A 144,179-nucleotide genomic window follows, 5' to 3' on the forward strand; every position below is an offset into this window, starting at 1 on the left:
GGTTTAAGTAAGTTAGTGAACTCAGAGCAATATTTTTCCAGAAAGACCAGTCTGCCAATACTGATCAGTTAACACTCCAGAAGGTTCCTCTTTTGGTCACATGACAAAACAAATGACATCATTATGATAAAGCTTCCCTGTAAGTCAAGAATGTATAAAAGTACACTGACTGCATACTGCTAGAGAGTGTAACAAAAGCAGGCATAGAGGTGACACATGCATTCCTACCAAAGGCTGAAGACAAGGAGGAAAAGGTGGCAGGGCGTGTTTGTTGTGCTTCTCTGGGGGGGTAAAATGAAGATAACACAGGACAAAAGAGGGCTCTCAGACTATAAGAGTCAAACTTCTGTTAAGCAATGCTATCAAATGTCTAATTATTGAAATATGTGAGGAACAAAGTGCAGTGTTAAAACGGCCATTACCAGCCTGCTGTATCAGCAGACCCGTAAATCTAAAAACAAGTAAGGAAACTGTTGGGAGAAGCTGAGGTCAGTATCAGAGCTCCATCAGTTGTTAAAGATGCACCTACAAAGTAGTTTGAGGAAATTGCTAACACTAACTTGATCCATTCACTAACAGAAGACAGCAGTATTGAAAGGAAGTGAGGACTGCACAGAGGAAGGGAGGAGTTTTATCATTTCCCAGTATGGGCTATACCTTAATGTCACATAATGTGGCGGTAGCAGCTCAGCTGTCCATCCTTGCACTAGATAAGGGTGATACCTGCCTCTCTACTGCCCAGCCAGAAAACCATATTCTAAATGCATGCTAAAATAGCCATTTCCAGCCGCTTTATGGCCAGGGCCAACAAATTCCCAGCAGTTATACAATATGTGCAAAGCCTCCAAAGCAATATTTCTGCAGCAATATTTCTGTAGCCCTTTTAGCACTGTAGTACCCACAGCACAAAACACAGGAGATTAGACTTTTAACACACAATTTCTAATAGCTGACAAATAATAATCTTTGGCTTTCAAAGCTTTGGCAGGGAGCCATTTAAGAATTATAGGCTGAGCTGCAAAAGAAAAATGTGTTTTGAAATCCCATCTTTATTAGTTAAGCTATCATTATTACTATTCAATTATAGTACAAATGTGCAGCTTTCATAATGCAAAATACCATTTCAAAGTCTTTTGACAGGATTAGATGCAATGTGCCTCTATTCAGGCCCAGTTCTTCAAGATACCAAAATGCCCCAAACTCCCCCTGAAACCTAATGACAAGGCAAAGCGGAGGGGATGAGACCTCTAAGAACAGCACAAAGGATCAGACAGGCCTTCCTTCTAATTAACAGTGGCAATAGTTAATAATAGTCAAAAATATCATCTCTGCTGGGTTGTTGCTTGGAGAAAGACAAGCCAACACGACAGACTCACCCTTTTACAGGAATAAGAAAGAACAACAGTTAGAAAAGAGTAATCCCTGATCAAAAATGCTGAGGAGGAGAAGAGGTGGGATGAGAAATGAGAAGGAAATCTCTGTTTCAGTAATACTGCCTTGTTGATCTTCCCTCCCTCAACCATGCGGTTTCTATTTTCTTGTATTAATCTGTGCTTCCCCTCCCAACATTTTTTCATGTGGTTGCCGGTTTGAGGTCAACGAGTACTAAGACTGGACCGAAAAGAATTTCCAGGATGTTTTTTAAGACTATTAATAACTTTAGCAGCTATTCAAGCAAACAGTGCTCTGTGTTCATCGTACTCCAGGTCATAAGCTCATTGCTTGAGGAGGCTGACTCAGAGTTTCCTCATATTACAGATTGTACAGACAGTCAGGTACAGTATGGGGCTTTGGAGACAAGATGCCACTTCCAGTGGGATGCTGGAAAAGAAGGAGCCAATACTGTACCCATCAACAGGAACATTCTTCAAAAGCAATAGGACTCACAGGGGATTTTCAAGTGTTGCCACTTTCAGCACTGCACTTCCTAATTTCAAGGTACCCCACTGCACAGCAGGCATCCTCAAAGCCCTCAGATGTGAGGTATTCCTCAACAATGTGCAGGAAGACTGAAGTACCTATAAGTGAGATCTGCAGAAGACAGCCAAGCCAGGCAGGCTGCCAGAGGTTATGAGGAGAGGCGGCACTTCTGGAAATATGTGATTAAGCTCCATCGGTACTTTGCGGTGAAAGCCCCGAGCAGCATCCCTCACCACAGTGATGCGAGGGGACTCAGCTGGGACTTGAAGGAGAAAGGCAGCATCAAGCCCACAATGCAGTGAATCATTCAAAGTAAAAGAGATCTGATCAGCAATGTTCAGGACAACGCACCTCAAAATTACACCGAAGCCTTGTGTAGGGCAGACTGGCAACAGGATGATGACCTGTGCTTCAACAGGGCAGAATACCTCAGCTTCACATGTCCCAGTACACTGCTTTAACCGATATAATGGGTGAAGTGGGAAGACACAGCAAGTCTCATTCCTAGCTGTCTTCTGTGTGAGGCCTGACCTGGCAGATATGCTCTGAGAATGCCTTTTTAAAAAAAAAATTAGAAAAAAATCAGGCCTGGAACATGAAAGAGGCCATGGAGGAGGTGATCTGAGAACCCCACGGAGGCCCGGGCATGAAGCAGCCTGAAGACGCCAGGTGTGGCTGCTCACACATGAACAGATGTCTCCACTCATGTGTAATCCCCTCTGCTTCCAAGGGCAGCAAACATCTGACCCTGAAATGCCTAAAAACAGGGTCCAAAGTCTATTTTAAAGCTGATTTTTATAAATCAGAAGATGATGTTTGTAAAAGAAGAGACTAAAACTTGCACAGGAGGAAAAGAAGCACTATGCCAAATTTCAGACTGATGTACGAGGGCACAAATCATATATCAGAAGGGGAATATCAGGGAGTTAAGTGATGAATTTGAACCCAGAAGAATATGTGCTTGATAAAATGCACTATCTTGGACAACTCCTACAGACAGCAACTTCTAGGCATCCAGGGCTTTCCAGCATCCTAAGAAATGATGCAAATATTGTTTAATTTTTTTCCCAAAGGCTTCGCCTTGTGTTTTCCTTATTGATTTTGTATTTCAGAGAGAAAATGAAAAAAAGCAAACGAATACTTGGAAGGGATATTCATTTTCTTTCTTGTCTCCCATCCTCTCAAAACGAGACAGGTTAGCAGACTAAATATTATAGACATTTATGGATTTATTTCTGAGATGGAAAGTTAGGTATGATTTTTATATAAGCACCAACATACCCGATCTGAGTTTCAGAAGTTTTCAACACTCAGTCACAAACGTAACCAGAGCCGAGGAGTGACCCAAACCTTCAGCTGACGTGGCTAGAGCTGAATGGCAGTGAAGTGTGGCTCCCACAGAGAGAAGAACAATGCTCCAATAAATTATGTGTCTAAAGATACAGCTGAATTGTTCCTCCTCTATAGGAACTGCAGCCCTTTCTCTTTTCCAGTTTTCCTGCCAGCTGTGGCTCTGAAGAAGCATCTCAGGCCTGTATACATTACACCAACTTACCCCAGCTAAGAGCCTGGCCCAAGCAAAAGGGAAACAGCAGAGGAATTTATCTGGCTGATGGCTGTAGGAGATGGCCATACCACAATATACTGCAATGCCATGGGGAAGCTGCTTACTCTTTTTGTACTGAGCGTTACAGCTAAATTTACTGCCCATTTCCTCAACAACTTATATTTACTGGATACTGTTAATCTCAAGAGTAATTTCCAAGTTAAATGGGTGCTAAATACATAAAATAAACAAACCTGGTTCACTCCTTTACCCACTCCCTCTCCAGCATCAGAACTGCCTGTGCTCATTGACCTTCCAGGACAGAGCACCATGGCCTGGCAGAGGTGCAGAGCATGCACATCCCAGCAAACGGGAAGAGCTACGGCGCTGAGCTGGGCTGTGGATTTTGGTGTCTGGGCTTTCCTCCAGGCTTATTTGTTACCTTGGGCAAGTTCTTTAACCTGTGTCCCAGGGGCCCAACCTAAAAGCAAAGTGGTGGTAATCCTTCTCAGCAGCTGTGTTTCTCCTGGCTTTTCTAAATGTCCCTCAGGCTAGGGACTTTTTCTCACTAGAGCTTGTTCCAACCATGATCCAAATGGGGAGCCGAACACCTGTGTGGCTTTTCTCTACCGTACCGGGCAGCACAATCCCATGCAGAGGAGTGCCCGTTCCCCCTGCTGGTTAACTCTTCCTTATTCCCTCTGCATCTATGCAATGACTGCTCCAATGCATTTGCATTTCAGCTGGTCTGACACTCTCGGCGTTATTTACTTGCGTTACTGGAAATCTAATGGCATTTTTTCTAGTGCATGGGGATGTTTTCATTAACTGTGGTTAAATTCCAGCTAATGCCGTTACACGATCCCTACCTTCAGTGGCAATTGCGGGGCAGTTAACATTGCATTTTCACTTCCTGTCTCTAAAAAGGAGACAACTGTATTGTTTCAAATTGCTCTGTACATAGCACATTCCCTTCATAGCTTTGCAAAACCTGGGAAAGCTTGTGAGATATGCTAAAGGTCAACAGAAATGTATTCCCCATGGGATATCCCTAGAACAGCGTCTCCGTTGAAATGTTTGTGGTGAAGCTTTGGCCTCTGGTGTGTACGTGAGTGTGAGTGTTCAGAGGAAGGCTGGCAACAGCCGTGACGTTTTGGGAGGAGGAAAGGGACAAAGCAGCACTGGTGCTGTTGAGAGTGAATCTGGAATAGGTAGAGAGGAACAGATTTTGTATCCTCCGAGCTAAAACAGTAAAAGGAGGCTTGGGGAACACTGCACACAAATTTTGCACACCTCTCAAAAGTCAAACATTATTGCAGAGCTGGATGTAGCTGTAAGCCTGGACACAGGCATGCTATGCTGTTCTGATAGCTGTAGAGAGACAGCAGCCTCTACACCTACCCCTTAGCACAAAGGCGCTACACCTCTATGCCTACCCCTCAGCAACATCACACTCCCCTTGGAGGCACCCCCTGCCCAGTGCCTCTCTCCAGGCCAGATCTCTTCAAAAGCTCAGCCCCTGCAGCCTCCACCTGCCTTCAGGAGCCAGAGTAGTGATGAAGGTCCTTCTTTGGGAGTCTTGAGGAACAAGAAAGGCCAAAGTGCAAAGTTCTCCTCCAGCAGCCCTTTACACAGTCTGTCCCTCCCCACATGAGCCCAGATCGCATGCAGTATGCAGGGAGTATGGGGTGCAACCCCCCCATCCTCCCTCCAGTAAATCCACTCCTGGTTATCACAAATGAACTTTGTGGGAGGTCATAAAGAGTGGAACAAACTTTGGTCAAGGGCATCACGTTTTCAGATCAAAAACATGCACTTACATCCTGAATAGATTAAATTAGGATTCAAGTAGACGTGGATCTGCAGTTCAGGATGCCTTTTCCTGTTGATTTTTCCCAACAGTTTCCAGGGCAGAAGATGGACATGCGGTAGATGGTGGGTTTTCTGAAGGCATGCTATAATCTTTCCCATATAGACGATGGAGTTAAGATGCCTAACGTCAGAGCCAGAATGGTTCTTCATTTCTGTCATCCATGATGGCTAATCACTTCTGAGGCTCGTGGACTCAACTAGGTACCATTCTGATTTGCAGCTGCAGTTAATTTTATTTTAAGCAGGTGATTGCTCATTCTGTTTCACTGACTTCCCATTCCCAGATTTTGGAAGACCACAATGGCTTTTTATGCTAATTGGACTCCGCTTCCTCAGATTCTCACACAAACATTTAGCACAAAGCACAGACTGCTCTTTCCTCAGCCATCTGGCAGAGAAGCTGAAACCAACAATTTTCCAAGTCAAAAATCAGACATCTGAAAATAATGTTAATGTATTCTAACCCCTTTATATATACGGAACAAGTCAACAGGCAGGTTGGAATATGAAGAATGGGTTGCAGGAAGGGCACACCATTCATCTTGCCCTTCACCATCCACCACAGACTAAGGCTGCAAGATTAGGAACTCAAATCCACCCTCCCCTAGAAAGGTAATATTGCCTGCAGCCCAGCATCTCCTACACCAAAGATCAGGTGAGGGAACTGGGTTTTTTAATGGATTTATGCTGACAAGCAGAAATGAACCCGTATACTTAAATATACATACGCATACGCACACTTCTATTCCCAGGATGTGGATCGTTGTTTGCTGTCACCACATTACATCCTACTTGCCTTGGTAACAAAGCCTTTCTAGCTAAAATAGTTTGTAAGTAAGTCCCATAGTCTACACCTTTATCAGTCAGGGCTGGAGAGCCTGTCTTGCTAGTGTAACAGACTCCAGTTTCCTGGAAGACAGAGTGCTTAGATAAAGCTGGCAGGAAGGAGAATGATAAGACAAATTACTGACTTGTGAAATGATTGCTTCTTCCGTGTGACACAGCTAACAGAGGAAACAGAGAACCTGATTTCAGCTTCCTGGAGCCCCCAGCCATCCCAATGCACAGCGACAATGGGAGGAGGAAGCCACCACTGTGTTTAACACCAGTGATGCTCCAAGAGGTAAACAAAACTGCACTCTGCATTCAAGGCACACAACTCAAAAGGATGTATACAATATGCGCGCGATAAGCCTGCACTGTGTACGTATTTGTGCTTTTCATATTTACCTGCACAGCACAATATAGTCCCCACATAGTCCACAGATGTCAACTGTGTGTCCATCAGGGATTCTGCTTTTGCAGGACTTTTCCAAAGAGGAATAGCCATATAAAACAGTTAATGGGACAATCACGGTAGTATTGAATGGTGAGGACTAAGAAACTCCCCAAGAGCAAGAGAATTAACATTTGGCAGAACCTTTTTCATCTCAGACCAGTATCTAAATGAAAGACCGTCTTCACACGGAGGATCACTGGAGTGGAAGAATATGTAAACTCTGGTCATCTCTCCAGCAAAGAGGGTTTTTTTCTTCTTTTAAATTTAAACAAACACTTTTCAAAAAAGTTTTCCTAGCTCAGCTTTTCTAAAACACCTACTGCAAGATCGGTGCTTGATACCGTCATTCACAATATGTGGCACTTTTTACCATGGGTCCCACCTGCCAGCAAAACTATGCAGAGCAGCAAGTACTTTACGGCAGGAAGAAACCCAGTCTATTCCACGATATCTACATGCTTATCCCACAGTTTCTGTATGTGGTCATCCAAAAGGCTCATGAACAAACAATTACAGACAGTAGCTTCTGCATTTCCAACTTCCACTCCCCTGTGGATTCTCTGTGAATGTGTCAAACCAGCACCACCGCATGCTGGCAGGAGTACACAGTCTCCCAAGTAAATCTGAAGGGTTAAATTCCCACTGAAGATGCTGGGCGTTTCAGTGCACTGAGGACCTACTGGTACCTCTCCATTATCATTGTACCCCTTCTTCGGTAACAATAAGACAACTATTGAAAGGAAACAACATCCTCTTTGTCAACATGACTTTGCTGTTAGAATGGTTTTCATAGCTTAAAAAATGCTCGGCAAAATTGATCTCAGAGGAGGATATCATCCCTGTCCAGCCGGCAAGGATAGATTACCATCAGCTTTCAAAAGCAGCAGTGTATCTTTTCCAGCCCCGTGAGCCAAGCAGATGGATGCCTGGATGGATGGTGTGGGGGTAGCCATAGTAACCATCATCCCGTGAAGCTCCTGCTCACATCTCTCTTTCTATTAAAGCTGGGGAGAACAGCCAAAAGCCTGCCGCCGGGGTGCAGATATCCGGTCAGACCTTCGCCTCTCAGCTCCAGCTGGGGTTTCCATTTCTCTTCAGCAATTTTCTAATCTCACCTTGCTTGTCTACACTTTATGGATCGTGAGTAAAATTCAGCCCCAGGGGAAGATTCCTCGAGTGAGCGGCTTCCCGGCTGCTGCAGCCCGTGTCATGGGTGGATGTGCGCTGGCAGCTTTCTCCCCCTGCCAGGAGCAGGAAGGCCCTCAGCCTCCCCCGAGCCAGGCAAACACCTCCATCTCTCTTGAACTCACCTAGAGTACCGCATGACACATGAAGGGAGATCAGGGTTGACCCAGTTCCCAGCCTGCATGCAGCCCACCAGCCAGCATTCATCGAGAAGCACAGCGTTACAAGCAATTTTGTGCTGTACCCATCCCCATGGGAGCTGGCTGGAGGGTGCTTTCATGCAAACACCACCCTGGCTTTTCAGAGGGCATAACAGTCCAGGGTGCTGCAGCCTGAATGGCAGCTGCTGGGCTTTGATGCGGGAGAAGGCTGCTCTGCCAATGACTGATGGTGTTATCCACCCTCATCTTTCACTTAAGGTTTTATCATCATTTCCATCAAAGGCAGAAGTTTCTTCTGAAAGCAAAATTTAGTGGCACCTGAGGCAACTCATCTAACTACCTAGATGCACTCAGAAAGGTATTTTAAATTTTAAAATGTGCCTGTTGAAAAGCAAATATAATCACTTATATTAAGTTGGGCGACCAAAGCCTACACCTGTTTCAAAACCACGGAATAGCTGAGGCTGGAACTGGCCTCTGGAGACCATCTAGTCCCATCCCCTCATCACTGTCCTTTTATGTAGCCCGTACTTCAATTTGTCTGTGAGGATATTATGGGAGAGAGTGTTGAAAGCCTTGCTAAAGTCAAGATAAACAACATACTGCTCTCTGCTCATCCACCAAGCCAGTTAATTCACTGTAGAAGGGTACTGGGATGGCCAGGCATGATCTTCCTTTCATAAATCCATGCTCACTACTCCCAGTCACCTTCTTGTCCTCCATACATTTGGAAATTATTCCCAGAAGGATTTGCTCCATCACCTTCCCAGGGATCAAGGCGAGGCTGACTGGTCTGTAATTCCCTGCATCTTCCTTCTTGCCCTTCTTGAAGAAGGCAGGACATTTGCTTTCTTCCAGTCCTCAGTAACCTCCCCCAGTTGCCATGACCCTTCCATGATGATTGAGAGTGGTCTCCCAATGACATTGGCAGCTCTCTCAGCACTTATGGCTGCATCTGTCAGGTCCCATAGACTTCTCTGTGTCCAGTTGGTTTAAATATTCCCTAACCTGATCCTTCTCCACCAAGAGTAAGTCTTCCTTGCCCTAGACTTTCCCTCTGGTTTCAGGGACCTGGAATTCCTGAAGGCAAATCTTATCTGTGAAGACAAAGTGAGTGAATGCATGAAGACCTGTGAGTGTCTGCAGCCTCATGCTGCAAATTTGCTTGAATCAACACGTGTTTGCTTTCTTTGAAGAAACTCTGAAAACCAGACCTAAGTCATAATCATATTAAGAAATTGCCAGCTACTGCTGGTGACCTGATCTACCTTCAGGAGCTTAATTTGCACAGCAGTCACCTGGAGTCCGTCAATATTGCTCTCTGCAACTCCACCCTTCAAACAGTTCTTGGACCTCAGCCAAAACAAAATTAAAACACTTCCAATTCAGTTTTGCGAGCTGCGAGAACTTGTTAATTTTAAAGCTCAATGACAATGAGTAGATTAGGTTAAACAGGCTGTTTTGAACAGCCTAATCCAAGTGTTCCCAGCACACAACTTCAAATATTGTTCACTTTATTAGCATGCACTGCAAGAGCAGCCATAAGTTACTGAATGTATTACGGTTGTCACCTCCTTCCTTCTCACCCTTGTGAAGATCTGGAATTAGCTAAAATGTGCCAGGTTTATGAATGGGAAGAGAGCAGGTAAAAGGAGCGGAGCAGCAGGCGCCCCATCCGAGGGGAAGGGCAGGGGCTGCAAAGCCCCGCTCACCCATCAACGCCGCGGTCGCATGCAGTCCTCCTGCTGCCAGCATGTGCACCCTGGTGCATGCTGTCACCCGCAGACTTACAACTGGATAAACAGCTAAATGCTTAGATTTATTTGTATATTTACTTTGCAAGGCACACATCTCAAATCAAGTCCCCTCACATTAGTGGAATGGCTTTTTTTGCCTTACTCTCTGTTTCTCCTCTCCCCCCTTCACCTGAGTCTTGCAAAATTGCATTTGTGAAGCACAGAGGTATTAAGCAAGGAACACTGTGAAAAGAAGAGCTTACAAAGAAATGAATAATTCTGTATTCATAGCAGGGCTTGAATAATGTCCCTAGAACCACATGCTGCGAAAGGAGGAGAAAACCAAATATTGAACAGCTGCTCATTAGAAAAGCACCAGCCATCCTGAGCCCTGAAAGACACAGGAGTCCTGTGGGGGGAAAACACTGTGTGACCATGTAATTAAAGGCTCTATCAGAGTGTCCCGAGGGCTGCAGCAACGCTACCCAGGCTTTGCAAACCTGGCACTCTTAAAACGCAACCGCTTGTCATTTTCTGGTGTCAAAAACCAGGAATCCAGCCCCCCCAGGCCACAAATTGTGCTGTGTGTGGTTCCAGTGTCACCTTCCAGGGAGGAGTCGGGATCTCTGCCACTTGAGCCAACAGGAGAGCTGGCAGCAGCGTGTTTGACATCCTCTCTCTCGTATGCAGAGCTGGAGCAAGACAGTTTGTGCTGGCACATAACTGGGTTCCTCTGGTGTTCACCAGCAGTTAAAGGACCCTGAAGTGCCAAGACACTGGTGTGGCTCCCTGGGTATGTTGGTGAGGCTGGTAGTGGGTCTCCATGTGCCTTACCTGCACAAGCATACAATTCTGCCAGGATGTTTTAACACAGGCGAAATAATACGTTCCTCTCTGGCTCCATTCTTGAAAACAGTGGAAATACTTTGGCAGCAATTTAAAAACAAAAAATCAGCTTCAGACAGACACTCAGCATGAAAAATTTCATGTCTGATGGGTGTATCTGGCACAGCCATCAGCAATTTACAACAGAGGTTTGAAACAAAATCATTGAGCAAATACATTACCAGCCCTGCCCTAAAATACTAATGTTCAGATTGAGAAGCCGTGATTTTACTGTTGTTTTTGTGGAATACAGGTGCTTAGAGGGCATGACTGATCTCCAGATGCACTGGAGAAGGAAGAGCAATTGCTGTTGGACTGTAATCACTCCCAAAGCTTTCCACAGAGAAACACCAGAAAAGAAGGCATTTTTGTAATCTACTGAGGTATAAGAATACCACAAACATGGACCAGCAGAACTGACTTTCTGAGCCTGTCGTTATCCTGCAACAATTTTGACTCAGGTTAATGAAAAATTAGGTTTAAAAGCTAAGGAAGCCAAAATGCAAAAGAATCCACCGGAAAATTGCCAGGAATTAAAAAAACCCATGAAGCTTCTGCTGTTATTTTCTGTGTTTAGTTTTACTCCTTGAAGCTCTGCACTGCACTTTTCAAGCTATACAAACCATTGACACCTCTGTCATACCTCATGCTGTCTTCTGTGGCTTCAGCGGTAGCTTTTAGCCTACAGCCCGAGCTGGGGAAGGTGCAAAGCCACCTTTCTGCAGGGGTGAGTAAGAAGAAAACTGTTCTTTGGAAATTCCCCCTCTCCAACACATGAGATTTATTTCCTGCTTCCCCAGGCCCCCCCGAGGAGGCACCCCGATGGCTTCAGGGGAGCCAATTCTTGCTGTAGCGCTGCACTCGTCTTGCCTCCGGACATCTCCAGCCTGCTCCCGCCTGTCTCAGCTTGGTTATCCACTCTGAGCCAAAGCCTTGTCTTCTGCTGCTCTCCTCTGAGTCACCCTCACCGCTCTGGTGCCTTTTGTTGAAGGCAACAAATTTCACACAGAAATTTCTGGGATTTTTTTTTTTTCTTCCTTTTGCCTCCTCCCTTCCCCTTTGTTTCCTTTATCAGCATGAGTTATGAACCTGCAGAGATGTTCTGCATCTACAGATTTTCTATGTGACTAGCTTTAATGTAAGGGAGTAAATACTGCAGGTCTGTCTATTAGTATGAATAAGTAGAAGAGTGTGTGTGTATATATATATCTCTATACACCAATATAATTATATGTGTATATAGACAGAGAGAGCAATATAAGTACACATAATTACAAGTATGTAAATATAATGGAACAGCGTGAATCTAGTGGATTTTTTTTTTTTAAATATTAAGCTTCTAGATTTCACTAATGCATTGAGCATCCGGAAAAACAGCCAAAATGCTCATTTTAATACCAAAGTAAAAAACCACACACTTCCTGATTGGTTCAAATAACTGTGTGAAACAGAGTTTCCCCAACATAAGGTTATTTGCTTTTGGAAACAAAAGACTGTGTTTGCCTTGAACACGAGTGCCGACACTGTCTCCTGGGCAGCTGATGCCACAGCCCCCGGCGGAAGCAGATGGCAGCCGGTGCTCCCCGGCCCAGCTTTGATCTGCGCCGATGGTCCCTCCAAAATCACTCTGCACCGGAGGCCTTCACTTCTGCGTGGAGTGAGGATATTCTCAGATGCCACCGGAGACGGGGGCACGTTCACAACCCCGCCCGCACCGCCTGAGAGCCAGGCGTCTGTCTTCACCGGGGTGCAGGGGGATACATTAGCAGACGGAAGCGGCGGGGGGGATGCGCTGCCAGGGTGAGCACCTTCCAGAGAGACGTGTTATTTCATAGGCACCTTGCAAATACTGGGTGCTGCCACGCATTTATCTTCTGCATCAACGCATGGTTTACCTTAGCCGTGCAAGATACACGTGAAATCCAGCCCCAGTACAGCTAGCTAACTAATGCAACACAAACCATGCTAAAGAGAGAGTACGTATCTCAGGAACAGACGCCAGTGGGCCAGGGTGCCCACCGGTTTGCATCAGTTCAGCTCTAGGAGTCACCAGGCTGCTGTATTTACACCAGGTGAGAATCAGATGCAATAATTAGCAGTAATCCTCCAATGTACCATGAAAAACAAAAAAATTATCTGAGTCCAGGTCTTGCATAAATTACTTCTCAGTAACTCTCTCACCTGTGGGAAATAAATATGCTTTGGAGTTTTTTCTAGAGTCCTCAAGAAAGAGAATGAATATCCATGTTATGGTACAAAAAACCATCACCACCACCAAAAATCCTATTATTACCAAACTCTAAACTTTTGAGACCCAAAATCCAATCCCTTTTGAAAGTGCAAGAAAATTCAAGCTGCCCACTGCCTCACAGGCATTTACACCTGGATTTTTCTTCCCCTTAAAAGAGATGCATAAGGAATATACCAAGAAAAGGAATATATAAAGACATGTCTCCTTCAAACTACACTCTACTCTCAAGATTGCAGGTGGTGCTGGCCTCATTTTGTTATTATTGCTGCTTTGCACCACCAAGGCAGCTGGACGCAGAGTTAGGTTGGTGTATTAATTACCCTTTAAATAAAAAGCACACTCACATTTGACTGGAACATCTTGCTCCAATCTCGTGTTTGGGTCCCTTTGAGGTGTAAGCTGGCTTCCAGGGAGTTGCATCTACTCATATCAGGGCTCCATTTTGTCCTTTAGAAAATGAGAAGGTGCAGTTATAAACTGTGAGTATTGAGAGGACGGAGACGTTGCCAGAATTCTGCCCCGGGAAGGGGCCAGGAGGGAAAATCCAACCAAGCAGCAGTTGCTGACATGCCTTCCCCTCAACCCCTGTACGTATACTGACTCCTTGTGAGCACAGGTAAGGTAATATTTAAGAGACTATTACCATCTCACCTCCACCTTACCACGCTTGCACACCCCTCGTACACTGGATAAAATGGCAAGTCCAGGATGGGGAGGACTCTATGGCCACCCATGTCACCATCTTCTTGGGAGAAAGAGAGGTTTTCTGAGAATTGCAGCTGTATTTCACTGTTTGTAACTTAAATATAGTAGCCTCCCTCAATTTCCCCTTTCCTGCCTTCACAAAATAAAAAAAAAGCACCATTTTCAACCCAGCTGCAAACACAGCCTATTTGTATCACCTGTTTCTCAGGTGAGAAAGCAAATTCAGGTTATCTGCCTGATCCCAGGCTTACTGAAGTTGATTGCAGTGCTTGTTAGCCCAAAGCCTGTCCCTGTTGCACTCCCCAGCATAATTCCCAATGACTTCAAACGGGTCCCGGGTCTGGCGCAATGACTCCTGCGGGCTTGGCACCAGGCTTTAAATCACTGTACAAAGTCACTCGAGAAGCTGTCGGCAGTCAGAAATGAGTCATTAGTATGCTGCCAACACAGTATTCAGTGACAAAACCCAGCTGCCACTGTAGTCAAGAATGCAGTTTCTTTAGCACTACTGTAAGTCTTATTAGCATAGAAATCAAGTGTATGTATGTAATTGAATTTCTTTGTCGCATCCTAGTATGAGATTTTCCATCAATCCTGATTGTTACTAAATTTGAACTAACAGCCCATATTTGCACTTAAGCAACATCTGAAAGAGGACTACACAAAGAAAGACTTTCCTAAGTCAACACATCCTAGAAAACAGCAGCTGCGCAAAGGCAGAGGCAAGCAATATTTCATTTTCCTCCCCATAGCACCCTATCTTTTGGCAGCTCTGCTTTAAAACTGGGTTCTGCTGGCAGCCTCGCATTTTCTCTCTGAAGAAAAGAGCTGCAACGCAGCCGGTGCAAGTGCAGGGGCTGTCCCCAGCAGGAAAGTCTGTCTGTCAGGATGTTGCGGTGCTGGTTACTGGTGATTAGGAAGTGAGATAATACCATAGGTACAGTTCATTTTAGGCCACTGATTAAACTCAACTCCTGGAAAAGAAAGAAGTAATAAAACCAAGAGGGGAATACCAAAAGTGTTTAGGAGCATAATTTCAGGATTAACTCCACTGACATAGGAATGACTGTTCAGAAGGAAAATGAATCTCAGAAACAGAGATACAGGGGTTGTTTCTGCAGTTTTGGGATGTGCTGGGGGTGGGTGAGGACTGACTAACTTAGCCTGGACTGACAAGGCAGCCACCATCACTGTGGTTGCCTTTTCAGTGGTGATTTCTCAAGGGACTATATTAATCCAGATGAACCACATAACCATATTTTCCTATATTTTCCAAGCATAACTGTGGTCAAAACCACAGGCACTTGATGAGGTGGAAAAAGATGGTGAGCGAGGAAATCAAATATCCCCTCCCTGTACAGATAGTCATTGCAACCCTTGATTGGGTTGTGTTGGTAACAACTGTGCTGTGAACACATCCCTCCAGCTTTGCTACCAAAACGATGCTTCACCAAGGTCACTGCCCAAGCTATCTGCAAAGCCATCAGCCCTTACCCATGAAGTCAAGGAACCAAGTCTTGTAACCCCCAGGCGGCCTAGCACCAGAGAGGGGCAGGACCCAGGGTACAAGACGGATCCAAGGATCCAAGGTAGAGTCACTCTGTAAAATTTCACAGTTCAATCTGTCGCAAGATCCTGACATGAACCAGTTTCCCCCCAGATGGCCTCAAAGTTTCAGGAAACATGAGCATTACTCTTACAGCTCTCAGGACTTTTGCAAAGGAGGATTTTGCTCCCAGATTTATTTTTTTTTATAGCAATAACTGCAACTAAACAGAGGCAATGGGGGGCAGAGTAACCGCTAATGCTGGATGCTCTGTAAGTGGCAGATCATAGTCAGATTTTTCCCAGTACATCGCAATGCCATGTAATACTGTTGTTATGAAACAGATATCATCACCCACTGCTGGGAGTGGGCAGACACAGAGTTCACTTCAGGGTCCAAAAGTTCCCACTGAATTTTTTCTTCCTCAGGCAATAATCTCCAAGATCATGACTATTCTGAATCAGTCAGAAGGAAGGAATAAGCTCCTTCCTCCCCTGCCACAATGCAACAGTACAACGGAAACCAAGAAACATCCAGGAGCAGCTAATTCCCACCATGAGACGTGGCCCCTAGCCTTGGTTTCCACTGTGCAACCCTGGGATGAGGGCAGGCTGGACTTTCCTTTTGGGGAATCACAGGGAAGGGAGGGAGTGGGTAGGCCGTGTGTGGGCAGCATTAGCTTTTCACTGGAGTTTCCATCCATGCTGCTGATTAATTGCACCACCTTGGTCAAATCATGTAACTACGTCTCCCTTTGGACCTCTGTAAAACTGACTTTTGTTCCAAGCTTGATTTATCGTTATTTCATTTTTCACTTCTCCTGGGCTTTTGCTACCTTGATTTCAGTTATTGTGAGCTCAATCCCTTTTCAATTTTACACAAAATCTCATGTGTATAAGGTAATAAGTTAGGAAAACATAAGGATTTCAGAGAAAGGAAACCCTGATCTGATGGTTACTGCAGGGCACTATCACCCAGGGCTGGGAGACCTCCCACGCTACCCTGTGGCTTCCTTTGCCTTCCTGGCTCAACAACACCAAGCAGCTACCAACCTACCCTCTGCAAAGTAGGGTGAATCAAGCAATGCTTTTTGGAGGCACAAATTAACTTCAGCTAGCATTTGTAGAGTGCTCTACAGCGACTCTGCAAGAAGGCCTTACCAGGCATTTCTTCAGGAGTGTGATCCTGGCTCTGTCCCTGAGTTAGTGTTTTTGGCAGTAAGTGATACAAACTGGGGTACCTCTGATGTCAGCATTGCATTTGTCAGATCCTGTTGCAGATATTAATTATCCCCAAGGACTTGTGAGTGCTTTTGCTCCAGGAAAACACTTAGTGTTAGCTGATATCACTGCCAGTCTGTCTCTCTTGGGGACTTTTTTCTTTTTTGGCTAGTTTGCTAATTTAGTAAATATTTAGAAATCTATGTTCTTCTAAAACTGCAACACTGGATACCATTCCCTTTTGTTCAAAATTGTTTACAGAAATAGAGACAATTATATTAAGATTCCTAGTTAATACTCACTGGGTTAAAGGCAAGAGATACTAGTAAAAAAGGGGTGGGGAGAAAAGAGGGAATTTGTTACAGCAAAGTTCAACAGTGCCTTGAAGCCCTCGTAGTTGAAGCTCTAACAGAAAACCTGTTTCTAAAAAGAAAACAGAGAGAGTTCAAAAATAAGGCAGTGAAAAATGAATGCCCAAGACAATATCAAATGCTAACCTTCAAAAGGCAACAGATAGGTGGGATGAGGTTGCCTCTAGCACACGGCACAGAAAGCCAGGTCATGCATGGAAAATGTCTGCTCCCTGAGAGACTTTTCAGGGAGCAGACGCCTTGTGCCCAGGCAGGTGCTTCTGCAAAGCACAGGCCCCAGGCTGCCTGCCCACCGCTGCTACCCCCAGCACGCTCTTGTGCCCTCCAGTCTTTCCCCTACCCGCAAGGGGCCAATGCCCCTGCCCAAAGTGTTCATATCCGAGGGAGGCAGCAAACCGCGAGAGCAGTCACCCGGTGGGGCAGAGGTCTCCAAACCAGAGCAAATACGGCTGTCGACACCAGACAGCCCGGTTGCGAAGTCCAGACTTTTTCAGGAGGAAACTCCCAATTGACACAAATCTTTAGCAGGCCTAAAGATTAAAGAGGCCAGAATACAACCCAAAATGTCGGCAAGGAACCGTGGTGTCCTCGAGGAAAAAAAAGGCACCTTTTGACAACAGGCGTACTGGACTTAGCTTCGGACTACCTAGCCCAGGGACTTCCCGGTGGCCACAGTTGCATGGCTTTTTCTCCCCTCTCCCAGGAAGGCTTCCCAATCCCTGCTGCTGTGGCCATGCTGTGAGCAGCACCCATGGTGGATGGTTAAAAATCGGTTCAGCTGTGTCCACAGGAGTTGCAACCATCTCTAGCTGCTCGGTGAACGATCCTGGAGCCGCTACAGTCTCACCACCAGCAGCTCGCACCACCTTTCTTTCTTTATTAAAGAAATACATTGCTATTTAGCCAACCTCTGGAGCTAGCTGAAGCAAAAGGGGTAGGTGACGATGCAGAAACAGCCCTGCTTGGCAGGATCCAGGTAGGAAGGTTTGCCCAGCACAGACATAATGCGGTGGGACAGGGCGAACTCATGCTGCCTTAGACAGCAGACGGGTTTGCATGCTCCAGCATGGAGAGGCAGCTCCAATTATTCAGCCAGCCCACAGGCAGGCAGTTCCACCCTCAAGTGTCCAGGCAGAGGTCAGTAACCGTACACCCTGAAATTACTTTAATTATGGGACAATCACTTCCCAGTGTATTGAATAACCACCTATTTTAGACAGGACCAACCCCAGGGACTCAGCTCCACTTTAAAAGGAAAGCTAATCAGCATGGTTTACAAAGCACACACATGACTTCTTCGAGCCAGCTTATCAAGATGGTTCTTTATGGGAACGTAATTTGCCTTTTCACAATGCGGGTCAAAGCATGAGGCTCTCAATGGAGATACTTCCTCCCAGATGACAGACTGGGGGGGCAGCCTTTTTGCTGACTTTGATAAGGATGCAAAGCAGAGAGTTAGGAATTCACATTACAGTGTATTAAGTCCCCCTTTCACTTGCCACCACAACCAGCCAGGGCAGAACAAAGAGCCAGTTTCAAAGGGCTGGAGGCACAGCGCTTCTGCGCAGTGTAACACCACATCCCAACACGAGTCCTCCCAAGGAACCCCCGGTACAAATCCTCTGCAGCTCTTTGAAGGAATGAGAAATAATTATCCTCTCTTCTGTCAAGAAACGTGAGACAATCCATGGGATCTGGCACTCTGCGGATGCATTTGTGGATGCTGAAGTTAGTCCTCAACACTACTGAGGAGTCTGCTCTTCTTTCACGGTGCAAAAATCTCCAAATATGAAAGGAGCCCTCCTGGCTAACAACACCCCCTCATATGCTTCTGCCCCTTAACATTTCCCATCTGGTTTCAAATCCTTGCATTCCTCCTCTCTTGAAAAAATATAGTTTAGTAGGATTCAAATTCTTCTACCCCGGTGGGCTAGTTGTCTCCTTCACAGGGGGCAGGAGTGGGCAGAGAAAGGGTGCTCTGGGATGCACTGCATATCTTTAGCTCCTCTGACATGTGAAAATAAAGCATGACACCAGACTCCTGACCCCACATTCTATATCTGAAAGAAGCACCAGGTATCCTGTGATCAACAGCATAATTTATGTGAGCCCCGGTACACCATCTCAATGTACATTACCGTGTGTGCATCAAAATAACATGGAGAGTTGAAATGCATTAGGACAGCGTCTGTACCTGAATCTGCTGATTCAACTCTCAAAGCTGCATTAAGCAGCTGTAGTCTTCAAGCCCTGCAGATGTCTATTTTAATCATCTGTCTTAAAATATCAGCTGGTTTTATGCCCTATTCTGAAGCTTACCATCCCTCACAGAGGCTGAGTTTTTTTCTCTAAGCACTGCCATCCAATCAAAATTGGAAACAGGCAGGAAAAAGAGAAAATAAGAACAAGTTACTTTTGTTTGTACTTATTCCCATACATCTTGCACAGCTTGCAGCTGAAACTCCTTGGGAGGATGTAGCAGAACCTGAGCCTGCCATCCAAATGAGACCAGCGGGATGCTTTTATTGGAGATCTGAAACATGGATGGTTAAGGTATGAACCTCATCAAAAGCAGAGATTCGAGTTGGCAGAGATGGCCCTTCTCCAAGCCTTCCCCCTTCTCTTCTGACTTGCTAGCTAAGAAACATGCCCCTGTACAGCAGAGAAGCTGTTCCTTTCCATGGTAAAACATCCTGCCACAAAACAAGCTCGACTGCCTTTCCTAAGCCACACTCACAGCATCAGCTCACTGATTTCTCCACTGCCCTTTTAGGTTATTTTTTAGCAAAAAACTAACCAAAAATGGGTTTTTTTCAGTAATATTGTTCCTCTCTTGAAGGTTGTCCTCCCTCTGTCTGCTGTGCCGCCCCAGGCTCTGACCTTCCAAGGTGTGCTGTGCTCATGCAGTCTAAGTATTTTAGCTATGCCCAAGGTACTTGCAATTTATGCAGACACAGAGCCTAAGATCACCTATAATCTTGTTAATTATGATAATTATGGTCATTAAGGACATGTTGTAGAGTTCACTGTTAATAGGAGATTCCATGGACACTTGCAGCCAAAACAGCCAAGGCCAGATCTCCATACACAACTCTTCTTGACTCCCAAAGGAGGATGAGTGTGAAGCGTGCGATCTCATGGCCCTGCCCTGCCCGCTCAACCAGGGAGCTCTGCTCACCCACGGCCCATGTCTGTTACTCATCATTACGAAGCCAAGGCCTTTAGCAGGTCTCCTTCTCATGGGTAGGATAAGAAGGCAACATCCAGCAGAGAGATTTTGGAGAAAAATATTTTTAACTCTTTACTTGTTCTTGGACCTCGCCCACAGCCTAGATAAACTAATTAAGCTAAAATATTTGAGCACCTCACCCCTGCATTACAGAGCTTTTCTGCTTTGAACTAACGGGAGAACATTGGAGCGGTAAGACTTGTGTTTTGCCTCGCAAGGTAACTGCTCGCAGTCCCCGGTTTGAAGGAACCTGACACATCTGGCTCAGGCACGCAGCAGCAGGCTCGCTTTCCCTCCAGTGACTCATTTAACAGCTCCTCAAGGAAAAATTACTACTACTGGAACAGCAAAACCAGCCTCCTAGGCACTGTTACGATCAGCTGCGTGGAGAGGAGCTGGTGAGTATGAAGAGGTGAAAATGATGCCTGTGAGGGTGGGCCAGAGCCCAGCAGCTGCAGGGCAGGGAGCGGTACTGCTGGGATGGGAGAGGTGTGGTTGGTCCACGCACTGGTGGCCCGTTGCTAACCTCCATGAGGAGAAGCTGCTCTTTGGCCTCTGCCATGAGCTGGTTTCGCACTCGCCCTGGCCAGAGCCGATGCCTATCTTTCACGTTGCAGGAGTGGGCGAGGTGGCTCCAACCCTCATTCTGGGGTCTGCCCAAGGGAGGCAGTCGGCCTCGCTCCCCAGGGCGGCGACCGCAGGTTGAGGCCAGGTGAATCATCCGCTCGACTCACAGCAATGCTCCTTAGTACACTTACGCCCCTCAGGCTGGGGTTTAGGCTCTTCCTCTGGTCAGCCAGGCCTTCCAGATGGCAAGCCAGCCCTTTGCAAGACACTTGTGTTTAGATGGATGGGAGGAGGCTCGCCCTTGGGAGACAGCAGCCTCTCCTCGCAACAAAACAGCTCGAGTGAGTTATGGTTTCTCGTGAGGTGGGATGCAAAATTGTCAGGCTCTTGGCATGTGAATGACTGTCCATTTATCTCAGAGAGACAACTTACAAATAGATTCTGGGGAATTTTATGCCAATAAAGGTCTGCTTTTGCTGCTGTTAGTTGAGAAATCTTTATTTTAGCTGTTGCTTTCAATTTTCAAAGCCTGCTTTGTCAGTGAAAACCCGTGTCCTCCTAACTGTGGCATGGAAAACACTGCTGACAATTATTCTGCACTTACAACACATCACGTTAGGTGGTCCTATCTCAGTGCAGTAGACAGCTGATGGGTGGGGAGGGGAAACTGATATAGCCTAACCATGAGGTCTCGCTGCCTGCCTGTGAAATAAAGGACACCAAAATATAACTGCGTGGGAAGGACTTCCAAGAAGAATTTGTCCCAAACCATTTCTGGAAACAGATGATAACATTATTTACCCAAATACAGGAAGCTCGAGATTGCAATGAATGACGAAAGGCAAGAACTAAGGGTAAGGGGGAGAAATATGTCCTTCCCCTTCTCCCTTCCCAAAAGATAGAAAGAAAACCCCACTAGCAAACCCCCAGTTATTAGGCTTTGCACTTACAAGCTGATACACCCCTCTGTGTTTGTGCTGGTGCGTCTCACACCCACACACTCCTGCCCAGCCCCCTTTGGATCCTAATGCCGGGGGCTCTTTCCAAAGCAAGGCACGGTATCCCGCGGAGAAGAGTCCAGCTGTTGGGATCCTTCCCAGAAATCAAACACTGCAGCATTTAAGTGTTTCTGGCCTTTCAGTAGTTAACCTGGGGATACCCAGAACCCTAAAAGCAATGCAACCCCCTCCCATGAGAAGGGCTGGGAAGCGATGGGGTGGGCTTCAAAGCCTTTGTATTTATTTATTTATTTGTGTTCATGTTTATGTAAATTTCGCATAAATCTGGATTGAACTTTGGGAGCCCGAGCTCTCGAATACAGAATCCAGCTGTTTGAAATCACGAGGAATGTACATTCCCACCAGCAGCATAAATGCAAAATATAAAAAGGCAAACAGCCCAGCTAGCCGAAGGAGGAGCCAAGGGGGGATTAGCTCTCACAGAACGGCATCCTATCTTGTGTATTTATTTTTTTTTTTAATGTTGCTGCCTGCTCTGTAGTAAAAAAAAAGACGCTGGTTATTTTGGAATCCACAGCGATGAGAAGTGTCCCTCAGCATCTACTCACAGCGGTTCCCAGCCATGGCCTCTGCTGCGCTCTAATGAAGTGAAAGCAGCACAGACCCAAGGTGTTTTATTACTGTGACAGCCAGACTGGTCTGGATTCAGCAGCATTTTATTTATCTCAGCAGTGCCATTCGGCCCAGCCACTGTGAATCTGCTGGAAGACCAAGGGGTCCCTCCTCATCACTGGCCATGGCTCAATGTCCCCAAGGCCAGCTCGGCTCTTCTGGGGCTTAGGAAAGCTGTAGATCGCAGTCACCCTGGTGTTGGCTTCATGGTGCACTGACAGCTTTCCCGGTCTGGTTGTGGGATGCCAAGCACCAAGTCAATAAAAACTCACCATTTTGATTTGTCTGTCCTCAAAACGATTCAGCTTATTAACTTTGTTTTAAGGAGCTTTACGTTCGCTCAGGTATCAGCTGTAGTCCCCTCCACCAGCATCAAGCCACGTCCTCAGCCTATGCTCCATATCATGCACTTTGTAAAATTTAACAGCGATGTCAGTACACGCACATGCACACATCTGAGCTGAACATGCTCCTATGACGGGGCACTGCAGTGCTGAGCAGCTGCAGTACTGGTGACTTCTGAGGCTCAGGCTGCCACCCATTGACTTTAGGGTAAGTTAGATCTGTCCCTTAGGCACGGAGACGTATGTATATAGGATCTCTGCAGAAGACATTAAAGAGCCTGCTACAGCAATCAGCCCTCCCTTCCCAGCTATTACTTTATAAAAGGGGGAGAAGTTAACCTTCTGAGCCTTTATTTAAGCCCTAAATAAATTATTGGCTTTTCAACAGTGTTCTTTTAGTGAAATCTGTGAACATTATAGTTATTATTATGATAAAGATTATAATAAAGATTATAATAAAGATTTTGACAATCTGCTTTGACACTTAAATGTAGAATTGGGATTATAATGCAAAAATCTCAGCTCAAGTAGGAAAAAAAAGTTAATGCATCCTTAGGGCAAGCATATACCTAGCCTTACACTCTAAATGAGCTATGCAGTAAGTGCAAATACATGGATTGGCAGGTCCCCATTTTCTACAGATAGGCATTTCTATACACACACAAAAATGCATTGGCGGAAAGGAATAAGCAAGGGTGAAGTTGGCAATTCAAAGGTTAATTACTATCATTAAGAAAAAAATCCCTCTTCAGGCACATCAGCTTTAAAGCTAGTTGGAAGTGGCCTTCTAAGAGGTGGAAGCAGCGGACAGCCATAAATAGAAGCTCTTCAGCCTATGATACAATAAGTGTGATGTGATACAAAGACTGTGATAAAATTTCACTGTAAAAGCACCTTACAAAACAAGAGAAGGGGCAAATCAGTTCAATGAACTCTGGGAGCCACTAAACCCAACAGGATCTCTCACTGATGCCCGAAGTATCTTATCCCCTGGCCTGGCACAGGTCTGGGGCTGTGACCAGCTGGCCTGATTTACACCAGGACTCCAGTCAGTAGTAATAGGTGAGCCCTTGTCCCTGCAACATCGTGACTCTGACTTTGCCACTACAGAAAAGTCCCTGAAGCGCATAGAAACCCTCTGCAGCTTGAGGGCTGATGCCATCCACCTGCCTAACCCAGTTTTCTCTCCTCCTGTTTGCCAGTTAGGAGCTGAAAGGGAACGATGCTCCCCCAAAGCTCCCCTGGTGGCTCTTTGTCCTTTCAGCATTCAGCACCATCTTTCCTAGTCCTCAAGCTGGTCTTTGCTAGACCTTGTTAGGTGAATAGCTGTGACTGAGCAGAGGTAGGGATAGCGCTTGTTGGTGGATACACCGCAGGGACAAAGTTAAGACTTCAGACGGCGTACACAATTGCCTCCTGGTGACGCTGATGCATTTCAATGTCAGACATCACATATTAGTGTTTAGGTGACAGCTTTTTTTACAGTAACAATGCCTATGTTACAAGGATACCCATCCAGAGCCCACTGGTGACTGAGTGCTGGTAATTAAAATGATTCAGACCATCCTTTAGCAGACTATTTATGCATTTTTTTACCTTGCCTTTTCCCAGTGAAATTGCCTTGATGACACTTTCCTTAAATGCTCCTGTGACACCTGCCACTGCAGAGAATCACTAAGGAATGAATTACAGCCATGATTAACTTTCAGCTAAACAGAAAATACTTGAACTAAAACCTATCACCTGTTTTGATACGAATTAAAAACATTGGCGTTTTCAGTAAGGCAAAGCTCCAAACACTGCAGCACCCTAAATTCATGCAGACGTTATTTAATCACAACTATCTGCTATAACTTTTTCCTCAGCTAAACAACAGTGCAGTGAGCAGAAGTCATGTGAAAGGGGCTGACGTTAGATAGAGAATGTCGTTAATGTTACGGTTCCAAAGGAAAGTGAGATTTCTTTTATATTCATTCATGGCTGCGGCTGATAATTGCTTCCTGTCTTACACCTACACAAAATCCATGAATATAATTACAGCAGCGCAGTGCAGAGCTCAATCAGAAGGGAGTATTGATTTGTGTATAAATCAAAAGCCATCTTCCTCCAGTTGTATTTACATGAAAAAAATAATAGGACTTTTCTGAAAAAGCTGCATAATCAAGAAAGGGTAGTGTATTGCAGAAAACCTCACTCATAGATTATATGGCCAGAAGGGAATAATATGATCATCTAAATGTGTCTACATATGCATGCCACAGGATTTCCCAAATTAATTAAGCTTTGATCTACAATTTTTTTTTTTTAAGAAAAAAAAATCCACTTATTTTGGTAGATTTTTAAGTGCATCATTTCATTTATATGCACATAAATTATTACCACGTTCTCCTGTGCGGCAGAGCCTGTTGCCTGGAACAGAAGCAGATGCTTCTGTTCTTGGGGTGCACAGCCAAGTGACTATCACTCACCAGCAAAGACGGGGATGCCAATTAGCACTGGGGTTGCTAACAGGAGTGGGGAGGAACAGCTGTAATTTTCTAGCTCCCTCACCTGCTTCCCCTGGTAAATCTTCATCAAGACTGGAAGAGGCATCATGAACTTTGCAGTAAAGACAGCACCTGAATGAGGGGATGTTTCCTTTCTTGATAGGTAGTGTACTTTGGGGAATCCTGCCTGTAGGGCTATGAAATCAAAGGTGAGACAGCAGAGGAAAGTCTGAATTTGGCATTGTGGAGCCAGACCCTTGCATAGGCTGGGGTCCAGCTGGGGAGGGTCCCTGTTCAACACACGGTACCTGCAGAAAAACAGTAGACTGGCTTTTTGCACCTGAAGCTAGCTGGGGGGGACACAAACCTATTTCCAGCTAGATCGGCCCTGCCGAGAGCTCCCTCCTACACATCAGTCTTTATTAAAGGTTGATCTGCTCTGCGCTCTCTTCATGAGTAAATGGCATCCTCCACTGTAAATGCTAACCTTGCCCCAGAGAAAAGGGTAGCATGCTCCTCCTTCCCCGTCACCCAGGCTTCGTAAAGACAACTTGCTCGCCTATATAATTCTCTGCAGTTTGTCTGAAGGGAGCCTTTAGGACAGAAAGACTGAACAGAGACATTTCTATAGCTTCCTTGTTATTTGAGCTGCCAGCACGGGGTTCAGGAAGGATGCAGAACCGCCAGGTCTCGTCTCTGCACAAGGGTTGCACAGGGCAGTAACAGAGAACTAGAAAGCGGCAGAGGCACGTACTGTTATGAAAGCATTTACACAGCTCAGGTTTTGCGAGGGAAATGGAAGAGGGTGTGTGAGTGAAAGATCATTTGAACCCAGTAGAGCTGCCACTTCTTCAGGAGGTACAATAACATCCATAAAACCCTTCCTTTTCACTCTCCCTAGCTACACCAGCACAAAATGAGACCACATTGGTACCACTGCTAAACATCCATCGCTGAGTACTCAGCTCAAATTAATTGTTTTGGGAACACTTGCAGTGTCCTGACTTTGCCTGGGGGTACTAGCAATTAAAGCTTATTTTTGTCAGCCGAGAAAGAATCGATCAGAACTGATGACTGCATTAATATTATTCATCACCCCCTGAAGATTTCTTTCTAGTGAGCCACCTAAATAATTAATATTAAAATTGATTTTGTGAAGCGTTCTCAGATGTTGTAATAAATGTATACTAACAGTCTATTTACAAGGCCACAGTATAGAAGGATTAAAACCTGATCAATTATGACATGTCTTCATTTTTGAATAGGAGCCTGTTTGAAGAAACACAATCTATGCAGAGTATAATCACATGTATTAAGTTACACCACAATCTGTTCTGCCACTGACTGACTAGTGTTTGTTAGATTAAAAACACTGCTAGGAAATGGCTAACTAATTAATCAAACTGGCTCATTTCCAATAGCTTTCATTTGATCAACTGTGCCTCAGATCTGTTTTTATAGAAACAGTCAACCGAACAGAAAAAGTTACTGCAACGGAAAGACAGGAGCAGCGCTTTAAGAAATCACAGTAAAGAGCGCATATATTTTTTTTCATGGCTCTAACTAATACGAGGCAGAAATCTAAAAAAAATGTGTAAACATCTAATTTCCAAGTATCAAGGGAAGGTGATGGATGAGGAGGACTGCCAAAGCACACCCTATATATGTATATATACACCAGCTATCCTGTTTGCCAGGTGCCATCCTCCATAGATAAAAAATCAGCATGAAATACTTTAAGTCTTCTTAAGACTTAGGAAGCTGCATTGTATTAAGCACTTGTGTCACTGAGCTTGGAGAAGATACACAAAGCTGTCCTTGTACCTGAGAAATAGCCATAGCTAGGTAATTAAGGACTTAAAGCTATGGAAAAGCCTTGTGGGATTTTCCATGAAGTTTCATTGTTAGTAATACTCCTGCCAGACTCTCAAAGACCTTGATGTTGTATTCCTGTGCCTAGCAAGGAAATGCCCGGCTCTACAGGGGGAGTCCACAGAGTAAGGTTAAGAGCAAATGCTCACGCATAACCTAGGAGAAGAGTTTAGCACCTCAAAATGGGATCCTAAGCAGACACCGTGCAGCTACCTGAGAAGATGCTAAAAGGCAAGGGACGGCTCCTGCTGCTTTCTCAGATGTAGCACCCCATGAGCCACTGAGCCACAGTGATAACCCCCTTCTGAGGATGAACATGTTGTCCCATGGGGCATGGAGGGCCGCATCTCCATTTTCTCTGTAAACACAGAGAACGTTAGCAGTCTTGTTGAACCCAGGGTGATCTAAAGGATGTTAGAAAGACAAAGGGGAGGATAACAATAATTTTAACAATTTTTCAGCAATGTTTCTAACACAGAGTTTCTATGACATATTTTGTCTGTTAATAAAAGAATATCTAATGAAATTAAATGTATGATCAAACAGCTAATAAAAAACGCTGCCTGAGAAAGCAGTGTCAAAAGATGCAGTAACCCCTAGCTTTTGGCCTTAGAGCTAGAATACTCATAGAGAGACCCTGGGGAAAACACTCCTTCCCATCCCTTCCTGTGAAGCAAGAGCGCTGGACAGACAGGGCTGGGAAGGTGATGAGGCAAGACAGAAACTAAGCAAGAAAATAACTTGATTATGTAAAGTGAAAACCACTGTGTATAGATCATAAAGAAGACAGTCCCCTTGTGAAGACAGTCACAGATACGCAAGTCCTTTTGTGAACATATAATTTTTCTCCTACTGAATCCAAGAGGATTTAGACAGTGAGCCTACCAAGGTGCTTTGGAAACTCACTCAATAGCATATGTGCATATTGACTTGTCTACCAGCTTGAAAAATTGGACCCTGACTGTTCACAGTATGACAGCCTAAGTTGCAAGAAGGTGACGCTGTCTTCTGCGTACAGAATTAGTTAATCCCCATCTGCTGGTGTGCCTACAAATCTAGTCATCTCCTGAAAAGAGATTAAAAGCCAGGCAGATAATTAAAACACAAAATGTTTTAAAACACAATGTTTCACTCAGACTAGCAGCTGAAATAATTTTTGCTGTTATGTCTTCTTCATCTTCTCTTCCCCAAACATTTGGTGAATTTGCTTTCTGACAGGGATGTTCACTAGACATTCATGTTTTACAAAACTCTTAAAGAATATTTATAAAAACCAGATCTCAAATATGTCACCACCAATGTTTGCATTATGCAGCCTACACCTTGCCAGTCAGGAGTCAACTGCATGTCACGCATACTCACTGATGAAGTAGAACACGGCTGAGAAATCCAGGGATAAAGAGAAACATCAACAATTTAAATGGGCACAGTAAGTTTTACAGAAAGACCAACGTATTCCATAATTTGAAGATGTCCATTTGACCAGGCAATGTCATAAGCCTAATCAGCAAGCAGGATCTTTAATGAATACATAAGTGGAGAAGTACCTAGGATGAACATTGGTAAAGCCAGCTCAGGACAGTACAGACTAGACTCCCCAGCAAGACCATGGCCCAACAAGGGGCAGCTCTTCGCCCCATGCCCTCCAGGGACCAACATCAGCTGTCGTTACACAAGGAAATGAGAAACCTGAGTGGCTGCAACACAGGATCAGACTAGTACGGCTGGGCAGGTCATGGGTCAGAGCTGGCTTGTGTCCAGCTGGCTAGGGACATGCCACTGCTGGCACACGTCCATGCAGGCACTCCACTGAGGACCTTGCAATTTTAGGCACCTCTAAGATCAATTAGCATTTTAGCAAGGGCTTTGAAGATTGCATTTCTCAGCTGATGATCCTACAGTGGTACTGAGGTGGTTCCTGTTCATTTGTCTGCCTAAACCCCAATTATTTGAGAAAATGTTCATAGCAAAATTACAAGGAGAGAGCTTTATTCTTTGTGCACTTAACACATGGCTAAATTTTGCTAAAGCCTCTTCCAAACTCCGTAGTCCTTAAAGGCCTTGGAATGTGAACCATCATACCAACTAATTAGTTAATATCTGTGGCCCAATTTGAAGTAATTATGGTAGTTTCACCTTCATTTACTTGAATTAGAGTTTATCCTGTGTACAGGCTACGTAAAACGTGAGAGACTTCCAAAGATTAACGGCATTACAAATGATCCCTGCATAATTAATTTTTGTTCAAATGCTTACTGAATTACAAACGTAGCCCCATAATAAATTCAATAATTTCAGAAATTTCACCTCTGTGGTAAAAGTGTCCTGACATAAGGACAGTTCAGGTTCCCCAAATGCATCCATTTGTTCGCAGAAGAGATCTCCGGTTACAGCATCCCTCCAAGACCCTCCTCCAGCACAGGACAGTTAAAATCTCTCCATTTCCTAGTGAGAAGGTTTTGTGACAAGGAAATCTGGAAAAAAAGGAAAAGCTTTTATATTCTTCTTTTTTTTTTTCCTGCGAAATCTAATAGTGGAAGTCACTACATAGTAACTGTTGTCTGAGCATCGAAAAATGGAAATAGTGTTCTTTTGTCCCTCTTTTTTACAGGGCTACTTTCCCACATGAGATTAATGTATGCTGTTACATGTGTCTATACAGGCAACCATTCACAGTGTCCACAGGAAACTTGGCACATGATGTGGACATCAGGGTGAATGGACAAGTCACCTATAAACACCACAATCCTGCTTTAAACAAAACATCCCAAAATAGGAACCTAGGCTTGACTCCAGTTGCGTGAAGGGCAAAGTCCCTTTACCTCTCTGTCACTCTGGGTCTCACAACACCACTAAGGTCCAGCCTTCTCCTACTGGCATCATCATGACTCTCTCCCCGTGAGAGCAAGACAAAGCTCTTAATTGATACGCTCGTTCAGCATCAGTCTACCCTGTGATGAGCTACCTGAAGTACAATGGCATGGAGGGTTAGTCTCCAAATCTGTGGGATCTTGCTTCAGAGGAATCCTCCTTCCTTCACCCTCCCTTACGTCTCTTCCTCTTCCTTAAGCTAAGGAAGCTTAATGGACCCATGGAAAGAGGGTGGGAATCAGAAAGCTCCTTGCCTACAAGTCAGGCGACCCGGAGGCACTGGGGGGAGTGGGGGTAACACGCGGGAGGGAACGTGGTGAGAGGATACGGATGGGTTTTGTGAAACTGTGCTCGTACCCACTGTTATCCAACACATGTGAGGCTGTGGGGATGCTCTGCTATTTAACCACCACCGCTACACAGTCTGTGTTTTAAATGTCCTTAAACTGTAAGCTGTGTCTACCAAATGTTGCCTGAGGGTAGCACTCCAGTTTCCCTTGTAACACCAATCTGCTATCAAGACAAGGAAAACAAATAAACCGAACCTTACAAGTAAGCAGGTAACAGCTCCTCCAGCTTGTTGTTCAAGTGGGAAAACTAGATAAGAGATGTGTCGGCTGGCCCAGGCAGATATTCCAGGCTGGACGAGGTTTTCCTCTCGGTGCTGCGGGGTAGGGCTTGTGCCCGGCAGCGGCAGCGTGTCCCCGCAGGAGAGGGACATGTCCCGGCCTCCTGACCCGCGAGGGGGTGAGCCTCCAGGGCAGCCAGGTTTCGGCATTCAAATATGTGCAGAGGAGCACAAAGAAGCCCTTTATGCCGCTGCAATTGCAACATTAGATTTCAGTTTTATTCCCAAACATGAGCTGAGCTCTCAGTCATAGACAGGCTTTTTAATCAGCCCTGGCAAAGATGAAAAGCCTGAGAAAGAGAGGCAGTGTCTGTGCAAGAAGGACTCATTTACATTAAATAATTATCCTGAAGGAGAGAAACAGCAAGAGAGTGATTTTTTAATTTTAAAGACATAATTGCAGGAGCATAATAGAGTCCTAGCTTTGTTCCCTGTAAGTTACCTATTTGCAGTAAAACCCAAACAGTAGGTTTGAGAGGTAAGAAATATCTGTTTGTTGTTATTTTCAAAACAGAGTATCATAAGAGAAGGAAGACAGGGAATACTTCTGTACTCCCAAAAGGCTGCTGCTTTTATAATTTCTCCTCTGCACAGCAGGACATAAAATCAGTATCGCAAACATAAATGCTAAAAATACAAGAGCTGACATACAAACACATTCTGTAATAGGTTAGGAATGACTGTCGATGAGCGTGTGTGTGTGTGCGTGTGATAGAGATACAGCATTGTCGTACAAGCGTATCTGTCTGCTACCCAGCCTGCTTGTGCAACCTGGTACATGCTTTCTCTTCTTTGATATTGTTTATTTAGTAAAAAATAGAAAGGATTTGACTCCAACATTTCCCCATAAAAATGGCTTTTGAGCTGAGATGAAGAATAACTGTATCAAGTCCCCAAATTAGGAACTATTTTTAAGTTCTGAGGAATTTACGATAGGGGTTGCAATCTGTGCTGTGCTTTTGGGATTAATTCCCTGGGTGGATCTGAAGCCCTAAGCCTCCTGGCACCTAGCACAAGAGCATGGTTTTTGGGAACATGAGCACTCCACTGCAGGCTCTATCGCTTCCGCTGAGGAAAGTGCCAAACCTGGGAAATCTCGCATGTTCCTGTTGCAGAATCAGGGCAGCGCTCAGCAACTCACAAGTGGTCCTCAATACAGGGCAGTGAACACATTTCAGCTTTACACGGGTAGCGCCATGGCTGACCAGTCTGGGAGATGACCAGCAGTACATACAGTATCAACGTGAAGATAGGTGGTAGGGGAGAAGGAGCTCCTGTGACCCGAGAAGTCCCTCTGCAGTGCACCCCCGGGCAGGGCACGTGCCTCAGGGCCACCAACGGGGACCTACAGGCAGAGCAGCCTGCAGCACCCCGGGGTGCCCCGCTCCCCCATGCCTGGCTCCTGTCCCTGGGCTGTAAAAGTTACAAGTGTGCCATGTTGCTGCTCTGAATGGGTCTACCTCCAGCTTTCATCCACTGCACCTTACTGTGCTTTCTCTTCCTTGATTAAAGACCTGCTTGGTGACTACCTCCAGCAATGCTGGCAGCTTAAAATTTTTGAAAAATGTTATTTTACTTTGAAAAAAGAGAGGAGCGGCAGGGATAAGAGAATCCAGCAGAAAAGAGAGGCTAGAGAGAAAAGAAATGGCAGTGATCACTGGCTTTGGGACAGAGCAAGGAAGGGCTCCCAGACTCAGGAAAAGGGGCAAAGCAACAAGGCTGGATTTCCACCTGAGAGCACACGGCAGCCACTATTTTGCACCTCAGCCTTGCCCTGTCACCAAAACCAAGTGATGGCATGGTTTATCAGTTCACATAAGCCTGACTTAATTTTTACACTAGTAATAAATCTGAAATACTGTTTTTTATCTGTAAGCGAAAGCAGGCTGTGAGCTGACAGATATCATCTTCCTGTGATGATCAAAATGGCTGCTGCTGAGTCATGGCAAATGTAATTAGTATATAGCTTTTGTATTGCATACAATAGCAGAAAAATATATAGACAAGCTATACAAATATATTGCCTTACAGAATAAAATGAACTGCATTAATTCCTTCATAAGCCCATTCTAAATTTTTCTTGTTTTCTTAAATTCCCAGTAAACCTCCTTTTCAGGCCTTGCAAGCTACTGTGTTGGAAAATTTAAAGGCTTACAATAGCAGATATACAAATCAGACTGCAGCGTCCATCTATATAAATATCACTGGAACGTGACCACCAGGAACACCAATTTACATTTACAGCTCTAGAAATAGGATTTGGTGTCATGGACTGTGTCAAGTACCCAGGAGAGCATAGCAAAAGTTAATGTGCCTAATGCATTAAGCTAATGGGATTCAGTCAAGAGCAAATATGTCTCTGGGCTAAGAAAGCATCAAGTCTGCCCATGTTTTCTGAATACTCTGCAGCCTGCCGAGTGCTTCTGCTGTGGACATGAATGTGAAACCAGAGCAGGAGAGGAAAAGAAGCAGGGTGTATCTGAGAGAAGAGGGGTGAAAAGATGTCAAGGAACACTAAAAATGACCAATTCCCTTCAGCTGGGAAAAACAAAAGAACAAGTTTCCTTCATACGCCTATTTTGAACCAAATCCAGCCTTGAGAGGCTGACTCTTCTGCCTTGGAAGAATATGGTCAGAATAGCATTGTTTAAGGTGAAGTGGATTTAAAACAGCAAACTTACTGTTTATAAACATAGGTGAAAATATACTTCCCTCAACTTTTTTATACAGATAACTCCCTCCCACCTCCACCCTGACATGGAATTTAATAGGAAAGAAAGTTCAAAGAAAATACTGAAAGTGAAGTCTGAAGAGTAAAGATAAATACCGTTGATTCAATCAATTATATTTCAACCTGAATTCATAGTATTTCCACAGATTAATAGAAACAGACCACACACACCCCCCTTAGCCAGAGCTTCTAACAGGCTGTTCCTTGGCTTTGTCCCCTTCCTATAAGGAAGTAAGGGAAGGGGGAATTTACTTTTACTTAAAGACAGCAGATGAGTCAGGTTCCCAAACACACAGACCAGTCCAGACTAGAGCCAAGAGTTTCTCCTGCAAAATCTCTGCTTGCAGGGACTGAATTGGCACTTGTCTTCAAACATCCACACATAATTTTTGAGGTCAGCTCTTAAGACTACAGCTTTTCAGCTGTTTCAGATGCTAATATAAAATTATGTTTCCTGTGTGGCTTGGCCAACAACTTTTTTTTATTGTAACGCATTTTATTGCAAGACTTCAGCATTTTCTATCATTCTCAAAGAATTTGTATTTGAAAAGCTAAGGAAATTCTTCTTCATAAGGTGTGAGATATAAAATATGGGTAAAACTTCCAGCAGAGTATGTTCATATAAGTATTAGTAGGCTCCTGTATATGTCTGTGTTTGTATGCGGGGGTCTAAGCTCACTATGTCTTCTGATCCAACTCCTTGCATTCATATTCTTCCTTCTGGGTATCTGCTGTTTGTCTTGTCTACATCCCACCAGCCCACGCAGGTGTGCTTCTCCTTTCTCCTCTGGCTGGCAGTCTGATCTCAGACACTTGTAACTCTCCTGTACCATCGTACATGCTGGAGCCTTTCAGGAAAGGTTTTGTCACACGGTGCCATCACAAAGACATGTAGAATACACGGGGCAGGAGTGGCCACATTTGCACCTCTGCTACGAGATGCCTTGAGTTTTCTCTGCAGGTGTTCCCTGAAGGTTGTGGGCTTTTCTCCCTTGATTATGGGGTTGCATCAACGCGCTTCGGAAGCAAGGCAAGTTTAAACATATACGTGGATGAACATAAGAATGATGAGGCACTAAATGTATCAAAGTAGCCGATATTACAAAACACTGATATGCCTCGAGTCTTTCTAGCCTGACTGCATAATATAGATGGGCTTTTTTCTTCCACCCTTCCTTTAGCACTTTATTCCTCCAGCTGTCTCAGGACTTACAGTGTTATTTGAGGAGTGAGCAAGTGGCTCAGAAACTCACATACACACGTGGGCAAGTAAATATATGCACAATAATAAAAAAAAATGAAATTAAAAGTTGGGGCATTTGGAAGTGCTGCCACCCCACTCCCTCTGTGCAGAAAGCACAGTCACTGGCCTTTGGGATGGTGCTGAGGCAGGACCCCCCCTTCCCGCTTCACTGTGGGCTGCACAGACACACAGAGGGGGAGCGAACATAAAGCGGTTCTCTCACAGACCATGCCAAATACTATGATATTCTCAGGCATACCAGATTCACTTTTAAATGAGGCTCACAATTACTCAACACAACGGAAACCATACAACATTTCCCAATGCATAGAGATGTTTAGTGTGTTGATAGTGTTTTTCCTGAGTGCAAAAAGGTCAGAATAAATTCAGATATGATCATAACTCTAAGCTAAACACTAACTGGTCATCAGACTGCAACGCAGATGTAGTTATGTGCTTAAATATTGGTCTAAAATGGAAGACAACTGGTTGTCTCTGGAAGATGAATCATACATAATCAGTGACCTCTTCAAGAGCTCAGGAGAAAGCTTAAAAAACGATAGATCCAGCTTTGTGATCTAGCAGCCAAATTCTAGCCACATTTTAAGGGAAGGTGGAGAGATCAGGACAGAGACAAGCTATGAAATATTCAAAATATTTGGAGTGCTGGAGCAGTAAAGCTCCCTTGTCAGCAAAAGATATTAAATCATAAAGGCCCAGATTATGCTGCACTGAGTGTTGCCCTGGAAGTAGATCCACAGAAATAAATAAAATGAAAGTAACAGGACTATTCAAAGCCTTCATTATTGTTCACCAGAAGGATGTCAAAATCTGGTCTTAGACAAAGTAGGTTCTGTTTCTTCCCCTTACTCATCTTATGATATTATTTGCAAAGCTACGATCAGTCACGCGGGCCAGTTTTTAATTAAAACCCAAGTATTATGCTAATATGAATACTGGTCGTGACCTGAATGGCACCAAGATCTGAAATAAGAGAAGAAATGAACTGTGGCAAGTTAGATCATCCTCTGAATAAAACCTCGGTAGAAATGTTAAATCCCCATGAAGGCCGGGCGCAGGAGGGAGCGCACAGACGTGTCGGCAGGGCAGACTAAGCTCTTGCTGCCAGACGCGGGTGGGCAGCTCTGCATTCAGAGACTGGCTACCGACTGGCTTCATTCAATCACGATTTTGTAGCTGTTTACAGGTGGTCGTGCACAAGTAAAACCCTGCTGAAAGACAGCAAGTAGCAGAAGATCTTTCCTAGAAACAAGTAATGTACTATTTTAGTGGACTATTGTTGAGACTAATGCCTGATGTACAAGGAAACGAGCGTGAGATAACACTTTCAAAATAGACCGCGACACTTTTGCCGCATTGGGTCCATGGTATTCTGATGAGTAATGTCCGTCCTTATCAATGCGCCGTATGATTCATGCCCAGGAGCTGTGCAGCCGTTAGCGGGGTCCAAATGCCAGCCAACAGCGCCGTGCCCGCCCCGTTACGCAGAGCAGCCATCGTTAGTGGATGTAAACCTAAATTTGCTCCCTCAAGAACAAAAAAAAATTGTTTTCCTTGTTTGCACAGCTCTCCCTGAATGAGATGCCCTGGGCAAGAAGGCTTCGGGGTGCAGACAACTTCTTGGGGTGCCGCCAGCCCAGCCACGGGATCAGTGGCACTGGTCGCCCTTCATGGGCACCAGACCTGTGTCCTCCCTCCAGAGGGCCGTATCCAGACAGCACAGCTATTGCTGGCACCAGCACAGGATCCAGGAGGCCATTTCTGTGCTAAATTAAAATTCTCTTACTCTGGAGACATGTCAGCTCTTCCACATTGCCAGGCTGGCCAAGCACATGATATGAATTGCTGCAGGGAAAGTGGTCAGAGACAAGAGGTATACGGAGAAGGGATGCACAACTGGAAGGGTGAAAGCCATATCCAACAGGATTTTGTTGCCCTTGTCCTGATAAACTGCACAAAAGGTCTGGCACTAAACCCAGTTGGCCTCACGTGAAATGCATCTTCACGGAAGGCGGAGTGATGCTGAAATACTTGTAGCAGCCTACATCCCATGCCATGAGTGGAAAGAAAATAATTCAAGGCATGAAAAACATTATTGCATCTTCTGACTAGAAAGACACGACCCATGTTTTCAGTGTCATGGTATACATGGTCTTATAGTCAATGTTCACAGTAGCAACAGAAAATTTTGTCACACAAAAATAATAGTTTACATCACAGAAGTTATTTACTTTCTTATTCATTTCTCTGGATATTCATTCTTATTCATTTCTCTGGATAGATAGTACATGTCAGGCAAAACCTCAAAATCATATAAATTTTTTCCCCAAAAAAAAAATTTTTCTTCACCCGATCCTAGCCTTTTCTTCCCCCATTTTCCATCATTCCCATACCCTCATAATTAAAAATGTAATGTGGAAACTAAGGAAAAACAGATTATGTACCTAAATAGATGGAGAACTCCTTGGACCCTTTCACAGCCCAGCCAGGATTTTGGAGCAGAGTGAAGGGGGAGGGAAGCAGCTCAGTCCAGGTTACCTGTGTTGCATTATGCTCAGGAATTACTTTTTCTTACTTGAAAGAAGTTTCTAGGTAAAAGGAATTTCAGGGTATATACCGACAGTCTTTCCAACCAGATACTCTCCTTCATGAATCATTTCCTCTGAAGTTAAGGAGATGAGGTACACAATCATATCATTGCACACGCTTGTATAAAAGGTACAAAAGGCCTTTTCTTTTAAAGTTAATAGCAGGAGAATGAAATAATCTCTTCTTTTTTACAAGAGAATAGTTTCATTGTTCTGCCCACATACTTTATTTGTTGAACTGACATCTGTAATAGTGAAATGGAAGAGGAAAGGGAAGCGGATGAGAGAAGTGAATTAAAATATTTGGGATAAGCTTTTGGAGAATACTATAAAACTGTGTTTGAGTAAACTTGACATGATCTAAGCAATAGCACAAATAATCAAACACTGAAGGAAAAAGTCCACGCTGATCTGGTTGTAAATGTTGACCTCTTTCATACATCACCCTTCCTACAGTGTTATTCTAATTTGCTTGTAAGGCTGTTCCCTGAAGGCCCAATTCCCCTTTGTGCGTAGACAAAATTCCCACTGTGGGCTCAGAGAGTTGGTTTTTACTATAACGTGTTTGTTTCCGACAGCAGCTCGCTGTGCTGGGTTAACTCTTTCAACTTAAATTTGGTTCCTCAGTTTTAGATGCCCCATGGGGTTCACACCATACTGCTGTGGCCGATGCCAAAAATATCTACTCCTCAGCAGGGCTGAGCAGACTCATTCCTGTCTCCTGCCTGGAGTCTGGGCAAGGGGGCAGCCCCATGGCCTTGCAAGGTATGAACCAACATGTGGGTGAAGAGAGCCTTTATGTCCCACTTCTGCCAGAGAGGACCAACACATGCCCAACACCAGCATCCCCAAGCCACCATTGCTGGGCATGAGGTCCTGCCACCACGAGCACCCTCATCAGGGTATAACTCACGCAGAGTGGGGCTGTCAGAAGGGCCAGCAGACATCTGGGTTGGTGGCTCTGCTCCTGCCACTGGGCACCGGCATTTGTGATGGAGAGAAGGAGGAGGAGGCTGAACTGCAATGAAAAAAAAATACCCCAAGTTTTGCAAAGTTCTGCTGATGAAGGCAACAGTCCTTGCTTTCCTTCCTTGTGCCAAGGATCTTGCTGAACCAACAAGACTGAGGACCTTGCATAGCAAGTTAGAAGAATTTGGCGCTGTGCAAGGAAGCCCCCTATATTTTGCCAGTATTCCTCAGCAACGTCCCTGCTTGTTAAGTATTCTCCAGGTGTAATGCGAGGCATAGGTTAATTAGCACGTACATTTTTATGTGGACCAGCTGTCTACTCTGTCCATTGTCAGAAATGCAAAGTCCTCTGGGAATCCCTATGAGAAAACACACTTTGTCTTCTAGGAACAGAATGGTTTTCTTTTAATATCCACTTCAATTGTAACTCATTTAGCTTATAAATCTTGACAACAGATTCTGGCCACTGGTGTATTGTTTTCTTATGCTAAGCTTTTTTTTTTTTCCTCTCCTTCCTCCTCGGATACCTTATACTCTCTGTTTAAATGTGAGACACAGCTGTCTCTGCCAGCAGGAGTTCACATTATAAAAATCACCAAGATTTACACAACAGGTGTTCTACCAACCCACTGCGCTAACATTTTCTCCATGCAATGAAACAATATACTGGGCTGGGATAAAAAATAAATCAAATTGAAAGAAGAAGAAAACATTTGCTGGCTGGAGATTGGCGCAACTTCAGCTTAAGAGCCGAGTCTTTATTTTTCTCTTACAGGAAACCTAAATAGCTTCCATAGAAGTGGATGGGTGAAACTGGTCAGGCAGAATACACATAAAGGAGTGACAACTCTGGGACAAGATTTAGTAGAAGGAGGATAATTGGGAAGAATCTCCTTGTAAAATATATGCATATCAGTTGTTCTGATACCACTTATTGAATAGTCCAGGAACACTTACAAAGCAACAGGAACAAGGCCACAGACTAATGCTTTTCAACCTTTTGCAACTTTCAGTCCTCTAAGATTTTTCCAGTCTATGACGTGCAGAGCTCTGGGCAGAGATTTTTAAGCCTTTAAGCCTTTAAGGCTTTTGTTTTTTTCTTGTAGTCCCTTTTTGAAGACCCTTTGATTACCCACAGACCACAAGTTTAAAACCATTGCTCCAGCCAAACATGCCTCATTGCTGATGAGAGCTCCTCACATCCCCCAAAAGCTGAAAACAGCTACTAATAGTTTTGAAATATATGCTGTGTGTATACAGCATAGGCATATATACAGAGACTATATATAATGTAGAATGTTATTATATTTAGACACGTGATACATAATATTATAGCAAAAATGCCCCTGCTGCCAGGCAGTTGCAGAGAGAGGAACACTTTAAGTGTTTTCTTCAGTGCAGTAAAGAAGCATTCAGAATTGCATACAGTATGTATATAAGAGACACATTGACACTTGGTACTCAAGTTTTCGACTGGATCAGATTAACTGTCCCTCAGGAGGCAGGGTTATGAGCTCAGGAAATGCTTGAGCACTTATCTGCATGCTTTCTTCTGACAACGTGTTGGGAGGCAGAAAGTGGGGATAGCAAGAAAAACAGCCATTTCATGGGGGAAATGCACAGTAGAGAAAATGGCACCCAAATTCTGGGAGCGGGGTCCTGCTCTTCACACTTAAAAGAAAGCCAGATTTGAAGGCTTAAAACCCGTTGCAAAGAGGATTTCCACCCTGGGCATATCTCCCCATCTGCTGTCTCTCCCCACGGCCAACGCCAAGTGCTTGAATTACCTTAATTCACACTCAGGAGTAGGACCACGATCCCCCAAGAGCTGTGCGGTTTTAAAGACAGGTGGAGTGTTTCACCCTGCCTTCTCCAAAGAGATTTATGACAAGAGACTTCAAGCACAGAAAGAAGACAAGCCAAAAAGGAAAGCTGAAAAAAATCATCGTTGGTTTACACACAAGGTGGTTGATCCAAAGAGTGATCATACAGAAAAGACGGGCCAGTGCTGACCATGACCATACATGTGTGTGTCCTTAATGCTATTAACATATTTAAAGTACAAAGTCTAGAACATTGTCTCCAAATCAGAGGATTCACTATCAAGCCATGTAAAGAAAAACATGCAAAATAGCTGTGACTAGGGAAAAAAACTAAAACGTGGAAGGATTTTTGAAGTACAGTCACTTAATGTTACTGACTTGTGGATACCCAGCAGAAAATTGGAGCGTTAAGAAACCGGGCATGGTCCAACCTGGAAGAGCATTATGCAACTTCAAAATTATCTTATATCCCTTTCTCAATTATTGCTGATTGGCTCAGTAAGAGAAACCCGCTGCCTTTCAGTAGGCACAAAGGAAGCAAAACCTCCAAGAGTTACTGTGCACCTGAACAACAGTATCGATAAGCTCCTGAGGGAAATAAAAAGAAGTGTCTCCAGCCAAATGTTGACTGTGAGGATTTAAAACTCTGCTGAAACATGTGTTTCACATTCAAGCTTTTCCTGTGAATTACAGTCAGCTGTTCTGAGTATACTGAAGATATATGAGAAAGTCTTAAAGTCCTAAACTGAATGGAGGGATTATATTCGTTAATACTGTGCCACAAAGCTCTAAATCCCTGAGGATGAACAATACCTTCCCACATATGTGACAATTGCCGTTGCGATTTGGGGTGCCTCTTTGCTAATCGCGATGCAGCCATCAGCACTAAAAGCATCCAGCACAGGACGTTACATTATTAAGACAACCTTTGTCTTTCTGCGGTGATCGGAGGTGGCTATGGATTGCTTTCAGAGGAAACGATCTGGCCTTCAGATGTGTGAAATGCTGAGACTTCATGCTGCTGGTTATTTTAAAAACAAGGAAGTGTCAGTCACCGTCAGCAGGGCGGCAGCAAGACCCGCTCAGCTGGGGGAGCCGCTCTTGCATCGCCCGCTGCACTCGCAGGAGGCCACAGGTGGGTAGTTCATGTTGTGCTTTCTGTTCTTAAATAAAGCCTCCCCTCCCTGCTACGCCGTCAGCCTCTGTGGTCGCAACCACAGGCAGGATTGCACCACCGACTGCACATCAGCCAGCTGGAGCCTGCCAGAAGCCAAGCTCCCCCTGCGGCCACGCTGTGTCAGCGAGCTCCGTCCCCACTCAGGGAGATGCCGCAGAAGATGCCCAGCAAAGCCCTGCTGCAGTGGGAAGGCCGTAACGCACAAGCACAACGCTTTCCTGGGCAGCCCCCAGCATCATCGGCTCCCAAGGCAGGTGGGATCCCCAGGCAGGCTCAGCCGGCAGCATCCCATAGGTAGCAGTGCAGACCCTCCGCTGCCGGGGTCCTCCCCCTGGCTGGCAGCCCTCAGGGTCACTGTAAATGGAGCCAAAGATAAGTTATTCCTACAGGGAATGTATTCCTACACAGTGCAAGGGCAGCCAGGGGCGCATTTTGCTGGCGGCAGAGCACGGTTCAGCCTGTCACTACCCCTGCCATGGAGAGAGGGCTGCCGGTTTCCCTCGTGCTCACTGCAGCAAGCACAGCACCCTTGGAAGCAGCCTTGGCAGGAGGTCTGAGTCTCCCAGCCCTCCCACACCTCAGAGTGAGCGCCGGGAGCAAGCCTTCCCCTTGTCTGCCTTTTCTGCCTGCTAAAAGTGAACGCACCATATGTTATCCCCTTGTAGCTCACCTCCCTTTTAATTAGATTTCCTGTCTTACGCTGACAATTACTGCTGTAGGGCTGTGGCCTTGTGGCAGTGGCACGAAAGGCTGAGCAGAAAGCCCCGTGCAGCTCCGGGACGATGCTCAGATGGATGCCCTGTCAGAGAAACAGCTGGGAATATTATTTGGAAGTGGCTCGCCCAGGAACCACTGTCAGCCGACACGCTCGCCTTCTACTTTTAGCCCCTCAAACCTCTGCCCTCTGTCTCAACAAACAGGGAGATATGACTCCAGCATCTGCGGGAGCGCTCCCCTGCCTGGGTGGGGATGGGATGGGCATGCTTGCCTCGCAGATGTCCAACAGCCAAGAGGGACCAGGCGTCCGCAGCACGGGCAGTGCCGGGGCTGGCCAGGCTCTGCTCTGCCAAATGTTCTGCTGAGTGCCCGAGAAAGCCCAGCCTGGCTCTCTCCACCTGCCCCGGCACTGCCAGCCGCATGCGTGCCGGGACGAAGGGGCATGCTGGAAACCTCGGAGGGGTCTGGTGAAGAAGGAGCCTGACTCAACACCGCAGCTCCTAATAGTCCTAATGGCAGCAATAGAGAGCACGGGGGAAACTGGGCAACAAAAATAAACAGCTCTACTCTGGAGGAAGTTTTGAACATTTTAGAGCTTGCAGCTGGGCAGCTCTTCTGGAAAACATTTTAATACAGGGAATTAAATGTTTTCCCTGAAAGCCTGCACTAAAACTGGATCTCTTGAGTGAGAGGATGCATCCTTTGGGTGGTAATTTGCTGATGCTATTTCAAAAGTGTTGAGGTGGGTCACGTAAAACCTCTCTCAGCATCTCAGTCCTTTCAGTTTTTATGCTCTGCACTGTGGGGATGGGCTTACTCCATGTTTGTGCAGCTTGTAACATAGCGGTACCATATTGGCTCCTTGATGTTAGTACATAGACAAAACCCTGTGACAGCATCACTTCTGCATTCATGTGGAAATTTCATTCCAAGGGGTAATCAGTCCAGCCTCAATGACTGTATTTTATCAGGTTACTGCCCTTAGGAAAATCTTTCCCCTTCCATAACAAACAGGCATTTTGAACACAAGCCCATCTTCCTAACAGAGGAAGGCATGCCAGGCTTCCCTCCATCTTTTCGCTATGCCATACTTGATTTACCATCCAGGCAGTCATACATGTGAGTCCTTGCAATACTTCCAGGGGAAGCATAGGTTCTCGCATACATGGTATACGGCACCTGCAGAACCTGCAGTTTTAAGTAAACAAAGATTTTTGTGACCAGGGATGTGAAATGATGATGGTAACTTGGCTGCAACGTCAAAGGGTCACTTAGGACCTGAAGGTCTCTTTTCCGTGGAGATCATCGCTGCTCCGGGCTGCTCTTCCATGACTCACTCTGCAAGCCAACCTCATTGCCACAGCCAGGAGGAAATGATTCATAAGTACTGACCTTTCCCCTTGCCACCCCTGCAAAATGAGGTCTGTGTATAAGCACTCGCAGAGCTGGAGCCATGGGAATTACAACTAGATAAACCATCCACTGACAACAACATCACGCAACCGCTTCCCTGCCTGTGCTAACGGTGGACATGTTTGCTGTGAGCCGGGCACACTCACAAGAACAGTTTTGGGGCAAAACAGAACAATTAGGCAAGGAGAAGGTGAGTCAGAACAGGGGAGGCCAAGAGGGGAAGGGTCAGGGCTGGATGAAATCCCTTGGTCTCCTCTTTGCATATATCATGAAGTCAATGTCACGTAGAAAAATAGCCACGCTTAGAGCTAATAAAACCAATATTCTTCATGCCACACTCAGTCCGTGAGATTCACAGTGGCAGATCAGCAGTCATTAAAGAATAATACTGTTTTGTCATTATTTGCAACATCCTCAGGACATAGGATGCCCAGTCCTGGGTGACCAGCCTGCCATCAACGTGCTGCACAGACACAATGTGATGAGGGACTGTGTCCCAAAGCTCCAGGGCTAGGTGCAGCAGGTGGGAGGCAAACGCAAGGGGGAAGGACAGATTCCTCTTTGTCTCCCTTGTGTCACCCTCGTGACATAGGGGGTCCTTACCGCTTCCAGCCAGGCCTCTCATTGAAACTTCCCAGTTTAAATGTTCAAGAATTGATTTCAGTCCAAATACAAAGGCAATCAAAATGAACCAGGCTTTCCATTTCTTTATCATGCCCTGTTGGGCTTGACCCCTGCCCAGCAGAGCGGTATTCCTAGGGCTTGCAGCATGCCTCATACAGCTATAACCAGAAACACCTAATTAAACTGGCAGGAATGTCACCAGGACCTGGCAAACGCAACTTGCTTCTTGGTTTTAAGTCTGTATTTCTATGAGGAGCTGCCACAGAGGAAGATGGTAATGGCAAACCATTCACTGTCCTTTAGTGAAAGTTGCCTCTAATGACTAGGTGTCCAGGTATAAGTCGCTCTTCACGTACCAGATATAATGGACCCTTCACCTTTGGACACGGTGATTGCGGATGGAGGGTATTACAGCCAACGTGTGCGCGTAGAGAAAGCGTCAGTCTTTAGAGGTGGGAATTTTCTTCAAGCTGAAACGTTAGGGCCAGCCGCAGCTCCGGCACATAGCTGTGGCTAGCCTGTGGAAGCATCAGGAGCTTCCGCAGCAAGCTCCCGGAAGCATCGCCCTGGCACGTCCCCAGGCAGCCAGCTCCCCATCCGACCAGCCCTGCAGCCGCCGGCCTGGGGATGGGGACATGCGGTGAGGGCAAGGCATGTAGGACCACAGGGAAACCTCAACCCGTGTGAAGGTGGATTAAGCACCCGCTCCTGCTCCCAGCGCCCCACAATGAATCTGGACTCTCACTTATTTCCCCCAGCATTAGCGATGTCTTTTCAAAGGAGGATGCAGCTGTGAAACCACCCTAAGTGTGGGGTGCATGGGGTGCTGGCTGCCCAGGTGCCGGCAGCTGCCTGGCAGAGCATCCCCGGGGCAGCCGTGTGGGGGTATGCTGCTGCCTCCTCGTCGGCCCTGCTCTCCGGGAAGTGGCCGCCCCGCACAGCTCTCCTCTCCAGCTGCATGGGACAGCGCGTCAGGGCTTGTGGGCAGCCTCAGGGATAGACAACATAAACATGACCCTGATAGCAGGGGCTGGCTCAGAGGCAGGGTGAGCAACAGAGGAGAAGACAGCTTGGTAATTATTTATACTGCACAGAGAAAAGACTTATTAGGCAGCTGTTGGCCAGCGAGCTACTAAGACGAGCCAGGCTTCGCAGTTTAAGAGCAACTCTGGGGAACTGGTGACCGAGAGCAGCATTTCAGCCACTTGGTGCCATACAGCACCCAGCTCTGACAGCACGACAGAGGTTTACCTTTCCCTCCCCTGCCCTTGGGCAGCATGTTCCCACCTACAGCATCCCGCTGGTGGAGCAGCACCTGGTCCCGTTGGCGCCTGCAGGGTGAGGGAGGCCAGCGGGGCTGGAGCTGGGGTACCTGCAGCCTGGGAAGCCCAGGCGGGGAGAAACGGGCCCCTTTGGGCACGGCGCTTGGGGCAGCCACGAGTGCCTTCCCCCGAGGGGCTGATGAGGGCAGCCCTGGGCTTCGCTCCTGCACGCATGCTGCTGCACAGGTGCGTGGCAGCTTTGCAACACAAAAGCAAACAGGCTCGAGCAGGGACGAAGCTATGACGCAGTCAGGAGGCAGGGGAGCCAATTCCCACCCTCAGGGCAAATTTTGAGCAGGTGTTGGCACATCAGGATTTGCACAGGTTTCACATGAGCAGGAGCAGCCTGGGTCTCTTGTTGTAGACTGCCCGTTCCCTTTGGTACATGCCCTCTCCTAGGATGATATTTGATGCTGCCACACTTGTTTTTCTCACATTTTTATTATCAGCAGCATGAGAAACAACTCACAAAACTCTGTTAACAGCAATTTCTACAATGTTGTTGAGAAAAGGCCAATGGCTATTCTTCCTGCAGAGAAATGAAAGCAATGAGAAAGATGTCAGAATTTAATCATTAATGAGGAACACCTATTTTGTTACCACTGACCAATTTTGAATTCACAAAGACAATCAGGAAAGCAGAGCTGTGTTGAAATGGCTGCTACAGACTCGAGCCCAGGCTAGATGTCCCTTCAAGTGTACACAGCTGGGGACCATGTGTCAAACAAGCTTGCTCTTCAACATCTAAACAAGCACTGGAGCTTCCAAAGTGGGCTCTGCATCTTCTTCTGGGACCTACAAGACTTGATTGTCAGAAATCAGTGTATTAGAGGATGAATACCTGAGTATCTGATGTTTTTCTTTTTTGGTGCCTGCCTCTCCGTCTCATGTTAACCAAGCATCTGAAACAAATTATGACAAATGCAACTGAATTTTTTTTTTTATATATTGGCAATTGAATAGGACCCCAAACTTCCTATTTTGATCCCAGACTTTCTAAAGGTACCAGTTCTTCACTGACGTCAATGAAATTTTGTCACAGACTTCAGCGGTGCCATAATTTCACCCCCAGAGCTTTATTGTTCCTGAATGCCCCGGTGGTTTGCTATAGCTGTTCCTTCTAAATATTTGGAAATGTTTAATCAGTGCTGTTACCGCGGCAAAGGCAGCTGCACCAGAAGCACCAGGAGCACGTTGGCTCCAGGTGGAAGTGAGCTCTTTGAGATTGGGTGGCACTCAGCCGAGGAAAGCCAGGTCTGATCTTTGCTAAAGCCTCTGCCAGCATGTTTTGAAGACTATTAGAAAGACTCCCTCGGATATCAGTGTGGTATCTGATTACAAGGCCGGGGAGGGGCAGGGAGAGGCCCTGGTGTCCCGTAGCCTTGAGACCTTTACATGGAGCCACTGCTTTTGAGGTCACTGTGCTTCTTCAGCCATTTCACCAATGCGTCGCTCCCAGTGAAGGACCGAGCCTCTTCATGTGCCACCGGGTAATGCTCAGGCTGGAGGGCAAATGTTAAGGTATGGCATGCCATTCCCTCTGGGGCAGCCTGCGTGATTAGGAGATCATATTGCCAAGGAGGCAACGTGGTTAATCAGAGGAAGGAGTGTGAATTACACGGCCTTCTCCACTGTTCACTTTTCATCAACATGCATAATGACCGCCAGCAGCAAATCCATCCTCCACAGAAAAGCCTTGCAGGATGCCAGGGGACCACAGAGAAGGAATCTGGGCTATTTCTCCATGTCCCCATCAGGGACTCACCTCCTTTGTGGACACCTGGGTGCTGGTACCTGCCAAGGAGCCCTCAATGCCCCACCACTCCCATGACCCGCCCTGGGGGTGCACACATTTCCGCTTCTGTGCACGCCTCCACGCACACAGACCTACAGGCTTTAACTTCGCAAGCGGAGCAGATCCCAGAGCTTTGCAATCCTCAAATATGAAAAATTCTAGTAACAAACGCTCCCCACATCCTGAGCTGCAAGATGTAGGATTATGACAGCTTCTTGAGGGTGGGCAGTTATTGAACATCTCTGGCTGCTCAAGAGACTAATTTTTCCTCATTCCTGGAACTTGACTTGCGCGTGTGCCTGTGAACATGAAGGATCTGAACACCCTGAGTAGGTGGCGTACAAACCTGGGGGCTAGAGATGTCTTTGAAGCTGATGACAAACTTAAGAGCAAGGCTTCTTGGAAGAGGGAGGAGAAGGATACAAAAATTGAGCTTTCCTCTTCAAAAAGCCATTAAAGGAGGTGAAGGGAGAACAGCAACAGGGTTCATAAAAGGTGAGGATTTTTATGGGCTGGGAGTGGGCAGCAATTAAAATAGCTGACTGCAGTTCTGAGTTATTTAGCCTACTGACATTGTAGCATCTATAGCAACACTGTTAAATAGACCAACAGCAGTGAAATGCAGATACAGCTTTCTGGTGTCATGTAGTCAACATCTGGGAGCTGAAAACAGCTGTATCCTGCTGCCTTCGTGCACAGGAATAGGGGTGTGACTGATGAGGGCCCCTAAATCTGGGCTAACCCTGCCAGCTCCAGAGAAAGCCATGCTTTTAGGAGTTAGGCACCTGCGTAAGTATCGCGCTGAGCGAGGTCCCAGCCCTCTGACATGCGTTTCTCCATGAACTGGGAATTCTTTAGGTTATAAAAGCATTTTTCTTCTCCGAATGGTACATACAAACTTTGTCACCCTGAGCCTGCCTCTCCCAGGCTGCAGGTCAGGGAGCTACTGGATTTTACAGCAGCTGCATAAGGTCAAGGTTAAAGAAAGGCCACAAGGCATAAGATTGGAAGACCCTTTAAGAGTATCACATAAATAAGCTGTGCTTTTAGAGCCGTCCTTGCTTTCAGGGCACCTTAACTCACTCTTGCCTGCAGCAGCAAAGGCAAACCAGATTATACCTTAATCAATCACACGTGGGAAGCAATGTTAGCAGCTGTGAGAGGGGAAACACAATCCCATCTCCTTAATGTCTGAGAATGCTTTTCAATGACTGCAAAGGTGTGGTAATAAAAAAAAGACACCCCTGATGGACATCAGTGCAGGATTGCCGTTGTAGGGCTTTGCCTACCAAGTATCCCTGGGCCAGTTCGGGGCAGGCTGTGACAGCTGAATTAAGAGCAAGCCCCAGCTATGCCAGAGTTCCATTTTACAAGGGCAAACCTAATAGATGATGGCTGCGTACAGACCGAGCAGAGGACATACCCGTGGCTGCTCAAGGGCTGCTGTATCTTTACAAGGTACTAGCCTCATTAGTGAGGCACACAAAATGGATGGCGGAACAGCTGCTGGCATCGTGGTTTGCAAACCTCTCCCACTAAATGCTGCATGCTAAACTCAGAGATGAGGAAAGGAGAAAGACTAAGCATATCCAGAGCTCAGCAAAACTAAACTACTTCTCCCGAATTCAGCTTGATTTAAGGTTTTGACTTCATTTTGAGTGAATGCTTTGAAAATTAACCATTAAATCCTCTCAGATTCAGTTAAATTAAAACATAAACCAAAGCCAGCAAGATGATCTTCATAGCCATGCCAGCTTTGCCGATATATATAATCTTTCCTTTCATGAAAGCTTTACATTGTGTTAGAGTCCTGCCATTGCCCAGAACAACAATTAAATACTACATTCAGGCTATCTGCGTAAGCGCTTACCCTTACTCACTGAGCTTCAGCAGCAAAAGAGATTGCTGCAGATTTTCAGCTAACGGGAAAATGACCAAATTGTTTAGAATTACCTCTGGGAAAAGAAAATACCTTTTGGTAGGTGGCTCTGTGGCCGAAACATGCAGAGTTAGGGAAAAACCTAGGTAGAAAAAAAGCCCCCAACCCTGCCAATAAAGGTGCCAAGCACAGGTGCTACACTCCTGCATCTGGGCCAGCTCACAGGGCACTGGGCAAGGGGACCTCTGTTCTCGAGATACAATCAAAGTGTTTATTTCGCTCGTTGAGCTCATAGCACCTTCCCCCAGGCACTAGTTCAAGACAGGTCAGCGGAGCTGTTTCTGAGGTTATTAACAGCAGAACTGCAGGGTTGAAGGTGTTTTGGAGACCCCTGTTAAGCTTTCTGGAGAAGCCCTTTTTCAGCTGCTCGTTCTCAGTGTTAGCACTCGCACAGCTGCGGTGAGGAATGGCAGCACTGGTGAAGCCACCAGCGAGGCAGTGGCATGGCACATCACGGAGGGCTGGCAAGCACCTTCAAGACCATTTACAACAGAACCTGTTCCTCTTCCGCATGCACAGAGGTCTTCGGAGTGGGAGTGGTCCAGGAAGGCTTCTCTGATCAGATATAACCAGCAGGACAGAGACGAGCCCCAAGCCCTCCTGGCTGCCTGCCCTGAGTCACCCCAGGAGGCACCTCTCGCCCTGGGGAGCCCCTCCTCAGCCTCCCTCCCAGATGACTAAGGATGATGGGGGGCAGAGGGGGAGGGTGGTAGGGAGCTGATTGCCCCATAGCTGCAGTTTCACAACGCAAGACAAGACGTCTGTGGGCCTGTGAGCTGCTTAAGCCCTCAGGAAAACACAGGAACAATTTCCAAATTGTTTGGGAGTGATTGTAGCAGCTTCCCTGGGGCAGCAGCTAAGTGCTCCTTTGCAGCTGCTGCTCTCAACTGGCTGTGGGCTAATTCTTAAACACAGGACTCAGCGCAGGGATTAGCTGCAGAAATGATCTGTTTCATCCCAGACACATCCATCCAGTGAGCCGTCACCCTACCTTTTATGCAAGCTATTGTCTTTTCTCCAAGAAGAATGGGGGGGAAAAAATGGTTTATTGTTATAGTTATCATCATTTTATAATGTTTTATTACTCTCTCAGCCATCACATACCCCTCTCTCTTTGTGCCCGACCACTCAGCTTGTGCCTGCAGAATCATAACAGTCACTTTGAGCTCTGCAGCTTCATAGGTCTGACTCCACCTCTGCTCAGAAAGAGATCGGCTGACCATCCCTCCCTGTCTTCCTCGGCTCTGGAGGGACAGTCGGTCTATTTTAGAGCCCCCCCCCCCATCCCAGAACGGCAGCCTTTTCCCAGGCCGGCTGGGTGCCCTGGTGAGGAATGCTGACAATCTGCCGTCCGGGAGCGGAGCTGTCAGCGTTACTTCCCTACCGCTGAGCCCTCAGTCATCACTTGCATGAAGGATAAGTATGCAGCCTGCTGCCTTGTGACAAGAGCTGTGACTTTGTTTAGGAGCCAAGCACTAGGAACGAGTACCAGGGAAACGTGGCTTAGTGGAACAGGAAATATTAACAGTCCGTGATAAAAAAGAAAAAAGCAGCCAGTACACGTCTAACTCGGCTGGAGGCACCACTCTATGACTGGCTGAGAATAGTGACAGCCCCCCAAAAGCCAATAAAGAAATAGCTCTTCCACTTCAAGGCTGACTTTTAAAAGAACGGAGTAATTTCTCTCATGCTCATCTGTGTACAAGAAAAGCCCCTAGCAAGGTCATCTGCATATTGCAGTAACTGCTGTCACAGGAAAGGGCATGGAGGAGTCTTCAGCTCCACAGACAGTTTAAGGGGCTGTTGCGAAAGCCCACAGATAGACTCACACAGCTCCATCACCCTCCAGCAGCGGGTTAGGATAAGCCGGTTGTCTACGAGCTACTACAGCTTTGTGCATCAGTCAATTTTTTTTCTGGTAGAAGAAACAGTTGATTGGGATAAGTGTTTCCGGCTAAAAGGATTTATCTCAAAACTCCTTATTTCTGAGTGAGATGGTCAAGTGATAGCAGAATGGTAGAGAGAAGAAAATTATTCCCCTCTTTTTTTTTTTTTTTTCCCCCTTCGTGTGTTTTAGTTAAGGCAGTTGGCAGGCTGGAAAAGCTGCATTAGTGCCAGATTCATATCTATACAGTCCTTTCAAGTTATTATGGGGCTGATAACCTCTCTTTGTCCTTGTAATCCGCAGTAAATAGAGGAGCTTAATCGCTCCGGAAACGGGTAACAACCCGCAGATCCCTTTGCTCCTAGTACGCTGTTTGCACAATGCCTAGTGCTAGGAATAACCAGAAGCTGATTCAATAATCTGCAGTCATGCAAAGACTCTGCTAAACCCCATGTGAAACCTAAGTGTTTTGTCTTGCTCTTATCTCCACGGGGCAAGTAGCTGCACCACGATGATTTTTTTTTTAAGGCTGGAACTTACCCGGCAGGGCAGTCACTCATTTGGGTCTCCAATCCAAGGACCTGTGGCACCGGCGGGGGGCTTGGACACTGCATTTGCAGTTGGCTCTAAGGAAGGTCCCTACCAAGCACAGAAAATGAAGTAGCCTCTGCTGCGAGAGACTGTTTCTCACGCAGGGACAGGGACCCTGGCTACGGATGGAACGCTGCTCTCCGTCTCCCAAGGCACGACCTTGGGCAGGCGGCACGGGCTCTCCAGTCCCGAGTTTCCTCTTCTCCAAAACAGAGATATGATATACAAGTGGGCTGAGAGCCTTGCAGAGAGGTGCTATCGCCGGTACAGGGAGTTATCGTCCCCAGGCCCCGGTCCAAAGCACACAGCAACATGAAGGAGGCCGTTCCCTCAAAGGACCCTGGCTCTGGCACCCAAGCCAAGAACAGGCTGGATTTGTTCTTCGAGGGAGTCGCAGGTTCACTGCTGTTACTACATGCCGTACTTTTACCTTTGTAAATGGCAGTAGGTGCAAAAGATCCCAAACGCTGAGCGACAAAACCCAACAGAAGTTACAGTTAATGAAATAATCTCCTCCTAAACAGTATATGACCCAATTCTCCTGCAAGTTATAATCAAAACCATATGTAGAGTCATAAATATGAGAAATATTTACAAAACACTGACAAGATCTTAAAAACATAAGCAGTGATTTCCTCATCTCACTGGAAGCCTTACAAAACATGGGGTAGATTGTCTCGTTTAAAATATTCTGCTGACCACAGAGTGCTGTATGCTTCATTGTAATGGTTAGTCATCCTATACGTATTTACTGGTTCAATTAATCTACTATGGCTGGTTACAAACTATTGCAAGACAAAGATTATGAAGTAGGGCCAATAAATATTTTGTTTATGTGAAATCCACTGTTATCATAGCACCATTTTACATAAAAGGTAAATCAAACCCCCGTCCAAACAACCATTTCCCCTGCACTGGCAGCTGACATCACTAGAGACATCTAGCAGAATGACTTGGAAGGGCTGTAAAATTGGCCAATTTAAAGTGGCTGCAACTAGTCTACACCAGGGTAAATGCCTCTGCTTCGATGTTTTTCTAAAAACCTAAACAAAACAAAAAAATACCAAGCATTTAAGCATAGAAGCCTCACCTCTGGCTTTGCCTACAAAGTCTCTTAAGAAAAACTTGTAGGTGCTGCAATCAAACCAGGCTGTTGACGCAGAGCACGAACTTCACGTGGGTGCTAGCAATACAACCTTATTTCCCAGTACCTCACCCAGGAGCTGATGCCCCTTTCCTTGTAAATTCAGTGTGTCGCATTAGGCCAAGACCCCACAAGTAACTGAGCCCCATCGTGAGGTCCCAAGCAGCTCCCAGGTCCTTCGGGAGTCAGGACACCTTGAAGGTGTTCAGCTCTTAGTGGGACCAAAGTCACCGTCTTTTGCTCTGTCCATCTTCAGCATAGAAGGCACGAAGCAACGCTGTGAGCAGCGGGTAGCAGCTGTGCGGTGTTTCCAGGGTCCTTACCTCACACATCAAAAAATCCCCCAGTGGAAAGACAGAAAAAACATTATCACGAACACCCATAATACTGTTATAACTTTAGAAATTAGAAATAAGCTTTTTTAAAAGACTTACATTGACAATCTTCACAACAGTTGATTTAAAAAAAAAAAAAAAGGTAGGTGAGAAAAGTCATTTAGGCGCTTTCTAGGAAGAACTGAGATGTTCCTGCTTAGAAACAGGCAGTCAAAGTAGTAAAGGCTTTGGTTCAGTTGTGATTTGGGTTCAATTACAAAGAAAATTGTTCCATTTCAGCTGTGCTGTGAATTCAATGAAATCGCAAGAAACCATTCTGGTCTAGATTTTGTTTCAGAAGGGAAAGATGACATTTAGATTGGTCTTCTTTCATATTTTATTTTGCTCGGAAAACATAGGCATTATTTCATCTTGTTCTTCCCACCCTCATTTCACTGAAAAAGATGAAAGACCAGAATGTCAGTGTTATCCTAATCACTATCCAATCACGCCAGCACTACCGGCACAGATTATGGGCAAAGGTCTTGCTTCTGGGGTTTCGTTCCTGGGTTTTCTAAACAGAAAAAGAGAAGCAGCCACCATTTTTGCAAAGGGTCAAAATCTGTTTTAGTCTGGAAAAATTCCTGTTGATTTCAATGGCTTTTGAATCGGGTTCAGATTTTATCTCTGTACCTTGCATTGATCCCTGAGTTTCAGCGTTCTTCCTATCCTACTTTGGATCAGAGAAAACTTTTGAGAAAACCCTATTAAGACAATAATCCCCACTAGGAAAACAATGGCCCAGTTTCTAGGACCATTTCATATGTATCGTGAATATGTGAGCAGCCTTATTTTATATCCTCTTAGGCAAAACTTAAGAGGTGCATCGAAAACGTGTTTCTCTGCTTTATAAAGATATCACCACTGATGCAGGAGCAGAAACAACGACAAATTATTAAATCCTTGTTCTACTATATTCATGCCCTTACAGAGATACTTATTTATCACTGTTATTAAAAGCTTTTAAGGGACATCTCTCAAAGCTGTAAGCAACGGTGGGCCCTTGAATAGACAACAAATCCACAGATGCTTAATTGGCTTTTCAAAGCTGCCAAGCACCAGCGCTTGCGAGAGGTCAGCTCTTTAAGCCACTGTTTGCGTATCAAATAGTAAGTTCAAATGCCTACATTTTAGATGTTTACTATGGAAAAGAGAACTGGTACTTGTTATAGCAATAGCCTTCTTATGGAAGGGGTTACTAACATCTCTCCAGTGAAGGCAAACAGCACCAATATAAGTCTAAGTCAACGCACACTGTGCCACTAAAGTTAATACACTTTTGGAAGGTGCTTGAAAATGAGGACCTGCTGCAATACAAATGCACCTCAGGGGAATTCGAGGCATCCGAACAGCTGCAGTTCTGTGGAGACCCCAAAGCAGCAGAAGTCATCGCACGTTTTTCTTGTCACACCTCATCTCTTTCGCCACGAAGCTAGAAGAGAACGGGTCGGAGGATATGCTGAATGGCAGAAGTGTTCTTTCTGGACTACTTTCAGGTAACTTGAAATTCAATCACAGTGCTTCAGATGCATGAAAGAGAGCAACAAGGCACATTTAATGCTTCATTTTAGATTCCTAATGTCACACAGAGCAAGGCATTCACGGGTAAAGATTATGAGCCTGAAGTCTGTGTCCCAAAGATCTGTTGTACATGGGCTGTGATGCCAAGCAGAGTATTACTGAAATTAGTAAGACCCTGTGTGGTCATCACACACAGCAAAAAGCAAAACTGAGCCTCATTACTGTGCTGTGTATAAAGATTAATTGGAGCATCTAAGTGGGTCTTTCCTTTGGAAGGGATCTACACAGGTTCAAAGCATTCCTCTTAGGCCTTCAGATTGAGCTTAAGACATTGGAAAAGCTTAGATCAGGCTTTAATCATAACAGATAGCCCACCAAACAACCATTCCTCCAACATATCGAGAGCTCTTTCAATAGATACCTCTTTATTTGAAATGGAATGCATCTTGAAAAATATGAAAAATAAATCACATCTCTCAGAAATCATTTATGAGTCATATTTACACATAATTTTTTTTTGACGACACTGATATTTCTGCTCACGATAGGATATGCTAGAAAACATTTGGTACATCACTGCAGCTATAATTCAGAAGCTGGCATTTGCATATCATGAACCTTAAAAAAAGAGGAATTACTTCAGGATGTCAGAGAGACAACATCCACTTGATCTTCCTTTCCACCAATTTCTAAATTTTCTTGGTCACCACGGCTTGAATTTTCTTGCTGAATCTGCCCCTTAATCACTTTTTTTTTTAATTAAGACATGTAATTTTGACCTCTCTATGAACTGACTGTCCACACTTTTGCTACCTATTCCAAGCATTTGCCTGTGTGTGTTTTATTGGCGTTTTTGTTTATTCTCTAATGAATTTACTTCAGCCATATGCTGTTGGCTTTTTTTTTTTTGCAAGGGGAAGGACAACCTGCTTTCTTTTCTTGCAAAGCTCCAATAAGATGGAGCATGATCTGCTGGACCTACTTTCATAGCCATTGCTTACAAGGCAGTGACAGACACTACGTAACCAAGTAGCTCCAATGAAGACTCTGCAGTAGTAGAGGGGCAAGCCAAAAAAAGCCCAGAACTACCTCATTTATAGCATCAAACAATTTCTTGGTCTAAAATCACTATCAGTCAAAAAAAACCCATGGAATTTAGAGCGTAGGAAAGTTGTCGGCTTGTCTACGTCAGACAATTTAGCCTTATTTATACTGACATGGCATAAGCCTCACGGTCCGACTGTCCCCAGGGGACCCCAGCCAATTTGTTCCCATTCAGTTTCCAAGAGACAGTCTGGAGGCACAAAGGGGAGGTTTGATTCTTACACCCAACCCACCAACTCCGGCTGCAGGCACAGGAACAGCTCAAGGTGGATTTTGTGACGTGACCATCTCTCAACGCTAAGAGCTTGGCTGACACCGACATTTTTAAAAGTAACACAGCAGGCAATGACAACCAGCAAAAGTTTGTTGGTGAACTAAATCAGTTCAAATAGTTTTGAAAGCATTCTTCAGACCAACTTAAAACAAGAAACGTAAGGTGAAAGTGGGACATTGACCTTGAAGCGGTGAAAAAGAGCAGCAAATTCAAAGTGAAAGCTGTCTTCTGAAACCTTAATGTCAATTATATCACTAAAATTGTCATCTTTCATTTTCCAAAGCACAAATACTTCCAGAAAAGTAGTAAAATTTCAGCTTTAGACCAGATCCATACTTTTGTGGCATTCAGGGGCTTGCATCCACTGAGGACAGGAGTACCTGCCTCTCCTAGAGAAATATGTGTGTCTCCGATCACGTAGGAATTCATTTTCATCAGTTACACTTATCCTTCAGTAAGCTAAAACACATTTTAGTAGGTGAGAAATCAGCGATACGTCTGTATATCTGAAAAGGTGGATTAGTTACTCAGTAAACTGTAATTAATGACTCTAAAGAGAGGAGCCAAATTACAAATTACAGTCTATTTTGTGAGTCTTTGACTAGCTCATTAGAGAATCCCCTTGCAGCTCTAACATCCAAGCATTAGCAGAATGATAATGGCAGATGTACAGAGATGTGGAAATCGGTTATGATGATTGCCAAGACAGCAAATCTAATCCTAGAAGATGCAGGGCACCTTCGATTTCAGTTAGTCTCAAAGTAGTAACTTTGTTAGGACAGCTGCAATCTACCACCCCAAGCTCGTCACGCAACCTTGTCAAGGGCCAGATCGGAAAGAAGCGCTCAGGAGTAACCGCAGAGGACCACCAAGGTCCGGGCTTTAATTCTGCACCATGACATGTTTTGCACGTCTAGGTATGTGACCCCCAACACCTGGAGGCAAGGAACAAAAGAGGAGGGCTGAAAGAGATCTCAACTCATTCCTTACAGGACTGAGTTTAAGCTTAGGGTGCAGAAGGGACCGTCACGTCCAGTAGCCAATTCTGAGATCCTCCTTTGAGCGTCACTTCAATCTTTTGCTTTAAACACTTACAGAAACAGCTTGAACCAAGAATGTGGGGCTTTTGCAGTCAAGCTACACCTCAGTTACACAAACAGAAAAGTCCTAGATGTGTGGCTTTAAAAGATTTTGTTTACATTCATGTAACTTGTAAAGGGGCCAAAAGCCATTTTCCTCACCACGCTAGTTAAAATAAATAGCTCTGCGGCTGCAGCTTTTTACCTTGAACCAGAGATAATGGGCTTCACTGCCCCGTCCCGCTTACAACCTCCCCACTCAATTTAAACCAGAGAACCCGCGCTGTAGCAGCACACAACGTGAAAACACCCGTCGCCTGAAGGGCCCTGTCCTAGAAAGCACACCGGCCTGCGCCTGGCTCCCTCCTCCGCACCGGGGCGAACAGCTCCAACCCGCTCTCGCCAGCATCGACAGCCAAACTCCCACTGACTTTTAAGAGGCAGAGGAAGACGCACCAGCTGTGCAATTAGCCCTTTGTTTTCCAACTTCATGGCTTCGTCAACATTTTTAGAGGCGAGATCGCATGCCTCTCTCAACATCTGACAGCGCTAAACACCAAAATTAATCTAGTTTATCTCAGCTAGAGAGCAACTTTCAGTTTATGAAAACTGTGACCAAAATAATCCTTCTGCACACTAAGACGTAGATAGGATGGATTTTAAACTAGGGGCTACCTTAACGCAAGACATTTAAAAACTGCCGTGAAAATTCAACACAGGTCGAGAGCCCAGACGGCTTACAGACTGACCGTGCAGAGGGAGCCCTGAACTCGGGCACTAAGAAATGTTCCTAAGCGCTTCTCAGCTCCGGCCCTCCAGCCTAGGAGCAAGCACATCACACGGGTAACTGGAATCCGGCTGTGACTCCCTGTATCACAAAAGAAGTTGGTCAGATTCCCCTCCGCTCGTACGTTAAACAGATGGGTTTTAATCTCAGAATGACAATCAACGTTACTTTTTTGAATAACCAAGCGTGAATAAATTTTATCATCCTCCACCACGCGTAATATTTTAAAAGAATATAATTTAAAACCCAGATTATAATTATTATTCTCATTAGAAATAAGAGTATTCGTATGCAGTATGGGTTTCAGCCAAATTCCAAACCACACATCACACTTTCCACGTTAGTGTAATACAGCGTATTTTGGGTAAAAATGAAAAACACTTTTGTCAGATCGCACACGGCCGAACTACCCACAACTTTTTAGTTCCTTTAGGGAGCTGATGTACACATTTGCTTTTTGGATACGACCTACATTCAGAAATGTCTTGCAAACAAGCCTTAAAAAAAAAAAAAAAAACAAAAACAAACCACAAACAAACAACCCTAATAAATAAAATAAAATACATTAAAATAAAGTTACAGTACATCACGTCTCCTAGAAGTCCCATCACACCAAAGGATCCTTTCCAAGGTTCATAAATAACAGATTTGAAATGCTTCTCGGCACCGAGGGCGGCAAAGCAGCAGCAGCAGCAGCTAGCTGGGGTTCAGGTCGTTGAGCCGCTTCTCTCCAGTCTACCTGCACCTCTGGCGTTTGCCCTGTTTTCGACGAACCGAAGTACGTCCGCAGCGAACGCGCTCAGCCCCGCTTCCCCGAAGCGCTTCGTTAACTTAACCTGCAACAAGACAGCACAGCACAAAGGGCAGCCGGTGACTCGAAGGGGGAGCACCCAGAGCAGCTCTTCCCCGCCGGGAGCCGCGCTGCGGGGCCGCCTCCAGCCCGGGGCAACCGGCGGGGCCGGGGCCGGCGCCGGGCGGGGGAGCGCGGCTCGGCCGCCCCGGGGGCAGGAGCGGAGCGGGTCCCGGGGGCGGGAGCGGAGCGGCGGCCCTACCTGCGCTAGGCGGAGTTGGAGGCGCTGCGGAGGCGCGGGCCGTGGGGCTGCGCCAGGTGCTGCTGCTTCTGGCGGGTGGAGCGGACGGCGAGGATGGCCTGGCGGTTCTTGTACTGCACCATCTGCAGCGTGATCGCCGCGTTCCAGCCCTGCTCCTGCGCGCACCGAAAGTCGATCTCCTTCCCCTCGGCCATCACCACCGTGAAGTACACGTACTTGCCCTTCCGCTCCACGCAGTCCACCGTCTTCATGTTGGAGAAGTGAAGCTCCTTGATCTTGGCCGCCGGCTCGGCCGGCAGCGGCGGCTGCTGCTGCTGCTGCTGAGGCGGCGGCTGCTGCTTGGGGGGGATGAGGAGCAGCCCCTCCTCGGTGAGGATGCAACGCTTCTTCTTCCAGAGCTGCAGGAGCCCGTCGCTCCTCTTCTCCAGCACGCCCTCCTTCACCGCCTTGCAGCCGCTCTCCAGCATCCTTCTCGCGGCGGCCGGCGGGGCCGGGAGCCTCCGCCCGCAGGGGCTGGGGTCGGGGGGCAGCCGGCACCAGCCGATGACTCGCCGCCCCGCGCCGGCTCCGAGGCGGAGGGCCGGGAGCGCCCCGGCCCGCAGGAAGCGGAGCGGCTGCCGCCCGTGCCGCGGCGTGGCGGGCTGCGGCGGGCGCGCTGCCGGTGCGGGCGGCTGTGGCGGCGGGCTTTTCCCTCCCCTCGGCTTTTGAACGCGCCTTTCCCACCCCAGAGTGACACCCAGCGGAAAAGGCGGCTCCTCCCGCCGGCAGCGGGGAAGCCCAGCGCCGCCGACGGCGCGGCCCCGGCCCGGAGGGGCTGTCCCGCCCCGCCCGGCCCGGCCCGGCCCGCGGAGCTGGGGGCTGCGCTCCCCGGCGGCAGCTCGCCCGGCCCGGCCGCAGCTGGCCCGGCCCGGCCGCCCCTCCGCGCAGGTGCGGGCGGCAGGGGCAGCACCGGCAGCACCGCCGGCACCGCCGGCCTCCCGCACCCCACCCCGCCTCCCGAAACGCGATGGCGAAGGCAGACCACGAAGGTGCTGGGGGAAGGGGTTCCCCGCTGTGCCTAACTACCGGTAGGCTAATACAAGGATTAACCTAACAGTTCAAGTGCTCTATAGCGCTCATCTGCTTGCACCGGGTATTCCAGCAGTATGCGTTTGGAACAAGCTTCCCCAGCCTTCCCCCGTGGGGAACAGCAAAGGGCCCCCTTCTGGGTGTTTTTGATTCGAGTCCAATAAATCCGGTGCCAGTTTTCAGCAACACCCCGATTTTTAAGCAGCCGTCGCTCCATTAAACGAAGGAGACAGCCTGACACACAACCTAGTACAACAGCTTTATCCCTATGCTCCAGCATCGCTCTCGCCCGTGCTGGGGGAGAAGCAGCTTCTACTGTATATATATATATATAAAAAAAAAAATACATCTTTACTCTCTGCAGCAGTTTGAGTAATGTCTAAAGAAAGCAAGTATCCATATCACTTCCCAAAGGAAACACCAGAACATCAGTACTTGGAAATTTTAAAAGTAGACTAGGGAAAAAAACCTACCCAAAGAAAACCAAACTGGCAAATGGCTAGGACCATTTTTCCTGTTATTCTGCTTTGTTGCCACACGTTTGCTCATTGTTTGGATTCTGCCCTGAGGTTAGCTTTTGAATTCATTTATTTGAGTAGAAAAGTAAAGTGACCTAAGGTTAATATTAAACTATTTATTTTAAAGTCCTTTAATGTATTAGATGTAAATCAAAAGACCACATAACTGAAATTGGCTGACAATGCCAATGTAAACTGAATGCTGGAGGTTTCATACTAAGTTTGAGAGCACTGGGTTTTTTAACACATGTATTTAACATGGCCATAAAAAAAAAAAACCCTCTTCACAGTAACCTGGCAGCTAGGAAGCAAGTCATGCTGTAGCATAGGTCAGTGGAAGCACATTAGAAAAAAAAAATCAATATTAATGATAGCTTTAATGGGGTTTATCTCTGATAACATTTTAAGAAGTATTTCCTCTTATAATCTTTTACTCTTGAAATTCAAAGTTGATTTTGATAAATTGTTGAGAGGTAAACAATTAAGGTAAAGGCAATTAAAATTATTTAGCCATTTTACCTTTCCTGAGGTAACCAGAAGGCACTCAAATCAGTAACAAAGGTAACTTGCTAGCCACAAACTGAACAGAAAAAGGAGATTAATATCTTAAACATTCATTTATCTAAAGAATAGTCCCTTCTCCTCAGAGCTCAATATATACACTATAAGATACAGTTCATTCTCACAACCATCTTACACATATTTTAAGAGGCACATGCTAGTTTCCAAAAGATCTGAACACCATTTGCGATTGTCTCAATCCGCAGTACATTGCCATTTGAACCCAAATTCCCCAGCACAAATATCTGCATCTTCAGCTGCCGATGCACGTACAAGGAGCCTCAGACATGGCTTGAGCGAGGTAAGAGTCTCCTGCCTTTTCACCTGATGTGTTTTGCATCTACTTCTTCACTCCTGATTAAGTGTGTCACATGAGCAGAGACTTAACTTTGAAATTGTCAAACTAAACCATGAACTGGTTAAAAGGTATTCATCTGTACCAGACAATTAAAATACTGAGTTTATGGAAGGCATAGGACATTGAACTAAACCTACAGAAGACTCATTTCTAATAATTCACCTGCACAGTTTCGGTTGCAGCTCCACTGCTGTAAGTGAATAGCCATTTCACCCCAAGCAAATGCACTAACCAGTAGTACAGAAACTAGCCTTACGACTTAGGAGTCCCACAAGTTATTCTGTAACAAGCATTCAAGAACTCTCCCCCCGCCCCCCCAAACACTGCACTGTAACACTTAAGGACATTAACACGTAATCTACATCTATGTATTTTAATGTGAGCTCTTTTGCTTGTTCTCAGTGCTAATAGTAATTTGTAATTAATCAAAGGAAGAAGGTGAGACTAGTGTGGAAGGCGAAAGATTTTCAAATATACAGGAGTAAGGGGATTAAATTCATTCTATGTGGGCCTTCCATGGCATAAAGGTCTCTGAAGTGCTGAATGTCAGATTTTTAACCCAGCTCTAAACACTGATGGACATACTCTGCTAATGTATAGACTCACAACAACTGTTTATTCCCAATGAAATTCACCTAAGCATGCAAAACATCCATTTAAAACTTGTACTCCGTAAGCCAACAAATATTAACAGCCATTTAATATACATTTGACCAAAAACACCAGATCAGTCAAAACCTAGAAGACCCGGGTAAGATGAAATACTGACAGTTTCATGGTAAAAGAACAAGATATCCCAATTTAATTGTGCAGAATTTGGCAGTAAAGGATACCAAGCTTCGTTTTCCTAGATGGAAGTCAAAACTGAACTTCCGGAAATGTTTCTTACATTAGTATTTTGAAAAAACACATTCACCACAGTTAAGCACACTACATTATCCCACTGAGATTTTACTTTACTTTTCTTTAAATATATATTTAAACTACTGCAATTATATTAAATGCTCCATGTCCACTACCTTCATTGAGGTTTCACTAAATACTATGCAGGTTCTGCATCTGTTCCTCCTGAAATATCTGATGTGCAGATGCCTCCTACTGTCAAACCTGAAATACTACAACCTGAAAAAACTGAACCTGATCCTTGAAAGTCTCTACATCCAAGATCCATTTATTTCTTATTGAATTTTTCCTTTTCCATGTTCAAAGTTAATACTGGTAACAGAAACGTTTGGTTGTTAAATACACTGGTCTCCTATATCATAAGCTCCCTAACTCAGGCTCAAGTAGTTGAAATTTTGTATGTGTAACCTTAATTAAAGAGTAATTGTGGTGAGAGTAATTAAAGTGTTCTTTTTAAACCCTGAGGCAAGTTAAACATTTTTGGGAAGCCACCATGAAAAACCAAAACGCCCATAATTTTACCAGTGTTCTCCTGGGTAATGAATCTGCAGACAGCAGCTTGACACCAACTATCAACTATTAGTTTCAAAGTGATGCCAAACTTACCCTGAGTGACAACCCTTAAACATCATCATTTCTTCCATTACTGAGAAGTGGCTGAAACAGAAAAAGGGTTAAGAGGGAAACCTAAAGGAAGTATGAGCTGGTCATTGCTAGACAGAAAGAAAATGAGGAAAAAAAATAGTCAAGGGTTGAGAAATACATGACAGATAGGCATGTTGCAATATGCTGTTAATTAGACAATAAGTGCTTACTTCTTAGAGTATTTTCTTGACCTTTACCATCTCCCAGTAATTTCCCTGGAACTTGCTGCTGACCGAACACTGAAGCACTGAACCTGTGATCTGGGGTGCAGGCTTTTCCTTTTACAAGTTCCATCTCACAGGTAGCTGTATATACCTCACAGTAAACCAGACATAAATAGACGGAAGATTTACCGTAACTATCAACCACACTTCCCCAGGCCCTAGCATTCCCTATAACCCATGGCAGTACCAAATGAAGAAACCGCGGGCAACGCAGAGACTATTGGCACTGCAGCTGCTCCAGCCTGGCTTTTCCAAAGTCCCTTGCACTTCAGAGACAGCCGTCTTCTAAAATATTAAAAAGCACTTAAATACACAATTGTAGAGCAAAGCCAGCCTCTAAGAGGGTTTAAATGACCTGATCTTTCTTAGATTTGATCACCTAGTGCTGAGTAAAACATGCTGTGAGTTCCGAACATACTGACTGCTTCTCATCAACTGCAGGGTAAACATAAGTTTGGGCAGATACTCCCAACACTTGAGCATATAAGCACAACTCAACAGCCAAGTTCAGGAGCTAAGCCCCCTCTGCAGCTGCAGAGACAACTTTTCTTGCCAACTCAGCGCACACCAGTTAGATACCTGTAAAAAACAAGAGCTCTTCTGCCATACCCCCACACTCCTTGCGCACCCGCTTCTAGCACACACCAAGCAGACCCACATGTGGAACAGCTTATCTTTTGCTTGGTGTGCTCTGTCTTGTCTGCTTTACTTGCCCTAATTTTCCTACAAAATCTGAGGCACAGGCCACATGTGGAAGACTACTAGGTCTGAGCAGAGGTCTAACAGGAGGACTTAAAGAGTGACGAGACAAATCTTATCCAACATGCCACGTGGACAAACCTCCAACTCCTCTTGATAGTGTACAGAAGTAAGACTATTTCCACTAGATGGATTTACGTTCACTTTAGGTAAGCATTAGCAATTAAAAGTCATTACTTCAACACTCCCTTGAAAACTTGCAGGGAACCAGTGCATCTCAAACAGAACTGAGCAGTTAAGTAAAACCAAAGGTGTGGCAGCAACGACTTCTCTGACCTGTACAAGAAAGTCTAGGATTGGAGGCGGCTTACATCTGCACAGAATGAAGGAGGAAGCGCTGTAGAGCCAAGTCTACCTACTCCAACATCTGTGCGGCTCTAACCCCAAGCTAGCAGGCCATCAAGGCTGTTACATACAGAAATGCCTTTGTTATCAGACTGTCCCCTTTGTACTGAGGAGTTCAGCATTTTGTTTCCTTAAGCCACTGAGAATGCCACAACACAATCCTCCTCCCCAACACAAGGCATCTGAGAAACAACTGCTGCACAGACATGTTTGGAAATAGGAAGTGTCTGGCAGACAAGCTAATTGTACATTTGTGTATAAGTTCCCTACCAATTTCTGAATCAGGTCTACAACAATGGGCCTTAAAACACAGGGAAAGTTTAAGTACCAGCTTGAAGGCAAAGGTGAACACATTTGATTCCTGCTGTTTTCTATACTCTGCCTTTTTTTTTTTTTTCATGTAAACAAGTGAAAACATGCCAAAATTACAATACCTGCTATATAGCTTGGGAAACATCAGTTCCAAGAATCCAGCTAAGAATCTGAGCTTATGAAGCTAGTTAGCTGTAGGAGACATTGGTAAGAAGCGTTGATATGCCTAGTGTTTAAATAATCCAAGGTAACATTTCTAAATGCACCTGACATCACCCTTTTCCAGAAAGTAAAACTTAAGAATGCTAAGCTTAAATATGGTCATCTACTTTATTTCAGGATACTGCTTTAATTTTTTTTTTTTTTTTACCATTAAACGAAGTTATACCAGACAGGAAAACTCTTTAGTGCTGATGTAATCTAATCTACATTTGCTGAAAGTATAGAATTACCAAGAAGCATCCCTCTCCATCAAGCATAAGCTCTGAGCACCCTTTCCTCTTATCCAAAGTCTCAGTTAATTCTCCTACCTCCTTCCTCACCAACCCTCCATTTTTCCCTAAGATAATTCTCCCTTCAGTACAGCAACCAGAACTGGACAGAAGACATCATTTACACAGATCTTAAATTTTGGTGCAGTACTGGAACAACTAACCAAGAAATCCTATTTCAGTGAGACATTTTTCTAGCTTGAACTTGTTAACAAGGCAACTTATCTTCCTCAAATACTAAATGAACGGTTTCTCTACAGCTGGTATAAATCCATGAGAAGTTAAAAGAATGAGTCACAATACTCCAATCAATGTTGAAAGTTTAATGTTCCTGCTACATACTGCCTTTCAGAATTGCTAAACAAGAGTGTCGCTGATCACAAAACTACGTTAAGCACCAAAACAGTTTTTATTTAACTGATGCCTTAAGAACTGGCACCTCAATTTGTATGATTATATCCTTCCTTTTGCTGCAGTCTGGAGAGCACAAGAACTGCTGATTTAGAACTAGCAAGTCAATCTAGAGAGCAGCTTACCAAAATCTGTCGACAGAGATGGATTCATGGCTCTGGATCTTGCAGGCTGCAGGTGAGCTTTGGTATCTATCAACTCCCCTTTTCAAATATTGTATCCCATTGTATGATATGAAGATATTGAATGAGAAAGCAATTGAAACACAAGCCAAATTTCTTAAGAACGGTGACTTCTGAAATTCAGACTTTTAACAGTGCTTTCTCTTTTTAAGATACAGTTGCCAGATGCTGTTAGTAAAAATGGGCTAGATCTAAGTAAGGACTTCAGATACTTCTCATGTCCAAAAGTATGAACCCCAAAGCCCCGTATTAATGACTGCTCAAGCTCATAACATACCATCAGTTTGGTCTCTGCATGCCCTGAAGTTTAAGTTTAAACTTAATCCTGGGAGACAATCAGAGAAGAGACCAAGTGATACCCAAACACCTGGCAGGGTCAGTGCCTCAAAGGATAAACATATTCTGTCAGGATTTATGTCATCACAAGAACACAACCACATCTACTTTAACACACAGTTACCAGAGTGTGATGTTAACTTTTCATTACTGTATTCTTCTACGCTATGAACTATGGGTTACCTAAAAAACACCTAAGAGCACAGCTTTGACAGTATTGCTTTATATACAGCTATAGATAACAAGAGCTCCTTCTCCCAAATCCATAAATATCTGGAGAGGAGAAAGATGAAGCCTGACAGGGATTCTGAAATGAAGCAGTGTGGTATTTAAGCCTTCAAGGAATTAAAAAAAAAAATATCAGTTTAGTCAGAGCACACGAGACCTTCTTCCTCTCAGGGGGACTGAGGATTCAGAAGGGCATTTGGGATAAGCCTCACTCTGTATTACTTACCCTCCAAGCAAGACAGGCTAGAGAAACTCTTCCACCAGCCCCACCCTCATGCAGCTGTTGCCTCCTGCTTGCCATGCTCTTTTCAAACCTTCAACCCTTTATGGCTAAGTCAGTGTATCAGTGGCAAGAAGAAAAAAAAAAAAAAAAGAGTAGCTGCTGCAGAAATAGATCCATGGCTAGGCTGGACATTTCTTTCCAACCCTACAAGGACCTTCCCATCCCTCAGAATGTTATTTGGGTACTTTCTTAGAAGATGAGAACTTCTGTAGTTATGTGAAGGACAAGACTGCACAGAGTACAGTAGCATCTTACTGACTGGGAAAACTCAAGTGGAAGACATCAGTTCATAGTCTCTTCAAGCTGAGTGCATTCAAATCAAACCTCAGGAGCACCTCCACTGCTAGGCTAAAGGCAAGGTTAGTACGAGAAAGATCTAGCCCATACGTTTCAACTGACAATGAACACCCAATATGGACAAAGTATGAACCAGAATGCGCAAACGTAAGCATAGTGAACAGAACATTAGGTGAGGAGAGAGAAATTCCTTGGGGTTTGTTTCCTCCTCCATAGATGCTTGATACAGCGAGTACAAACTAGAATTGTATTCTAGTCTTCCAGCACTCCCTTAGACTGCAGGGCAGATTTTGTTCAGGACAACCTTGCTCTGCCTACATAGAACAGACATCCAAGGCACCTTTCTTGGCTCCAGATTTCATACTAATAACCAATGCCTTAGAGTCAGGCATGGCAATACCGAAGTCCTTTATCAGATCTAGCTCCACTTCTAAAAACTCGCCTTCTCCAAAATGGCAGTGGTGACCAATCACTGAAACATCTAGCTCACATTCACAAGCATCACACTGCAAATGGAAAGTATGGATCAAACTTTCAAAACTATTGTGTTTGTTTTTAAAATGCTATATAATTTACTTTTCAGTAACTCTCAACTTTTGTTTCTAGTAAGAAGGGAACTGCAGCATGAAAGATATGCCTTACCAGTTTACACATGCAGATACACACATCATAATAAAACAAGACTAGCTTCTGAAAATACTAGGTTTTATTCACACCCCAGTGGTAAACAATAACCTTAATATGATGACTAGGTTTCCTCTGTAGATCACTATGTCACATAAAATACAAAACCCATAGCATAAACAAGCTGACAGTTATGAATGTTTAATGTGGTCTCGTTGGAAATTAAACAAGTTATACTAGTTTTCTCAAGTAGTCAAATTCAAAATGCATCATCATCTCCTAGTTAGTACAAGTCACTGCCATTTCTATAACAAAGTAATGAAGGCACAGCTAGTGCAAGCAGACTTAAACCCGTTCAGACTACTGGGCTGAAAAATACTTTGGTTGGTTTTTCAGGAGAGAGTTTTCTCTAAACAAATATTGGTCTCAGTTAACAGTTCAGATAATCTTTACAGCTGCAGTCTAATAGCTACATGACAAAGACTTCACAAGAACCAAACTATGTAGCAATGAATTAACATTCATGCTTTAGGGGATTTACTGCATTCTACATATTGGCAGAAAATTATACTGTTAAAATGCTAGGTAGATTGAACCTACATTTTAAACTGGTTCTTATGTGTTTGATTTCTTTTTTTAACAAATTGGTTACTTAATTCTACCAAGATACAAAACATAAGGCTGTAAGTAACTAATAGTTGTGTTTAGGCTATTACAGTGCAGGTAATCCTCAAGGCCACATACACACTGCTTCACTGCTGCTTGCATTCTGCTGGGTTTTGATCCTTCTGTTGAGAAAAGAGGAAATATCAGTTTACAGATATCAGTGTTTTAAAAGAACTATTAATATTGCTAAGCATACTTTCTCAAGTTCCAGCATTCAAATTATTCTTTCATCTTTTCCCTTAAACTAATTGCCTAATATTAGTAATACTGGTGCTTTTGGATGTAGCAACATCCACAATGCATTTATTTTGGCTTTGTTAGTGCATTATGATCCAGAACAAAACCTGTTCAGAACTAAGTGTGGTGGGATACTCTGAAAGACACTAAAACTGGAAAAAGGAAGAGAAGAGTTATGCATAGTAACAAACAACCCAGCTCAGAAGCAGCATCCAGGCCTTCTGCACAGTTTGAGGCAGAAGAAACTTCCTGTGGTCAGTAACAAGCCTTACTCCAGAAGCCACTGCAGAGCAGTGCAATGAAACACCAAGTCATGGTATGTTCTTAACGCTCTGGAAGCATCTTTTGCAATAAATTCCAGCTGTTAGAAAAATTCTAATGTGGAAAATGTCTTCTGTTATATTGAAAAAGACAACCAAAAATATCTTACAGTAAAATGGGAATTTAAGGAAAAATTTCTGGGGACAGAGTTCAGTTGCAAGTTTTACTCCACTACCTTGGTCTGCATAGCTATTCTAGGGCCACAGTGCTTCAATAAATTCAGCTAGCCTGTGATCAGCTTACAACTGTTCATTCGCGTGTCAATACACTATAGTACCGCTACTGCCTCTAGCCCTTTGGCAGTTCTCTTCTGAAACTGAGCATACAGTCTTGCCCTTTCTCAGTTCTGTTTAGCCTAGAAAAACAATCTGAAATGGTAGAAATAAGAAGCCCCATCTTGCAGCTGTTTCATTTTGATTCCAAAACTTTCTTGAATAGGAAGCAATCTGAATACACTATGGTAGATGAAACATCACCAACAGGTTGTACATTTTGATTAATAGTTCTATATCCTACATCTTTCTAGGTACACTGCTCAGATTACGTAATTCTTTCAATAATACTTTGACTGTAGCTCAAACCATTCCTACTGAAAAATATGCTGCCTCCTCATTTGAAATTGCAAGCACATTTTGCAGCAGACACTTTTAGTTCACACAAACTTCGTTTTCATGACTGCAACTTTCACCTACCACACCATCAGATGCTTTCAGGTGGCTAAACACGCCTTTCCCTCAGCCAGGAAAAAGCTATGAATTGAGTGGCTCACAATCACTGTTCCAGCAAACTGAGCCTGACTAGTCATTTGCCCTTCCCATGGAATAAGAAAGCTGCCAGTTGCTCTTGGCTGTTCACATTTTAGTACTTGGCTGTAGATGCATTCCTGAACCTTGACTTCTGCTACCTCAAGCAATAGAAGACTTTGTTATTATCCACCCTGAAAAAGCCTCAGTTTTGTACTCTGCTGGGAAAATCTGTGCCAGAGTCTGCTTGTGACGAGTTCCCAAAAAATGAAGCTGGATTACTCAGTTCTCTGCATGTCTTTACAACCATTATAGAACATTTTCATCATTAGCAGCAACTTGCTGCATGACAAGTTTACAGAAAACCAAGCCTGACTAATTTCAGTGCTTAAAGCCAAAAGTTACTTTTACAAAATTATTCTCGGAGAAAGAACTTTAAAAAAGTTGCTCTACCATTATTAGTCTGCCAGAACTGGGACTGAAACAGCCTCAGCCAAAACATACTCACCATAGGAACTATTGATTAAATACTGAAACTAAAAATCAAGATTTAACCTACATAAAATTTGTTTGTAGTTTGTGTATGCATACACAAACTGCAAACATTCTTTTTAATTCCTTACCTTTGGGTCATAATCAGGATCATTTTCTTCATCTGCTTCTTCTTCCCCCTCCTGAAAGAAAACACTTGTTTATATTTCTCTAGCATATCCACATTCAACTCCTTGAGCCATTTCCAAGAAAATTAAGATTAAATTCTACTCTTAAATACATTAATTACCACTTTAAGTTATGCATATTGTATTAGTTTGCCCTCCACAAAGCACATCATCTTTTGACATCAGTTGCAACTTAATTCGTAAGATACCTTAGGATTGTCTTCATTTGGTTTGGGGTTTTTTGGGTTTTGGGTTTGTTTTTTTTTTTTCACCCTAGATCCACAGAACGATGTGTTGTATCTTCCATTCATAAGTAATGCTTAAACTTAGTGTCCAGAGCATTCAAAAACTAAAGGAACTCTTATTCCAGATAACAAACTACAAAAGGGAAACCATTTAAATCAAGGCCATCTGTCAACTTACCTCATCATCTGCCTCTTCGCCTTCTTCATCATACTAGGAGAGAAAACAAATGGTTTTGATAGTGTCATAAATGCAGCCATTTATGGCTCAAGTACAGCCAGATAACTCAAGTAGATGCCAGAGACCACATTGTATTGTGCTTTAAGAGAACTTCCTATATCCGACAGATTTAAAAATGCTTTATGCATCAGCATGAACAATATTCAATCTCTTAAGCTATGCTCTGGCAGAGAAAACTGTCTACCTTCAGTTCCTTATGTGCAACACTGGAAGAGCTTATTAAACTGTGATAACACTTCTGGCCAGTAGGGTGTCTCAGAGCCTAAGGCAATCTGTACAGTCAGCAACTTCCCTCTTCCACCTCCCCCAGCCACAGCTTTGGACTAAGGGCTACCATTTTACATTCTAAAAGTTCATTTTAAGGCTGGACTTATCTTAGCCACATCAAACTGTCAAACTGTCCTTGCTTGTGCGGAGGCAGGGGAGAGAATATTTCACCCATATAAAGTTCTGGGGTTTTGTGGTTTGCTTTTCAAGCTTAGCTCCCTTAAAGCACTTAATTCAAGCTTTTGCAGAGCTTGCTTTGAATATCTTGGCATGCTTTGAATGTGCTTATCTACAGTTTTTTAAGAAGAGTGCCCTCCTGAAAGGATCAGGCTTGAATCTCAAGGAACTTGGTGGCCCAGCATCACTGTAAACACAAATATCAGGCTGAACAGCTAGATAAATAGATTAATTTGTTCTCTGGCAGCTCATTATAGTTCTACCGAAGTACTAGGTACGCCACCCTAGGAATACCTTATACACAAAATTCAACTCAAACATCCTCTAAATGTTCAGCTTCTACCACTACTTTTGCCACAGAACTCTGAAGTCACTACTTCAAAGATGAATCACCTTCATGCTGCTCTTTACTGAACACCCTAGGAAGCTCAGCTGAAACTAATGTGATAGATCCCATTCTAAGGATACCAACATTACAAAAGTCAGGAATTACCCGAGGTCTTTAAGCAACATTATTTCAAAGTTTTTAGCATTTTGAAAGAAATACTTACATCATCATCATCATCTTCAATAGCTTCTCCTGTGAAGTACAATACTGACCGGGGGACTATACGTTCACGCAAGAAATGACCTATTTCAAAGTCTGCAGCAAGGATTGCCTCAGCATCATCATCCTGCATAAAACAACATTATTTCCTAAACCATAAGCTGATAACTACTTTTTACACAAAAACACAAGTTGCACAGTTTTTTGTGGTCAGATTTATACAAATCCCATGTACTGACTTTTTTTGGTTTAGGACTTGCTTTATAGAACTGAAATTGTGGAGTCAAGTTTTATACTTTAAACAGCCTACCTGCATTAAGCAGTGGGGGGTTGCTTCTTCAGAAAGCTTAATTGTACAAAATTCTGTAGTTTAAGTTTTATTCTTCCCCTACCCCCAACTTGCTTTTGTTCTAAGTAGAAAAATTGTTTAATACCTCCTATAGACTTTCAGGTCATATGCACAATACCCTTAAGAACTAAACACTAGCCAGGTAAGCCTACCTAATTAAAGATTTTACAAGCTACTTCTGATTCCTACAGTGCATCGCCTCCATGATTCCCACTAAGCAAGCCATTGTGAAGCACCTGAACACCTAAAAATGCTCTCCAGTCCAATCTCAGGTTTTCACTCCTTTTGTTTACACAAGTGTTCTGCTGTCTCCCACCTGAGAAGTTATCTTCAATTCACAAAGCTTGATTTTTTAATTTATTTTTTAACATTATGAACATACAGCTTTTGGTGTTGATGCCAACTGGAATTCTAACAGCATGCTTCTGGAGGCTTTAATTAGATTTCTCACTCAAGCTGCATGATATATTCACTGTTAAGTGTTTTTGGTAGTTTTCCTCCTTACAAAAACATGGCTTATTGCCACAGAGTTTTCTACTAGTGAGCACACAGAAGAGTGGGCTCTTGCAGTTTTCTATTCTTGTTTTATTACTTTCTCCAAGAGCTAATAGCTTGGGAATTTTTTAACAGCATAAAATACAAACCAGATACATGCAGCCATTAGAGAAAATCATCCAAATAATGCCTGAAGGGACTTACACCACCCATTAGTCCAAAGGCTAATAACAAAGATCACTACATTTGTACAACTGTTATCAATTCACAAGGTAGCTTTCAGGAAGGATAAGCTGTTAAAGTTTACTAAACTGAACACTACCATCCCTCCAATTCAACAAATACTCCTTCTAATAAAGAAAACTCAAATACATACTATTCATCACAAGAATTCTCAGTTAAATACAGATACAGTTAAAGCTGAAGCTGTTTAACAAATTCCCAATTTCAACAAACACTTTATATACAAAGGCATGAATTCTTCTACTGGTGTTTGCCCTCCACCCCCTTATTTTAAATAAGCCAACTTACCAGGTCTCCACTTTCAGGAACTGTAGGAAAAAAAAGAAAAGAAACAAGTGAGTGAAGTACATACTACATTTAAAGTTAATGCAGATAAACTAATGTTCAGTTTACCTTCGGGAGGACTAAAGAAGTTGAAGAAAGAGTCATTGGAAACAGTTTTTGTCACTGTTCTAACTGTTCCACGACCCTTATGTTTCTGCTTCTTCTTAATGGTTTTCAAAGTAACATTCTTTCCTTTTTTCCAGTCTATTTGGCAACTGGAGAGGAAAGAAAAAACAGCTGCAGCTTAATACCATTCCCATTGTCACAGGTACCTACTGAGACTATCACAACTGCAAGAGATACAGTGAATATAAAATATTAAGGTAGTATTTATTCAGTGCTCTTTTTACTAGTTTATACTTCTGAGAACAAAAGTAACAGGTTCATTTTAGGATTGAAGTTTTTTTATCCAAAAATTTCTCCTTCCCCACTCAATCTCTGAAATACTAATTTTCATCTGCTACCTGGTTTCCTATCAAAGGATGGTGTCACACCATTTTTAGTGCTACCTGTCCATTATAAAGTAATGTCATTCGGTCATGCTAGTAATATGCCGAGGTTTACCACACCTATCATTGTAATCAATAAGCCCTTAAAATAATGCATCAAGCACGTGTGTAGTTTTTAGTTGGTTTTTAGTTGGTTGGTTGTGAGGTTTTTGCATTTGTGGTTTGTTTGAGTTTAACTCTATCCTGCTAAGTCACACCCACAAGCTTGTCTGACAGAATTCTGGGGACATGTAAATGAAGAAGTCACATCAATAAGAGCATCCACACATGCAGAAGTTTCTGATTAGATTCCTTTAAAGACTCAAAGGAAGGAGGCAAGTTGTTTTGAGATAAGAGGCAGCTGTCCTAGTTAAAACACAAAACAAGGACTAGGAATAAGTCATTTTCACAGAAGCAGAGTGTCATCTTACACCAACCTCTACCAGGATTTATGCTTTTCAAAAGCAGTCCAAACCGAGGAATACAAAACAGTTTGATCAAAGCTACTCAAGCACTTAAGACTAAATCTTACAGGACACTTGCAGAAATATGTTACATTAAGTGACTGAGAAATGAAGTGGTAAATAAAAGTCAGTATCAGTAACTGCAGATTAATATATGGGTAAAACCAACGCTGACTATGCAGTGATAGGCTCTAAATTAGTTATTATCACTCAGAAGAGCCGTCAGAACATTAGAGAGACCTTAACATGAAAGCAACTGAACAGGCTGTGATGCATAGAACCCTGATGTACCCATAAGACTAATTATGTACAACTCGGGTTTCTCTCTTCCTTCTGTTCACAATAAAGAGATTATTTAGTGTGAGGAATAACAGCTAATTTAGAACAAAAGACATCACAGAGAAAGGAGCATGACAGCTCTTTAAAATCATGAGGAACCTAGAGTTAGCAGATGACAACTGTTGTCCATTTCTCAAATAGATCAACTGAAAGACACTCAGAGGCAAATATTCAACACTTATGAAACAAAGTGGACAATTGCAACATAGAAAGTAAAACTGGAACAGACTTCCCAAAACGCTGCAAAGTCAGAGATACAAAAAGATTAAAAGTGATCAAACAAATTTTGAAAAAAGCTATCAAGACCTACAGAAAGATAACACCATCCACCTTCCAATTCAGCTTTAGTGATTGCAGAACAGTATTTCTAGATAAATACTGTTTAGAATTTGTATTTATACACATATATAATATATAATATATATACACCTATAAATTATAAAATATATAGTTTTATATATTGTATTGAAGTAACTAAAAACCACTAAAAAACTCAAGTGGAACCCAGCTGTTTACAAGTTGTGAGGTAGCAATGTCTTTTGCAGCACCTTCCCAAGATGCTGTAAATCTACAGCTGGATAATGCTAAGGAAGAAACTGTTACATTGCCTTAAAGTTATTTATTAGCACTTACCCTGTACAACCCATGATTTCCGGTCCATCAAAGGAGAAGGGATCAGAATCATCTGGCTCTGACCTCATTCTATATGTCTTCGTCAATACTTCATTTGTGAAGTAATCATTTGGTTCGAAATGAAATTCTAATGTGAAACTCTTAAAAAGAATTGCAGAGTGGCAACATTAGCAATCAACACATACCTTGAACTTCTAAATACCTAAAATGCAAAACCAAAAATACACATGCAACAGAATATAACCATCTCCTCCAAAATTGAAATGGTGCACATACATAACCTATTCTACAATTTGCTGCCCAAGTTGTACATAAATCAAGTGTTTTCATTTACCATGTTGATCTTGTGCTTATTAGTTAATATACTGCTTGCAGTAATGACACAAGATCTCCCAGTGTACAGCTTTCCTAATGCTAACGTATAGAGAGAACTTCTATGTTTAAAATATTAAAACTTAGCAAGCTATCTGATTTCTGGCAAGGAAATTACATCCAATTACAACAGTTATACAAAAAGTACCTGAAAGTATCAAAATTTAAAGGTGAAACTTAGTCACCAGATATTAAGCCAAGTTATTAACTCATCAGAATTTGAAGGTTAAATTAAGTATAAATTCATTCATATGGTACTGCAAGACTAGTACTAGTCCTTGTACTGTTTTTTAGAGGACAAGAAGCAGCTTGTGATTGCTGTAAGACAAAAGGCTATCACAGACTATGCTACTAATATACAAATAAATCTTAACACAAAAGTAATCTTGTTTAATAGGTTAAACTAACCATAGGCTGTCCAACTTCTGAAAATTTCACTTTTATGTCTTTTAAGTGTTTCAGGATAGGTTCATCATGTTCCTGTAAAGAAAACAGTTTATTCCATTTTTGTAACATTAAATTGCACACAGATTTAAGACCCTGCAGAGATAAATAGCCATATTTAGAATGAGTTTTACAAGAACCTTGTTACAGCACTGAAGTGTCTTCATGAACATAACCAGCAGATGGCAACAATGGCCGTACAGAGTTTCCACTGCAGTACACAACCTAAATCCATGCTAACACCAAGCAGTTTTTAGCAATATCTCATACACATACTCCTATAAACACAGAAAGTGTATTAGTAAGGTAAACTAAAGTTCAACAAATAACAATACAGTAAGAAGGTATTTCAGACTGCTCTGTGCTCTCAGTTGAATAAAGTACCAGAGATGACATCCAAGTATTGTTCCATTTTCGCTTTTCAACAGACACATCAAGTAATGTACTGTTTCTACTCCTTTCTTAAAAAGAGACTTGGATTAAGTACTAACACAACTGGATCATCTCAAACAAGCCTGGATCATCACCTACCTGAACCATATCACTGAGCAAGTCCACGTTCTTGAATACTGTCAGCCAAAACTCAGGAATTCCTTTAGGGTCTTCTTTTTCTTCGTCCTTTTTTTCCTCTTCAAGCTTGGCTTTCTCTTTCATTTCCTCCTTGATAGAATAAAAATGTTAGTTTTTCTTAATTTTAAAAGAGTGCCCACAAGGTTCATTAACAGTTTTATGTTGATACCAGTACAGATTAAATTTCACATGCATGTTTTAAGCAATCATTATGAATTATTATTATTGTTATAAGCAAGCAATCATTATGCACCCAAATTTTTTTTAACTTTAGTTACTGTATTGAATCTTGTTTCATGCTAAAGCTTGAGATATTGATGAGAACCGATTATGATACTCACTGAAATTTCTTCTTCAACATCTGCTTTCCATTCACATTCTTCCTCTGTAGGTTCATAAATTGCATTGATGATTTCACTTCGCTGGAAGATTAAACAAAGAATATTTTCACATTTCCTAGTCATTGCAACCAGCAATGCCCTAACCAATAAATTCCTAATCCTGAAGTTACACAATTACTAAAACATTAACTGTTTATCAAAACTTCTTCTTTTGGCCCTAGAAGGCAACTCAGCAGTTATGACCTTTTGAACACATTAAAATAAGCACCAAAGTTCCAGAAAGGTTACCTTATCATCTGACATCTGCCCAATTAACAAGATGAGGCCTGGTATATTGAAGTGAATTTGGTAACCATGGAACAGACTGAACCTTTCTCCCCCTTAATCTTAGTTGATATTCACATGATGGTAAAATGGTGTCAATTGAATTAAATGGGCACATAGGAGACCAAAATAATTCAGAACATGCATAAGCTTTCAGTTTATATTACCTTGTGTTTTAGCTAAAGCTTTTAAGAACAAATCAGATTAGCATTAAAATACCTTGTCAAATAAGGGCTGATAGAGAGCAGCATACTTTCTTTCCAGCTCGTGAACTTCCTCATAGAACTTTGCTTCTATCTGTGCACACTGAACTTGAAGGTTCTTGAGAGCATTCACACGTCTTTTAACAACTTTAGGCAAGCTGAAAAATTCAATGACAAAACTGTTACCAGCACTGCATGCTAAGCACATGTTGACCTCTCCTTAACCAGCCCCCCTTAACCAACTTGCATCAAAACAGATTTTACTCTCCACTTTAAGCTTTAGAAAGCTGAACAAATCAAAACTATGACCCACTGCACCATGCAGATTGAAACTGTTAGCACAGGCTCTTAAACTGAGGCTTAACCTGAATTAAAACCAGAGTATTCCAAACACCTGGATCAATCATGAGACAAACTTGTACAATAAAACGTCATACTAAAAACAGGTTTTACATTATCAATGAGCAGCATAGTAAATTAATACGATTGAGCAGAATTAAGAAAGGTCTAATCACTAACTTGTCTTGGTTTTATGAAGACAATTGAATTATTACTTCGCTAAGGAAGTCAATCTTCAAAATTCACATTTTTGTTTCACTCAGGAAAGCAGCTGGTACTACTGTCTTCTAACATATTAACTGTCACTCCCAAAATGAGCCAGAACTGTTCTGCTAAATGAGCCACTGTATTATACATGTATAAAAGGAAAGCAATTAATGCAATCCTCATTATACATACTTGCCAGCTACAACTCCTTAATACTAGTTTCACTTTAGTAAAATATGCTAACATAGACTTACTGTTAGGACAGAAAGTTACCTACATCAAGGCTACTGGTGAGATTTATGGGGCAGATTGCTGACAACCTCCACTGCCTGTGAGGTGGGCCAAACCCCAGCATATGGCTGCAGAAGATTACTGTGTTAGCTTCCCATATGTATTTTATTTAAGCAGTTGGGCCGCATTTAGAACACAGTAGTAAACAACTGCTTTTAATTGTTAGGACCAGCTCCAGGTTAGAGGAAGTAACCAAGAATATGTTAGCTTAGTTAAACACTGAAAGTTCACATTAATTAAAGCTATCTTACCTCTATTAGATAGGACAGGCACATGTTTCAACATCCTTGTTCACTTTAAAATGCAGAACCCTTCCCCCTGACAGCTTTATGCTCAACATGAATATACTATTTCTGGTTACTAAGATAATATGCAGACCACCAAGAAATCAAGATATCCCTTAACCTTCCAATTTGGGCAAAAGTACATCTGCTACACGAACTACCAAAAAAGCTTAAATTTAGACAGGTATGTTCATAAAGGGTTGATAACATTCTTGTTACTCTGACATTTTTCCAGAAGTTAGTAATTTGCTGTAATTTTATCTTCAAGTACAGTATCAGAGCTAACAGCAACTTAAGTAGCAAGTTCAGTTAGTTCAGGAAAAAATGTTACGGAAGAAAATTAATACGACTGCACAGATAAGTCATACAACAATCACCCACTTAATGCCATGTGCATGTATTTAGACTAAGAGTACTGGTCCTAGCAATTGCATATAAAAACACTGAAATTTCTAAGAGGTAGTGCCACACATGCAGCATGTCCAACTCTGGTATGTCAGAGTAAAGATTTTTACCCCTTTATTAAAGAATCTAGAATCTTTTGCATGTGTCAAAGCTACATTTTGTTACAGTCCATGCCAACTAGTTCAAATTTCACAATTTGTACATCCGCTACCTTTATAAACTCTGTACTTTTTTAAAAAAAAAAGGTAGTTTCATGAAAGAGACAGCTTTTACAGAGTAAATCCAAAATGGAGAAGCAGACCAAGAAGTATGAACTGGACTGCACAAGTACAACAGCAGCAAGTAAAACCTGTTGCTCTGAATACAAGCCACTAGCAAATGTTGTAATTACACAAAGAATACAACTTCCTCCAAGCAGCTGAGTGAAATTCTACCCTATGAAAGTAAGTTTCATTAAAAAAATTGTGGCCAGGCACGGGTGAAGAGGTAAGTTATTGGATAGCTGTCATACAATGCAGATTCTAAGCCTCAGCAGACAGATGTTTTCCTGGAACCTGCCTTGTTTCCTACCAGCTTATGCATCTAGTTCCTTTACAGCCCACATAACAGGCTTTTAGGATCCCAGACTCCTGCTGACTTCTGTGCCATCTCAGTGTCTAGACTCTGTAGATAAATAAGCTCAAAATAGTACTTGGGAAGACATGTAAAAGGCACCTGTAAAGCATGGTTAAGTCAGCATGCATATGTTGAGAAAGTGCAGACAAGTTAAACACATTTTCCAGCTATTTTTGTACTGCAAGTTGGGTAAGCATTTGGTAACAATGGCAGAGTTGCAATGCTTTTGTGATAGAATGCACTACTGTACTTGGAATTGATGAAGAAATGGTACAGTATCTTAGAGAGCAGCTCACTAGAAGAATGCCATGTAAATCAATGTTACCACTTTTGTTCACTTCTTAGATCAAGGACCTGAAAGATTAGTAGAGGTTAATTAACATCTGTTGAAATACAGAAGAAAAATGTTGGGTATAGAAAGCCTGTAGTGTACAGCATCTAGAAGAGAAAGAACCTGGGTACCCTTTGACTCCATGTTCTTTCCTGGGCCAGTATTTGCCAGGGAAGGCTGTTAGTTAAATGGGATTTTCTTCCACGCTATCATCTATAACAGGAAAGTGATATGGGTAGGAGTAGCAGCAGCAGCCACACCTGTTACTCAGTAGCTGCCCCAGTTCAAGTCAATAGCAATGTAGGACCCTATCACAGCAAGACAGTTGTATGCTTTACAATTCCTTTGGATGAGATTAAATGTTTGTACACAATCAGAAATTACAGGAGAGCCAGAAAATTCTATCTGTTAATGCAGATCAAGTAAAGAAGATTTTAGCAAGAGATTGTTGCAAGTTTTGATACCTAAGGAGACCACGTGAAGTACTGATACAACATTCCTAATTTTATTAGCTCCTGGTTACACTCTAACCAAAAAACGTCTATACGAGAGACACTAGATCTCCAAGTATTTGTCCATACTTAAGATAACTGATGTTTCATCATTAAGGCAAAGCTACAAAAGACATTCCAGGTAGCAGGAAAGTATCTTTTAAAAGTACGCCATAGCATAACTGCAAGGGACAGGGTCAGCCACTGTAAATATTTTAGCATTCTTTTCTTCATAAAAGCCCGAATAAAACCTCTTCAATTCTGAGATGCACTACAGACAGACTATATTAGTTTTCCTGCTATCTGGGCAGCACAGTGGTTTATGACTATTAATCCTACAGACATTATGTTCAGAAAGCAAAAGAACCACTTATACCACTCCGCTCATACTGAACAAATACTGTACCTTTCTATATATCCTGTAGATGTTCCTACCAGACCATCAAGTCTTTCCTGAAGGGCTGCAAGAATCTGAGGATTTTGCATCATCTGCACAGTCAACTGCCGAGCTAAATTAAAAAAGAAATTGCACGTAAGTGCAAAGTGCATCTTTTGGACTAATCTTGAAAGAAAAGTTACTTAAATACTACAAAAGAGCAGTAAGTTTACTATATATACACTTGTAAAAAGAAACATAGGCAAAGAAGTATTTCAAACACCTCTCTCCATTTTGGAGACGTGGATCAAATCCATCCTATTCTGAACACGGAAGCAGCACCTGGATTAAAACAGCCACTATTCAGCAAACTGAGTTTTTTTGTAAGAAGGGAAGGTTTTATATGATGCCCCTAAAAGCATCAGTTTTACCTTGTCTGCTTTTATTTTGAATTCATTAAGGAAAGGAAAGGTAGAAGAATTTGTGCTTTTACTTTAAGAAGGGAATAAAAACTGGAATAGGGATTTTCATTCTATTTTAGGTAAATGGAAAGAGACAAGACAGTTTCAGACTTGGATTTAAAACTGCTTTACAAATCTATGTTTACTTAATTTGTCCTGCAAAAGAGTAATTTATTCATTAGAACAGGCTGACACATTATTGACTACAGAATATCTGTACTAGGTCCTTGAAGTCTATCATCTACATCATCTTTAGAAAGCACTTTGTCCAAATGGGAAACCTGTTTCAAACCATAAGGTAGAAGTAAGTTTAAAAAACCACACAAATTCCTAGCCTAAGTGTTCTCATTATCCATACTGACATCAACTCTTTTACTTCTGCTCAAAATCTGTGCCTGAACCTGCAGAAATGAATTTCACAACTTCATATTTTTTAATAAGAATTTATGATCAATTTTTACCATGCTGTTTTGCCTTCTTTCCCCTATCCTCAACATCTACAGAAAGGCAAACAAGTATTTTGCATTCCTTATAAGATATTAGGTTTATATAGCATTCTTCTGACACCTTCAAATTAGAGTGAAGCTTTTGAATCCTTCCTGATACACAAAGCTTTTGGAAATAGCATACCATTTTCCATTTCTATGCCCTTCACTACAGTAACCACGTGAATATTCTCTTCCACTTTTATGTCCTAGCACTGAAATTACATGCTGAAAAGTTTTATTGCAAGTGATATCCAAAAAAGCATTCTTGTTTCTCCATAATGATTGCAATCAGTTTATATTTTAGCAGTAGAAGCTGTAATTACTTCTTAAAGGTACTACCTCACATTAGTCAACACTACTCCTCCTGCCAAGGTATCTAGTTTTCTCTGGTCTTACTATTCATTAGTCTTTCCTATACACTTGAAAACCTACCCAATTGCGCCATTTATGTTGCCAGTTATTCTTTAATACCAAATCAATATACACATCATACACATGGTATGCTAATGCCAACAGCCACATCCCCTCAAACTGAAATCTGACCACATATTCTGTTTTGCAAGTTCTTGGATCCACGAACACTATTTCTTCAAAGTTTTTTCCTAAAAGCATGAGTGCTTTACTTAGTGTCCACAGAAGTGGACATATCTAAAAATGGAATTATCTAGATTAAAAAAAAAAGTAAATCAGTAAAACTTAAGAAAAAATAGTGCATGAAAAAAATACTAGAAAACTAGACAAGCAATAATTACAGATGCAAAAGAACTGCTTAACACTGTGTCAAGTTTCCCTACTACTGAAACATGTTTCCGATTTATAAAATCCAATTTCCCTCCAAGATTCCTGTAGTATAATTTCCCCTCAGAGCCTCATCTACAATAGCTGGGATTCATCACTAAAAATAGACATTAAGAGATTATATATTATCACATAAAAATAGACACCTGAATACTTACCATTTAATTATTGTAAGCTGTTCTTCAGCTGACCAGTGTGTGTTCCCCAGAATTTTGCAATCCAGTTTTGAAAACACTTTTTTCAATAGATATAGCAAAGCCTCTAACACCATCTTGAGTAAAATTACCCTACTTTTCTTTAGTGTAATTATTCTGTTCAAGCAATCACATAATGTGGCACTATCAGCAGTCCAAATCATTTTATCACAGAAATTATTAGTCATTTCTTTTGGCTACTTGCTCTTCAGATTCTATCTGTGCCCCCAATCTTTAACTACAAAGCATAAGTAAGACTGTTCAGCACAGACAAAACAAGTATTCTGATATGTGTTCAGGTTTTTTTGTTGAGGGGAAAAAAAGAAGGATTTGTTGATTTTAAGAGTGGTAACACTATGCATGATTTTTGTTCTGTTCACAATCAAATAACTCAGCAGCAAATTACTAAGCAACTGATCAAAAAAAAAAAGACATATGCACCTGATTTTTTTCTACCCAAAGCTTCACATTTTAAAAGCTTTTAACTGTTGTTATAGTTTTGAAATAATCTAGTCACATACCCACAATAATTCTTTCTTTTCCAATTATACATCCTTACAGGTGGCCAGCACTGCCTGAACTGGTACTAACCATGACTAAAATGAGTGACTGCAGACAACGAAAAAAAAAAATTATATAACTGGAAAAAAAAGCCCTTGCTTCAGAATTTAAATACAGTTGTGCATCAGTAGCTATGTTTTACCATTTCCCATTATTTTAAGCAGTAAAATCCTTTTAACACATTATTCAGAAAGCACGTATGCAGCTGCTTAGAAACCCTTGTTTTCGATGTTACCTTTGCTGTTGGCATCTTCACCAGTTTCTTCTTCTTCTACTTCTTCAACATCTTCCATATCCTGTTGATCAAGTTCAGACTGTTCTTTGCTATTAGGAATATTCAATAACAGGATCAAGAAGTTAATTTTATAAAATATTATAATGAGCTTAAAGAGCTCAAGTTAGAGATCATATGGGTGGAAGCAAACTGTTGCATCAGTTTTGATCTATGACAAACTAGAAGTCTTAATAGCCAAACAAAGCCAAATTTGTCTACATAGATTCCAAGTTTCACATTTAACAATCTCAGAACAGTTTAAAGAACTAGCAGCTTTCCAGAATTTTGAAGATTCCTTTTTACAAGAGAATTCCTTCAGCTCCTGTTCATATCAACAGGTCAAAGCCTCCTTCTGCTCTACACATCCTCTTTGTTAAGATGTGCAGGCCTTGAGAACTGAGGGTAGGTTCACCTAAACTATACTTTGAATGGCACAAAATATGAGCATTCGAAGTATAGAAAAAACTACACACAGTGAAACAATAGTAATGGGCACTACTATTAGTTTTTCCCCTCCAGAATTCCAACTAACATAGTAAGTTGACTGATGCCTTGTCCCAGTTTTAGATTTACTTACAATTAAGATCTCAAACCCATTTGGCATGAGCAACTCAAGCTTTTCTCCCACATGCTATAAACCTCACATCTTGCCACAGAGCCAAGATCACTACCCGGACCCTGTCTATCAAGTATCTGGAGAGCACAGCCATCTGAAGTACAGCATAGGACACAGTCAGAGCCTCAGTAACCTACAGATTTTACTTACTTGTCTATGTCTGCCATTCTCCTAGATTTCAAACCCTAGAGGAAAAAACCAAAAATGTAAGAACAGCAGCATTAGACTTCACTTACAAGGTCTACAGGCAAGTGCCATAATACTAAAAAGGAAAGAAACACAAATCACATCAGCTTTAAGAAACAGGATAAATACATATTATAGTCTGAAGAGTGGCATTTCTCCCATGTACTCTTTGAGTTCTCACTCTAAAGCATACAGAAATACTGAAAAACTTTGTTCTGGTTTAGAACCAATAGATGTTACATAAATTTAAGCACCAGCAAAATGCCACGTTGCATTTTATATCATAGGACTGTACTACTATCATAGATTGAAAACTAGTCCTGTCTAAGTATAAAATCAAAATATAACCTGAGAAAAACTGAAGCAAAAAGGCTGCTGAACCCTTTTGGTAACTGTTTACTCATTTCCAGCATGTAATTGCAGACAGAGGATACTTATAGCTAAATCAGTTTCTTTCAATACTAGAGACGCAATTTTTGTAGATTTACTTTTAATCCCAACTTTACAAAACCAACCCAAGTAGTTCCTCAGAATACCCAGAGAATTGCAACATTTTAAGAAAATTTGATGCCAAGTGCCAAGCTATTTAACATGACTAATTTCCATGTCCTGAACGATGAGAATTTTTTTTAAGTATCTCAGTATCATCATAAACACATTCCAGACACAGTAACTAGAAATATTATATGCTGAGACTATTGCAAATCTTGCATACCATGAAGCACCTATGTTATCAAATGTATTACAAGATGAATAACATTTTCCAGCAAAACAGTACTTAGGAGTCTAGTCTGCAAAAAGGTATTTCAGGTAGCTTGAAGTCAGAGAGAATACTACACACAAGAAAACACTGTCCCATTACTGCCATCTTAGGTCCAATGGTGCAGGAGACACCAGATACCAAGAATAATCCACTGGTCCAGGAAGCATGGAAACCACTGCTTAGAGTCGCCATTTTAGCTGCTGTCCAGTAAGCTAAACAAATTCAAGTTTCTTTTGGGAAGTTCAACTCCTTATAATGTGTTCCAATGAGAATTTTAGTCAAAGTGTTGGAAGTGTGTGTTCCAGAAAAAATGAAAATTGCATTTGATCTGTCCAAAGTGTGTAACACAAGAGCACAATCCCAATAAGATCAGAACATTAACAGTCAATATGAAGAGACATGTTAGAATCTAAACTTCAGAATTTAACACCTACATTCAGCATAGATATAATCAAAATATATTTTTCTGGTGTCATAGCTACTTCCTAACAATTACATGGGAAGGAAGTATCTGATGTCTTCATTTAGGACCACAACTTTACAGTGCCAATGAAGTATTTAGGAGACTGCATGTAACCAAAAAAGGTTCAATTCCCTAGTATGCAGAAAAACTAGGGAACCAACTACTTGTCAGTCTATTTCAGAAAAATAATACAGTATTTGCTATCAAATACAATGGCAGCACTACTGTAAACCAAAGGACATCTAAAAATTCAGTCAGAAATCAAGGTGTTCCAGTAACATTTTTGACTCATTTTAAGTTTCTCGAAATTCAGATCACGTTTGCCTGTCTTGTGACTTCTGGTTTATACATGGATTCAGGCTGCCTATATAACAATTCCAAATAGTCTCCTTTGGATACCATTCTCAAAAGACAGCATGGACTGAAGACCTATAGAAACTGAAAACATACTACAATTACAACTCACATTTAAATCTCTCCGTTTTTCTTGAATGACATAACAATTAGCATTATTTCTGATTTGCAAAAGATTTTATCCATGCAAAATATACAACGTTTTCCTTACACATTCCCTCTTAACTTGTTCTTCATGCAGGACCTTTTCAAGTAGATTGGTAGTATCACTGTGCAAAAGAACATGAGATGCACAGTTCACCTGCCTTTCACGCATTTTTATGCAACTGTGACAGTGATCACATTCACAAACTATCATTGCTCCTTGCAGAGACCAACATGTTCTCTTCTCTCCATTCTCCCCATCAAATACAGCTTCACTTCCCATAAAACTAGAGCTAGTTCTTTCAACAAAGGTGTGACCAGTGACAACACAAACCCTGTGGTCTCACCAAGCCAGTGGGGGCTAGATGAAACAGCAGCTGAAACACCTTAGATAAAGGTTTGCTGAAAGAGACCAACTTCTACAGTTCACTTAAACATTTTTTTTCTAAATGAGGACATAAGATTGGCTATGACCAAGTCACACCTAAAAACTTTAAGAAGTATCCATCCCACCTCCAACAGTGGCCATTAGCAGATGCCTAGGAAAAAAACAATGACATTGGAAGAATTCCCCCAGAAACTCTTCTAGCTTTCAATCACATTCAGAAAAAACATGCAGGCATTTGACAACACATGATAAATTTTTATTTCATAAACTAGTCCTCATCTTCCCTGAAACCACATAGGTAAGCTGATGTTATCACTCAAGTATCAAAGCACTAAAATCCTGTTTCTGAATTGCAACATTCAGCTCAGATCATAACTAAGTCAGATTTTTCTACACTGGGCAACAGTGTGGCAGAGGACATTTCACCAGCAGTCTCTGTGTTCTTGAATTCCTCAGTGGGCCCTTGTTTTCACCATTCTGAACAACTACCTGTCATCAGCAACCTTGATCCTTTCACTGTTCAGCCCCCTTCCAAGATCACTTATGACCATGCTGAAGGCATTCATCTCATTACAGAAGCCTGCGGAAGTCCAGCATCTGCCTCTCTCGTCACTGCAAGGGGCAGTTACTCACCCTCGGCTTCCTGGCTTTTAAACAACCCATGCAAGCACTGTATGTTTTCCAGCTATGGCCCAGTTTACTCAAAGACTTTGAATAACATTCTTCAAAGATTTTTTTGGAAATTAAAATAGACTGTATCAAGCAGCTGTCAACTTCAGAGCCTCCCTCCAGTGTGTTCCTATCTGCCTTGTCCCATTTTTCCTATTCTCCTTTCATCAGTCTTTTTCGTGTCTCATCCTTTAATCTTCCCCCCGCTTTTTATACAACTCAGTATCAGAACATTTGCAGTTGGAATTCTTCTTCTTCAAACTGAGGAGATACTACTGTTTGTCAGGACACTGTCATCTGCCAGCTCTAGACAACAGTTCTTGTATGAGGAGGCTACAAGGCACTATGCCAACAGAACTACATTGACAGACATTTAGACTAATCTATGCAACCCACTAGCATGGATATATAGTGGCATCACATTTAGTTTATTGTCATTTACTTAAACAACCATAAGCTTTTCTGCAAACACAGTTCTGCTGTTAAAAAAACTGTAGAGGCAGACAAGCATTGAGAAAATGCCTTCCTTAAGAGCAAACAGCCTCCACTATTTTTGCACAATGCCTAATACAAGGTCCCAGTCTAGTCTCCAGAGCTTCAGATACTCTATGTGCCACAATCAGTAATACTAAAATACATCACTGCAGTATTTATTTTCTCAAATATGATGGATGGATCCATCATATTTGAGAAGTCATGGCAGTCCAGTGAAGTTCCCATTGACTGGAAAAGGGGAAGTATAACCCCCGTTTTTAAAAAGGGAAAAAAGGAAGACCCGGGGAACTACAGGCCAGTCAGTCTCACATCTGTGCCTGGGAAGATCATGGAACAGATCCTCCTGGAAGCTATGCTAAGGCACATGGAGGACAGGGAGGTGATTTGAGACAGCCAGCATGGCTTCACCAAGGGAAAGTCCTGCCTGACCAACCTAGTGGCCCTCTATGATGGACTGACTACATCAGTGGACAAGGGAAGGGCTACAGATGTCGTCTATCTGGACCTCTGTAAGGCCTTTGACATGGTCCCCCACAACATCCTTCTCTCGAAACTGGAGAGGTATGGATTTGATGGGTGGACTGTCCGGTGGGTGAGGAATTGGTTAGATGGTCACATCCAGAGGTAGTGGTCAATGGCTCAATGTCCAAATGGAGATCAGTGATGAGTGGTGTTGCTCAGGGGTCCATATTAGGACCAGTACTGTTTAATATCAGTGACATAGACAGCGGGAGCGAGTGCACCCTCAGCAAGTTTGCAGATGACACCAAGCTGAGTGGTGTGGTTGACATGCCAGAGGGACAGGATGCCATCCAGAGGGACCTGGACAAGCTGGAGAAGTGGGCCTGTGTGAACCTCATGAGGTTCAACAAGGCCAAGTGCAGGGTCCTACGCCTGGATCGGGGCAAGCCCCGGTATCAACACAGGCTGGGGGATGAAGGGATTGAGAGCAGCCCTGCCGAGAAGGACTTGGGGGTACTGGAGGATGAAAAGCTGGACATGAGCCAGCAATGTGCGCTCGCAGCCCAGAAGGCCAATCGTATCCTGGGCTGCATCAAAAGAAGCGTGGCCAGCAGGTCGAGGGAGGTGATTCTGCCCCTCTACTCTGCTCTGGTGAGACCCCACCTGGAGTACTGTGTCCAGCTCTGGAGCCCTCAGCATAACAAAGACACGGACCTGTTGGAGTGGGTCCAGAAGAGGGCCACAAAAATGATCAGGGGGATGGAACACCTCTCCTATGGAGAAAGGCTGAGAGAGTTGGGGTCATTCAGCCTGGAGAGGAGGTGGCTTCAGGGAGACCTTTTTGCAGCCTTTCAATACTTAAAGGGGGCTTATAAAAAAGATGAGGGCAAACTTTTTAGCAGGGCCTGTTGCGACAGGACAAGGGGGAATGGCTTTAAACTAAAAGAGCATAGATTTAGACTAGATATAAGGAAGACATTTTTTACAATGAGGGTGGTGAAACACGGGAACAGGTTGCCCAGAGAGGTGGTGGATGCCCCATGCCTGGAAACATTCCAGGTGAGGTTGGACGGGGCTCTGAGCAACCTGATCTAGTTGAAGATGTCCCTGCTCACTGCAGGCGGGTTGGACTAGATGACCTCTAAAGGTCCCTTCCATCCCAAACTATTCTATGATTCTATTTTGCAGTATCTCCCCAAAACTACATCTTTGGATATAGTATTCATATGACTCAGCTTTCCACAAGACATAGCCATCCTTCCCAGTTTGTTTCATAGGTGCATTTAGGATTGTGAACAGCAGCTACACCTTCGCACATGAGCAGCAAGAAGCATTCACTGGTATCACTCCTTGAAGTCATCCCTGGGAAACACCAGTTCATCAGTTGTCAGTGCAGGACTATAACAAACCTGGCTACAGCTGGTGTGTTACTTCAAGCCTCAATGTCTAGGTGATTGCTTTGGGCTGAGATACTACTTGGAATCTAGGCCTCCTGACTGCAAGAAAAGGCTTATGAGTACCAATAAAGGGTAGCCTCCTCCCCTGTTCAAAAGCCAGCAGGCAAATAACCTCCTTATTTGTAAAATATGTTATTTCCATGTTACTTAAACAGCTACAGACAGTAGCACTGCATTATGGGCAAATACAGAGGTGCCCAGAGGCTTCACTTACAATGTTTTGCTGCTCACTGTAAAAATACAGAGGAAAACAAATCGTCATCTTATCTTTGCAGGGCTTTAAAGACAACACATAGGAAGTTCACGTTACAAAAAGGAAGCAAAAGCACAGAAAAGCAAGCTACAGTGCAAGTTTTCTAAAGGCTGAAGTTTAAAACCTCTTTCACAAAGGTAGCTTAAGCTCGATCACAAGCCTGCCTGCCATCACAAGAAACATCTTTTTCAAAACTGAAAGGTTAGGAGACTGTTAATCCAGCACAAGCTTAGCCACAGTTTTGAGTGCATCCCGCAGAATTACTAAAAATTAGCAGAACTCCCTAAAAACTTAAATCTCACCAAAACAGTATGAAAATTTGCTATTTTCATGATGTTTAAAGGACACTTCACCTCTTTAATCTGTCATGGTTTTTAAGAAATGTAGTTCGATACATGCAGAAACTAATAATGATATTGCCATTTCTTCATCCTCGTTACCCATTAGTAAGCTTTCAGTTTTCAGGGGTTATTGTTTCTTCACTAAGTAATTTTACTCATGTGAAGACAAAAATACAAACGGTAAATATTCAGCCCTTCCTAGTCTTTCCTTTTTTCCCAGTCTGCCTTTATCCACACAGAAACCAGTCTGAGTTTGCACAGCAGCAGCCATGTTACAGCTAGGACACAAACACTCTGGTGAGAAGCCTTTTCTTTTTGAAGATCAGCTTTAAGTGTCCCAAGTAAGCATGCCAGTATTAGATTACCCTGACATCCACTCGGCCTCAGGAAGACAGGTCACAGCAAGGTGAATTAGGAGTCGGCTGAGGAGGCAAGACATTCCTGGGACACAGTTCCTCCAGCAAAACAACAGCTTTTTTGCACAAGCCCTAAGGCTGGCAGGCCGCCAACAGATCTCAGCTGTTCAGCATCTCTGTGGACATGGTACCCATTCCCTCCCTTTCAGGAAACATCATTTCCCCTTCTCTAGAGGAATTGCTCACACAATTAGCTTGCAACAGCAAGTAGAAGAAATTTCTCAAGTAGTTCAAGGGACACAAATGGGCTTTTTGAGGATACTGGGCCCAAGCTACAGCCAAGACTGGTTTAACTCACATCTTTAAAAGAAATCTACCCTTTTGCCCAAACTAATTTCCTCAGTAGTCAATAATTCAGAGCACTGCAAATCAGTCAGCCTGTCCATAGAATAGCATAGCAGCCTCTTTCTGTCTCTGGCAAGCCGTGGGCAACAGAAAGCAATACATTAACAAAAAATACCTAAAACAAATGAGCCCTATGTCAGATTAGGAAGCTGCAACATAAGATAATAAACTAAGCGGACTAAGTCAGATGTCAGTGAAGAAAAGAGACATCCAGCTGGAGGACAGCTAGTTGTATAGAAAAATATCAGGATTAAGTCCTGTAAGTTATTTGCAATGCATGCAGAAACCAAAGGTGCCAGACAAATGACATCATACCAGCCAAGTTCAACTCTCACTACAGACTGGGAAACTCGAGAGCAACATATTCACTGAAAGTTACTTCAAACTGATGTTCTTGCCTAGCATTCCAGGAGGGCAACTTGTAACATTTTTATTTACATGCATCAGCATCAAAAAAGAAAACAAAAATTAAAATAGTGTAGAGAACCATTAAAAGACACTCTTTGACTGTGCATGTTCAAAATAATTGTTTGGGATAGTTTACTTAAACCACTGAGAGGTTTGTAACTTTAAAGAGCTCACATGCTCTGCATAGCACAGTTTCATTCACACCAATGTCAGAACTGGGTGAACTGTTTAAAAAGTGCACAGTACATGGCATAGAGTTACACGCTTCAACTTTTGTGGTACTAAGACCTAAAAAACCCCATACCTATCATTCCACTACTGTTAGTAGAAGCTATGGTACCAACCACCAGGTAGGAAAACTGTTACATGAGAAAGGATCACACAATTCAGTAGTAACTAGGAGAGCATTTAGCTCCTCTTCAAATAGAAGCAATTGAATAATGTATCAGATTAAAAAACGCCATTTCAAAAGAGAATCAAGCAGAAGACCAAGTGTTTCCTTTTTACTTGTGTGACCAAATTCTATTATCATTAGCATGGAAATTGGTCATGAAACAAGAGGATATTGCACCTATCATTAACATGGCAGATAAGCAACACAAATGTGTTGCATGATACAAATTGTATCATTCATATTATGGAAAAATATGCCTTCTTAGGAAAGCTGAAAGTCAAAAACAAAAAAATCAATCTCAGTTAAGTGAGCAGGGTAGTCCTATGCTAGAACATCAAGATACCATATCTATTTGATGAGAGACATTATCAGCCACTGAACTCTCCAGAGACAATTTCCTTTTATTAGTGCCGCGAAGTTCTTCTGTTAACAAAAGACTTCTGACTGTTAATGTAGGAGAGCAAAAATTGACAAAATTAATTTAAATTTTCAAATCTAGAGTAGAAAATTAAGATTGTCTGCCCAAATGCAAGCACAAAAGAGTATGAGATAATAAACGAGACAGTACTAATATAAAGGCTATCAAGGTCTGATAAAGAGGCTAAGGAGCTAATGGTTAACGGAAGCAAGGAATCCGGGTTCCTCAATACAAGAAGGTGCCACTGGACCCTTGTAGTAACTCAAACCCTTCGGTTTTGTTGCAATTTATTGTGTAAGCACCAACTCATCCACTATGTCCAAAAGACATGCACAGTCAACAGCAGAAATGCTAACTGGCATGGCGATATATAGGAATCTTCAGCAGAAGCTGGAGTAAGGTCTCCTGGACCAAGCAGAGAAGGATAAGAAATTCAGATGAGTAGTGGCATTTCACAGAACATACTGGGAACGTTTAGCAAACTGACCAAGATGGGAAGCACTCACATCACCACAAGGGAGATGTGCCCCCTTCATAAAGGGAACACCAAGTTTCTCTGCTGAACCATCTTCCAAGTCAGCTAAAGCCAATATAACTGGCAAATGCTGCTGGAAAAGCTTACCATGGTTCTTCCTTAGCCATGCATACCCCCTTCCTTTCATCAGCAATGTCTGAACAGCTGTAAAGTTAAAAAAGTGCAAGGTATTTCTTTGTACAGGGCTAGACCTGCAATTGCGTAAGTAACAGCAGGGTCAAGCGAAGGAGGCCACTACAGGCAAGTACCTTTTAGAATAACTCATGAATAGGGTTAGGCAAGTTTGAAGTTACTGTGAAACAGTATGCTACAATATCGTACCTTGTGATAACATGGCAAAATTCAAAATTCAGTTGTAGAGAATAAAAAGACTACATCATAATAATGCTGAACCAAGTAACGCAACACAATTAATTGAAACTGTCTGCTCTCTCCCCTTCAAGTGGTAATTTTCACTTTTCCTAGTAACTCCTGAGGTAAAGGCACCAACCTTCAGCCATTTGCCAATGCAACTATTTCACTAGTGCTTGCAGGCCTCCGCACAATACATGTTATGGCATGAAAACACTTATGTTCCACACTGCAACTTTAAAGTGCTCTACAACTTGCACGAGAATGCCAGTTACATGATGGGGAAAAACTCAAATTCTTCAAAACAAAACAGAGTGATCATATACATAACTAAGTTAGTTAGTTACTAGTAACTGCAGGGCTTGCTTTCATTCATGTGGAAGCACCTTTTAGAGCTTTCCCCTTAATTGTTTAAATCAGGAAATGAAGATTCAGTCAACAAATACTGAACTCCTCTATCTTTGTAGCATTTTTATTGAATTTTAGGTAGTGCCTGTTTACTCTTGCAGCAAAAAAGAGTCTCCGTAAGGAGAAGGAAATGGACTACAGCATTACAATTTAAAATCAGGACTGAATTACATCTGCATGTTTGTCTCTGCTACTGATAAGAGCTCCCTCATCATGTTCTAAAAATAGGGTAATTAACACACAATGTGGCCTTTGTTCTGGATGCCATGATTCTGTAGCAGAAAACCTACCAATTTCTATTTAGGACAATCTTTCATTATTAGAAAAGTAATCCAGAAGTTTAAATTCAAATCTGAAAAACCTAAACAAGTATTTTTTTTTTCCTTTTTTTGTAAACAAACTAATCAGAATAGCTTGTTGCAGTTTCTCCTTTCCATCACTGATAGTGGGAAAACAACAGCCATCCTGAAGGGCTGAAATCAGAATCTTCATATATTAAAAAAAGATATTTAAAACCTCCTAAGAGTATTCGTCTATACAGTTCATGTTGGTACAAGTATTCAGTTCATTAAAAAGTGTCAAAGTAATACAAAAATTGTGTTTTAATAAAGTACTTCAGGTAGCAGGGTGCATTTTAACAGTTTAAAAGATCAACTTGTGCATGCCACAACATCAAACAAAAGAAAGGAGAGCATCCGTTGACTACTGAGACTGCCACATAATCAAACACAACCATATTGGCAGTTACGCTATCTGCAAGACTCTCACACTGCAGCATTAAAGTTTTTATCCAATTTGACTTAAACATCTAAACATCCTTATCTGACAAGAAAGTTAAAAAAACACTGAAAAATGTGTACAGGTTTCAAAAGCGTGTTTTTTGCTGCAACATCTGATGAATGCAATATTGTAAATTCATTCACTCCCCAAGAAGCCACTGAAATTCCTAAAATATATTTAGCAACTTTTTTGTTAGCCTCAGTTCAATATTATTTCCATGGAAACAAAGCCATTACTAAACTGCAAACCTTAAAACATCCCATTTTCAACTAACAAGCTAGCATTCACTAAAAAAAAGAACACAACAACAATCTAACTTTGATTCATTTAAAGGCTGTTAGGGGTGAGATGTTACAATTGGTAGTGAGACCCAACAGAAGTATACACGCAGTTATGGTTTCAATAAGTCACTTTCAGATGACTACAGGTGCAGAGTTTAAAAAGCATTTGTAAACATATACTACACCTGTAGAGAAGAACTTGAGCCAAGGAACTTGAGCCTTATTTACAAAGTGATCTTCATAAATATTTTCTTGTGAATTTCACTCAATCATGCTTTTGGCACCAGTACCTGATACCTCCATAACAGTGAAGAAGGTGATGAAAGAATCAAGAGGCCATGTCATGAAGATCTTGCCAGTTCAAAAATAGCGAGCACGTTTCTGACGATGCTACCTTGCACACGCAAGGAACAGAATAAAGCACTTATACCAGCGCATACTTAACCATCCAAAGTCGAGTAATTTTCAAAACTGGAGTATCACAGAATTAAGAACTGCTTAAAAGGGTGATCCAAGTGAGGCAAAATAAATAGTACTAAAATCTAAAGATATTAAAAGAAGCAATTTTAACTAATTTAGAATTTGAAAGATCAAAAAATTGCTGTGCACAGACACAGGTATAATTGCATGCAGCCCACTGAAGACTTCTACTCAACATGCAGAAGTAGTCAAGATCTGAAATGAATGCATGATGACTAAAACACACAATGCAAAATAAGATCATTATACACTTCAGTGATGTATCCTTAACAAAAATACTGTATCCACTGCTGAACATTGTGGAAGAGAGGAAATAGATCAGTCCAGGGCCTAGCAACATGAGTACCTGAGGAACAGAAGCAGTTTAAACCTGAGATTAATAGTATTTGAGAGGTGAACAATGAGAAGTGACACAAAAACACCTACGTTAAAAGGAAGTTCAAAAAGAACTGATTAAAAATTGGTTTGGATGTAAACAATTAATTGTTTTATTTCATGTCCCCCCCATGTTCCCCCAACTTAACCTTTCAAATGCTTAAGCCAGGTTTTTAACTAGAGCCAGAACTAAAAGGAAACTTTCCCTCAATGGCCAGTCATCCCACAGGAAATGTGAATGAACTGCCCCTCCTTTGAAACATCACATATTAAACATTAGAGAAAGCAGTTGACTGGACTAATCTTAGTGCAGATGGTCAGAAAAGACAAGAAGCATCTATGATCCTAACCTGGGTCTTAGAAGCCTGGGGGTTTGCTCCACTCTAGATTTCAGGTACCTGCTTAGTCTAATCTCTTAACCAGAATTTCCAACACCTGAAAACGAGAATAATTCTCGTATCTCTCTGGTTTTGGGTGAGGGTTGCTTTGTTGTTTGGTTTGGTTAGTGGGGGGTGGTGGTTGGTTTGTTTTGGGTTTTTTTAAGTAAATGCCAAATCACAGCAGCTGAACACCACATGGATACAGGTACATTCAGAAACTGAAGTTTTCATATCTAAAAAGTTGCTTTCACATTTTGATCATAAAAAGCTACTAAGGATAAATTGGTAGTATTTTGTTCTAAAGTCTACAAAGATCAGGTGATGTGCAAGTGCCTACCTATTACTGCAAGTTAAGCGTTAAACTGAGACATCACCATGGTAAATTACTTCTGTGCAGATGTACATTTAAGCACACATTCAGCCCCCAAATGCATCCTATTTTCCAATACTAAAATCTAAACAGCTTTCCATCTAGGAAAGATCTCCAGTCTAACCTTTGACAGTAGTTAAGATGCAGATTATGTTTTGGTAGAATGTAAATTCATTAAAAAGATTAATCTTTACGGAGAACATGAATTATTTCAAATCTTAAATTATTTATATTTTAAAACTAAATACAAAGTATCAAAAGTAAATTAGCAAAGTTTCCTTTTCTTTTCTGAATGCAACTGAAGTTTTAGTCTGCAACATATGTAGTCTTCCTGAAAACCTAAGGTCAAAGTTATCACTAAATACACAAGGCCATATTCATAATTAAGATTTTTCCCTTTGCATTATCTTTGTTGAGTGTAGGAAGTCCTTAAAAACCTCATGCATTGTTTCTAAATAGCTTAATTTTTCAGAAGGTCATCAAATGAATCCCCAAGCAACTTCTGTGATGTCTTCCAGGCACGTCTGGTTTTCTAGACAAATACATTATGACACCAGACCTACTCTCCAGATTAACAAAGTTAGGTGATGAGGAACTGCACTAACCTCTGAGCTGAGTGAGGATCAGCTAGATTGAATTAACTTTAATTATAATCACTTTTGAGCTCAAAGTAATTTACAAATGAAAACTGACCTATAAGCATTAAATCCATCATCACAAGCATTTCTCGGATTAAACACCACTTGTACAACACTGTTCTGCTCTATTATTTACTAGCTCGTTTCCTAATGAGAAGTTAGAGGGAATGCAGTCGCCCAGACCAGAAGCTAACTCAGAAGACTCCTCAGCTCTAGTAAAATACAACCGACATTAAGAAGTCTTGTTTCTGCCCGCAAAGTACTATCTTCTGTACAAATGCCTGCTAGTACCACGCAAATACCAAAGCACTATCACTCCATGGAACAACCCAGAGCTGAAGTTCCACTGAATGTATATACAAATGCAGAAAAATGAACAGGCATTTAAAGAACACCTGCATCTCCATTTTCTGCAATCTGTCCAATTCCTGAAGTTTCCCAAAGAAATAGGAATCAGACCTTTAGTTTGAGATACAGCATGTTTGCAGCTGTGTCACAAGAATCTGACGATGAATTGGGTTACAACCATATTAACAAAAAGGTGTAGATACTATAGACGTGTTCATTACACCCATCAGTCTACTGGAACAAACTGGCTTTCGCCAAAGGATTCAATCAAGAATTCAAAATAGAAGATGTTTGTCTTATTTCCCCTGAGATTTTTCACTACTGAAATTCAAATCCTCAAACTATTCCCCAAAGAAATATAATCTCTGCCATAATGAGTTAAGTTCTCCATGTTACAATTACTTCAACTTTTAGGAGCTAAGTGAATAAACAGATTTATACCAATGCGACTAACAGTACAGTAAGCCAAAGTTTCCTTAAAGATCTGGAGTTCTGTATTAAAGAACACAGCCTCAGCCTGGAAGACTCTAGTCTCACTCAGGGTTGTGAAAACTCTGTTAACAAAACTTCATGACATACATACCCACAATCCTTTGCTTTCAGTTTCACTTGTGCACACATGTTCATTGTCAGTTATGCAAGAAGCTAAGAAAAAAACCAGACCACCCATTTCCAGGGTGCTCAGTAAGCAGATCACCGTAAAGCCCCCTACCTGCTCCCAGGAACAGGTTTTTGAGTGAGAGGGGCTAGATGAAGCACAAGGATGCAAGAGCATTACTGTGCTGTACACACACAGCGCTACAGCAGATCCACCGCTTCTGGCACTTCCTGTAACGCTGGGCTGGATGCGTAGATGTGGCACACTACTTCTGCGCGCTTCCAGCAGTCCCAACACTCACTTCCTAGTCCTGAGAATGTCAGAGAAGGACCAGGGGCTCTGGAAAACACCAAATCTACAACTTGTGCACAAGACCCTCATTCTACAATCCTCTGTCCTCAGAAACCAGAACACGATATGACTTTTTCTGTCACAGAACACAGAAAAAGTGGAGGGGAGATTGTTAATACATACCACTGTCACAGGAGGAAGTGGGCCACAGAAACAAAAGTTCAGGTATCAATGGCCTATTCTAAGCACTTTTATCAACATTTCAGGTACCTGAAGCTCTGAGCGGCCTAAACTTTTGTCTGGTACAAAGGCATCCAAGTCACCCAAATTTCAATGTATGTAGATTTCAAATTCTATTTTGCTCTAATGTCCTGGTTTTGGCTGGGATAGAGTTCATTCTTTTCCTAGTAGCTGGTACAGTGCTGTGTCTTGGATTTAGGATGAGAATAATGTTGATAACACACTGATGTTTCAGTTGTTGCTAAGCAGTGCTTACACTAGTCAAGGACTTCTCAGCTTCCCATGCTCTACCGACCGAGAAGGCTGGAGGTGCACAAGAAGCTGGGAGGGGGCACAGCCGGGACAGCTGACCCAAACTGCCCAGAGGGATATTCCATACCATGTGACGTCATGCTCAGTACATAAACTGTGGGGAGTTGGCTGGGGGGTGATAACCGCTGCTCGGGAACTGGCTGGGCATCAGTTGGCAGGTGGTGAGCAATTGCACTGTGCATCACTTATTTTGTATATTCTTTTACCATTATTATTATTATTATTATTGTTTTCCCTTCCTTTTCTGTCCTAATCTCAGCCCATGAATTTTACTCTCCCCCCTCCCCCCCATCCCACGGGGGGGGCAGGGAGTGAGTGAACAGCTGTGTGGTGTTTAGCTGCCTGCCGGGTTAAAACACAACACCTAAGAATTGAGGTAACTTCTGGATTTACAAGAGACTGGAAGCCATTCAGCTCGCTTCAATCCAAGTACAGTACCTTTCTCATCCTTTAAGGAGTTTACCATTGTAAAAGGGGCACAGCAGAAAGCTCAGTTAAAACAAGCTACTAACAAGCTACTAACAAGCTACTAACAAGCTACTAACAAGCTACTAACAAGCTACTAACAAGCTACTAACAAGCTACTAACAAGCTACTAACAAGCTACTAACAAGCTACTAACAAGCTACTAACAAGCTACTAACAAGCTACTAACAAGCTACTAACAAGCTACTAACAAGCATTTTTGTCAGAAAATACCCACAGCTGTAGACAGCTGTAAGCCTTAGCTCTTCTCTCAAGTTTTATTTCATGATTGAAGTGAAAATAATCAGGCATTATCTCCTGTCTGATTAATGTAACATCCACTAGCAGGAGTTAAATCCCAATGGAGGGGGTGAACGGTTTGTCATACCTTGCACACTCTGTGCCCACTTCTCTTACCGTCCTCAAAGGAGTTAGAACACGAAGCGTAAGTGTATCTCCATAAGGCTTCAAACACCAAACAGACACGCACAAAACTGCAATGTGCTTGGAGATAAACTGTGGGACATGCTGCCGTATTACTATACCATAGTCACTTGAAAAAAGGTTTATATTTTCTTCTGCAAGCAAATAGGGAAGGTTTTGTATTAAATATTTAAAGCCTCACAAGTATTGGCAGCGTAAGTCCCCTAAAGATCCAATATGGAGTAGATGGAGTATGTTTCATATGCAGATAGATACATACGAATGCTAAACACAAGCCAACGCTTCCAGTTGTGGTTACTAGACCTTTCAGGTAGTTTCTTAGTCTTCCTTGGCGACAGTCATCATTCATCTCCTGCATCTGCTACTGCCTGTCTTTTACACTGGACACATCGACAATCGGCGGAAAGCAAAGGCCTCGTTTTGTGTGATAGCAGCTAGCAGGCACCCAGAGAAGCGACATGTTGAACTCCCGAAAACCGAAAAACACTCTTTCCTGAGGCAGGAAGCAAGAGTCGCCCGTCCCCTGGCTGAATCTCTGGGTCCCCCTGCCAGCAGCGAGCAGCACAGCACGCCCTCGCCGCGGCTCCCCGCACGAGAGCGAGAACAAGGCGCGGGAGCCAGCACAAGGCCACTGCGCGCTGCCATCCGCCGTCCTTTCCGCTGCCCACCCCTCCGCCATGTGCACATCCGCCGCCCGCCCCAGCCCGCCCGGCCACCCCCACCGGCGCCCGTGCCTGCCCGGCACCCAGCCCCCTCCCGCGTCCCTCACCGCGGCCGGCCGACCGGACGGACACACACACACACACGCCCGCTCCTCCCCGTGCGGCTTTCCGGCCCCGCCGCCCTCCCCCTCCCCGGCAGCGCCGGGCGCGCCCCGCGACGGCGCCGCTGGCCCCGCTCCGTCCCCACGTGTTGCCGGGCGGACCCGCCTCCCCTCAGCGCCGGCCCGAGCAGCGCGGCCCGGCCTAGCCCGGTCCGGCCCCTCCGCGGGGCGCGGCGGAGAGAGGCGCGGGAAGGGGGGGAGCGGGCGGCGGGCAGCGCTCCCCGCCGAGGGGCCGGGCGAGCAGCGGCGTTGCCGGCGCCGCCGCCCCGCGGGCCGCCAGGGAGAGCCTCGGGGCGGCGCGGGCACCGCCGGCCCCCCGGCGGCCGAGGGGCCCCGCTAGGCCGGGCCGGCACCCGCGGCCTCCCCGCGCGGGAGCGGAGGCCGAGCGCCCCCCGCTCCTTCCCCCCCCACCCGCAGCCCCCCAGCCCCGGGGGCGGCGGCGGCCCGCGGCGCGGCGCCCCGCCCGGTACCTGCGCGGGCCGGGGCTGGCGGTGACTCAGGAGCGAGGAGGAGGCGCCGCGCGGCTGGCGGTAAAAAGACCCGAGCTCCCGCCGCTCGCGCTCATATAGAATTAACGTCACCACGTAACCCCCCTCCCCCTCCCCCGCGCGCCCCGGGTCTCCTGGCAACGCGCGCGCGCGCTCTCGCTCGCGCCGGCCGCCCCCCCCCCCCCCCACCCGCCCGCCCGCCCGCCCGCCTCGGGCGCGCGCCGGCCGTTGGCCGAGGCGGTTGGGGCCTGCCCGGCGGCCGCTCTTCCCGCCCTGCCCGCCGCCGCCGCGCCGGACGGGACGGGCGGGGAGGCGCAGAGGGAAGGCCCGGGCCTGTCATCCCCCGGGACGCGTGTCCTCTCACGTACCTCGGGCTGATTCCTCGTTCCCGCCGTGGGCCCGGGGGGGAAGGCGTGGCGATGCCCCACGCCTGGGTGGCACCCTGCCCGCAAACCCACCAGGCGCTGGGGCCGCCCGGCCTGGGCTGAGCCGTGGCACCCAGAGCTCTTCCCCCGCTCGGTGGGCCACAGCGTGGCGCAGAAAGCACCTCCTCCCCGGCGGGAGTGTGGCGAGGATGGACCTGCCGGGGAGTCGGGATGTAATGCTACCCCGACCACTTTAGTGCTGCTTTAAACCTGAACTGGGACGGTTTCTGAAGGCACCAGAGCAAAAATAGCAGCAGCCTGGCAAGTAGGTACAGACTTAGTCAAACAGGTAAACCCTATTCACAAAGGCTACAGGTACCGCAAAACCACAGTCAGCACTAGGTTACCTCAAAAGACCAGGCTGAAAACCATGGTGGTTCAAATGCTGTTTCATCAGAGTTTCGATCGTTCCTGCCTTGGCCAGGATGGACAGCCAGAGGCAGCAACAGCTTCAACCCTCCCATTTTAAGTTGCCGTACTTGCCTGCCAGAGGCCTGAGTAGCCTGGTTTCCTACAAATGTCTCTCATGCCTGACTGCAAGCTCCAAGTGAAGCCTTTCCTAAAACTCATTCCTTCCTAGGGCTTCTCTCCCATGCACATGGTCTTGAGTAATAGCATGGAGCACACTTGGACAAGGATACCTCTGATCTACACTAAACTTAGTCTTTGAGACTTTTAGCTCCTCTTGGCTAGAATGAGCCAATGATTTCAAACATTATTAAAGGCAGGTAGAATGGACAGTGTGCTGGTTTTGGCTGGGGTAGAGTTAATTTTCTTCACAATAGCTAGTATGGGGCTGTGTGTTGGATTTGTGCTGAAAACAGTGTTGATAACACAGGGATGTTCTAGCTATTGCTGAGCAGTGCTTACACAGGGTCAAGGCCTTTTCTGCTTCTCACCCCACCCCACCAGCGAGCAGGCTGGGGGTGCACAAGAAGTTGGGAGGGGCCACAGCCGGGACACCTGACCCCAACTGACCAAAGGGATATTCCATACCATATGACGTCATGCTCAATATATAAAGCTGGGGGAAGAAGAAGGAAGGGGGGGACATTCGGAGTGATGGCGTTTGTCTTCCCAAGTAACCGTTACACGTGATGGAGCCCTGCTTTCCTGGAGATGGCTGAACACCTGCCTGCCGGTGGGAAGTAGTGAACGAATTCCTTGTTTTGCTTTGCTGGCGCGCACAGCTTTTGCTTTACCTGTTAAACTGTCTTTATCTGAATCCACGAGTTTTCTCACTTTTACCCTTCCGATTCTCTCCCCCATCCCACCGCGGGGGGAGTGAGCGAGCGGCTGTGTGGTGCTTAGTTGCCGGCTGGGGTTAAACCGTGACAGACGGACACACGGTGTGATGGCATAAGAGCTGTTTACTGAGAATGTATCACTTACCAGATATTTAGTGTGTATTCTCTACATTTTACTAAATTCTTGCATCTACTTGTCTAAAGCAATCAGCAGTGTAAATGTAGCTATTTAAATAATGGAAATGACAACAGAAAGCAAAAGAAGAAGAAAAAGCGGTGGATCTGCCTAGTATCTGTGATGCAATCTATGTTAAGAACAAGCAAAAGATAAAGGATCCTATTCTTCACTGTACAGTGCCACACCAGTTTTGTTCCAGTGTATGGCAGTAAAATCTCAGCCCCCAAAAGCAGATGTCTTTGTGGTAAAGAAATCCCATCTGCAAGACAGAAGTTTATGGAGAGAACTTAAGGATGCCCTATTCCCCAGCACAATGAATTTGGGGAGGTGGGCTTTTTTATGACATTCAAGTTAAAATAGCTAGAAACTGTGAAAGCGTAAGGAGGCAAAAGAAAGATCCAGGCAAAAGGTCGCGCAGCATAGTCCAAGTGATAAGAATTAGGGAGAAACAGGGATGGAGATGTTACGTGATTCTAAAATGAAAGTACCTGGAGCCCCCTTGTAACCCTCAGATTTTAAAATCGTACCAGTTGCTATTTTTTTTTTATCTAAGGTGTCCGGTATGAAGAGAGCAGAGGTGTACAGAAGGCATTTGATAAAAATGAGCAATTGATTGGTATTTATTGCAACACCACTTACATGCTATGGCAGGCGTTCCCTTTATTCTATCAGCTAAAGTAGCAATCATCTGTAAACAAGTGATTCACAAGGCGGCGGTTAGCCTTGCTTGTCTTTCTGAGACCTGCCACCTCGTGACATGCAGAACCCTGAGGTGAGACCCAGTGACCCCTATAGAGGAGCGATGTACAGAAGAAAGGAGATGTACGGGAGAAAGGAGATGTGCAGAAGCCAGCAGCATGGAGTAGAGAGTAAGCTCATCAACAGCAGGGGCCAAGGAGTGGGGACAGGTCTAAGCAGGTCTAAGCTGTAAACTTACTTCTAGACCGGAGGGAAATGCCTTTTCATCCAAAATTCACAGATGTCTTCTAGGGTTTTTGCATTAGTCAGGTGAGTCAACCCCTTCTCATGAGACAAAATAAAACCCAAGTCCTTATACTAAGGCTCTTAGGAGTTTTTGAAGAACAGCAGTTATGGAAACATTTTTCAGTAAGAAGCAGTTTCTGTGAACAACTAAGTAGGAAGGGACAGGGGAGAGGGCATATGGACACCGCTCCTGCTTCCAGATGGCTCCTGACATCACACGTGTATGGAAAGAGGAAAAGACAAGCCTGTTTCTTACAATACATGAATTGTATGCACATGCAAACTTTCTAGTTTGGGTTGTTTTGCTGTCAAAACAGTTCAACTTATCCTGACGTTTGTGCAGTCATGACAATGAGACTAAAGAAACTTTAATGTTAGACTTGAGTTGAAATTAAAGCTGTACTTGAGTTTTAATGGCCCATATATTTTTCTTTGCTTTGAATTTTCATCTTCCTGTGTGTTTCCCATGCTTTAGAGCATGCTCTGCAACTTGTAGTTTCAGTCTGGCTGGATAGTTGGAGTACTGCCTTGGTATTGCACAGAAAGTCAGGCTAACGCCATTTTTTGAATAATGACAATCAAATCACCTGAGAACACATTAGATACTGGCACAGGTATATTTTCCTCATAAATGTGTGTCATTTTTCAAAATATTACATCTTGAAGCTTTTTTAAAAGCCTTAAAATGTGCGTGTAAGAAATGTGCAGGTGTGGCCACTGAATGCACAGAGACAGCGTTTTCTCCAAGCCGGAAGAGCTTTGGCAAGAGACCCTAGGAGAACTGCCCTATGGCATGGAAGCTGGGGCAAGTCTCCTGGGGACAGTGACTTGAGGCCTAATTGCTGCTCCAAATCAGAGGAAGAGGAGTTTGAACCGGGTCCCTCGCATGCTAGTTGAGTGTCTTACTCCTGGAGCTATTAAATACCAGGGAATCTGACCTCTCCCTTGAGTGCATAAGCCTTATCAGTTACGCGCGCTTTTGAGTCCTTTCCCCCACAGCCTGCATCGCTGACTTGCACGTTGGCCGTAGAGGGAGGCTCAGGCAGGGACTATCTCCAGGCAGAGGCCATGAGGACACTCAGGGATGGAGCACAGGCCAAGGTTTGTACGTGGAGGGGCCTGAAGAAGGTCAAGCGCTGAAGCTGTTGCAGAAGGCTAAGCCAGTATTTCTCTAACAGCCTGTTGCAACAAATGAGTTTGGCACTCACATCCAGGCTCAGTCTTCCTAAGCACAGCATGCATCCTGTGTGCTTGAGCTGCATTCAGGCTACAGCTAAGCTAAAGCCACAGTGCTTTTAGCTTAGGAAAATGTGTTGGTCATGGAGCTTGGTATGCTTACTTTGGATCAAGAACTCCGCTGTGGCAGGCGATTCATTGAACATTTAAGCTGCTTTCAGTCCCTTTTGTGCTAACAGAAAAATGCAAAAGGCCCTTAGTATGGACCGGGATCTGATTACAGGAACACCTAGACACCCCTTCAGAGTACTAGGCACGCTTGGCACCTACCAAAGGCTCAGTTTTACAGGGCTCAGGACCTGCTCAGCACTGCAAACCTGCAATGTATGAAAAGCTATGACCACACGTTCTCTTCTGATCGTAGCTGATTTCAGATCAGCTCATCCCTGACTGTTTTCCAAAGTACTGATTGCCCAAGGTTACCCTCGCCTGAAATCTGTTGGCAGTGCTCCTCATGTGAGCACTGAGTCACAACGAGGGATGATATGAGTACTCCTTGTCTGCTTCTGTCTGTGGTAGCTGGCTAAGTTACAATCACCATGGAAGTTATCATCAGTCACCGAAAATGAGAACACCCTCACTGAACTATTTGCAGAGTAAAAACCCCAAGGTTCCCCCAGTGCCACAAAGAGATGCCTTTTCCTCGGTACAGTTTCAAACCGCGATGAAATCCTGTGCGGAAGTACTAGGTTTACCAGTACACAATGAAAACAGTGAATCCAGAGTATTCCTTTTAGAGGTCTGAATTGCTTTCTTGTGGCAAAAAGCAATTCTTTCAACTCTTACTGAATGATTATTCCAAATTACATGGGTAGCCAATGAATGATACAGCGCAGAGCTGTTATTAGTTCTTCCACATATTGTTTACTTTTTGAGGAACTACTTGTTTTCTAAAGGAAAGTACATCATCCCAGAAAGCAAGTCATAGTTTATAAACAGTGCCACAGACAGCATAGAAAGTTCTGCTGAACTGTCACATGGCAAATCATGCAAATCCCCGTGTAGAGCTGAATGAACACCTCTCACAGATTTCTGTTTTGCACTTGCTTCTGCTTTTGTGAAACGAGAGCAAATTTTCCCTCAGGGAACACCTTTGCAGACAGGGGTGGCAGCAAACTAAAGAAATACAGTGCGTGTAACCTTTGAGATACTGTAATAAAAGACAAAGAAAAATGACATGGTTTGGAAAAAGTGAAATGCTGAAAAGTGATTATACACTTTTTGACATAATAAACCTTCAACGTCTTTCATTTCTCAGTATTTTTAACTCTCCAGGGACTAAATCGTGACTCTTGTCTTACATTATAGGGATTGCTCATAGATACAGAAGGTATAAACCAAAAGTAACAGAAAAAAAACCCAAAAACAAAAACGTAGGGGAGAAATCAAGAAAATAAGGATACGGTGTGGAGTGATAATCTGGGGGGGGAAAGTAAATGATACAGGTGCATTGAAATTGATGAAGAAATGGATGTACAAGTACTTCAGAGATAGTACAGAAGTTAAAATCTCAAGTACGGTGCACTTGGTGTTTTTTAGGGTCATTGCTGGGGGCTAGAACTCACTGCGGGTTTTTTTGTAAAATATTGCGCTTACTGTGAAATAATTCTATCAGAAAAAAAACCCTATGCTAACTGAAATATCACTGTAGAATAGACTTTTTAAAGAAGCTGTGTGTGGAAACTGATAAATTATTAAATTATTACATTAGAACAAATCTTTTTATAATGCATATAAATTAGTTAAGTCATAAGAAAAAAGATGTTAAATAGAAGAAGCTGTATCTCTTGTAGTGCCTGTGGTTGGTCCTAATGTATCTAACTCTAACATGACAGTAAAACTATATACAGAGGGGTCCTTGTTTCTAGTGCTATTGGTCACCTCACATGATAAGATAAAATGCCATGAAATTTGATAGTTATAGTCAAGGGTTTTGCGGTGGTCTCATAAGGATGTAAGTAACATATTGCCTAAAGGCTGCCCAACTTTCTCATAGTTACCTTATACATGTGAGGAGGAAGCTCACTCCCTTAAACTACTCTGGTTCCTTGACCTTCACAGGTTTAATGGTTTGGAGTTTGGTTTGATTTGGTTTGGTTTTTTTCACTGTAGCAGGGTGTACCAGCCACGGCCAGAACTCTCTGTTGCTGCTAAAAATGCCCACAGTAGCACCCCCAGCAGCGACAGGATATATATTCAGCCCCAGAACTGGGCAGGAAATGGTTCTGAGCCATATGAAAAAATAGCATCCCAAATAGGGAGGAAAAGACAACAACCCATTCTCATGGACTGTAATCCTTCCCTTCCCTTTTCCCCCAAAAAAATCACAGATGGAGAAAATCCAAACATTCCATTTAGATCATCTGCAATTGTCTTGTTTTGATTTTTACCATTTCACTATGTCTTTACTAGCATTAATTCTAATTTTGCAATTAAAAATCATGATAAAGCTCAAATCCTGCATTTTATGATGAAACCCTGACAATTTTAGAACTTTTTGTCCCATGCTCTTTGAGTTGAAACATTTGCTAAGACTAACCCTTTTGGATGAGCAATTTAATGTTCAATGAATTGACAATTACCAATTTAATCTCTGACCTTGCCCTTTAAAAGAAAGTTCTCAGCAGCTCTAGTCAGAGCATGGCCTGGCATAGGAGAGCTAGTTCCTTCCTCTCTTGCAGCCTGGTTTCTCAGAAGACGGTGAACCTTCAATAAGCACAGGCACGGATATAGACTACTTGCTCTTCTCAGTGCGTTTTTCTAGAACTTTGTTTTTTTCAGCAACATGGAGCACACTTTTGCCTGAAGGCAGGTGCCTTGGCATCACAAAGCAGTGCAGAATACGAGTGGAAAGAATTGCAGCTACCTAACTTCAGTCAGCAAAAAAAATTAAGGTTTTATATAACTTAGTGTCTCAAAATTGTAGTTCAAAACACAGCACGTCAAGAGGCTGGCATTCAAAGACTGATCAGCTGCATAGCAAAAGCTGTCTGAAGAATGTCAAAATAGGGATATGAACAAGCTCTATTAAGTAAATTTGTAAGAAAAGTTGCATATTTAAAACTTTTTTGTAATGATCATTTTCTCTCTTTACTCCTGTACTGCTTCCTCTGTAGCTTTGGCTTGGGGCTAGAGCTGAGAGGGGGAAAAAGGAAAGGGAATGACATTCAGCTGAAGATCTTTGAGTTTGGGTCAACGGCTGCAGTATCTCACATTATCCCTGCATGTTCCCAGATACAGTTTCTCAGGACAGTCTGTCACGGACTGACACCCGTTCTGTCCCAGAGGGCGTCTGGAAGAGTTTGTACTGATGGGATTCTAAGATGCTCAAATCCTGTTTACTGCAATAACCAACGCAAACTTTTGATCAGAAGATCGTGCTGGATAGTAATATTGCTGCAATCCTTGGGCATGAAGGCCCCCATCTACTGACCTGAACTGCTGTCTAGGGAAGTTTGCTGCTTGCTGGGGGCTCCGATCTGGGATATTGTGGAAAAACTGATGCGGCTTGTCCAGCCCTCAGACTGTTAACCCCTGCTGCTCTTTGAGGTGGACACCATTGCTGCTACCAGGGGAGACCTGGAGTGTATGGAGCATGACTACATGACTCTGGCTGAGGGCATGGGGGCCCAAATGATTTTGTTCTTCATTCTGTCAGTGAGGGGGAAGGGCTTGACAAGGAGTGGGTGGATCCTTTGGATCAACATCTGGTTGCACAACTGGTGTCAATGACAGGGATTTGTTTTTTATGACCATGTCCTTTGTGAGGATCAAAGGCTATTGGGAAGAAATGGGATCCCACCCAACTAAGCAGGGCAAAAACATCTTTGCCAACAGGCTGGCCAACCTGATAAAGAGAGATTGAAACTGGAAGTGATCGGAGAGGGAAATGACAACCCACAGTCAAGTGAGGAAGTGGTGGACCAGGTTGGCAAGCAAAAGATGCAGGGTGGACAAGAGAGACCTTGAAATCGAAGGGGACCTCAAGCATATACACACAAATAAGGATGTGCCAAGAGAACAACATTATGAGGAAAGCTCTCACACTTTTCCTGGGAAATCAGCACAACTGTGTGCCTCTCTGAAAGGCCTGTACACTAACGCATGCAGCACGGGGAGCAAAAAGGAGGAATTTCAGCTCCGTGTGCCATTGCTACAATCTCATTGGGGTCGCAGAGATGTCGTGGGATAGCTCACATGGCTGGAGTGCTGCCATGGCGGGATCCAGGTGCATTGGGTGTCCTTCAAGGAGAGGGAGGAGAGGGAATTGCCCTCTATGTGACAGTAGCAGGAATGTGTGGGCGTCTCCCTAGAGATGGATGATAAGGCAGTGGGGAGTTTACCGGTTAGCATTTGAGAGCAGACAAACAAGGGCAACGTTGTGGGTGTTTGCTGTAGACCACCTGATTAGGAAGAAGCAGATGAGGTACCTTCTTCAAACAACTGGAAGAAACCTCATGTTCACAGTCCCTGGTCCTCACGGGGAACTTCAAACACCCCGATATCTGCTGAAGGGACAGCACAGCAAGGCACAAGCAGTCCAGGAGGTTTCTGGCATGCATTGATGGTTATTTCCTGACACAGATGATATAGGAGCCAATGGTGGGAGGCACTCTGCTGGACCTTGTACTTACAAACAAGGAAGAACTGGTCAGGGGTGTGAAGCAACCTTTGGGAGCAACCATGGCTGCAGTGACTGTAAAATGGTGGAGTTCAGGATACTGAGGGGATAGAGCAAGGCAAAATCAAGTTCACAACCCTGAACTGCAGGGCAGCAGACTTTGGCCTGCTCAGGGACCTACTTAGAGGAATCCCATAGGAGATGGACCTGCAGAGAAGAGGGGTCCAGGTGAGTTTGCTGGCTTTTCAAGGACCACCTCCTCCAAGCTCAAGAGCAATCCATCCTGATTTGCAGGAAGTCAAGCAAAGGTGGCAGGATGTCTGCATGGATAGATGAGGAGCTCCTGACAAAACTCTGACTTAAAAAGGAAGCATAACAAGAGGTGGGAGTAGGGACAGGTGACCTGTGAGGAATATAGAAACACTGTCCGAGCATGCAGGAATAGCATTAGAAAAGCCAAAGCCCACCAGGATTTGAATCTGTTAAGGGATATGAAGGGCCACCAGAAGGGCTTCTACAAGTATCTCAGCAGGAAGGGCCCAGTGCTGAATGGGACCAGGAAACTGTAACAAATGACACAGAAATGGCCAAGATACTCAATGCCTTCTTTGCCTCAATTTTCACAGATAAGGTTTGCCTTCAGGAATTTCAGGTCCCTGAAAACAGGGGGAAAGTTTGGAGCAAGGAAGACTTATCCTTGGGGGAGGAGGATCAGGTTAGGGAACATTTAAACCAATTGGACACACAGAAGTCCATGGGACCTGATGGGATGCAGCCATGAGTGCTGAGGGAGCCGCTAATGTCATTGCAAGGCCACTCTCGATTGTCTTTGAAGGGTCTTGGCAATCAGGGGAAGTTAGTGAGGACTGGAAGAAAGCAAATGTCAGTCATCTTCAGGAAGGGCAAGAAGGAAGACGCAGGGAACCTGTCCTGGTTTCAGCTGCAGTAGAGTTATTTTCTTCCTAGTAGCTGGTACAGTGCTGCGTTTTGGATTTAGGATGAGAATAATGTTGATAACACACCGATGTTTTAGTTGTTGCTAAGTCGTGCTTACACTAGTCAAGGACTTCTCAGCTTCCCATGCTCTACCGACCGAGAAGGCTGGGGGTGCACAAGAAGCTGGGAGGGGGCACAGCCGGGACAGCTGACCCAAACTGCCCAAAGGGATATTCCATACCATGTGACGTCATGCTCAGTACATAAACTGGGGGAAAGCTGGCCGGGGGGGCCGCTGCTCGGGGACTGGCTGGGCATTGGTCGGCAGTTGGTGAGCAATTGCATTGTGCATCACTTGTGTTGTATATTCTTTTATTATTATTGTTATTATTATTTCTGTTTTATTTTATTTCAATTATTAAACTGTTTTTATCTCAACCCACGAGTTTTCTCGCTTTTACTCTTCCGATTCTCTCCCCTATCCCACCGGGGGAGGGGAGAGTGAGCGAGCGACTGTGTGGAGCTCAGTTGCCAGCTGAGGTTAAACCACCACAGAACTATAGGCTGGTCAGCCTCACCTTGATCCCCAGGAAGGTGATGGAGCAAATCCTCCTGGGAACCATTTCCAAACACATGCAAGACAAGAAGGTGATTGGAAGTAGTCAGTGTGAATTTACAAAGGGGAGATTGTGCCTCACCCTCCCAGTAGCCTTCTACAATGAAATGAGTGGCTTGGAGGATGAAGGGACAGCAGTGGATGTTTATTTTTACTTATGTTGAAAGCACACTTTGAACACTGTCTCCCATAACATCCTCATAGACAAACTGATGACTAAATAAATGGGCAGTGAGGTGGATTGAAAACTGGCTGTATGACTGGGCCCAGAGGGTTGTCAGCAGCAGCACGAAGTCCAGCCGGAGGCCAGCCACTGGTGGTGTACCCCAGGGGTCAACACTGGGGCCAATACTGTTCAACATCTTCATTAATGACCCGGATGGTAGAACAGCATGCACCCTCAGCAGGTTTGCAAAACTAGATACAAAACTGGGAGGACTGGCTGATATACCAGATGGTTGCACTGCCATTCGGAGAGATCTCCAGAGGGTGGAGAAATGGGCCGACAGGAACCTCATGAAATTCAGCAAAGGGAGATGTAAAGTCCTGCCTCTGAGAAGGAACAACCCCAGGCACCAGGACGAGCTGGGGAATGATAAGCTGGAAAGCAGCTTTGCAGAAAAGGAACTGGGGGTGCCAGTGAACACCAAGGAGAATATGAGCCAGCAATGTGCCCTTGCTGCAAAGGCGGCCAACCTGGGTTGCATCAGGTCAAAGGAGGAGACCCTTCCCCTCTGCTCCACCCTGGGGAGACATGTCTGGAGTGCTGTGTCCACTCCTGGGCTCCCCAGTAAAAGAGAGATATGGATATACGTACTGGGTCTGGAAAAGAGCCACGAAAATGGTTAGGGACTGCCGTATCTCTCATATGAGCAGAGGTTGAGAGAGCCAGGGCTGTTCAGTCTCGAGAAGAGAAGGCTCAGGGGGATCTTATCACTGTTTATGAACACCTGCTGGGGGTAGTAAAGAAGACAGAGCCAGACTCTTCTCAGCTGTGCCCAGTGAAAAGACAAGGGGCAATGGGTGCAGATTGAAATATGGGAAATTCCATTTAAACATATGAAAAAAATCCTTCATTCTGAGGTTGATGAAACACTGGCAGAGGTTGCCCAGAGGGATTGTGGAGTCTCTGTCCTTGGAGATATTCAAACCCCAATTGGACATGACACTCAGCAACCAACTCTAGCTGTTCCTGCTTTGAGCAGGGTTTGGACTAGAGGATCTCCAAAGTCTCTTCCAGCCTCAACTATTATGTGATTCTGTGATATTTATGTAGAAGCCTTGTTGACATTTGATGTTTGGGGATGTGAGATTGAAAAGCTGTGAAAAAAATCTCAGCTAAATTTTTTATAATGAAAAATGCAGTGTAATACTATTAATTTAAAACCACCAGAACAATCGCACAGCATGTCTGACATACACAGCACTCACACATCTGTCTGTTTAAGTCCCAAGTGTTCATGTAGAGGGCAGCCGAAAATTGTTCTCCATGATTTGCATGACAGATTTGCATGGGGAAAGAAAGCCTTCATACCTGGGGAACTGGAAGTTGGCTAATTCTCTACTGTTTATTAGGTCTCTTTCTATAAAGCCATGCTGGGTCCTGGTTATAAATATAGCATTTTAGTGTTCTGCAGAAGAGCAGACTGCTTCTGCATCATTTAGTCTTATAATCTCTATGCATTTCAGATCATATCTGTAGCCTAATTTAGGCAATTTTCTTATGAAATGTAACAGTATTTAAAAGCTGAGGGTATTGATAAAACAGCTTTGGAGTTTTTGCTTGTCATTTTGTTTTGTTGCTTTATTTTGATGCTTTTACTTTTCATCTTTCTCTGTCTCCCACTGCAATAAGCAGACCTGACATTCTTAAGAACTCTGTGGTATTGCTACATTAGCTGAAAAAGGATGAAGGGCAGAAACTAGGCAGAAAAATAAAAGGAAGTTGCAAAGGATGGGAGAAGAGCAAAGGAGAGGAAGTTTGGCAAGAGCTGTGGGATTTGCTACATGAAGTAACCAAAGCCTTTAAAAATAAGGGGTGGAATTAATTCCACCCAACTTCAGATGTTCTCATCTTCAATATCTCAACTCGCCTGGGTTGCCTTAATAGTGAAGAAAGGTAAGCTCTTGTACAGTGTAATTCACCTGGGCTGTTTTAATTGTCTGCTTGAAGGTGGGATGACTTGCGCCCTAGAAATGCCTCTTTCTGTCTACTGACAATACAAGGCCTGGAGGATGAGCTCAAATGTAAGTGTGTGCATTTACTGAATCAACCTAAATTCTCTAGCACTATTTTGAACACCTAAAGTGAAGAAGAGGAAGCTGGACAGCGGAAGTAGTCTGGGCAGCTCGTACCTGCCAAAGCTCGTTGTGCCCTAGAGCACCTGGAACACAAATCACCCAGTGTATTTATTTTGCATGTTTAGTGCTGTTTTTCCTTTCTGTTTTCCACAGTGGTGTCTGGGTCTGAAATGCAGAGAGTATACGTAGGGTCTGGTTGTTTGGTTTGGGTTTGGGGCTGTAAGGGTGACATGTCCTCCCAAGGTTGCCTGGCTGCCCTCAGTGGCCACCCGGGTCCCTTCTTCCTCAGATGTTCTGGAATTACTTGCTGGGACTTGCTGGTGGCTGCAAAATTCCAGGCGTGGGCAGATGTACAAATCTTACCAGATGTGTTGCTCCTTTCCATTAGCGCAGCTCTGCTATTTTGGGGCAGATGTGGTCCTTGTCCTCAGGATACCTTTTCTCGTTAATTTGCTGTGCCAGGAAGCCACAATTCTCAGTATTATTGCAAATGCCAGGAGGACAAGAAAGGTGGTCAAGATTCCTGAAAGGTCTAGATGATAGCCTAGAGCTGCTATAGTGGTTAAGTGTCCCTTGGGTGGACAAATCTGCAGTGAGCTAGAAATACCTGGTTATAAAGCAGCATTTAAGCATGGAGGATTCATCCAAACAAGACGCTGTACAGGTGAAGAGGTAACCTGATCCAACAGTGAAGCTATGCAGAGAGAAAAGACAGAAAGCAGACTTGTTAATCCAAATGTGCATGTGTTACATACACAACCTCTTGAAAAAACATCACTTTGGAATAGCTTTTTTTCAGCTCCAGAGAAATAATTAATAGTGGATAAAATAACAAGGAACTGAGAAGAAGTGGTGAAAAGTGGCTTTCTGCAAAATCCCTAACGGGATTCTGAAGGAGACTTTCCCATTGTGTCAAAGGCCCAAGTACCGATTCTCTGTTTACTTCTTAATAGCTGATCAGCCAGCCATGAGTTCACTGCTAATGCATGACAAAAAATACAATTTCAACATAAATAATTTACAAGCACCAGCCATCACTGGCAATACAGATGTAGTTTAAAATGATTCCTACCTTCAGTTTAGGAAGGGACAGGCATAATGAAATTTGTTCTGTAGAAGTGAGATGTCCTCTGTAAATTCAGGATTATATAAATGAATTTTATCACAACTCTTCAGTAAATTCCAGAATTCATAAAGTTCTAGAGAAGTTTTGTTAGTTTTCAATCTATTAGTCTGTTTACGAAGTAAATTGTACCCCAGAGCTCTTGTGATTTCTCTACCTAACCAGTGTTACATTTAGGCTAACATACTATTTTTAAATTATCTGTAGCTATCCAAGTAATGCATTTCATATATCAATATATTAGGTACTATAAAATACTAATATATACATTTACTAGTATAAACTACTACGTTTTATCATGCTACCTAACAGTAAAACCTTTTTTTTTACATTGTTCCCTATTAGATATTCAGACATTAATATCTGCATTAGAACATTGCAGTATTTAAAATACCTTACATGTTACAGAGCAGTTTATAACATTAAAATGGAATTATTTGTATCAGAGTGATAGTGATACAATAATCAAGTCCTTTGTAGATGGGATATAAATTCACAGGCAAGTACTGCTCCAAGTATTTATGAATGCCTAGCATGCTCAAAGCTCTAGTTTTTTCTAAATGGTAAAATATGAGTCGATGAAATACTGCTTTGCAAATACATGCTCTTGACATTCAGTGAACTGGAGGAATCCTGCTTCATTAAACTGAGTCTGCTATTGCTTACTCCAAAAATATCTAAATCTACAGCTATTCCTCCCAAATCCCACAAGGCAGACGGCAGTAGCCGGCCACCTGGATGCTTTTCAGTCTCGTAGGATCTCATTAGCTGCTGAGCGTACCAGCCACATTTCTGCTCCTTCTGCCCACATTCCTCCTCCTAAATAACCAGCCTGACCCCAGCCCTGCTGGCTCCTTGTCCAGAGCCAAAACTGGCAATACTGATGTGTTGCCCCTCCGAACTCGGCCTCTGCTCGTGGTCTCGCCTTGCTCCTCGGTCTGGTGTGTCACCGGCTGCGTGGCGTTCGTGGCCTGAAGCCAGCTCAAGTCTCGCTCCCGCGTGGTTTGCCTTGGTGCTGTACTGCAGCTCAGTGCAGACTCCATACCTGGCTCCAAACACAGTTTTAGCCTTCAGTTCCTGTAATCAATAACTGTGATTGATAATTGTTATTTAAGGTCAGATTACCTCATTAGTGTTACCCATATTTGTTTTTATATTCCTGCCAATGAACTGAAAACATCTGCTAGGTGGTGGCTGGGAAGGCAGGTACAACGAAGTGCATCTGCACTGAAGTGAACCTGAGGGTTCTGTAAGTGAAGATGGAAAGTTTTGCAAATCATTAAAACAGTAACTATTTTCTGTTTGAACTTTGGTACCTTAATAAAAGACGCCTTAGACATAACTGAGATGGGAGACCAGCTTCTCAGGAAATAAAAATGTGTGTGGCCTCCTGAATTTTCATTCACAGGCTGCAGCTAATTAACTGCTTGCATTGTCTATGTGTATAAATATGTTCTTTACTCTCAGTAGCTTACTTATCACTGTGCATCTTTTTTTTTTTTTTTGGCCTTCAGAGTGTTTTGGAAAAAAATTTGAAGCACAGGCAGTGATAGGTGATTTTGGGCATAAGCTTCTTTGTGCATTACTCAGCAAGAAAAATAATGAAGCTGGCTCATAGGCTGTAAAATGTTGTTCACTTGTTGCTTTGGGCTTGGAGGGATAGTGTCAAGACTGGCTGAAGTGTTGGGATAGGTGTCTGTACACTCCAGGGAATCTGTGGAAAAAACAGGTATTGAAAGTCCCGCATAGCCATTTGAAGAGGATTAAAAATCCTCCAGGATTAAGGCTCCTCCATGGATTTGGGAGCTCAGGGTGGCACTCTCCCACTTAGGCAATGGGGTCCCACTGACACAGGTACACACATGTGGCACAGGTGACAGGAGACCAATAATTTTAAAAGGGAGCTTTAAATTTCTTTTATCAGAGGTTCAGGGCAGGCAGGAGGCAGAGCACGGATCAGCAAAGGATAAAGTTACACATCTTTGCTCTGGTCCTTAGAAGCACTCCTGCATAGATCCTGAACTGAACAGCTCAGCATCTTTCAGTGATACCTAGATTTGCTCCCTGCTTTGATTTTTCATCCTTTGATTTTTCATCCTGTTAATGTGCATCCATCAGTGGCACATCTGTATGCAGCCTTTGTTTAATGGGATTATTGCCCGGGAACAGTATAATTGAAGTTCTTTTCTTCCTTAGTATGAGCATGCGTATTTTATCTGCCTCCTCTGCATTAGTTCTATTTGCTGGGAGTATACAACCATTAAGTGGGTCACTTGGAGCAGGAATGCACTGCACCTTACTAAGTAATGGCATATCATCAGCCACACTTACTGTCCTTCCCAGTTCACTCCCACATTGGCTGTTTTGATGCATTTGCCTTCACGGGTAGGAGGTAGCACTTACTACTCTGCTCCAGTGTTCCTGTCTGCCAAGAGACATTATGTATTATTCTGTATTATTTCCTATCTTGACAGATTGGTTTCTTCCTGTTGGAAACAGAAATTTCTGCTTGCAGCCCTACGAACTGCAGCTTGACACTGCTTCTGTTTCTGTTCCCTCCTCCTTTCTAAGGGAGCCTGGTGTGCTTCAGAAGTTCGTCAGGATGACAGGTGGCTACTAATGGCCACTGTGTAATTTTAGAGGAAAATTTTAGGTTTGCAGGCTGTGTATCCCTTTCTTAGCTTCATGATTATGACATGCTTTTAGAACACTTTTCAGAGCTCTAGACCTTGCATTTAATCTGTACTTTGCATTCAGAATAATCCCTGTCAAGCACAGGTGGCATTTTGCAAGTGCCATAAATGAAATGTACGGTGGTGAAAAATAAACAAGGCAAACCCTAATTTAAGGTATTTCCAGTAAAGCCCCAAAGACATTTTGGGTAGGAAGAATGCAATGTTGGAAGGGTTTTTTAAAGGGAAGGATGAGGCAGCTGGGAAAATGAGACTACCTACTTGTTCTTGCTCTTCCTTTGCTCTATCATTCCTTATCCTGCACTTAACCAACAACAGACCACTCTCGGTGCAGGTTTTTCTGTTCCCTACAGAGTCAATGTGAGAGGTAGGAGCTCCCCTATGCAGCACGGTCATTTCATTAAGACAGCATCCAGCCCAGAGCCCTCAGCAGAGGAAGACCATAAAAAGCATCAGCCTGACCATCTAGCAAGGATTTCCTGGATTACAGGTCAAGCTGACTTTACGTCAAAGATGAAGATAGCAGATGACCCTAGAGAGTAAGATTTTTCTCTGTTCGTGGTGGATCTTACTAGAGGCCATGCAAGCATTGTAAAGGGCCTAACCAGGTAGGATTGCTCAGCCTGAAGGAAGAAGAAAGCCATGTACAGGGAATGTGTAGTCACCTCTCTTTGATGACCTGCATATTTCATGGATAAAGTAAGGTACAGAATAAAGATGGCCTCAGGTCCCTAAGTTAATGAACTTCATGGAACTTCAAAGGAGAAGCACAGGTTGCAGGAAAACTGGGGAAACTCAGGCAGGATTTTAATGGCCAGGCACCTACTTGGCAGTCATAGTATCAGCAAACCTAATTCTATTTATTAAAGCATGGTCAGGCCTTACAAGCAGAAAAACTAATTTTTTTTGCTCAGCACATGATGTGAAAAGCATCAAAAAGAGACCAAAATATTGCGGGTAAGAAATTTCTGACTCTGCTGACTTCATCAATGCGCTCATTAGCACCTTTTCAATTATTAATTGTTCTGGCTGCTGCAGTTATTACTGATCCATATTAATCCTCCGAGGAACTGGAGATGACAACACCGAGTCGTGATGACCTTGTCTTTCCATATGCTGTGGCTGGTCAGAAATTTTCCAATGAAACAGCTGTTCACTGGAAAATGTGAATTCTCCAAAATCTTTGTTTTTATTGGAAATATACATATTTCATTGATTTCTGTTGAGAAAGCCTTTTTGGATCTAACATGGCCTTCCTATAGCTAAAATTCACGAGGAGGGTTTGCCTTAAGGATATTAGATAAACAAGTCTTCTTTCTTCGCGGTAATTCATAGAAAGTGAAAGAGAGGAGACTGAGGAACACCTAGCACAGACTGCATTCTGGGCTGACCCAGCTTCAAGATAAATTTTGCCAACGCTGGCTTCACACAGTGAAAATAGGAAGATCCCATCTTCATGAGAATTTAAAAATTCATGGGATAAGGAAGACATTTCTTGTTTTTCTGCAATGGGAGCTAAAAACATATAAAACAATAACCCCAAACCTTAACAAAACAATAGGGAAGTGGCATCAGCTTTTGTCATATTTTTCTCATGGGTGTTTCACACATTTTGTAAGAGTCACAGCTGGATGAGGAGGAAACTTCAGAGATCAACTGATACTATCAGTTCAACCAAATAATGAATTAAGTCTATTTTATTCTGAAAGCAACAAATTCTTCTTTTCAAGATACTTTAAAATATATCTTTGCCATCTGGTTCAACATCTCCTTCCCAAAGTCCCACCAAGCTCTAGTAAAGCTAGGAACAATACATAGTTCGCCTGTGTGCATTGAAATGCTTTATAGTATTTTAGCATAGTTAAAGAATTTTTGCCTTTCCTTTTCTTTTTCCATACTCCTGCGTAAGTCAGCGCTCTCTCTGCATATTCAACAGGGCAATGGTTCTGTGCAACAAAGAATTATAGGTATGTGATTAACGGTTATATTATCCAGCTGGGAAAGTCTGCTGGAAGGTAATGTACCCTCTAAGCCAACAGATCCAAGAAGATACTAACTCAGGCTTTGTTATCATCAACGTTTTTACTCATCATTGCAAGTTAGACGAGCAGTGGTCTTTGGTAGGTTCCAGAGAAACCAGAGTTGTTCTTTCTGGTGTGAGAAACAAAGATCGGGAACAGCAACTAAACGGCCAGTGTGAGTTACAAGGCCAAAGTGGAATGAGGCAAGAAAGTGCTAGGAAAGGAAGGTGAGTGGGATATTAGACTGATGAATGAGGAGAAAATAGAAGAAAAGTCAGAACAGAAAATGAGTGAAAATAAAAAGAGAAAACTGAAATCTAGTTTTCTAGACTGAAAGATGTCAGACATCATAGTCATCATTATTATTAATCATAATTATTATTACTATTATTATTGCTATTGTTTCTTTTTCCTTAGCAATAATAGTACTAACAACAGTGTGAGGAGCTAGGACAAAAATCTCATAAAAACTTGGAGAAGCCTCTAAAGGAGGGACAGAAGTCTGTCCAAGAGTGATCCATTCTGGTTGTTGGGTAAGATGAGTCACATTTTCAATTCAAAGATTAGGGGAGAATTAATATTTGTGCAGTGAAGCTGGAGGCAGGTGTTATCTGAATGAAGTAGAACTAGAGCTGATCAAATAAATGTCAGAGTTTTTCAAAAAAGAATTACCTGCTTTTTACACCTGCACCAAAACTATCAGAATTAATAATTTCCACAGATTCCAAATAAAGAGGAGGAAGGGGACACTCCCTTTCTTCTCGCTAACTAAACCTCTCCATGCAATTATAACCCCTCTACAAGTGCCCTGCTGTTTATAGTTTTGGTGGGCCAGTCAACCTGAATTACAGCTAGTCGAAACATTGTGATAAGCTAAAGTACAGATCCTCTCTCTAGTAGCTTAAAATTGTGCCGTTTAGAAATTACAACTGGCTACTGATCAGAGGCCCTAAAAAACTCATCGTTAATCTGCTGAAAAGCAAAAGTGAACTAGGTCCAATGTTGCTAGGATAGAAACACGTTGTACATGAAGTTCCTCGAGCCACTAGGCTTTGCTGCAGCAGGTAGTCTTAGAGAGGGGAGCCACTCAAGGTGTTTATTTTTCCTGACGCAGGAGGGATCCTCAGTGTGGAAATGTTTTATCTGCATTCCCAACTCAACAGCAGAGATCCTCAAGGGGGATGCTCACATCCCAAAACTGTCCCCATGCTCCCCAGAGCAACATGGCTCTTTGGGAAGGGGTGTTCGTGGCCTGAAAAATCTCTCAGTCCAAAGCCACAGAGAAGTCTGAGGGTCAGTCTGGAGTGAATCCTCTCCCGGGCACATCAGGGAGACAGTGAAAGGACTGAGCTCAAGGCAAAAACATAACTCGCTCTTTGCTTTTTGGGAGCAGGAGAAGATGAGTTGCCCTCTTTTGAATTTAGATACTATTCAGAATGTGTTTTTAATTTAATTTGATTTAAGCAGGGTTTAGAAAGCCAAGTTCCTAGATCCCTTAAATAGCTTGGATTTGAATTAAATAGCCAATGATGGGAACAAGGGTTGTAGGAAGGAAACATGATACCTACTTCTGCTCAGAGGAGCATCCTTTCATGGGAAGGATAAGGGAGTCAGAATCCCTTATCCTTCCCAGGAGGAAGGAAGGAAGGAAGGAAGGAAAGGAAGGAAGGAAGGAAGGAAGGAAGGAAGGAAGGAAGGAAGGAAGGAAGGAAGGAAGGAAGGAAGGAAGGAAGGAAGGAAGGAAGGAAGGAAGGAAGGAAGGAAGGAAAAATGTGTTTTTCCCTGATTCATGTGAGTTTCAGATCACACTGAACTTTTCACAGACTTCCAACCCAAACTATTCTATGATTCTATGATTCTATGATATGCGGGTAGAATGGATTTTTAGCAGTCAAGCAACTTGTCTGGGTAAGGTTTTTCCTCCTTAGTGCCATTTAGCACCACTATTTTCAGGTGAGAGATGCTAAGGAGAGAAGAAATGGGCTATGTGAAAACATGCTATGCCATTCCTTAGATGCAATATTCATGTGAATTATTTTAAGTCTTCATTTGCAGGATCTCAAACGTTAGGGAAATAATCCAGACAATCTTAGCTGCTTCTCTGAAGGAAATCGTAATTATGAGCTCACGCTTTTTGTCTGCCTGCCTACCAGTCTGCCTCTTGCCTGTGCCATTCCTCCCACTCTACGTCGTAAGTCGCTGGTGGATTTTAGCTAAGTCGAGGGAGAAGTGGAGAACACAGAAGTAACATAGTTCCTGCCAGGTCTGTAAACCAGACACATGGGCACATAAGCAAGACCACAGAAAGAACCACCTTTCTCTTATCAGGTAACAAAACACTCCAGGTGGAAGAGCGAGCTTACCAATGGCCCAAGTTTTGAGATAGCCTTCAGTGAGTGCTCGCAGTTACAATGAGTCTACAAGAAACCAAGCTCCTTGAGCTCAGTGCTCAACAGCACTTGTTCAAATATCCTCCTTCAATTGCCTTATCACAAGAAAAAAGGTAATACACAGTGCTGATACTGTAACTCTGAACTATTGATGACAGTGACAGGTATCAGTATTTTATTCTGAATTCCTGCTCTGTCTCGTATTCTTTTCTTTTTCTCCCTTGCTCTTCTCTCTGCTCAGTGGCACACACATGTTCACACACACAGATGCCTCACAAAGGTTTTGGCAGAGTTTACTCATGGGGTCCTAAAGTTGAGAGTAACAGCCAGAGCTGTTGATGAGAGAAAGACTGGGCGGATATTTCAGCAATGGGCTGGGACTCAGCAGGTTGAGATTGACTTCTGCATGCTCTGCATCATCTGGGCTTTTGTTCCTTCTCTCTATAATGGGAGTAATGAAGTTTCCTTTCTTCCACCTTTTCTTCATGGAGATCGTAATGGCTGAGGTTTCTCAGTAGGCCTAGCAAAGGTCTGACCCTGCGTGAACATTGGGAAAAACCCTCTCTGGCAGAGAGAAGTAGGAAGGTGAATCGCTTCATCTCAGCCAAGGACTCCAAAGCAGATGCAAGCCTGGTTCTGTAGTCCTTACCCAGACAAGGCTCAGACTCAGTGGAAGCACCAGCAGAATGAGGGCAACCAGGTAAGAGCCCATCTCCTTTCACCATGTGCAGGCATCATATGCCTCTTCTTGTGCTAGTATACTATGACACATTGCATGCTGTTGCTATAAATTATGAATTATTTTGAGCAAGAAAACTGTATCTTGCCTTTTTGCTTCATTTCATTCATTCAATGACCGAGGTCAGATGATGCATAAAAATCCCATAATTCCAACTCTGAGCAGGCAGTCCTTGCAGCAACTGTGTAGATCATTCTGTCCCTGTTCCCTTTTAGATTGTTCTTTCTATATACATTCTTGAAGAGGAGAACAAATGTTTGCAATACCTTGATCTGTTTATTTATAACTTGCTAGACCTTTGGCTGGAAGCATCCCAAGCACAAGAAAAAAAAACCAACAAACTTATATGGAATACTATATTTTAATTAAATGGATTTATATTATCCTAGAATTTCTTTGCCAGATTATTTTCTCTCCTGATTAAAAAAAAAAAAAAATTATTCTGTTAGTAACAATGTACTTGTCTCTCATAGCAGAAATTAATCTTGACTGGAAGTTCTTACTAAAAAGGATTTAATTGTAGCATTTTGTTGGGAAGCAAAGATACCAGTTTTGCATTAGCTCTCCTTCTCACCACGCCCATTTACATTTTCAGGAGAATTTAGAGCTCAGAAAAGGTGCCAGACTGACAGCATTGGAAACTTAGAGTCTCCATTTATCTGCAGGCTGCTGCATTTTGCACCACTACGGTATGTCAACTTCATAGGAAAGTTCATGGGTGAGAGGGTACCTCACACTTTCAAACATTATTTTCTTGGTCTATCAACATTGCCAACAACAGCAAGCTACTGGGCTTGAAACTATTCCCACAGGCAGTGGGGAAGAAGAATATCTTGCAGCGGGGGAGTCGCTGTGTAATCTGACATTTCTGTAGGGCATCTCAAATTAAAGTTTTAATTAAAGTCCCCCCACCTGGAGTACTGCGTCCAGCTCTGGAGCCCTCAGCGTAAGAAAGACATGGACCTGTTGGAGCGGGTCCAGAGGAGGGCCACGAAAATGATCAGGGGGATGGAACACCTCTCCTATGAAGAAAGGCTGAGAGAGTTGGGGTTGTTCAGCCTAGAGAAGAGAAGGCTTTGGGGAGACCTTATTGCAGTCTCTCAGTCCTTCAAGGGGGCTTATAGAAAAGATGGCGGCAAACTTTTTAGCAGGGCCTGTTGTGACAGGACAAGGCTTTAAACTAAAGGGGGGTAGATGTAGACTAGATATAAGGAAGAAATGTTTTACGCTGAGGGTGGTGAAACACTGGCACAGGTTGCCCAGAGAGGTGGTGGATGCCCCATGCCTGGAAAGATTCAAGGTCAGGTTGGACGGGGCCCTGAGCAACCCGATCTAGTTGAAGATGTCCCTGCCCACGGCAGGGGGGTTGGACTAGATGACCTTTAAAGGTCCCTTCCAACCCAAACTATTCTATTCTATGAAAGTTCCTCTTGCAAAATCTCTGACCAGCAGTCCCAAAGAGGCATACTGGGCAGGAGGGCAAGAAAGTAATAATCCAGCCTGAAGCTCCACCCTGATACTGAATACTGCTACCTGAGATGTGATAGTGGGTTTCCAAAGAGAGAAGGCATTCAGAGCCATTCATTTTCACCACGTCTTGGCATTACATATAATGTATACTTCTCAGCAGAACCAATTCATCTGCGCTAAGTTCCATGTTGCAGTGGCTAGACTGCTTCCTGCATGCTTGGTCAGCAGTAGCTCACTGAGCCCCTCTGCTCTGCCCCGGCATCTGCAGGGCTGACACCTGATGTCATCACAGAGCAGCTATGAAAATGATGGAATTTTGTTTTCTCTCCAGCAGTTTGGTTTTCAGAAGGACAAAACTGTCAAACTCAACGCTGTTGTGTCTTATTCTGCACGTGTACAGGAACTGAGTCTGGGGCATCTGTAGGTGAGAATGAAAAAAATGCAATGCTTAATGTGCAACTTGTAGAGGAGCACACTGAGGGGCACAGGAATATCAGCCTGCACATATCTGGCTGGAATATTTGATGCTGTTGCAACGTTTCTGCAAAGAAAGAGCCAGTTCCGTTTTAGAAATAGCCCATCCTTTTTTTTGGTTTGTTTCTTTTTTGCGTAGCATACTGTATAGGAATCTATGTTGCTGTAATCCTTGTTGCATTAAAGATGCATGTTGCTTTGTTACACATCTGCGGTTTATGATGTGAAACAATCACACAGCTGGCAGAATGTCGCCAGTGTAACCCATGTGACATGTCTCAGATGCTTGTTCTGATAGCAAATTTCTGATATAAATCTATGGCAGTGAGTGCCAACAAATTTAAGACAGACAAGATGACAAACACCATGGTTCAGCAGCTCATCAAATTATTTTCAGATATTCTGTGAAGGTTTTTTTAGTGAAATTTTGTCCAATCTCCCAAACTGTTTCACTGAAGAATAGATTGCAGGGTTTGGGGGGGGGGTGTGTGTGTCTTTTTTTTTGTGGGATGGCTTTTCAGAGGGCTAAAATGAGGTGATATGAATCACCTTCATGTTTGTCTTGCCTAACTGAACCAACTTTTAAAAGCTGGATGGACTTCAAAGGTCAAGTAATGGTCATAATGCTGTCTTTAACTGCTACTATCTCTTTTTGATATTTTGGGGCTGTGCCTACGGATGCTACATACAAAAATACAATATGCAAAAATGAAGATAAAAGTAGGAATAGAAGATTGCAGTCTGGTTTGGTCAATATGATGAAAATGCTCATTTTAGCTGAGTATTTAAATGTCTATTTTTCAGAAATTACTTCTATCCCATAGGAGAAAAATACATTTTGACATTTCAGGAACAGGCAAGAGTATTGCCATTTTGGGCAGCAGCATAGTGGGCACAGAAAGCCTTAGAGGCAAGGTCTTTTTAACAACTAATATAACCTGGCAAGCAAGCAAATATGAAAGGCAAAGTGTGATAATCTGGGCTGCTCAGAAATGAGTACAACTTAGGAACTAAAAGCCTTCTTATGAAAATATTTGTACGTGGAACCAGTTACCCATGGACCTGAATTCTGAAAAATCTCCTTTTCCCTGCTATTATCATCTTCTGGCAGGCAAACTCTTACCTTTCTCACACTGCTGACTGGTCTGTTCAGAGCTGCAGCCCTCAGTTTACACAGGGGAAGATGCTGAGCCCATTCAGACTAGTGAATCTGCAGATAATTCCAGTGTTACCAACAGAATTACCCTGTATTTCCCCCAGGGGAAAAAAAAAAAAAGATAATTTTTCCTGGATAAATAGGTGTTTTTATCTTTGACTCATTCCATGCATAGATGAGTCAGCCAGGTGTCACAGCACTCTCTCAGGTCCTTTGTCTTTCTTTCCACGAGCTGGCCCTGACCTGCAAAATCAGAATCCTGATCCATATATCCTCACCTGTTCGTTACCCCCCAGACCTAGCCTCAGGCAGCACTGTCTTGGCTCCCTTTTTTCTGTGCTATTTTGAAGTGCCCAGTTCTACTGCAGCTTCATCGTACAAAGCAACCCAAGCTCATTATTTATTTCTTTGTGTCATTATAAGGTTAAGATGTAGACCTTCTATAGCAGGCACACTAAGTTTCAGTTCGTGTTGTGCCCTTTCTTCCCGAAATTTGCTCTTCCCTCTTTGTCTCTGTGCCTGGCAGAGTACAAAAACATGAGATACACAGGTCTTCCCACAAACGTCTCAGAGAGCACGGCAGCAGCTCAGGTGGTAAACACAGCCTCTATCTTCATATTGACAAAATAAAATAGGCCAACACTCCCTCGGAAGCTGCATAATCTGCGAAAGCTGCTGACTCTGGGTAGCAGGTGCTTGTGATTATCCTGGATACAAAGGAAACAGGACCAAGGAGGGCAGGCCAGAAGTAGAGAGGAGCCATAGGAACCAGGTATGCAAACACAACATTCAAGATGACAATACTTGGCTAATGCAGATGCATGATTGACCAAAGGACCCGGTGAGGAAGCTTGTAACACCAGCCCCATTTTTACCAATAGGAAAAAAAACTCGGAGCGGTACAGTAACAGGCCCAGGGCTACCCGGTAAGGTATTGGTAGTGCTGGAGAAAGCACTTGGGACTCTGCATCCCCCTCTCTTGACCTCTTCAGTTCTTTTGTAGCACTCTGTGGGTCAGAGCCCTTGTGTCCTAGCAGGACAGACTGCAGGACAAGAAGGAGCTTTGCCCTTTGCGAGGTCCATGTGCTCCACTGAGGACACAGTGAGAGCTTCTCCTGGCTGCATATTGTGCCTCATTTTTACAAGTGCATTCTGAAAAAAACTAGTGCTTTGCTTGCTAAAGTGCTTTTCCTTTGAACCTGACCCAGATCTTTCCAAACCGTCTCGGCTACAGAGCTAAGTGGAATGTAGCAAAATCCTGCTGGCTTGCCCTGGCACAGAGAGTGAAAGCTCAGAGGTATCGGCGGTGGGCTGTGTAGACTGTATGCAGTCTACAGAAATTCTGGCAGGCATGTAGGGCATCTGTCTTGTTCCACTGCTGGCAGTGTGTTCCTGTATATTTACAGTGGCAGACTGTGAAAGACATCTTCAAAAAAATGCTGCATTCTTTAATATATAACCTTGCATTTATATATTACTTTGATGTGGGATTGCGCTGTGTACAGTGTCCTCACTAAAATCCAGCGATACACTCTGGGTTAAGGATTTGCTGCAGGATACTGGTTGAAGACAAAAGGTCATCTTTGTACTCCTGCATTGTCAGAATATGATTTCAGAAACACAAGAAACACAATAAAATAGATGGGGTGGAAGCTGCCAGTGACCTTACCCAAGGACTGACCTCCCCAGCAGCGTGTGAGGCAAGGATCCAGTACTGAAAGATGTATTTCAAAGAGACAGCCAGCTGAAATCCTAGCCCGGTTGAAGTACGTGGGAGTTTTGATCAGCAGATTTCCACTTGGTTTGTGTAATAGTGAAGCTGAGGTGGAGCTAACATTTCAATTTCAAACATCGTAGCCAAACAGTGAGCAGAGTCTAATAATAAAAGCAGGACCTTGAGTTCAGCACAATAAAGTTCTGTTTCGAGTTGTACCTCAGACTGGTTGGACAACCTTGACAGAAACTTGGCATCGAGACTTTCCGAGGCTGCACTGGAGAGAAAGAAATGCAGAGATGGAGCTTGCAGGAGGCAGCTGCTTGAGGAGCGAGACAGAGGCACAGCGTTAGTGTGAGACCAGGCGATGGATGGTGGAGAGAAGGCTTTCAGGGAAAGAGATTCAAGCACACGACTGTTTGCAGAGCTTAGCTAGAAAATGGCAGGTAAAGACAGATAGGTGGGAGGAGGGGAGGCATATTTTTCTCCCCCAACCTAGCAAAATCAGTGCCCACTTCTAGCTGCAAAGCCCTGCTAAATATGCAGAGCTCCACCCAGGCTGGTAACAAACGTGGGCATATGGATAGGATTATCTTATTTTTATTTTGCAATATTCCCAGGAGTAAGATCAAAGGAAGGATCCCACACTCCACTGCAGATAGAAGGTCATCTTCCTTCTTGAATAAGCAGAGTGACTTTTTTTTTTTCTTCTCAATTACAAAGAACTGTTCAGTAGAAATCATTCCCATGTAAGTGTCTACAGGGTAAGGCTAGAAGTGCTGAAGTGAAACCCTCAATTTTTAGAAAACCATAGTAAAATCATATTCCTCATCTGGTCACAAGAGGGTGAAGGGAAAGGAATAGCACAGGTCTGTCCTAACTGAGCACCGGAGAATCAAGAGATGCTTGTTGAAATAGCTTTGCCTAGTGGTTATTATGCTCTCAGAATGGGGGGGGGGAAAGCCAAAGAAAAATATTAAAAGAGGCTGAATAGAAATGTAGCTATTTCCATTTCACTAACCGTGATGAATTTTGAAAAGAAGTTTCATCTTCCGAGCAAGACTAAATTACAGACAGGATGACAGATGGGTTTGGGGCTGAGTACAAGGCTGCAAATCACTTAAATGGCTCCACTAACTTCAGACTGCAGGGATGCTACCAGTTTAGGAATTTAGAAACGTTACCATTCAAACACCATTTATTGATTAATTTGCATAAAAACATAGCTTGATAAAATGCCTTTTCTGCATAAGTGAACTGTGTGTGATTTCTTCATCAATGCTGAAAAGTGCTTAAGCAAGTAAAATTATCCAAACCTCACCCTAGTGATGCGGCTGCTCTGCTTCTCTTTCTGCGGTCATCCCAGCTGTGCTTACTGCTTAGCCGGCTCTCCGACCTGACCTCCTGGTTCCCTGCCATGCCGGTGTCTTCTTTTCCACCCGAGGAGACAACACTGTGCTGGGCCATGCAATGAACACATGGGCCCATGTTAACACATCAGACCTGATGTGTAACACGTTAAGTTCATGAGAGAGGCCACAGCACAAGGAAGGAGCCTTCCTGCCGAGCTGCTTTGCGCGTGGAGCCCTGCTATCTGCAGCTGATCACAGATCCCACAGGCAGCTGGGTCTGGCCTGTGAGGCTGTAGGTTGGGAGATGAAACCCGAGGACACCACATACTTCTGCTTGCACAGGACTGTGAGTCAAGAGACAATTATGGGTGGCCAAGACTAGAGAGCTTGGTCTTTCCCACCCCAGCCTATTTTTTGAAAGGTGCTGTGCTGAAGAGGTCCTGTTGTCCTGTTGTCCTATCGCTCCCAGCAGCAGCATGTTTCTCTCTGCCCCTTTTCCTGCTGGCTTTTTCTTTCTCATAACAAGGCCTGGAAATTATCTTGTCTTGCTATCTATTCTAATGCTTCCGCTGCTGTAATACCTGGTTTTCACAAAGACCTACCCACGTAGCATTTCTGGGAGGTCGGAAACATCGCGTTGCCAGTGCAGCAAGGCAAGACAAGAGGCATGTCCCCGGCATGCAGCAGATCGTGGCCCAGAAAGTGCTGAGCTCCCCTTGACCCTGCTCCTGAACTGAGCAGGCTGCAGGCAACTTGCTGGCACAGTCACCTCCCCGGGAGGCTCCCAGACGTGAGGCTGCACGTGGTGACACGGCAGCCCAGCCTGGCACTAGCCCGCCGCATCTGCGCCTCGCTCCACTGCTTGCAGTGGATGTGCCCAGTAATGCCCCAAACCTCTGTGGTCCAGCCCAAGTAATGCTGTAGGAAACCAGCCAGACTCTCTTCTGTGGGTTTCCATCCTTCTGAAATATAAGAAACAATCTGAATTTCTTCTCCATACCAAGAGGACATGGTGATATTCCCCCCAGAAGAACATGGAAGGAAAGAAGGTCCCTGCATCCCATCTCTGAAAGTATGGATATGAAGAGACCTGGGGTTCCTTTCTGCTGCCCATAACAGGGAGACTTCCACAAACAGACAGAGAGACTTGAAGGGGTGCAGGAGGCTGTTTCTCAAAGGGCGGTGAAATTGCAGCCCCTAGTTATATTTGGATAAAAAAGTACCTTCTTCATGTTTATCAAAAGCCTGCAGTAATTTGCTTTGTCATCCGTCAGTCAGTTGTTATATTCATAATAGAAACAGTAATGTAGGACAGTGATACTCAGCATGTACTGAGAGAATATTTTAATCATATTGGACAGAGATCGATCAGTCGGCTCCAGACCTCCAACTCTGTCATTATTCACCTTCAGGGTTTTTTTCAAATGCTGGCAATTCCAGAGGAGTTCATGGGGGCAAATAACAAAGTTGAGTGAGCATAGAAATGCTCTGGTTTTGAAGCATTGGTTTAAGAAATACAGCCACGTGATGAAAGTGCTATTTTAGGAAATCAGTTCAGCATCTTTTTCAGGTTCATAGATATTCCAGATGAAAAAGACCTATTAGGTCATTTGTCCATCCTTCCTGCCAAGAAAAGATTATGGGAGCCATTGAATTTGTGTCAGTCTTTCCAGGTGCCCTCTTTGCAGCAGCATAAATACGTTGGCTGCAGACTGTTCCTTACTCACAGCTTCTGAATAACACACACCGCTGCTAACAGTGTTTAGGGGGGAAGCAGGGAGCAGCCGGGTGCAGCTTTCCAAAGGACAGGGCAAATCTGTGAGCAATAATTTTCATTCTTCCTGATCAGGCTCATATATTCACAGAAGAAAATGAGAAAAGAGAATGGCCCGATGCGTGACAATTTCATGCTTCATTGTCTTCCTAGCACCTGCAAGACAAATCAGTTTTCCCGATGTTGGGACTGGATACGTTAGGCTTAATTCTTGATTTTGTTAGTCAAGACAAGTATCTGGAACTTTTAATTCCATCCCTGCAATTTGATGAGGAAGCAACTGTCTTGCCTTTACATGCTAAAATATCATTGCCTCCTGCGGATTGGCAGAGCCTGCTTGATGGTTCTTAAATTTGGCTCTTAAATTGCTTTTAGGAAGTACACAGGTACAGCTCAAATTGCAGAACCGAGCATTTGCTTTGTAATGCAAATACTCGGATTAGAAGAGACAGAAGCAAGAACCTACTTGCGAGCTCCTTTATACCCTTATGCTTCGGGAGTGATTCATCTGAGACTGCAAGGGTTAACATGGCACAGAGCTGTTGGGAAGGAGAAGAGAGACGGGCCGCAATAGCATACATTTGCTCTCTTTCCTTGCTGAGTCTCATTTTCCTACGCCAACTTTTTCTTGCTAGCAGCTAATTTCTCTTCTAGATTCCTCTAATGTTTCCCTAGTGCAAGAAACTACTGGCTCCTGACAGAGGTCGCAGGGAAACTCATTAAAAGTACAGCCTCCCGTCACCTCCACGGAGGAACCAAAAGTCACATAACGCTGATGGGCTGGAAAGGTTTATAAAATATCTCAATGCAATGCTGCTGTTAGTTAAACACCACGGGCAGAATACATAAGCTAGAAAACTGCGAGCCCATCTCTCCTTGCCGGACCTATAGGATGATGGATGCGTATTTGTTCCCAGTGCTCTCAGCGTTTCCCACCTCCCGTGCTAATTCAGCATTTCTGCGGGGCTGCCTTTGCTGCTGCGAGCAGCTGACGGCGAGCGCTGACAGTGCCGGGCACCGCAGGGTAGGTGTGGCATTGCAGGGGACAACCCGGGCAGAAAGCCAACGGTACGCAACTGATATTGGCGATTAATACACTTGGACAAAGAAGCAGTTGCAGCGAAAGCAGAGAGATCGATGCTATTATCCTGCCCAGCAGCAGCTCCAAATGGACTAGGAGAGTACAAGAAGCTGACCAATAACTTCGATATTTTTCAAAGAATAAAATCTCTTTTCTTTAATGAAATATTCCTTTAAATTGGTGTTTGACTTTTTTCAGCCAACTGAACAAACACAATAGCAGATGGAGTCCCTGTTTCTTCTCCCAGCATGTTCACAGCTGGAATGCGCGAAGCCTTGATCTCCGTTTATAAGAATATTAGTAAATATATTTACATTCAGTGTTGCTATGGAGTCTGAATGGTAAATAATTATGATCTCAATATACTGAGATGGTTGGCAAGGTATTAGTAATCTGGGCTACAATACTGCATACTGTCATACTGCAATACAGGAGGATTTCTTTAGGAAAATACCTGTTTGATGCATTAATATGTACAACAAAATATAGAATTTTACCAGTATAATCCTTCGACATAATCCTGAGTTCCTTTATATGGACTTGGTTTTTAAAAAGAACAATTACTTGGTTTTTAAAAAGAACAATTCATATAACAATCCTTTTAGTGTGACAAGGCATAATTTGCCAGTGACTATCTAAGGACTAGAATACTTTTAAGCTACAGTTTGGGAAAAAGAATCCAACGACATGGGTATCCTTTTTATTATGTCTGATTTAAAGAAAACATCTGTTCTGGGGTCAGCCCTTCAGTAATGACCTGGCGCAGTATGTGAGGGTGCCAATTAAATTTGGTGTTGACACAAACCTGTGAGGTTTTGTTGGTCCAGGGGGAGATGGGGGAGTGGTAATCGAATGACCCGGAGGACTGAAGTAGCAGGAATCAAACCGCATCCAGCAGCGCAAGGTGGAGGACCAGGTACCAGGGGACTACTAAGAGGATAAACTCAGAGCTCATCAGCTGGAAACTGCAGAGGAGGAGGAACACTTGGGTACAGCAGCCAAACTCAGGGTGACTACGTGCTGGCAGTGTGATGCCTCCAAATGGTCCCAGGGGAGGTATTTCCAGAGGCAGGGAAATATGAGACAGTGGCTATCTTAAGGTACCATAATAGTTTGATACTGTGAATTATTAATATCATAAATATTACAGATTATCAATACATCGAGACTGAACATAAAATGGAGTAGCAGAGCAAACCTCCCACCTGCCTTTGGGGTGGAGTTTGGCCAATTTCTGGCACGGCTACCTGCTACTGCAGTGGATTGGATCTGAAGAGCCAGCTCGTTCCTGGCTGGGATCTGCCCCACCTGCCTTTAAGGACAACCCCTTCAACAATCATCCAGACCCCTGCATCAGAGCCCGCCACCCAGGCTTGCTCTAGAGTTGAAAAGGAGCAGGTATTTTAGGAGCTGCGACCTGTCTGATCTATTTTAGACAGCTACTCTGGGATAAGACGTGTCATGTCCTGGAAGTGCCTATTTCACTCCGTCGCTAGACGTCTACATCTGCTCCGATGACTCCCACCCTGCAGTCAGCAGGCTCAGCTGTGTAAATGCAGCCCAGCTGACTACAGGAAAGTTTTGCTAGACAAACACATTCCTCTCCATATATTACTATTGACATTCAATATACACAAGTATTTTAAAAATTTTATTTACTTTTGGGGGGGGTATTATTATTTACTTAGTTATATTTTTGTTCAGAATCCCTAAATGGGTTTGGAGGGAGAATTTACGTTTGGATTTTTGAATTGCAAATATCAATTGAAATGCCTACTTGTTTAAGAATAAGTATTTTTGCTGGAATCTGTCGGGGAACTGAGTTTCTTTCAAAAAAAAAAAATCAAGGTTTTTAATTATTGTGGCAGTTTGTACAGTTGTTTTTAGAAAACTGGGATTTTTTTTAAAAAAGATCTAATAATTAAGGGATTTCTAGCCCTGGTGCAAATTAAGTAAGCTGGCTCTGAGTGTTTGTGAGAATCCCAGTCACAGATTTTGGATCTTATTTTGACTGACACATCCTTTATTTCAGTATGGCAACAACTGAGAAAAAGCAAGATTTTTACATCGGTTGTCTTGGTTTTACACTGGTTACAGGAAACTCAGTTGCTGTTTCATTCATGTCTCATAAGCAATTAAAGGCCTGATTTGGAAAGCAGGTGCGATGCCTGCGTACGTTCCTGGGGTGACGTTACCTGTTCGTGCATTGGGATTCATGTTCCCAAATTCCGCAGAGCAAGCACATTTGGGAACATTGAGCTTGTATATTGAAGACCAGGCCCTGAAGGTGTACCAGTGCTGCCAACAGAAAGCCACAGGCAGTTTTTCTTGGAAAACAGAAGAGAGTGCGTGTGACAGGTTTCTCATTTCTGACTGTGATTGTGCCGCTTCCTTCACCGCTGAAACACCAGCTCTGTCCCTAGCAGACAGCCACTATTTATTACATCTGAGCCTTGCCATTAATTTTGAGGTTTCAACGTTAATTTTGTTGGACTCATTATGTTGCTTGAGGTGTTTCGAGGCGGTTCAGGCATACACGGCAATCTCTGGGCAGTGCAGACCTGCCCTCCCGTCCTTCCTCATCAGAGGAGGCGATGCTTTAGTCCTGTATTCACGCAGGTAATCCCCACTCACCGAAGAAGTCCCGCTGAAGTAAATGGCAGCACCAGCACGAGTACAGATTTGTATAACCAGGCTGATCACTCTGGAAAATTTTGCCATCAAAGGAAAGACAGCTCTCTAGATTTCTGCTTTTCATATTCATGAAAGATGGCAGAACCACAGAAGAATGAAAGTAAACACCATGCATAATTTAACAAATATTCACCGCAGAAATATTTTTAAGATTACCTGCAGAAGTCCCAGAAAAATGTAAATAATTAATGTCTTGTGGTGTGGAAAACAACAGAGCCCTCAAGCAGTTTGCCGTGCTGACTGCTGGTGGTACTGCTCCAATGCAGCTGCACCAGTCGCTGGTACAGATTTTATTCTGACAGCGTGTTGTAGCTGTTTTCAGTGCCACGCTCGGGCTCACGAGCTCACCTGCAGCCCCGTTTCCACTGGCGGGCAGTACATCTGCTTTCTCCCTGTCCTGAGAGCCCAGCCATGTGTTTAGGAGAGTCGGGTTTAGGCTGGGTTTCCCTGGCGTCTGCCTCAGTGTTATTCCCAGCCAGCTGTTGTTTGCTGTGGCACTGAGTAAATGTTGCTAAATGCAACTTTTTGATGGGTTGGGATTTGGGGTGAAGGATGGATGGAAAAGAGTGGAAGTCCCGTTGGCATGCCACGTCTACCCACATATACCTGCTTTGAAATAAAAAGGAAAAATACAGAAGGCAGAGTATAAACCACCAGATATTAGCAGAGAGCAGAGGATTGGCAATACTGGTTGGGACTGGTATTCCCTCGAGAGCAGTATCCTAAAAGCAGCTTAGACCAGCTGCTTCCAAGAAAGGACAAGAAACCTGGATGCTGCTATTACCAGATAGTTTCCTCCCCGCAAAATTTCTTCCATACCTGTATTAAATGAAGGGAGTGTTATGCCCTGAGGAATGTGTGTTTACACTTGTCTCAAAACTTGCATCTTTTAATCCCTAGCAAGCAATCATTTCCAACAACATGACTAGAAATAGAAAGCTTTTCTTAAACAGATGCGAAGATTCCTGCATTTCAGTCTGGATATATGATTTGATGCTCTTCCAGTTTCAAGTAGGCGAAACTAAAGACCCATAGTGAAATAAAGGCAACGAAAAGCAAGCAAAACTAGGCCAAAACAAAGCCAACAATCTCCAAGAATTTAATTTCAGACACCGAAGAGGGAAGGCACTGTTAGGTGTTGCAGTCTGCAGGAGAGGCCATCATTGTTCCAGGCTGGGTTCATGCAAAGCCTCAGAGCCCTGGGAAGGCGGTTTGTTTTCTTCCCTCTCTCTATACCATGTAGATATGGCCTTTGAGTAACCTGGGCATGTAGCAGAAGAAATGTCAAGAGATCGAATTCAGTTTATTTTTTCTGGGAATACCCATCAAGCTGCAAGAAAGAAAAGGTCACTATCTTTTTGACAGGGTTTAAAAATGTCCCCCAGACGCTACAGCCAGTGCAAATGCATTTGCATTAAAAGATGCAGTGGTCCTAGTGGTGCTTCTCTCTCTGTTCTCTGAAGAGAAAAGCCAATTAGAAAAATTATCTACACTTTTTAAATCCTAACTGCAACAAGTGTAGGCTTTTCTGTTCGCTTTTACTGTATCTGTTGTGGTTTAACCCGGCTGGCAGCTGAACATCACACAGCCGTTCACTCACTCCCCGCCCCCTCCAGTGGGATGGGGGAGGGAATCGTGGGAAAAAAAAAGTAAAATTCATGGGTTGAGATAAAGACAGTTTAATAGGACAGAAAAGGAAGGGAAAATAATAATAATCACAATAATAATAATAATAATAACAACAACACACAAAGCAAGTGATGCACAATGCAATTGCTCACCACCCACCGACTGATGCCCAGCCAGTCCCCGAGCAGCGGTCACCCCTCCCCCGGCCAACTCCCCCCAGTTTATATACTGAGCATGACGTCATATGGTATGGAATGTCCCTTTGACCAGATAACACACATCAGTGTGTTATCAACACTGTTCTCATCCTAAATCCAAACCACAGCGCTGTACCAGCTACTAGGAAGAAAATTAACTCTATCCCAGCCGAAACCAGGACAGTATCGCAGGCACTCCAGCTGTTAGAAGAATGGCAATCACTGTGATAATTGTAGGAAATTTGATTTTACAAGGCATCTCTTTCAGGAATGGCTGCAGGTAAGTCCTCCAGAGCACCATTTAATCAAATGGTTGTAGCCATTAATTATTTTTCACTAGAAGCCAGATATATTTTAAAGAGCGAGATGCTGAATCCTGAACACTCCAAAAAACGGTGAACAAAAACTCCCCGGTTACTTGAAAACTGCCTTGAGTTACACAAATGTAATTAAAATTTCATTTTTGTTAAAAAAAAAAAGTAAATCATTATTCTTTTATAAAGACCTATTTTTTGATTAGAGAATCCAGTTTCTGCTTAGCACATTTAAGACTTCGACTGCGTTGAATGAAGTACTATGGGTTCATATACAGCATCCCTCCCCTTAGCATTTCAGGGCTGTATGGGCACTGGGTGCAGGAGAGAGCAACACACCCCTGCGGGATCTTCCAGGCAGGCATTTCGGAGCCCTTTGCAAACATGACTCAATACCTGGAGGTGAGATCATTAGGTATTATTAGCGCTGTTGGTTTGTAACTGGCACAGAGAGACTAAGGGATTAAGGATTGCGTCTCACGCCTCCTCCCTGTTGTGCATCGGGGTGAGACAGCACCCAAGCAGTACATCTCTATGTGTTTGCACAGCCCTCGGCTGCAGCTGTTGTCCCCAGCTCCTTCTCCAGCCTGGGCCATGCCCTCTCCAAAGGGAGAGGGGGCAGAGCCGTGCCCTTCCCTCCAGCCAAGCGTCTCAGCGTTGGCCGGTGGGGGCTGAGCAGTAGCTCCATGGGCAAGTGTGTGTGCACGTGAGGGAAGATGGAAGAACCCCCAGCACCTCACTGGGCTGGCGAGGAGGAGGAGGAGGCAGGAGCCAAACCTGACGTGTGAGGAGCTGCCCGATGGCTGAGTCGGAGCCCAGATGCGATGAATCACCCCAGCCACGTGATTCGCAGCCCTTCTTGTCTTCAAGAGGAGCACAGCTGGTCCAAAAAATTCCCATCCATGTTTTATATGGCAACAAGAGCCAGTTTTTCAAAATATGCTTGGTTTCTCCAGGTTTTGTCAATGAGCTCAGCACAGATTGATGGTTTCCTCTGTGCCCTTGAGACTGACGCAGGTCCCCCACTCCCACTGCTCCTTCTCCGTGCAACGGGAGTCACCGGTTTCCTTATGTCCCAGGTGTGTGAGCAGGCTAAGAGCATGGAAACCCGGGCTGGCAGTGAAAATGCAGGCAAGTAACCACTCTCGAATCCAAATGGCAAAGAAGGGCTCTTTCTCCAGAAACCATTCGGCTGCAAAGAAACCAGTCCTACTGCAAGCCCCTGCCAGGGAGGTGCAAGTGAGCTTCGGCATACGAAGAGCACAGCTCCCCTGGGAAAAGGCTTTTTCTGTAATTCCCACCTCATCCATGTTTTTCTTTCAGCGTCTATTCACTGTTAATTATTGTTTCAGACTCTACCCACTTCTCTTGTCTTTTTTCCCCAGGCAATTGCTGTGAGGCACTTGAAGGTTAATGGGCCATGTGTTTATTTTTAGCTCTGCATCTCTTTAACATGGGAGAACCTGGCTGATGGCAAAATAAGCGCCTCTAGCCAGCATGAGCATTTTCTACCTCCAGTGCCCTTCCAGATATTATTTAATAATTTTTTTCAATTAAGTGACGGCAAATACCCAGTGACCTGCTGCACAAGACGCGACACGTGGACTCTTGCATCTCTATGACAGGCGCCTGCAGGTAGGGACTGCCTGGAAGGGCAGAAATGCTTCCAGCAAATTATGATGCACCAGCTTCACCTCTGCTGCGGGTGCACAGAAACAGCAGAAAATGGAAGAACACTCCAAAAAAGACACCACTCCCCTGTACAAATCGTAAACTCCTCCCTCCATCCCAGCTGGAAGGACAGGGCGCTTCATGAAAGCCACATTGGCACTGAAGCACCCCAGAAAACGTGAAACTGTACTGAAGGTCTAAACAGTGGTGATGGAGGGCTGGGACAAAATGCTCGCACAGACATGGGGACAGCCCTGAATAAGCCCGTGGCCTTCTAAGTAGAATTTGCCAGACAAAAGCATCCTCCTGGCCCGGGCTCTAGTGTCTGAAACAGCTTGTATGCTGGCACTGCGGGGTGGTGCAGAGCCCACAATTCTAGGGAGGGACCTGGAGACGGAGCTCAAAACCAACGACCATAACCGAGATGCACACACTCTGGCGCAAGCCATGAGATGTCCCAAAAAAGGGAGGGACCAACCCGAAAGCAAAAAGTATCTTCAGTAACTTCAAGTCACACACAGGAGTGCCAAGTGCCAGAATTAGTGGTATTGGGGCAGAAAGAAAAGCCAGGAGCAGTAGAAGTGGGTAAAACTCACTTTGCGTTACAGTGACTACACGGGATAGTGTAGGATCTCGGGGTGGAAATCATCGGATGGACTGCAGATGTTTCTAGGGCATGATTCATCTCACCCCAAAGGAGATGTCAGCGTTCAGTCAAAGGAATTTTACCAGTTCTCAATCACAAGACTGCAAAGGTGCATCCCTTTGGCGTCACAAGGGAGAGCCACCAGAGTGGTTCAGTGACCGGTGATTGTAGGGAAAAAAAGGTAACAAACACACCCCCAAAAAAGAGTATGTTGTTAGCCGCTGCCCATGGATAGAGACAGATCTGGTAAGCTACAATAATACCAGGTATATAATTCTGTATGATGGGACACAACCCTGCAAAAAATTGTCTCAATGGTTACCACTGAGAGGCCAAGGTGGCACATTCCCAGCCCCTGTAATGGGTGTATGGGAAAGTTCGCAGTGCTAAATGGGACTTTTTTCAAAGGCATCAGGATGTTCATTCAAAGGAGCTACAGGAAAAGATGTTAAAAAGGTTGAATCTGGGCCTTTCCATTTAGTTTAATTTAATTCCTTTAATTTTCTTAAGGAATTGAGAAGTCTAAGGAAAGAACCAGATATATTTTATACTGGTCTTAGATGAACAACATTACTGATAAATTGTGGAGGCTTATTGTGCATGCAGAAGAGCCTAGGGAGGTAGAACAGGCCTTTCTGAGCAGTGGCTGGGCAAAACCACACTTACATTCTGGCTTTTTATTTTTCAGGAGCTAGTCCTTGCCGAGGCCCTCTTGCGTGGCGGTTCTTGCTGTTACTGGTACCGGCATGGCCAGCCTGGCAGGCAGGCACAGCTGCAAGGGGCTGGAGAAGGTGAGAGGAAAGGTGATGTGTGGGGGGAAGGTGCTGGAGGAGGATGGTGAGAAGCAGCTGGGTGTTCATGCCCTGGATAAAGGCGCCCCGGGGGTGATACCACCAGTGCTGAAGAACCGGGATGCTGGGGCTTCAGAGGAGACTCAGGATGGCCCAGAGGTCTCAGAGCTGGTTTGTTCGTAATTAGTGGGTATGTTGTTTGTATGCAGTTGGAGTTCTTCGTGAAGTCCACATGGGCTGCTAACTGCTGTTGTGGGTGTGTGTGAGTGAGGACAATGTGATGAGCTGAGAGATGCTCTCTGAAGAGCCGCTGGATGTTGCAGGTACGGTTGTGTTCAGCCTTGGTCAGCCGGGACTGACACCAAGGTGGAGCCGGGGTGCCTGCTGGCTCGCAGCCTGAGCCGCAAAGCTTGCCTTACCGAGGGGTGGGCACAGGACAGGAGGGGCATCGTCCCCCATGGAAAGAGCTGCAAGCTTAGTGCCTGGCCTCCTTTGGGGGCAAAAGGAGATGGTGTCCAACTGCAGGAGCTTTCACCTCTCCTCTGAGCAACTAGGCATTTGCAGGCTGCTGTTTGGCCTTTGTATTTTTAACTCATTTCGATTCTTTTTGAGGGTCTTTTCAGAACCGGCTGGCACGTACGGGGTACCTGGAGTGGCAGGTCTGACGCAGCAGTGGCTTGGTCGCTGAGGCATGAAAGCGGGAGAGGCACCTTTGGCACTGCACCTTTCCCTGGTGTCGCAAGGGAACAAAGCTACTTGTCCCCCCTCCGCCCTCGTCCGCTCCACCGCCCTGAGGACTACACCAATGCCTTGCAAAACGGCCCGTCTGCAGCCTGAGGAGGGGTTGTGCACCGGGTTTAGGAGATTGCTTGCCTGTCCAATTGTCAGAAACACAAAAAGCTCCACAAAGTCAATATATGTGAATGCTAGTTTTATCTCCCTGAAAACGCATGCTGTGTGAAGGGCTCACCAGCTGCACAGTTTCCCTGACGACTGTTTAATGTGATGTTTTGACTGGGGCTGCGATGGGTGGCACCTTTTAGTGCCCTTTTAGTGGCCACGTCTGCCATGGTCCACGCTTGAATCTTCTACTTTGGAAGAAGTGTGTGATCTTGGCACACGCTAGTGTGACACCAGGTTTTCCGTAGAGCTGCACCCACTCACGCCCGAATTAAGGACCTGTATAGCTTAATGAAGTGGAACAGGGCTTATTCCTGCAGTGTTGCGGTCGCTGTTCAATGTAGAGCATGAATTTTGGCCAACGGGTCACTCTTCTTGGGCTCACATTTATTTTATACCCTGCTTGGTGTGCACAGTGCTTTTAAATCTCAAGGCTTTTCCTGATGGCTTCCTAGACTAGTTTTCACATTGACCTGGGGTCTGCAGTGCCAGAACTGACACCGCCACAGCCTTCTCTAAAGGACTTCCAAGACATTTCCTACACCACACATGGTCCCCTGCCAATGACTTACCCAGCAGGTAGGGGCAGCAACGTAGCTTTGCTGGGCTATAATTTAGCAGCCCGATCACATGAAATACGCAGCTCCCAAGGCTGATTTTCTAGCCCTGGCACCTTGCTGATTGCACAGGCAAAACCTGTAGATGAAGGCTGTATGCCTCACTACCTCTTTGCAGAACAGTGACGCAGCGGTCTCCCGTGCAAGCGGCAGGAAAAGCAGGAGCCAGGGCTGCTCCTGAAGGCAGGGTTCGGCTCGTGCTTTGCAGGTCACCCGGGGACTGGGCAGCAGCTGCAAGGAGAAACACCTTCTGGTGAGCTCCGCTTTCGACAGGCAGCTCCGCGTGGTTATCTTTGGTTTTGAAGGACTTTCTTCAAAGCAGGCAGCAGGAAAAACGCCACCTGTGGCTCAGATGCTCCTGGCTTCCTCCTAGCCTTCCCTCAGCCCCACTCCCGGAGTGAAATCTGGAGGAGGGCAAGGATCACCTCTCTCTTTTCACATCAGTAATGAAGCGCAGAAAGATAAAGGGACAAGCCCTGGGACTGCACCCAGGAGAGGCCAGGGCAGGGGACCAGGGCTTAGCCTGGGGCAGAGGTGCTGAGCTGCAGAGATGCGGAGGTCACCTCTCCTGCCATGGAGCTGGACGAGGATGGGTGAGCAAGCCCCATCCATTTTTGTTCCTCCAGTTGTGACATTTTAATAATGCATGATTCAGGAAAGTGCTGCATACAGCAATTACTCATAAAGTCCATCCAACTCATGTGTGAATGAAGACCGAAATATTAAGTTTGCCCTTAGCCCTTAATAAGGAACAAGTTGAGTCCCATTTGGATCATTGATTTCAAGTGAGAGTTCAATACCAAAATGCTTTTGACATATTTGCCAGCTCTGTAGTTTGTAGAAGCTATTTGCTGTCGCTGCATTTTCAATTTGTCTCCTGACTCTGGGAGCAGAGTTGGCAGGTGCGATCTCAGAGAGGGGGACATCTCCAGTTAACTGACGGCTGGTGGCTGGCCTCCGGGATGACAAGGTGATGAGTTTGGCTCTTAGAAGATGTCGGGAGCCCCTGTTTCATAGCCAGCCTCTCTGGGGAAAGCACAGGGACTGGCAGGAGAAGGACAGGCATTCATCCACTCCTGTCACTCCGCCCCATTTCACATTTCAGGGGTCAACACATATGCTAGGAGGACCTGGGTGCAAGTTCATGACGGGACTTGAGATTGAATATAAAGCCTTTCTCAGTCCAGGGGGCATATATCTCACTGAATTGGATGGCTTTTGATCACGTTTTGGGTCCATACAACTCCATTAGCTTGTGAAACCTTACTAAGCTGGAAACTCTTCTCTGGTGGAGACCAGTTCATTCTGTGAAAGCTATTTTGCAAAATTTTGCAGTGCATTTTATGCCTTTTTTTCATTTTGGAGCAGGAGAACTCCATGCCAGATGCTCTTTCATCTTTGTGCTTTCCTTCCCTGCAGTTGACAGTGATTCAGATCCACTGAGGGCAGAAAAGCCACCCAAGAACTTAGATTTTGAAACATAATGCTTAGTAATTAAATAAAAACTTGCACAGAGATTAGCCAATTTCCTGTGATTAATACCAACCCATAAGTTTTATTAATGAGCATTTCAACCAAGGAATGCATTTTCTAAGCCTATAAAGTATCCGCTATATTTTCCTGAGTTCCTTCATAGTCTTATAATTATAAAAGCCCGATGTGTTTTTATCTCTACAATGTAATTGCCAGTTGGGATCAGGAAGGAATGTATCCTTATGTCATATAGATATGTACCACTATTCCAAGAGCATTACAGCGTGGGGTTTTTTGTCTTCTGTGGCTTCAGAAATAGGTCACTGCTGAAGCAATATGAGACCATTGGCAAATTCTGGTGTTACAGTTTATGCACTCCTGTACGATCTGGGGATCTGATATGACTGGGGACATCCTCATTGCAGGGCGGTTGGACTAGATGACCTTTAAAGGCCGCTTCAAACCCAAACTATTCTATGATTCTATGATTCTATCCTGGCCTCTGGATCAGTGACATCTTGGTCCTTACTCCCAAATTTGGTCTATTTTGCTGACGATTAGGACAATATGCTGGAAGTTTTCGCAGGGGTATGTTTGTGCCACCAGGCTACTTCTCAGGGTCACTGCAAAAGGAAAGCCAGCATTGCTGCAGGCTTTGACTGATGGTGACTAAGTACGATACCACCTCAGAAACACAAAAGTGAAGGAAGACATTCACACATGAGGTGTTGGCCCCTCTATGGCAGTAAGACGAGGGCTTTCCCAGGGAGGGTGAGAAGGTGTGTGGCTCCTTGGAGCCACGTGAAGACAGGGAGAAGGAGAGGGCACGTAGCACTGCAGAGACCAGCACCCTGTGGCAGAGGGGACTGAGCTGGGGAAGGGAAAAGCACCATCTTCTTTTTGGAGTTACGAATTAATACATCAGACCCCAGGCAGGGAGATGCATTGCTTGCAAGGCCCCCGCGCATGTGAGTTTGTGCAAAGGGACAAATGATGATTGGGACAACAGGATGCCAAAGAGGCTCTGCCAGCTACGTTGCATGTCCTTTGTGCAGGGCCACCTTCCCAGGGCACAGATGTGGGGCTGCAAAACCATGTGTCAAATGCTGGAGCATAGCCCACCCGCACAGCCCAGTCGCCCAAGCCAGTGCACAGTCCCAGCCATGTGGGGAGCAGGCCATTTTGCAGGGGCAGCGGTGCAGGCACAGGTTGGTGGGGGATGTACCTCTGGGACATTCGTGGAGACGGTGCTCTGAGGGACCAGCACAGGGAGACGTAAAGGCAAAGTGTGAAGAAGGTTCTTTGCCGCCCGAGAAGTGCACCCACCTCCAGTTCCTCACCACCTTTCAACTGGAAATGAGCATTATTTAAATGGTTTGAAGGTGCTGTAAAATAATTTCCCCAAACTGAAGAGTCAGGCGCTGAAGAGCACTTTGTGATTAATAAATGATGTGACAAAAAGGAAGAAGAGTGAGTACACAGGCGCTTCCTCCCCTCACACGCAGAGCAGGGCAGAGCTCTTCCCTGCCACCTCCTCACAACCTCTTTACCCTTTCGAGTTTATAGTCATATAACTATGTACCCTATACTCTAGTATACCCTATAGTCTAGTTTGTATGGTCTTCTCAGTTACTGCTTCCATGCTCCTAGCCCTTGACCAAAACACACTGCCCAGCCTGACCCACCTTTGAGATAATTTATTTACTCTTTTTTCACAGTGCTGGGTCTTGGCAAACCACGTTTGGCCAATTGCTGAGTGCTTTTTTGTCCCTCTGCACAGAAATGAAAGGGGGGCACGGCACTCGTTGGGCCCACTCCCACAGCCCCCAAACACATGACTACTCCCGCTGCCTTCATGTAAATGAAAACCGCAGGATCAGAGCCTTAAGGGCTAGAAAATATTCTAGCGTCAATATTTATTCGTTCTCATTTGGCAACTCAGCTTGCACTTTCATAAATAACTGCTGAGAAGGAGGCAGCGGGCAGGAGTGCTTGGGGAGGGTGAGCGAGAAGCCAGTGGGAAGGAAGGGGCGGACGGGACTAGTGGCAGGAGCTCCTAACTCCAAACCTCGAGAATATCAAGCGATATGTGCTGCATGTCAGAGGCAAGTAACAGGCGAGGAGACAGGAGTGGTTTTAATTTAACAGGGAAACTTATCATTTTTGCAAAATGCTGCCTGTAATGTTTTGCCTCTTTGCAGCACAAGTGGCGTTTGTGGCTGGACAGAGAGAGCTCAAGCATTTGCAAGTCGCCGGGTAGGAACAAAACGTCTCTTCTGTTCCTCCCAAGCGCCCGACTGCCTGGGGAGCAGCCATCCCCTGTACACATTGAGCCAAAGTCAATGGGAATCCGACATTGTGGGTCTGCTTCCCCAGGGATGCCAGCACCCTTTTTGCAGCAGCATGGCTCCGTTTGTGGCAGCTGGGCACGAGCTGCCTGGCACCAGCAGCGGTGCGGCGGCACCGGAGCAGTGCCGGGACGCCCGGCTTGTTAGCCCCCGCACAGCACCGGGGGCAGGAGCTCTGCTCGCTTTGTGGAGCAGAGCGGCCTGCCAACATCAGAGTCGGTGCGCGGGTAGAGCAAGGAAAAGGCGATGTGGACACCTCCCCACTCCCCATCTGATTTGCCTACTTAGATTGCAAACTCTTTGGGGTAGGGGTCATCACTGGAACACAACCCCGGTACAGTTGGAATTGGAGAGAACCCAGT

At 43.9% G+C, this 144,179-nt stretch overlaps 2 protein-coding genes and 1 pseudogene across 5 annotated transcripts; 1 reads left to right on the forward strand and 2 right to left on the reverse strand.

Annotated features, from left to right (window-relative positions):
• The first annotated feature begins 6,988 nt into the window (after nt 1-6,988).
• LOC143155608 (leucine-rich repeat protein 1-like) lies at nt 6,989-9,612 on the forward strand (annotated as a pseudogene).
• A 44,906-nt stretch (nt 9,613-54,518) lies between these two features.
• Nucleotides 54,519-59,001, reverse strand: PHLDA1 (pleckstrin homology like domain family A member 1). The gene is made up of 2 exons (XM_076333205.1): nt 58,479-59,001; nt 54,519-58,262 (listed from the first exon to the last, which is right to left on the reverse strand). Exon 1 carries the CDS (start codon nt 58,943-58,945, stop codon nt 58,484-58,486), a length of 462 nt encoding a protein of 153 aa, XP_076189320.1. The 5' UTR covers nt 58,946-59,001; the 3' UTR covers nt 54,519-58,262; nt 58,479-58,483.
• Nucleotides 59,002-64,970: 5,969 nt separating this feature from the next.
• Nucleotides 64,971-100,459, reverse strand: NAP1L1 (nucleosome assembly protein 1 like 1). 4 transcript variants are annotated; one of them, XM_076333233.1, is made up of 15 exons: nt 100,375-100,459; nt 83,594-83,628; nt 82,789-82,877; nt 80,082-80,184; nt 76,729-76,870; nt 76,186-76,266; nt 75,806-75,934; nt 75,239-75,310; nt 74,459-74,598; nt 72,604-72,749; nt 72,499-72,518; nt 71,128-71,250; nt 70,073-70,105; nt 69,614-69,664; nt 64,971-67,811 (listed from the first exon to the last, which is right to left on the reverse strand). In XM_076333233.1, the coding sequence occupies exons 2-15, from the start codon at nt 83,608-83,610 to the stop codon at nt 67,776-67,778; spliced, it is 1,182 nt and encodes a 393-aa protein (XP_076189348.1). In that variant the 5' UTR covers nt 83,611-83,628; nt 100,375-100,459; the 3' UTR covers nt 64,971-67,775. The 4 variants fall into 4 exon arrangements, with proteins under 4 accessions (XP_076189348.1, XP_076189356.1, XP_076189331.1 ...); XM_076333241.1 differs by lacking the exon at nt 100,375-100,459 and adding an exon at nt 99,989-100,078 and having other exon boundaries at nt 75,806-75,931; XM_076333216.1 differs by lacking the exon at nt 100,375-100,459 and adding an exon at nt 99,989-100,078.
• Nucleotides 100,460-144,179: the final 43,720 nt, after the last annotated feature.

This window comes from Aptenodytes patagonicus, chromosome 1, assembly GCF_965638725.1.
Source record: "Aptenodytes patagonicus chromosome 1, bAptPat1.pri.cur, whole genome shotgun sequence".
Classification (NCBI taxonomy): domain Eukaryota; kingdom Metazoa; phylum Chordata; class Aves; order Sphenisciformes; family Spheniscidae; genus Aptenodytes; species Aptenodytes patagonicus.

Excerpts from the sequence above, each read along its gene's own strand:
- PHLDA1 (XM_076333205.1), bottom strand. The coding sequence starts at position 58,945 with ATGCTGGAGAGCGGCTGCAAGGCGGTGAAGGAGGGCGTGCTGGAGAAG.
- NAP1L1 (XM_076333233.1), bottom strand. Across the intron at positions 75,311-75,805 it reads TGCTCAGTGATATGGTTCAG|GAACATGATGAACCTATCCT; the intron begins GTAGGTGATGAT and ends TTTTCTTTACAG. Across the intron at positions 72,750-74,458 it reads GAAATCATGGGTTGTACAGG|TTGCCAAATAGACTGGAAAA; the intron begins GTAAGTGCTAAT and ends TTTCCTCTCCAG.